Source organism: Colius striatus, chromosome 4, assembly GCF_028858725.1.
Source record: "Colius striatus isolate bColStr4 chromosome 4, bColStr4.1.hap1, whole genome shotgun sequence".
In the NCBI taxonomy this organism is placed as follows: Eukaryota; Metazoa; Chordata; class Aves; order Coliiformes; family Coliidae; genus Colius; species Colius striatus.
Genome location: NC_084762.1, coordinates 69,507,822 through 69,652,000, shown reverse-complemented (window position 1 = coordinate 69,652,000; position 144,179 = coordinate 69,507,822). Strand labels below are relative to the sequence as shown.

The 144,179-nt window shown below is 39.0% G+C and overlaps 1 protein-coding gene and 2 long non-coding RNA genes across 7 annotated transcripts; 2 read left to right on the top strand and 1 right to left on the bottom strand.

The window, feature by feature from the left end:
• The first annotated feature begins 45,917 nt into the window (after positions 1-45,917).
• Positions 45,918-104,234, top strand: LOC133625331 (uncharacterized). Of its 3 annotated transcripts, XR_009818650.1 has the most exons (5): positions 45,918-46,467; positions 63,353-63,401; positions 83,161-83,462; positions 83,612-83,785; positions 85,351-85,583. It is a non-coding gene; the product is annotated as an uncharacterized LOC133625331 (long non-coding RNA). The 3 variants fall into 3 exon arrangements; XR_009818648.1 differs by lacking the exons at positions 83,161-83,462; positions 83,612-83,785; positions 85,351-85,583 and adding exons at positions 95,860-96,002; positions 100,889-104,234; XR_009818649.1 differs by lacking the exons at positions 83,161-83,462; positions 83,612-83,785; positions 85,351-85,583 and adding an exon at positions 100,889-104,234.
• LOC104552256 (carbonic anhydrase 2) lies at positions 90,072-107,956 on the bottom strand. Of its 2 annotated transcripts, none has more exons than XM_061995498.1 (7): positions 107,767-107,956; positions 106,952-107,149; positions 96,690-96,808; positions 95,167-95,259; positions 94,336-94,398; positions 93,204-93,359; positions 90,072-90,930 (listed from the first exon to the last, which is right to left on the bottom strand). In XM_061995498.1, the coding sequence occupies exons 1-7, from the start codon at positions 107,798-107,800 to the stop codon at positions 90,811-90,813; spliced, it is 783 nt and encodes a 260-aa protein (XP_061851482.1). In that variant the 5' UTR covers positions 107,801-107,956; the 3' UTR covers positions 90,072-90,810. The 2 variants fall into 2 exon arrangements, with proteins under 2 accessions (XP_061851482.1, XP_061851481.1); XM_061995497.1 differs by lacking the exon at positions 107,767-107,956 and adding an exon at positions 107,461-107,567.
• Positions 107,957-108,367: 411 nt separating this feature from the next.
• On the top strand, positions 108,368-115,391 carry LOC133625332 (uncharacterized). Of its 2 annotated transcripts, none has more exons than XR_009818651.1 (2): positions 108,368-108,568; positions 110,051-115,391. It is a non-coding gene; the product is annotated as an uncharacterized LOC133625332 (long non-coding RNA). The 2 variants fall into 2 exon arrangements; XR_009818652.1 differs by having other exon boundaries at positions 110,038-115,391.
• The last annotated feature ends 28,788 nt before the right edge of the window (positions 115,392-144,179 follow it).

The following is a 144,179-nucleotide window of genomic DNA, read 5'->3' as shown; positions in this document are numbered from 1 at the left end:
CCTTGTCCTGAGAGAGGGACCCTGCAGCTGCAGAAACTGCAACCATGGCAAAGAATCCACACCAGAGATACGCACCAAGGACTGTGTCCCGTGTGAGGGACCCTGTATTGGCAGAAGCTGCAGCTGTTGGGAACAACCCACACCAGAGAAGTTCGTTAAGGACTGTGTTCCGGGGGAGGAACCCCGTGTTGGAGCAGGGGAAGAAGGCCAGGAGTCATCCTCATCTGAGAAGATAGAAGCGGCAGAGCCCATCTGTGAGAGACTGACCACATTCCCAATTCCCTGCCCCCCTGAGCCGTTGAGGGGGGAGGAGGAAGAGATATTGGGAGCAGTGAGCTGGGCCCGGGAAGAAAGGAGGGATGGGGGAGGGAGATCTTAAAGTGCTGGTTGTAATTTTCTCATCATCCTACTCCCTTTTTGCTTTTATTCCGTTCTGTTTCTTGTAGAATAAACTTTCCTACTTTCCTCTCTAAGTCGAGTACTGGCGTCTGTTTTGCCCAGAACCGTAATTGGCAGCGAGCCCTCCCTGCCCTTGTCTCAATCCACAACAACCTTGCTTATGTTTTTACTCCCATTTCGCTGGGTCCTCCGCCATCCTAACGAGGGTGTGGGGTGAATGGGGGCATCGAGCGAGAGACTGTTGTGGTGCTGCTGTGCTAGCTGGGCCAAACCATGACAGTTGTTAATATAATTACATAGCACTTTCTTATACTTAAAATGAACCTTTTTAATAGTCATTGTAAACTCTGCAAACAGATATGTTTTTTTCAGATGGTACCACAGAGAAGATCATTCTACTGTGCCCCCCTTTGTAAGAGGAACAGATAGCTGGATAGCAGAAATAAATAATTACTATTTGATAAGAAACATAATTTCCAGATACTAAGCATACCCAGACATACCATTTCCCAAAAGTATGCTTAATCTCAAACATACCACTGAGGGAAAAAATTGCACTTGTGTAGAGGTTGTGCTGTTGATATTTGCCCGTGACATTTCACTGATAAACTGAGTTGAAATATATTTTCTAAATTAAGGTAGAATTTCAATTTTGTTTGATGTGTCAACATATTGACATAAAACATATCCAGCTCAGTTTTAAGTGAGTTTCACATCCTAGAGTCCTAGAGTCTGACTGAGTTTGCAGGACATGAGTTGTACAGAAATTCACAGCTTCAAAAAACACTGTATGTGTGGAGTTTGGGGGCAGATGGGTATGTTACAAATGATGGAAATAGGAAATTAGGCAATTTTTAACATCCTGGGATCTAAAATCAAGCTGTATTTTAACTGGATGTTAGAAGGACTCTGTTGAGTAGTAAACAGGGAAGGAAAACCTATGGATTTTAGTAACTGATGCAAGGCCTTTGCAGGCTTTTTTTTTTTATCACAAGGAAAATTACAGTAAGTAGGCATGTAGGCAAGGTGTATGAGAGGATTTGGAATGGGATACCCAGCAAAACTGTGGTCTCATGTACGAGCAACTTACCTCAGCTTTACAGATATTCAACACACCTTAGAGCTAGTTATAACCTTGACAACAAAATGCAACAGATTAAATCGAGACCTTGCATTGGCTGCCAGAGCAGGCAATGAAGTCCCTAAAAATGCTTGCGGCAGCAGATTTCTCAAACTTATCTTCCCAGCAGACATTGTCAAGGAAAGATGGTGTTTTGTGTTTATTTTAAAAAGGTAGGTTATAATATATATAATGACACCACAGATACAAACAGTTCAAAATTTTAATATTCAAAATATCTGTTTCCAGTGATGAGACATCCACCACTCCTCCGGTTCCTCTTTAGTAAGTTCCCTTTATTCTGAAAGCATGATGTCTGACCTTTTGTCCTTTTTTTTTCTGAAATGTTCAATATTTCCTGGATTTGTACTGGGAGTCTGGGTAGTTTGAGCTGCCTCGTCTGATAGCTGGAGCTCAATGCAGAAATAGAAGTGAAGTCAGCAAAGCCTCACAGGTTTTGAAATGTTCAGAAGTCTTCATTCAGTTCTAGTTTAGAAAAGGAAAGTTTTAGAAGATTGAAGCAGATCTTTGCCTCAAGTTCAACTTGCTACTCCCCAAAGGTTAAAACTCGTGTGTGTGTTCCTCTCCTTCCCCATTCCTGTCAGAGGGTTCCAAGGTAGAGAAGTTCTAGTCTAGGCTGTTTCAAGCTAGCAGGGTCTATGCGAGGTCATGTTGCAGTTTCATCTAAACACATAAAATAATGGGATTGTAGGGAGGCTCCATACACAAAAGTATGGCCCTATAATTTTGACTATGTCTAAGAAGAGAGCAGGGGTTGGTTGTTCTCACTGGCTGTCCCCATTCATTACTAGTACTGCAGCTTCATTATGACACTTCAGTATGATTGTACAAGATGGTATCCTATGTTTAGCACAAGAGGTAGTCTCTCTCTCCTCTTCATGGCCCTTACAGATACCTTTACTAGCAGAAAGATCAGTCCTGAGTGAATGGAGGTGCCTGTTGGCAGCCGTGGGGAAGGTGTTGGAGCTGGAGAGGTAAAAGGAAGGTTGTTTGCACTTACCCTACTGGCTATCTCAAGGTCAGTCTCTCTGAGGCAGCTGTGTAACCCGACCCAGAGGCACCAAGTGTGCTGCAGTCAGCTGCAGCACTGAACGTCCATCAGATCTAAGCATCATCTCCAACCACAAACTCATTTTGAGACCTCCGTGTTTATTATATTAAAAAATAGAGTAGCTGTTCAATACCCCAGAGCTAACACAAGGCAGCGGTGTCACCATTTCTCACTGGGCAGGAGGAAGCCACGAGGCGGCACTGAAGCATCACTTTCCCAAGAGGAGCCGTGAAGGTCCAGGCAAATGGGGCCAAAACCCTCTAGCGTCTTTCCCATTGCAGCACGGGCAAGTTTTGCAACTGAGCTGGAAGCTGTATGCTCTGATATTATTATGGATCTTCATTAGAAATATAAATGAGCCAAACCCCAAAACAGTCAAGTATTTGAAGTGGCTTGGCTTTTAGTGTTGTGGCTTTTTTAATGTTTGCAAATCTAAGGGCTTGTTTCTGCCTGATGGAACCCTAGGCAGCCGCAAGGAAAGTTGCTTTAAGATCCTTTCAACTAGATTGCAGCCAGAAACTTCAGTATATGCTTTGAGTGCACTTGTGCTTGTGCATCCCCAATCCAAATCCCACATCAGACATGTTCAGATAAGTTTGGAAAAGCTTTGCGGTGACTCATCATCTCTTTCTGTGCTCAGCAGGATAGAAATTCAGATCCTTCAAATGTGTTTTTTTCTTTACAAGGTTTATGTAAAGCTTTACTTCAGAGCTGAATATATTTAGGAAAAAATGGAGAACAGAAAACCCCTCTGTGCTGCATTTGTAAATGGAAGATAAATCTGCTGACTAAACTTGATTCTTGAATTAAGAATGCAGTTTGTATTTGTCAAACAGCTTCTGATAATGGATGACTTCACATTAAATTTTCTAATCTTAATCAAATCTTTCTTTCTCTCTTTCTTTCTTTATTTTTTCTTTCTTTCTGTCTTTCTCTTCTCTCTCTCTCTTCCTATATAAAGTGGTGAGAAGCCCTCACTACTTTGAGAGGAGAGAGAAAAACAGGCAAAACAACACTGTCTTTATGTAAAACTGCCTTTCATCCCAACTGGGTTTTAGCTTGCAAAGCTCTATTTTTGAAAGGAAAGGTTGCCTGCCAGCTGAAACTGATATTTCTATACATAATATATGCTAAAAAATAGGTCTTTCTACATGTTCTCTCAATTTTTAAAAACAATTATTAAGCCTGTCACTCCTGAAATAAGGGATTAAAGAGAAAGTCTGTGGGCAGATAAGGCCTACAAAATGTGTTGATTAGCAATCCTGGTGAGTTCTGTCCACCGAGCAGACAACAGCAAGGTCTAACCTTAATACAGCAGGATAATACACAGATAGTTCAGTCCTTAAAGCATTTCAACTTTAACTATGACTGCTCAGACTTCAATCATTACTGCTAATTATGGTTTTGCAATACAGTTATCAGCTCACAGTAAGTGGAATAAATGGCCACATTCACTTTTGTGACTCACTACAGAACCATCAGAAGTGAGAAACTCTATTGCCAATGACCTGAAAAAGATCAAAGCAATGTCCTAGAAGGAAAGGAAGCTAAGTCCTGTGATCCTCTTTCAAACTCAGCCTGTTTGAGTGGGTTTGAGATTGCTGCAGTCAACTCTACTTTCTCAGCAGATCCAGCAGGCCTCTCTCCCCAGGGCAAAGACTACTCTCCAAAGCTAACACTCAGGTGCTGTGCTGGAAAGGATGGACTTAGATCAGTTGAGAAAAGTTTTATGTGTATGCATATTTTTAAGTCTAATGATGATCTTCAAAAGGCTGTGAAAGGCAGAGAAAGAAGTACAGGAGAATATAGCTCTTCACTTGTTTGGAAGTGTGCCTGACTTGCTCCAAGGGAAGCAGTGACAATGCTGGTTATAATAGCTTCTGTTTGGAGCAGAGGTCTCAGCATCTTTTGTACCTGGAGATCCTTCTGCTGCATAGACAGGTCATATACCAAAACAAGCAAGAAGGTGTGATCATGACTAAGCTGCTTGTAATCTGGAGAGCAGTGATTTTCAGTCTGAATGTTTCCCTCATTATTTGAAGTACTTTGGACGTTGCATGACTTGTACAACATAGTGGGTGTGAATGACTCTTTACAAGCTTATATAGGATATCCGTCTTTGTCACAAATAATTTGCCTTGCAAAGAGCCAAATTATGAAGAAAAGACATGTAGAAGAATTGTCAGTTTGCTGCTCATAGGATTAGTGTGGATCCTTGTCTGAAATCTTTCTTTGTTCTCTTATGTTTGTAAGATTTGACTCTTGACAAGAAAGCAAGTAAGCTGCAGGTAAGGAAGCAGTCAAATTTAACTAGGATGTTCCCGGTGATTCACATCAGGAATTGTTCTGTGCTGAAGCTGCTGCAGTACTGACAACAATGAATAACATCAATTTTAGCTTATTGGAATGGGATTGCAGTCCTAAATCATGCAAGAACAGGTTCTGAGAAGAATAGAACTGGCAGATGCCAAGGAATACTCTCCCACGAAAAGTATTTGAACATCCAGAGGAAAGGGCTGAGGTCCACAGAAAGTCAAGTGTAGACAATGAGGCCTAACATGGCTCCAGAGAGTTCAGAGGCTGTATTAAAAATGTGTCAAGGAGCTGAAACACCTGGGAGCCGAAAAGCTGAGTGAGAGTGTTGCTGTCAGGTGTGTCACTTGCTGCCAAGAGCAAAACACCAGAGTCCCTCAGGGGGAGGGACTGACTAGTATAAAGTGTACCTAGTGGTTTTAGAAAACACAGAAATTCAGTGCTGCCTCATTGATTTGAACTGTAAATGGCACAAATGGATTAATAGAGTGATGAGTTTTCCAGAGCCCCTGGACTGATGATTGTAGGAGCTAGTGCAGAGCCAATAAACAGTGTCCCTTTGGTCTGGATGTTAAGGAGGTTGCCTTATTACCAAATATGCTCTCCCAAGGCTCTGTGGAGTCCATGAGGCTCAATGAGAGAGCAAGCTGCTGCAGTGGTATTTACCAATGGAAGACTGGATAGTAGGTCAGTACAGATTTTCGTTACAAAGACATTGTTCTAAGTGTTGACGGGAAAAGTCTTTGTTTCTTGTATGTTCCTGTCATCCCATCAAAACCACGTGTTGCATGCATTCTTCACTGAGGACTGTCTTTCTCTGTGTCATCATTTAAAATGAAAATGTTAACCATTCAGAACTAATGTAAATTACAGCAAAGCCTAGACTCCAGTATTCACATGTTACTGCTTACTTTAGGCAGTGAAATACTTAAGATTTTTCTTTAACTACTAAAAATTGCAGTTGAAACAAGAATCTGGGGGCTTAGTAGTAAGGTAGGAATCTATATTAGAAATATGTCAATTCAAAATGGTTATGAAAATGGGATATAATTAAAATCCACTCTGAATGCTTTGTGGGGTTTTGTTTGTTTTAAGGAATTGATTTCTTTATTACATTGTCATCTATCTGCACTTTTACTGCAGTATTTATATTAAAAGCTTTACCTCCCTCTTATTTCTTGAAAATTTCAGCCAATGACATGGAAATGATAGATTACTAGCTGCCTTTAAATGTTATTTCAGTCTCAAAAAACTGAAACATTTTAGCCACAGGCAAATATTCCATCTTTTTCAAGCTAAAACACAATTTCTGGATCATGGAGTAACACACACAACATATGTCACTTGTTTTGGAGTGAAATGCAGCTATGCAGAACCTTTGCACTGTAGTTAACTGTCTTTAGCAGTAAGTAGTAGATGACAAGGTTTATTTTAGGCAAATGCAGAAAACTGAAGGAGAAGCCTCACAGGTTTAAGACTGCAGAGGAAGGCTTGACATAAGCCTCACAGGAGGACCAGCTGTTCATAAAATCCTTTGCCCTTCGATGACTTATGAAAGGCTGTTTACCTACAGATTGATCAGTGGTGTCTCCTAATTTGACAGATGATCAATAATGGATTTTGTGGCCATAACTGAAGACTGTTTATTGCTGTGCCAGCTGAGATGCCTAAGGGCTTTTGAGACATCAATAGTAGTAGTCGTGTCACATAAGGTTTTCAGAAGACACGTGCCCTTCTGAAATAACAGCTTAAGACCAGGTGAAAAACTCCAGGGATTTTTAATGAAAAAGGACTATCTTTGTCAGTTGAATTGTGCCCAGTGGTACCACTATTGACAATATTGTATATTTTTACTGCAAGCAGGTGATATATGTACAAAGACATTTCAAGGACTGTGAAGAAAATGGTGCAACTAATTGTAAACTCCTGCCTGTTCAGAATTCTGAAAAGAGATTGAAATCTGAAGATAATGACTCAAAAATCTATGTTGCAAGTTGAAAATGACATTTTATTATCTTAAAGGGAGGAAAAAATTCCAAATTAAAATGCAGCATGTGCTGTTGTCTCTGTGCCTGAGTTTTTCCCTTTGGATACAGTAAATCCCAGTATCCCTCAGGTCAACTTTTTAATATTTCATTACATTGTGTTCAAACAGACTCAAGCATGCTGCTCTGCAGTCCCATGAGTGCTGCTCCCTCTGGGATGACATTTACTCCTGTGGCATGTCTCCAAGGTTGCTCCCTGAGTAATGCAGAAAACAGATGCTGTGTAATCTGAATTGGTTTAGCTGTGGTTAACACATACATATAAAAGAGCAAACATGCTGAAAATCCATATTCTAGTTTACCTACTGGTTAACTCATTCATAGACAGCCTCACCTCCACCCCTGGAAAGGTGATGGAATGACTTATCCTGAATACTGTCTCCAGGCATTTAAAGGACAAGAGAGTCATTAAAAGCAGTCAACATGGCTTTACCAAGGGGAAGTCATGTTTGACCAACCTGACAGCCTTTTATAAAGATGTAACCAGGTGGATAGATGGCGGTAGTGCTGTAGATGTGGTTTATCTTGATTTCAGACAAGCCTTTGACACCGTGTCCCACAGCATCCTGGCAGCAAAACTGAGAAGGTGTGGGCTCGATGACCAGGTAGTGAGGTGGATTGTTAACTGGTTGAAGGGAAGAAGGTAGAGAGTTGTGATCAATGGCTCAGGGCCTAGTTGGAGGTCTGTATCTAGTGGAGTCCCTTAGGGGTCAGTGCTGGAACCTCTGCTGTTCAGTATATTCATTAATGACCTTGATGAGGGAACAGAGGGCAAGGTCAGCAAGTTTTCTGATAATACTAGACTAGGGGGAGTGTCTGACACACCAGAAGGTTGTGCCGCCATTCAACTAGACCTGAACAGACTCGAGAGCTGGGCAGAAAGAAGAAATCTAATGAAATTCAACAAGGGCAAGTGTAGAGTCTTGCAGCTGGGAAAGAATAACCCCATGTACCAGTACAGATGGGCTATGAACTGTTATAGTAGAGGGGAAAGGGACCTGAGGGTCTTGGTGGACAGCAGGATGAACATGAGCCGGCAATGTGCCCTCATGGCCAAGAAGGCCAGAGGCATCCTGGGGTATATTAGGAGTGTGAGCAGTAGGTCGAGAGCTCTCCTTCCCCTCTACTCTGACCTCATGAGACCACATGTGGAATATTGTGTCCAGTTCTGGACTCCTCAGTTCAAGGAGCTGCTGGAGGGAGTTCAGCTAGGGCCATCAAGATGATGAAGAGAGTGGAGCATCTCACTTCTGAGTGAAGGAGCTAGGGCTCTTTAGCTTGGAGAAGAGGAGACGGAGGGGTGATCTCATTAATGTTTACAAATACATAAAGGACAGGTGTCAGGAGGATGGAGCCAAGCTGTTCTCAGTGATGTTCAATGATAGGACAGGGGGCAATGGGAATAATCTGGAACATAAGTGGTTCGAAAGAAATAGTTTCTTCACTGTGAGGGTGACAGAGCACTTGAACAGGCTGCCCAGATGGGTTGTTGAGACTCCTTCTCTGAAGACGTTCAAAACCCACCTGATGAGTTCCTGTGTGACCTACTCTAGGTGGTCCTGCTCCAGCAGGAGGGTTGGACTAGATGATCTTTTGAGATCCCATCCAGCCCTTGAGATTCTGTGATTCTGGGAACGACCTGTTTTTTGAGAACTTCCCAGACTGCTTCTATGTGCTCTGAAAGTAATAATAGCCAGTCCTGGTGATTGCTATTACATTTATGTCTAATTGAACACACACAAAAAAGACAAAATGGTCTCTAGAAAGTATTAAGGCCAGGAAAGATATCAGTAGAGACTGCTTTGACAATCTATTCCTCCTTTACTTGCAAGGAAGAAATCAGAGGACGAGAACTTTGGCCAGCCAGCATTGAGACAGCTGACGTCCTCTTTGGGATGTGAGGTCATTAAAGCAAGGTCATACATTTTCCAGCTGTTTTTTGCTATAAACTGTGTTCCAGTTATCCTAGGCCTTGAAGATCTCATTTAATTTCTCATAGGTTATCCAGGCAAAAAAATTAGAGTCTTATTCACGATTACCACCAGTTTAAACCTATCTCAGACTATCTGAAGTGGGCTGGGAAGCACACACAGTCTTTCAGCCAGCTGAACCCTGGGAGAATGGTTTCCATTAAAGGGAGGGAAACAACCTGGGAAAAACGGGATTTGTCTGAAGTCTACACACCTAGCTACAGAACAATAGTCAATTTTTAGCCTTAATCTACCATTAGCTGTCAGAAAAGCAGAGACTTTCGGCATCTAGCAAACACATGCATCCTGATCTGGAGAAAATCTGCCACTTCCTTAAATAATTGATAGCTTCGTATCAAAATATCTGCACAAAGACAAAAATTATTCCTGTTTAAAATGTTCTTCTGTGATAGACTATGTTTTCTGAAATGCATCAAAACTTTCAAATATTCAGTTTCATTACTAATAATATCTGTCATTGAATATATGACATTCTCAACTCTTTGTTGACTTGATTAGTAAAAGTTCATTTCACTATAACAGGAGAATACAAGGATTGTTAGAGGAGACAGTTGTGACAAATAGTTTCAAACTGATGTCTCAAAAATTTGGGGATTAATTGTTACAATGGATCACAAATAGCAGTAATTTTGTGGTGCCTTGTTAATAAAAGACACTGGTCAGCAATGCAAGCAGTCACTGGACACAGCGAACAAGGAACAGTTGAGTAAGTTTTGTTAACAAGCAACTTATCAAAAGTACCTTCTGCTGATACTTTTTTCCATTCATTTAGGAACCAATTCCAAAACAATTCCCAAGGTAACCACTGCTGATATTGGACTTGGTCTTAATAGTTTCCAGATAATTATGGTTTTTTTCACCTAGATCCTGTATATATCAGGTTTAAAATGTTTTGTTCTGACATTAAGTAACTAAATATTTGCTATCAGATATTAATGCTTGATAAAGCGTATAAGGCTTTCTCATTTCAGAACATGCCTTTATGCTCTGGAACAGCTCAAATGGCAATTAGGAAATCACTTGGTGCTAGCTAAAAATGCATGTTTATCCACAGAAAACAAATACAGATTTCTTACACAAACACAAATTAAATATATCCATTTCTAGAGTCAGTGAAAAGTGTGTTAGCTTAGTAGGCAGATCAGTAGCTGATCTTCTAGGTAGTTTGCTATCTGGCTAGTGTATGGATAACTGTTGTTTCACCTCTCTAATCCTATATACAAATGAAGATAAAAATAAATACACTTTGACATTAATAATGTACCAGAACTAGGTATCACAGCCATGGTAGAATTCAAGAAACTTGCATCTTCTTAAAAAACAAAGTAAAAGGAAATACTATGGTATATTCCAGGGTCTCTGGGCTCAAGTACTTTTTTGCTCAAGTAGTTGTTTGAATGCCAGCTCTGCTCATCAAGAATTTCTCTGCCCAGTAGTGTAGTTGATAGTCTGGATAATGATTTGAAGGAAACCCAGACAGCCAAATGTTGCCCTTCCTTTCTCTCTGAAGGAATATGTGGCCTGAAGATTAAGAACAGTGGCAGATGTACAAGTAAATCCTTCTTTGGCATGAACTTCCCTAATCATAATTATTTCACAGCCTTTTTTTATTGTTCTTTGACCTTTGTCTGTATTTCTGTGAGAGTAAAATGGGATATGTGGTGAGAGGATCTATAATCATAGTATTAAAGAGCCAATCAGACACTCATTCTGGAGATCTCAGGTAATCTGAAGAATGTTATTGTAAATGCCTTTATAGGAATTCTTGATAGAAATTCCCCAGACCTGACTTCCCTCTGTGTTTTGGAGTGAGGAGGAATTGTGGATATTCCCCAGGAATAATTGAAGTAAGATACAAAAAAAAAAAAAAAAAAATCAAAACAAAAGTCAGGCTATAAAATCTAAAAAGATCAATTCTTTCATTCCTGTTCTACATCAAATCTTCATTAGGTTAATGGTAACAGAAGAGGCAAATAGGGAATTGTCAAATAGCAAAGCTACTTAGTTTGTCTCCTCAGTGCAGGTTTTTGTTTGACCCAGACTCTTTTCTGATTGAATAACTTTTGCTTGGATTTCAGAGACTCATATAAACTATACCATTGATCCTGCAGTAAGATTAGTAAAGCCTGACTGTAAAACCAATGTGGAGCAACCTATGCTCTAATTAAATTCTTAATGTAGTCTGATTTGAAATACAAATAACATCTAACTAATCTAAATCTGGAATTGTATCTCTTTCCAGAAATGCTATCCTTTAATTCAAAGAGCTTAATACTATGCTTTCAGCTACTGCTTTCCTCTAATTGCTTCAGATCAAGTGCTTGAGACCTCCCTGCTGTCTCAGTGCTCAATTGATCTGTCAGGATATCTGTCTGCTTGCCTACTAGCCAGGAGTTTGACCACTGAAGCTCTTAAAGTGAATATTTACTGGGGGTATACACAGTACAGAACTCTAGAGCACCAGTGATGCTCAAAAATACCTCTGATGCATATGATGATGACAACCTGCTTAAGTTTAAAATACATCAAAAATACCATTTCAATAGTAATCATTCTTTAACCATAGTGAGAAAAAACACAATGATTTTACTTTGTTTTTTTAATTAATGTACTAGCAGAAAGACCCGTCACTGTAGCACCCTATGCTTTGGTGATTTGGCACAGCATTTATTCACTCAGAGACTTAACAAAAAAACCTAATGGAATATGTTTGTTAAGTTTTTTTACTGAGAAACTTATCTATTGCAAGTTTTCCTGGGACATTCTGCAAATGTTGCCATCTTGGAGTCTTGGTACTTTTTTTTTCTATTTTTACTAAAACATGACATGAAGTAGTTGGCTGAGGAAAGAAAGCTAAGAGATTGTGAAAGCAAAAAGGATGTGGATTCTGAGTTTTGGAAGGTTTACAAACTCCACACAAGTTTGCTTATAGTATGTTTGTTGTATCAAAGTGTCTTTTGTTTTTTAAATAAAAAAAAAAATGTCAATTTCTGGATTTAAAAGTCTCTAATATCCACTTCAAAAGAGACCATGAGGAAAGAGAGGTTTCATCTTCCCAATTTTGATGGAGAAAGACGGGCTAAACTGTACTCTAAGGACTCAGAGGTGTCTCTCTCTAGAGATTATAGAGGGATGCCTGATGTCTGGTTAGGACTAGATATCTCTTGTAGATAGTTGTTAGGTGAGATGAATTAAGTAACACTGCTTATGGAGAAACATAGATTCAGGTACTGTAAGAACTAAAAGGACTTCTGTGATTATCTGTATCTGACCTTGTAGGCACAGCAATTCTTTGAGCTAATACCTGTTTAAGCCAGAACATATCTTTTAACATCTATTCAATTAGATTTTACAATGGCACCGACGGAGAACCAACCACATTCTTTATGTGTTTTGTTGTTTCACTGTTTAATTTCCATTGCTCTGAGTCTACTTCTAGGCTTCGAGCCCAGCACCACCTTCCAGTATTTTGGCCTTGCATTCACCTGCAAATTGTCAATCCTATGATTATTAAATGTATCCTCTCTATTACCACAAATTCCTCACTTTATCTTCACCTTATTCACAGTTCTTCATGGTTTGTAATATGAATATGAGTCTTCCTGATTGAATCCAAAGCAAGTCTTGATTGATGAAGACCTGAAATACTTGGTATTTTACTATTTCAGAGGTCTCCTTTCTTTTCATATTCTGAATATGCAAATTATAGAGGGAGATCACAACAGAGGTCAGTACAGAAGGACCCTCCTTCCTCCATCCTTTTCTCAGGGATAATCCTTATCTGAGAATAGTTAAATTTTGTTAAGCTAAGGACTTCATCTTCAGGTATTAAACACATAATTCACAAATAATTTTGTATTTCTAATTATTTTAGAACAGAGTTTGATCATTACATCATTTTCGCTTGGACTTTCCCTCAATATTTACTAAGTTTTTGTTTTAAAAAAACCTGCAACAGAAGATAAATCTGTCAATTTTACTTGGGTTTTCAGTGGCCTTGTTCCTTCTTACTGTCATCAAAACCATGAAGGATTTTCTGTTGCTATATTGGTCCACGTGCCATCAGAGTTTCATCATCTTTTTTTCCCAGCCAAGTTTGAAGAAATTTCATTGAACAAAAGTCATCCTTGGTGAAAACGATTGCCAGATACACATAGTAAGCTCTCCAAAAGACATATCTTCAGTGTTTTATGTTAAACAAGTTTTATTTGTACTTTCTGTCTGTATATGTGTCTCTGTATGTATTTGCACTTTACACATGTACACAAACTTTGGAAGTTCACTGGTTCTTTGATGTGGGTTTAGCTAACCAGTTGGACAATGTGTTCTTTAGTATATTAATGAACTTAAATGAAGTAAAACTCCACAAATCTACAGAAATATGGAGGAGTTTGAATCCTTGTCTTCTTATTATAACATAGGTATATGTATTATAATAAAACAAGGATGCAACGGTTATATAGTTCCATGCCAACTGCCATTCAAGAATGGTTTTGGTTTATGCTAATCTCTGAACCATCACTAGAAATACTCTGGAAAGCTATAAACTGAGCTGGCATATCAAGATATAGGATACAAAAATCAAGTGCACCCAATAATGCTGTATTTGCTTCTACATACATAGCATAACATTATAAAAATTCTGAATTACTTAATTTCCTGCTTGCAATTTTTATAAACAGTGTGCTCCCTCTCTTTCTTTCTGGACATGCTGTTTGCACTCCTTATGATGGACATTGTTTGACTGTTATGCAGTGAACCCCTAAATCCACCAGATACCTCTGAAAAAGCTGAAGATATTCCCCAATGTTGACAATACTTTTAGTTAAATGACTTAAATTGTTTCTAATACTTTGGAGTCAAAATGAGTAAGTTTTAAATAACAGCAAATGTGTTTCTCTGGTTTTGTCCCAAAATGACTTACTAAAAAAACGTATAATTAATGGCAAGAGATACACACATCAGTAGCCAATCATGAACTTCATGATAAAATTCTTCAGGAACTAGTGACAACAGTACCACTAATGATGAAAGGTAACATCTGAGGGTACATGGGGGAAGAGTATACTACCTATTTTTTAAAAGAACATCAAAGGTGGTCAAGGGGAGAATCTGTAAGAAATTCCTAAATTATAAACTTGAAAGCTCTCATGGGAAAGTGTAATGCTAAACAGCAAGCACTATGAATGTCAAGAACAAAATATTTCAAACTAATCTTTTATGCTCCTCAAATTAAACTTGATCCAGCAATATGGATTGTGATTTTTATGACAAACTAATAGCAAATGTTAATTTTAGCTTTTAATTAATTACTAAGTGCTGTGTATTATATCTGGGTTTATTTACCTGCAGTTACTGCAGTCTGACATTGGTGAGGCCTAGATCTTCCCTTGAGAGTCACATTGGCTTTTATCTACCCCACTTTGAAAGTGTGTGAGGAAAATAAATTGAAAAGAGACCAGAGAAAAGTTATGAAAACATAAAATGTGATGAAAACCTGAAAACATGAGACTTTCTTAGCCTAGAAAAGAAAAAGGATAGAGTGAGAGAGGTGTTGTATATGTATATATGTTGTGTATAGAGTTGATTGGATGAGTCCCCATTGAAATAAGAGATCATTCAGATGATACATGTTTGAATTGAAGAATACCTGGGTGAAAACTATTTACTTGAGAGGGCAGCCAGCTTCTCTGCACCATACTTTGGATGTTCCTTCCTGACCATCAGACTTTCTGGAGGAGTCTAGAGTTTGTAATTGATAGACTGCAATTCACTATCACAGAAATGAGAACATCCTACACAGTGATCACATCGTCAGACAACTAAGCTGCTACAGATACCACTTTGTTGCCTTGCCACCACCCACGTCAGAGAAATTCATTGGGTATGTTTGTTGGAAAGAATTCACTATACTGGGCTTGGGCTTCCACTTGAATTATTTTGATATCTGCTCTTTTTGCTTCAGCATAAACTAAGGGAGGCACAAAATGCCTCCTGATTTCTTCTCTATCCTTACTAACTAAATCTGGACAATTTAATCTCATACCTTCTGCAGAAACAGATACTTTGGTGGTCTTCGTGGTGAAAAATGTTGTGGCCACATGCATTAAGAATTGAACAGGAACAAATTAGCTCTTCTGTTTCAAGTGTGACTTAAGGTAACTACACACATACAAAAGTAAGAGTCTAATTAGTCTGCTATCTATTCCTGTGCAGCCAAAAACAAGGTAACAAAACACTATATTGTATGCTCTGGTGATCTTGACAGAAATATGATTATGGATTCATGCATGATCTAGATTAAATTTGTAGTAGCAGGTGGTCTCCTAATTCACACGTCTAATACTAATGAGTGTTGAAGTAGGGTTGCAGAGATCATGACTACCTGCAGCCTTCTTTATTGGTTATTCCCTGAAATGTAGGGGTTAGCCTGATTAGATTACTGGTTAATAGGAGCAGGTGACTTTGGAAGAATCAGCTCATTAACTGTTATGGGTAATATTAAGCATGCATTCCAGTAACATAATTAAACTAAGTACTAAGGAGGCTAGTAAAGGGAATAAAGGGAGGTTACTCATTAAAGAATAACTGTTCACTTTCAAGCTTATTGCCCATTTATTTGATTCTTTCCCATTTATTTTATTAATTGAAGTAATTAACAGGTGTGTAGTGATGGTGTATTCCGTTTCATAGACAAAATGTCAATTATTGACAGAAAATGAAAATACACTTAGAACAGCAGAATTACAGAGCATAACGTTCTGATGGCAAATAAATAATTGGTTACATCTAGACACTACTTTATTTTCTTAAACTAATTTGGCTGACTTTTTTGAAAACAGCTGTGACCAGAGCAAATTTTTGAAAGCATACTTGAATAGATTGCAGGAATGTACTTAGTATTAATTTTTCTATGTGTCCGTTTTGAATAAAGGTCAGATCAATAGATGAAAAGAAACCCAAACGTCCCCAAATATATGTTAAAATGTAGTACATCTGATTGTAAAAGTAATTGTAAAAAACATACTGTAGCATATGGCAATGAACTGTTTATTCAAGATTTACATACTTGAAAGAAAAATACTTGCTACTCTAAGAGGAAACCCTCTTCCTTAAAATAAAGCATTCATATTTCTAACTTGTTTGCTTTTTATTTCACCAAAGTTGATTGCCCTTGACATCACAGTGCCACATCTCAATCCTGCTTAAACATCTGGCTAAGATTACTACACATATCCTGATAAAATTGGAATACTTCTAGTTTTTCCTTAGTGACTTTGTCACAAGAAAATGGTTGTATTCCGTTTTCCAGCATGGAAACATCCCATGGAGGAAAAGGGAAGGAAACATGTCATGTACCAATTTCTGTTCCAGTCTCAATATTTGTTTCTTGTGCTGGTCTCAGCCAATCACCAGGCTCCCTGCTCTATAAACCAACAGATACCTCCACCACCAGAGAGTGTGCTGAGCCTCTTAAAGCATTCATATGCCTTTGGGCTGTTTTAAAGTAAACAACTTTTATTGTAAAGGAAGAAAATCTGTAAGGAATTCTGAAGTTTGGAGTGAAGTTCTGATAGGAATGCAAGTGATGTGGCTTTTTGGGGAAGAAGAATGAACTTTGATGGCTCTGCTGCATCTCTTACCTGTTGTGGCCAGAGTGGACACAGTTGCCGGCTCTGAGTTGAATGCCAAAACAATTGCAACAAGGAAGTTATAAAAACAAGTCATAGAGACATATGGCAAACATGACTATGATAACTTCACAGGAAAATTTAGCACGTTTACATTGCTCTTGTCACGAGAAGACTGCTCAGAATTAAAAGGCTGACCTAGTTTAGGGTTTGACATTCTTGCTAAATGCTCCAGGGCAGGTACTTTTTCAGGCAAGATACTTCTGTTCCGCCAAGGTTCATCTACAACATACTAGCTGCCAGAACTAATATTTCTTTTAAAAAGATATTTGAAGTACAGATCTTATATAATGTTAGAACAGAAAATATGAAGGAAAATGTCTGTAGGGTTGAGGGAAAGGAATTACATACACACACTATGACACTAGCACTGCAATATTTATAAGTTTATTGGTATAACTTTTACAGAACATACTCTTTCTTCATTTGGAGTAAATAAAATTGTGTAATTAAAAAGGGAATGTTTGCCAGGATTTTTTCTTTAGAAATCCCTGATTTCCCACTAGTTCCATTAAAATCAACATCCATAAAAGTCAGGGAATTAATGTCATGAATATTTTTTACTATTTTGATTTCAACTTACTACAATAATATTTTTCAATTAAATTATTTGCATATTAAAACCAAATTTTAAACCACAGATTTATTCCCCTTATCTGTGTTGCCCTCATTAGGAATTGGCTTGTATTTATAATAAACAACTTTGTGTACAGTGAACTTCATGTGTTTTTTTGTTTCTTTCGTGACTTTTGGGATAACAAGGTATGTAGGAGTAGCTGTGAGACAACACAGATCAAACAATATTAAGACAAGCTTTGTTCTGTAATTTGTCATTTATTCTTGCAGTTTTTCACTGCAGAGGGAACTGAAATGGCTCATAAGACTAATTGGGATAAATTTCAACTTTAACTCTGAATTCTCTGACTGTTGGGTCTGATTCAGTTTTCTCTGAAATCACTGGAGAAGTTCACATTGATTTCTGTGAGAGCTGGATCAGACCTTCTTTGACCCTTCAGCTAAATCCCCTGAGACAAATTCTTTGTTCTGCACTCACTTTGTTCAGATCTCACTAGCCCCATGAAACTAATGAGTTCAACAGCTGTAGCTAAAGGATAAAGTCTACTCGTTACAACTTTTTTGTTAGCTTTCTAATTTACATTGCTCTTGTGTAGAGGGAAGGAGGAAAAAGGATAAAAGGGAGAGGTTATAGTTCACTTTTTATTATGAAATAAACAAGAGAAAGGCAAAACATTTCAGATGTAAGGCTCACATTTTGACCTTGCAAGCTCAAATATTGTCATCCTAGTCTGTACTTTTGAAAATTAACTCAGTAGGGATTAATTTGTCTCATACATCTGACCTTAATTTAACTGTAAATATTTTGCTGATAATTTTGATGACTGAATTAGGAAATCTGCCTCTACAATATGTTTCCAGTATGTAATTGTTCCACTTCATACTCAAGTATAGCTGAGATCCACCCAAGTAAGCAAAGCTTGTTCTGACATCTGTAGAAGTGTCACACTGCCCATATGTTCCTTACTACTAAGGAGGTCACCTAGTTTTATAGAAATGTTTATAGGACCATTGGAAATCAAATTTGAGTAGTTTTAATAAACCGATGCTGGATGCTGGGTTACATGAAAAACCCTAAGTTTCATAAAATCAATGTGCCAGCATTTGTATGCTTTGCAATGTTCAGTGTATTATCTCCAAATCAGTCTCTTTTTAACCTTTGCTTTTCTGTGCAATAGGCTACAAAATCTTTTCGTCTCTTTTTAGAACTGCTGATTGCTAAACAAGTAGAAGTCTCTTGTTTTATGCTAGTGTTTTTAACTGACACTGCCATAACCAATGAGAAGGAAACAGCCAAAAGTAATTTTCATATTCTATTATTCATAATGACCTGTGTTCTCCATACAGGAAAACACACCAGCTCAAGTCAACATAGAAAGCTGATCTGACTAAATGGTGTGAGATCCGTTTCTCTCAGAGAAGATTATTTCAGACTGGAACACTAAACCATATCAGAGCTTTGTAGACCTTCCCATTATCTCTGTAATTCCTGCTGAGGTTAATCAAAACCATTGTCCTGTTTGCAAAGTACTTAATACCATTTGATTACAATCTATTTTATTTAGCTCATGCCATCTGTATTATTTTATGGTTCTCTTGTGACCATTTGAGGTAATGTCCCAAATGTTATTTGTATAGACTGAATATTATGAAGGGGAAAAAATGATAAATTCTGAGTTTAACAGTACTGGGATTGGTGAATTAATAAGTTGCTACATCAGCTAATGCTAAGAAGCTATATTCACTTATATTCTCATTATTATGCTATCATGATTATGCCTTTGAGAGGAAAACTCCAGCTACCTAGGTCAAATTATTGCTACAGAAACTCACCCAATGCTTCCTTATGTTGCAACTTTCCAAACAGTTGTTTTAATAGGAAAAAAACACAGAGGTGAACGGAGCACGCTCTGAGGAAATACAAAGAGTCCGGAGATGCAGAAAATGTGAGCACTTGCTGACATTGATACTGTGAGTGGAACATTTAATTCAAGCTTTTTCACAAAGGCCTCAGCTACAGACAAAAGAGACAGTACAAAAACAATATGGCAGTACAGACACTGGAATAAAAATGCTTAGAAGGTCCTACAGTAAAAGTAATTATGATAAAAATCTTTGTTATTCAATATATTTGTCTTGAAGAAATCAACACTGACAACATTAAATAAGGCAAGACAAAATCTCATTGATGGAGTAGTTAGGTAAATAAACATCTGAAGACAACTCTGGGACAGTTAGTCTTCAAAAATATTCTGGCACTGTCTAGGAACCTCCTCACTTAGTATTTATGAAACTATTCCAGTCTGGCTTTGCTCAGTAAAGATCTCAGTAATTTCTGTGGTGCATGAAAGTGTCCAATGCACAAATTTGTGAAAATGCCCAAGAAAAGTCTCAACGAATAAAGAAAAAATTACTATTCTGAGAGGCTAGTTCTATGAAAAAATATGAAGCATTACACTTTGCCTGACATAAAGTCATGAGGTGTCCATCAGAGTTAGCTAAATACAAACAAAAAACCAATCAGTTATTCCAGGCCATGAGGTATTACTGTGCTCTACCTGCTGTAGAAATGTACTCAGAAAAAACAATGCAGTCTGTGTTCCTCTCTATTGTTAAATAGGTCTTTTTGCACTTTTGCTTTCTGTTTGGGTGCCAGCTCCTCTGGCTCAGAGACAGCCAGCAATGGGCTCACTTTCCCCTCTCAGATGTATAAGGTTAAAAATGGTGAGAGTTTGCTCCCTCCTTCAGGAAAATGTAGTCTTCAGGGCCCAAAATCTTGGTGGTGTGGGAAAATGCAAAGCTGAGTACCTAAGTACCTCAGGATAGAAATATTCTGATTATTAAAAGACTCATTGTTTGGTTCCAGTTTCAATAGCTGATGCAATATCTGGAAGCATGATATTTTTATATGTCCTAGGCATCTCTGCATGTACCCCAGGTGGCAGATTTTGTAAGCCTGGCCTCATAAAAGATTTTGTTTCTGTAAACTGAGTTTTGCCAACAAGTCTATAAAGCCCCTTCCTTGAGGTTACCAATCTTTGTCTTGACAAACCTCTGCACCTCCCATCCATCTCACACCATTCCAAAACAAACCCCACAGCTGAAATAGCTCCTCCTCCCACTCCAGAACAAACTGAATGACCTCTCCCTCCCAGGTACTCCATGTAGTGACTTGTTGAGCTTTCTTCTTTAGTTAGTTGATATTGTCCAATAAGCTAGAAAAGAGAGAATGTTGCTTTTGACAGTAACTTACCAGAAAAATTAAGAACAAGCAAAATCTGACAAGTTTGTTAATGTCTGTGATTTCAAAGGTAACTTGGACTCCCTGGGACACAGCAGAGAGCGTCTTTGTGAAGTGTTCATGATGTGCATGACTCACCATTTTAAGATTTGTGTTGTCTGGACCTGGGAGGAGACTCTGGGGAGTAATTTTCCACTGTCACTTAAATGTATCCAGGCTGTTGGAAAGGAAGGAATAAGCTATTGTTCTTATTCTTCCAGTTCCCTAATAGAGAAAAATTAAAGGTATCAGAATTAGAGCTAGGCAGCAAAAGTAGGTTGTGGGACTATAATCAGCAGGAGGATATGCTGTCATCAGAATATAATAGAGAACATATTCCTGTCTAGTGCTGAACTTTGGAAAATTAACTGCAGCAAGCAGTTTGCAAATACGCTGGCTTCTGAATGCTGCAAGGTTAGTGTTAGAGTGTCAGCTTTAGTGCACTGGCCACCTTCCAGCCTGGATAATTACATGCTGCTTATTCAAACAAGCCTACAGTTTCACTTGCACATAGTATTCCTCTCTTCCTATTGTGAAATGTGGTACAGAACTGCTGTGAGTTCATTAATAATAAAGCATTTCAAGAGTAGGCAGTCCTCCATGCTGTCATACTGTTTGCAAATTGCCTTAGTGCAATGTAGGTATATATAAAATGAACAGCCAGACATAGTTAGACCCTGGCATTAGTGAACTATTTGATTGCCAATGACTTTAAGCAAGGTTACTTGGGTTCCTTATATCCTTTAGAATGTATGTAATTTTACTTGCTTTCCTTTGAGTTCTCTTTGTAATCTTGTTTAGGAGTAAAACAGTAATAATCTCTTTCACATGTCTGGGGGATTTTGTGCTGTAACTTTAGGAGTTTTTAATTTCTTCTGCCATATATTCTGAGAACTAGAGAACAAGGGATTTGTTTGAGGCTGAAGAAGCCACTTACTGATGTTCACACATACAGTTAGTACCTAAACTCTCATTGTAGTTGAAAGACAATACAATGCTCCACACTGGAGATTAATGCTTAGGTGAAAAGGCAGCTATAGTTTGCATCTAGGACAGCACAGCATCTTTTGTGTTTTTCAATTATCCCCACAGACCTCATCTAGACCTGTCTTATTGTCATCCCATATTATTAACTGCTGAGCCTTATCTCAGACCTTCTGTGCCCATGCAGATGAACTCCTGGATTTGAAGATGTTATACTAGAACAACTCTATGATGTCCTCTGATTTCACTACAGTACATTGTCTAGAAGCCTATGAACAGTTGATGACTATGGGACTGCAGGTTAAAGCAGACACTGAAAAACCTCAGTGTCTCTCCTTTGCTCATAAAGCATTCAATAAAATTCTTCCACCTCTGCCAGCATCTATGCACTGTTTTGATTTGTATGCATGAAAAAGAACCAAAAAGAAAAAGAGTAGAAAGTAGAAAAATAGATAATAAATAGGAGAATAGCAAAAAAAATTATAGTGCAAATAGCAAAATGATGGTGATTATGATTGTTCTGGATACTACAACTGAGAAGTAGGAACAAAGGTAGCATAGACAGAGTGTGGCAGGAAGAGGATCATTAAATAAAACGCAAGCCATGCTGTTCTGGGTCATCATGCAAGGAGATCACCTATCTGCTAAGGTCATCCTTGCTCAGTCTGCTCAGTATGACAGTGAATATGTCAGGGACTTTTTAACCCTGGAGGACAGCAAGGATGTGCTCTGTATTGACATACATATCAACTCCTGTAAGACCTCCCTTCAGTCTCTGCTAGTGGGAATCAAGACACTGCCCTCCATCCTGACTTGTGTTTTGGGTGGTGACAAAGTCCACATTCTTCTGTACATCAGGGTAGACCCGTTATTTTTCCTTTCCATTGCTGATTTCTGCCAACAAGGATAACTTCCTTCTTATTGACTGAAAGTTTAACACAAAAACCATCACATTTCTTACTTTCCTCCAACAAAGACCTACTGTGCCCCCAAACTCTGTCCTTAGTACCTTGCTAGCTGCAGCTCTGGTCTTCTGGAACCAAAGAGAGAAGGACAAGGAAGACAGAGATTAAAGTATTAAAATTCAGGACGGTACTAAATTTGCTAGTGCTCCAAGAGATGGGTGTAGCAGAAGACAGTTTCTACACTCATTCACTAATGCAAAGCTCTCTCTAACATATTTCTGTCTTACATTTTTGTGACACTGAATATTTTCGATATACAAAATGTTCTCCAATCTTGTTGCCTCTTTTCCACAATGCAAAGGTTACTTGGATCCGATAAAATAATTTAGTTGCTAGATGAGAAAATACATATCTGTATTTCTTTATGTTATACTAGTATTAAACTTATGACACTGGGGCTAAATAACCGTACTATATTGATACGTAACACATTGCATTGGTTTATGTTACATGTGAGCCTACATTTCTTTTTATCTAAGTATAGATAGAGTAATTCCTCTTCAGAAAATCTCAGTTATAGAAACAACTTGTTGTATTGGTTATACTCTTTCAACTTAGTGAAGGAAGCCTAGGACGTGTTGACACTATTTTGTGTTCATTACGCTCTGGACATAAATAAGTTATATCACTGAAAGTCAGTTAAGAAGACAATACAGTTTATCTGACTCAGAGAAAAATTTGGAGTTTTGTTTAATTTCTTCCTAAAAGAACAGTATACTCCTACAGACTCCCAAATGGAGTAATCAAAAATCACAACTGCAAATTCCATAACTGGCCTCCAAAGAGAAAGTACGTGCCTCCCCTGAGGAATGATCAACATCTGGCATGATTAGAACTTTGGTTGTTCTCTTTTACCCTGGAAATGGTAAGCAAAGTGGAGAGGCATAAATTCAAGCACTGGTTATTAATCAGCCGAATGGCATTCACAATACTCATCTATTTTTGCATGTCAGTTTGGACTCAGATCTGGTCTGAGATGGGCTAGCATAAAAGTCAACTTTTCAAGTCAATTATCATGTATAATGAAGACATTCCAAGGCCTCTGGTTTGTAGACAACTGTAGAAACCAAGAGGGAACAATCTTCCTTTTGTGACAAGAAAAAACCAGACACAACTGAATCCAGCTTATTGTACATCTTCTTGTGAACTCTGACAGAAAATTGACTCCTTGAAAGTTGTAGGGATATAAAGCTAACATTTGGCTTTGTACACTGTGTTAGATTAGGGTCTATGAAAACTAATGTGGCTCTCAGAGCAGTATCTCTGTACAGTTAAAAATAACTAATAGAATAATCAATAGAATCATTTTCAACAGATACTAGGAGAAGAAACTCAGTTGTTTTCCCTTATCACTGTAGTAATAAATGACATATTCAGTGCTATCTTCTCCCCATGACCTGTTTATTTTTTATGACAAATGCCATATGAAGTTCTGTAACACAAAAAAGATATCTATCTATTCTAATATATCAGTATATATATTTTTTGCTTCCTCTTGATGTCCTGCAGCTAATCCTCCTGGCTTCTGAACAAGTACCCACCACTATAGAATATGCACAGTTTCATACATTTACAGTTTCAGTCTTCCAACCTGTAACTAAGACAGGCAGAAGTGTTATTCTGTTTCAACACAGGAAAAGTTTAAAGACATTATTCCACTCATTGTATTTTCAACCAATGTAACTAATTCTCAAAGCAAATTAGGATTCCATTTAAATAATGATGGTGAAAATGGATTCTTAAAATCTTTTTTCAATTAAATAAAAAGAATTGGGAACCAGCAAATATTGTCCTATCCCACATCTGCAAAAGCAGTTGTCTTTTTGCTTGTCATTTCATCTGGGTTACTCTTCCACAGAGGAACTCCAGTTCACAGTTTATAGCATAAATATATAGTGGCAAACTAGCTAGATTTGATGAAGTGTGAACATTTTGTCCGAGACTACCCACTCACATTCATCATAATTTTAAAGGTTTGTGAATTCTCTTTTGTTAAGAAAGCTTCTTGTCTATTAATTGGGGTTTTTTTGTGTGTGCTTACCCTGTAAGACAGAGAAGTACACATAGAATCATCCTAGGAACAGCAGAGTTAAAACACATTGATGTTTTCTAGCTTTCTATCTCTATTTCTCAGAATGACAAAGATGCTGATAAATGGGTCACAGCTACAATTTTTTCATCTCTTCGTTAAAGTATATTGCTAAGTCTGAAATACATATTTGTCTGTGATTTGGGTTTTTTTTAGTGAAAGAATACTTTGGTAATAACTAGATTAAGAGATTAGGACACAAAAATTGTCTCAGCAAAGGATATAAAATGGGTAAGGATATGTTGCCTCTTTTTTACTGTGTTGCTTATCCCTCAACTGGGAGAATGATATGTGGTTGTTCAACACCTTTTCTCATTGCTCTTGAAGGTGGTGGGAAATTTCTTGTTGCCTTTTCACTGTTGCTACTGTCTTCAGACACAGCAAGCAGCACAAATTCTGAACTGTGAAGCAAAAATCCCAGATATTCAGGTCTGAGTCATACTAGTGGAAATGGAAAATTGCTTCTGTCCATTTGTAAAGATGTTTTCTTAGTCTCCAGATGCACATGGTCAGTAGATACACTCACCGATGGCCTTCAGTATTAGCCATCTTTATAAAACAGCATTATCAGTGATACAACACAGATATCTATGAATCAAGTACAAAATCCAGAGACTGTCCTAAAGCAAACAGAGACCTTCTTTTTCATAGCCCCTAGCCTTGGTAGGCACAGGACAAAAATAGATGACAGGACTGGAAGGGACAATGTAATAATCAGGATGTGAATGCTGTGATCACAGGTGACCAATTATCTTCCGAAGGCATGACAGCACATCCATTCCAAATCTGTCACCATCTATCATAAATCACAAAGCCCTCTTAACTTCTTTTCATAAGCTTTGACTTACAGTACAAAACTCTGAGTACTAGTTGGATTAGAATTAGACAAGCAAGACCTTGAGAATGGTGAAAATGCCTAAAATAAGAATCATTCACACGTTATGAAGACAAGTTTCACCTACTGTATACCAAAACAAACATTAGAAAAATTAATTTCTGGTGCCTCGATTCATTGATTCGTTTAACATTTAACATGTGGAAAATTATTATTCTAGCACACAGTACATCTCCACCACTATCTCCAAAGATCTCAAACTGATGTTTTGGATGGCATTGCTTTTACTTGCAGATTCAGTGCTGTTCGCCTTCAGGATTCAGCACAGGTGTGATTCATTCAGGTCTTTTGTGCCCATACAATGATTTTACACCATCAAATTTTTGTTTTCAACACTTATAGGTTACTTGTAAAATAAATCTATGATTCAGCAGATATGAGGATTAGCAACATGAATCTACATGTTGGTAAAATGAAGAGAAATTTATGGTTTCTGGGAGGGCTCCATCTTCTCTCCAGCATATGCATTGTCTTAGTTCTGATTTTCCTTTCTTTTCTGCCTCTGAGTTTGGATGGTTTGGAAGCCTATTTTCTTCAAAACCACATTTTTGTAAAAGTGAGTGGGTCTCCTAAGGCATAAATAGATGTATGACAATTTAGTAAATGTTATAGAAATCAGGAACAAACATGATACAGAAAAATTGTCTTAAGTTTTGTGTTAGTTTTCCATGGGAAGCAGTGGAATTTGCAGTCAGTTATTATTCAAATATATGCACAAACAAAACAGGAAATGATTAATTGTACAGTGGCTCTACATTTCCCCTTTCCAAGCTTGTGATTTTCTATCCACACATTATATGATACAAGGATGATCCCACAGCTCAGCTTGTTGAAAACTTATTTTGAAGTCTTCCATGAAAACAAGATGGTGTGAGATGTAAACTCCTTTAGCACATTAAAAATTTGAATGTAGTGCTTTAAAATCTCCAGTACTGCCAATAGTACATTTTTTGTAATGCTTAGTTTTCATCTGCATTATTCCTTTTAACAGAAGTGTTCAACCAGACTTACAGAGCTTTAAAAACAACCCAAAAAATATCAATGATGCTTCTTGATTTGCAGATTACTTCAGTAACTAGTGGATCTTAATCAGTTACTGTCATTAACTGTGACAGCACTTGGTATAGAAAACTTTCTAATTGTACAGGTTTAATTATGTAAAAGTGCAAAATTATATCTGAATAGGTATAGTAGAAGCTTCTTTTAGCAGAATAAGATTAAGAAACATAACAGGAAGTTCGAGGCAGTGAAAAAATATTATGACTGTACTGTTAAAGTCATTTCTCATTTGTTGTATGTATCTTCCATATCAGCAATCTTTCAGCCTGTCACCTCTGAAAAGCCGTCTGTGTTGTGCTTTATCTTAGCTAATGCTATGTTGACCTTCATAATCACATGTTCTCTTCCTCTCAGTTCTATTGTTGTAGCCTCACTGTTTGTTAATTTAATGAATTAGTTTACTTCAGTTTTAACAACATTCAAGCACCTATTCCAGCCTCAGGCTGATAGTGATTTCCTTTGAATTAATACAGTGTAAAGCATGAATGTAACCAGTGTTCCAGGTATCCATTTGCCAAACTTGTTTTTGTTCCAGATTCAAAAGTTTACTGCTTAGCTCCTCATTTCCTCAAAAAAAAAAAAAAAAAAAAAAAAAAAAAAAGATGTATCCTCAATTTTTTCAAAAAAGATGTATATCAATTTTTTTCTTTACCCTTTGCTAGGTCAGTTTATCAATTAGAAGAACCATTGTATAGTTACCATTTCACAGACAAAAAGAGGCATTGTGCTGGCACAGGTCCTTCCATCCCTGCTTTTTATGCTGTCTGTCTAACATCCAGCATTATCTGGTTTTTAAATTTTTGTACTAGGGTGTGATGAAGGCAATCAATCTTCTCTGATAAGTTTCTATACTTTTTTACCTGTAGTAGCACCAAAGAAAAGAGACAGAGCAGGGGATTTTAGCTGCAAACTATCAGTTTCATGTTTATTTCTACATCAAATTTGACATTGACAATTCCGCAATATTAATCTTCTCCTTCTTTGAACCTGCCATTTCCAGTTCCTTAAAGTTGCTTCCTCAGCTTTAATAGAAGAGATTATTCACTCAGTTTTTTAACTCAAGACAACTCTTAGCACCCAAATGGCTAAAAGCCTATATTCATAGCTTTCAAAAAGAATGCTCTCCCTGGTTTATGATTGATGGAAGCATACACAGTCTCTTGAGTAAAACAGCTTCCCATTCCCTGAGTTACAAAACTTTCCTGAACTCAATTATTCTTTTCCTGAAAGCTTTTCTGTATCCTTTTGCCTTCCTGCCCTACATACAGTACTTATGTGCATGTACAAATTGCATTCCGATATGTAGATTTCCAAGCTCTATTTTTATGATGGATGCAATGATTCATGGTCCACAGACCATGTTACTTCCATGTTCTGTAGGAAACTGTCTGTTGGGTTGCCGTTTTCTCGGTATTATTGTCTTGTTTTAGATCCTTCTCATGAAAAAATACTAAAAATTGTAAAAAAAATACTGCTGTAAGATTGTTATTTGCCTTTAAGAAGGAATGTAGCATTTGCAAGTGAAAAGTAGTCCCTCTGTTTGTGATGCACATTATGGAAATGGGTAAACCCTGGGCTACACAGAACTTGGATGCATTAGATATAGTTACCTCCAATGACAAATACTGAAAGAAGCTGTCAAACTCTGCATCCTATGAGAAGAACCTTGCCATTTATTTGAACATACAGCGTACCAAAACCTACCTGTTTTCTTGAAGCTGCAGGTCAGAATACAGAGTCCTTATGCTGCAGATGTGTGAACAGATGTAAGAGCAAACCAAGTTTAAGCCCAGAGATTTTTTCTGAACTGCCTCCCCATCCTGACAGCAGTCTTGATGTAGGCATAGACTAGATGGCCTTACAAAACCCCCTTGAGTACAGAGTTCCTTCCTTTGTGGCTTGTCACAAAGGAAGAACCACAGGAAACCTCTTCACTTGCAGCCTCCTACCTTCTTCTTTTGTGGACTGGCAAATTCAGACATTCAAATACAAATCCCTCATAAATTTCAAATGAGTTTTCCAAAGCTTATGCATTTTCTTTTTCCAATCTGTTTTGGTTTTCAGCTACAGCATTTTACCACTCTGATTTTGGAATATTCTGTGATAAATCCACAGAGAAATGTAGAACTAAAAGCAGAAATAATCCACAATGTGTATTAACAGACAGAACTTGGGTAAATATAGATTGATTCCCAAATAACTTACTAACAAGCATTTTTCCAGTCCTTGAAAGATTTACTTTTCCTGACAAGGATTTACATGGGTAGAAGTCAGTACAGATTTAAAACACAGGTCTTGAACAAACTTATTCTCCATCCCACTTCTTTTTCAATACCTGTGAAAAGCAAGAGCTTTATAATTCATTCTCCTTACTTATTCAAGCATGTCAAATTAGGGACACATATTGACAATCATGATGGTTTCCATCTCATATCATGAATATCCCTAATGCAATCACTGGAATTTGTTGCAGAGTGCCATATTGAATCTTAATATTCCTACTCCAGTATGAATCTTGCCAAAATGATTCCATGAAATTCATCTTCCATAGCTTCTTTTTTCATAGTAGAATACAGCTGTTGGAAAAAACACAAGAAAGTGATAGCAATAAGCAAAGAAAAAAAAATCTCCCTCAGAAATGTAATGAATATTCACAACAGTTTCCTTATAGTACATACTTCACTGTAGATATTTCATATATTTGTCTTTTTCTAAGGTCACAATTTCTTAAAAGAGTGCAGATACTGGTTAGAATTTCATGTGGTACAAATAGACATAGCATTGCAACATATCTATATTAGAGCAACATGTACACTGTGAGGGGGGAGAGAGGCAACTAAATGTGTAATTGTATATAGATAATTGACTTCTTCATATATATTAAATAGATATAATAGAATCATTTAATTGAACAAAAAAAAATAACAAAAAATCAGAAAAATAAAGAGGAAAATAAAGTAATTGTTCTCTAATCATTGTACAAGTGGTAGTTTTATTTTACTTCCTTAAAGTCTTTTTATTCTGTTAGTATGTTCTTTTGTTAACAAACCCCAGAAGCTTTGCAGCTGCTATAAACCAATGTTGCTATAACAAAAACCTAACAAGTAAGACAGAAGAATTCCCAAATGTTTAACCTACCCTCACACTTATAATACATCATCAGAGAAATGCAGCCCCTGAAAGAGAAAAAACCTGACACTTTGTCAACATCTGATAATATACAATGGTTTAGGATGGGACATTGAAGATCCTTTCATCGGGAAGAAATTCTGTAGGAAGTTTAGTTTCCCAAGGTAAAATTTCATCACTGTGTTTTTCACAGATTACTCTTATATAAGAAACATAGGAATTTTTAACATCCTCAAGTTTCAAGGGCATAATAGCATACTCAATAAGTAAATGATCATACTTTGGTGCTTATTGAAGCAAGATGTCACTGAGTAATCACTTCCACCATGTCTTGATAAGTCCTAATATCCAAGTTTTGCTTAGATGGTGAAATATAACTTAATGCATTTCACAAAGCTATTTTTGAGTTATACATAGAACGCCAAACATTGAGTTTAGTTTCCTGTTGTGGAAAGATTATTCTAACTAGAAAAACAGAATTCTTCTTAATCTTCTCTGTTTTAGGGCAGAACTTTCACTGTTACCAGAACAGATTTCTTCAGGATAACTTGTCTGCATGTCTGTATACTTGTGTGCCTAAGAACTAATAACTCATTGGCCATTTGCAACCAAATATGTCAGAAAAGTAGCTGTGTCTTTTAAAAATCATACTCTTGAATGTTTCAGGAAAAGACGTTGCTAGTGGACACAAGACTTCTCTCTGTATGAAAGAAAACTTCAGTTACTTGAGAAGTTGCTTTTCAAGCTGACTTCAAGAACAAAATATGGTTCAGAGAAAAAACAAGAGTTAGCTATGATTTAGGAGATAGACACATAGTGAGAGAATAAGGAAATTCAGATGGTATAGCTTTTCAAAGAGAATAAATATTGGGAAAGGATGAACGAATGAGTTCCATACCTTTTGTTAGAATTAAAGAAGTACTTGATTGTTATTTCACCTGACATGGCAAAAATCACTAGCCTAGCCTAATAGAGGTAATAAATGGCAAAACTAGATATGCAATGCAGTTGATTAAGTTAGTTAACACCTGAGAGAGCCTCCCAAGTACTCATGGTGAATTTCTTATGAGCTGGAGAACCCTTTATATTTTTTTTCTGAAAGTTGGGAAGTAACAACTTTTTTTTCTGAAAGTTGGGAAGGAACAATCCCTGCACCAGTACAGGCTGGGGGTCAAACTACTGAAGAGCAGCTCTGCAGACAGAGACCTGGGAGTCCTGATTGATAATAAACTAACCATGAGCCAGCAATGTGCCCTCGTGGGCAAGAAGGCCAATGGCATCCTGGGATGCATCAAGAGCAGTGTGGCCAGCAGGTCAAGGGAGATTCTTCTCCCCCTCTACTGTGCCCTGGTGAGGCCTCATCTGGAGTCCTGTGTCCAGTTCTGGGCTCCTCAGCTCAGGAGGGACAGGGAAGTGCTGGATACAGTCCAGCACAGAGCCATCAAGATGATCAAGGGTATGGAACATCTTTCTTATGAGGAAAGGCTGTGGGAACTGGGGCTGTTTAGTCTGGAGAAGAGATTGAAGGGTGACCTTATTAACATTTATAAATATCTAAAGAGTGAGTGTCAGGAGGTTGGGACATCCCTTTTTTCTATAATAACTAGCAACAGGACAAGGGGTAATGGGATGAAGCTGGAACACAAAAGTTCCACTTAAATATAAGAAAAAACTATTTCACTGTGAGGGTGACGGAGCAGTGGCACAGGCTGCCCAGAGAGGTTGTGGAGTCTCCTTCCTTGGAGGTCTTCAAGACCCGCCTGGACATGTTCCTATGCAACCTGATCTAGGTGAACCTGCTTCTGCAGGGGGGTTAGACTAGATGATCTCTGAAGGTCCCTTCAAGCCCCTACCATTCTATGATTCTATGATTCTATTATTTCAGTTGGAAGCTATAGCTCACTTTTAAGATATTTAGCTCAAGGGGTGAGTTATTATGTGAAATCCACAGGTACATTGTATGTAAGTCACTCAAGATGAGGTAATACGACCTTTTGAGCAAATCATTAGTTACTACAGTAATTATTTTTACAGAGACAGTGATGAATGTAGTCCAAACCTAGGTATTTTGAAAGTTTGTCTCAGATTTACCAGTCTCAAGATTACAGAGCTGCAGATCAAAGACCAGTATTTTTCCTCTCATTATACCAGAATTCATCCAGTTTAAAAACAGCTACTTTTTATATAGAATTATTCCTGCTGTTCCTCTACACAGTAACAAGGAACATAAGAAACTCTCTGAGTGCTGACAAAGCTCATCTAAAATGCCAAGGCATAGATGAAAGCTGAATGTATGGCACCCATATTATGTCAAAGAGGGAGAGGAAATGTTGAGCAATGACCACAAGGACAAACCTGAAAGGAATTAAGAATCCAAATATAACATTCTGGTTGGCTTTAGTTATCAAAATTTACTTTGTATAGATAAGGTGGCAAAAGTAAACACATGCCTATGTATCTAGCCAGGGCTTTAGTTCATTCAGTGGCAACTCTGCAGCCACTTTCCCATATCAGAAGCATAACATTTTGTTTCTTAATATCAGCCAAGTGGAAAATTTTTTAATTAACAGCTACCTCACCACCTTGTGTACAATCATCTCAAGATGCCCCTTCTGTGTATTTGGACTGCAAAAAATGTTTCATGAGGTTCTTAGGAAATATTTAAGGCAAATGTGAAATAATTTGAAATATAAGATTGCTGCAAAGAACACTAAAGTCAATGTCTTAAGTAATAGCTCACATTAGATATGATTCACAGACAGCAGGCTTTATATAGATTTTTTCTTTTCTAATTAAGGGAGTTTTTTTGCACATGGTCAGTATACAACTTTGTGAAATGAAAGACAGATCTTCAGTAATCTATCAGAATCTTTTGCTCTTATCAAGTCTTATTCTGCATCCTCGGTGGCTTTTTGAACTCTTTCCTGATTCTCTCTTTTAGATTTACATGCATGTGTTATTAAGGCATTATTTGTGAATGCTGCTGGCCCTGGACAGCTTCAGTTTCATTGAAGGCTTATGAAAACCGGAAGAAAATGCACTAAAAAGGGATTTGCTATTTAGAGCTCTTTTTCTTACTCATTGTCTTTTAAAGAAAAACATAACAACTTTTCTCTTAAGAAGCAATAGGAATCACAAACAGCAATTTTACCTCCACACTGCAACAGAAAACTGAAAGGTGTGGAGTTGGCAAATATCACATGACTCAACCCCATATCTCTATTACACTCCTAAATAACAATAGATTGACCTTAAGGAAATGCCATTACAGGGAACAGTGAAAATCTGGCAGAACAATAGAAAGGAGATGAGAAAACAGAAAATCCTTTGAAACAGGGAGCACTCTACCTGCCCCCTTTCCAGTTTAGTTTGTCTAGAGGATTGGGCAACTGGTTGACTGCTAATGTCAGCCGCTTTCCTATGGAGACAATTGAGCTTTCTTCTTCTCATGAAGCAAATAAAGTTGTTTTTTTAAAAAAAAACAAAACAAACCAAAACAATATCAATGGATCTTTAAGTACATTTCTCAAAATTAATCACATATTCCAAGGCCCAAAGACAGCACCACTTTGCAGTCAGAATGCACATCAAATAAAACCTGTTTGCTCTTATAGATAACCTGAGGTTTTGATAAATTCTCACTTTTTTTTTTTTTTTTTCAATGGAAGGGAGAGGAAGGGCTGATACTGCTGAGCCCAGAAAAACTAGATGATCTCTCTAAATTTGCACCCTTTAGCAAGGTCCAGTACTAGATTTGCAACTAGTCTCCATTCAGCACAAGCTTTCTCAGTATTTCTCCAGGTCAGCCTGTGAGGCCTGCCAAGGAGATGGAGCCAGTCCCACTGCTCACACTGCAAGTTATGTTTTACAAGCAGACTGAGGAACTACAATTTTTCTGATTAAACAATGAATGGTAATGACTTTGAATGTGTGTTCACTTAATATACGCACTATGAAGTTCTCCATTTCCCACCCACATTCTAATACCCCTGAGAGGAGTAGAAAGCTGCAGTGAAGGGGTTAGAAAAATGCCTATTGTCTCTCTGTGTACTGAAGCTTGATTTTGATAACTTGTTTTAGCTTGCTACAGTCTGAGGCTTGAATAGGACCTCCTGAGGTCCTGTGTCTCCAAAGTCACCATTCTGTTCCATTCCAACCTGTCCAAGTGGTACCTGTTAGTTTTGTAAACAAATATATTTCATTTTAGTATCAAAAGTACTAATGTAAATTATCACATTTGCTATTTAAAATACTTAATGAGATTATGTGGCTGACATTGATGAATGAGCTTTCAGCAGGTCCTGGTTTTGAAAACAGGACCTTATTCAGACTTTTATGAAGTTTGTGCCTTCTGTTCATGCAAACAGCACTTAAAATTCACACTTATTTCAAGGGAAGAAGCGTTATATGGTTGTGTAGGTTTTTAAATCTGAAAAGAACTATTAGATATTATAATGGCATAATACTATGGACAGACTTATGTACTCACTGGGCCCTACATCAGCCTCAACTTCTACTTAATTAAAGCATGACCTGCCAGAAAGTTCTTCATTGTTAAAGAAGATGATGTTGCTTTCTCTGTTTTTCTAGAAGTAATCCTTTCCATTTGGCATTGTCCTTCTAAAATGGACACACAGGAAGCTTTCTAACCAAACTATCAGTAGGAGTTAAAAGTGACAAAATGCAAGAAAGCACATATAGTATAAATATATATATATATATATAAAATAACTATCACAGCAACAACTGTTCCAGTCACTTGTATCTGGGCAATTTTTAAAAAATCCTAAACTCAAACGTAATTTGAGTCTTTCATAATTATTGAAAGTGGTTTATTAAAAAGGACTTTATTTCTAAAGAACTAAATATAAAGTTGATGCAACCCTGTTTAGCCAACTAAAGAGGTAGTAAGACTTTGTTTTTCATAAGAACTTGGCTGAGGTGTTCAAATGAAAAATAATTTCAGCTCTACAGGCACTAGATAATTGCTTGTTTTGTATATTTAAACCATCCATCTAACTAAAATATTACTCTGAGAGTAAGATATTCTAATTTTGTGCAAAACTGCATGTCTTAATATTATTTGCTGAACTTATTCTTTTGTGTACTTTTCTGTTTGCAGATAGAGTAATTAGAATTCACTCAGCTTTCACTTTGAAACCAATGATAAGGAAAGGAGAGAGAATATATGTTTGGGAGCAGGAAAGCTGACTTGTAAACTTGTAGCAATGTGGAAAACTCCAAAAGCTACTATTACCACATAGAGTAATTGTTTCAATTAATCTTGGATTTCCTTTTTAAAATAAAATAATAATAATAAAAAACAACAGGATCTACTCTTCCCTTAATAAGAAGCAATTGTTGATTAAACAAGTCCATAGAAAGCTATCCTCTAAGTAGTATTCCAGAAGCTAAATTTATTTCATTTTTAGACCCCATCAAAAATATCTTTAAGGGTCATCAGACATTTGATCAATTATACAGAAGATAACAGGTGAGAAACTATGGATTAAGCTTTTACCTTTCACATGTAGGATATGTCTATCATTCCCTGACATTTACCCTCATCCATATTATGCTGATATCTGTAACTTTAGCTACAGAAGCAGCTTTACTGAATGCACCTTTCTAACAGTTTTAAATTCTTCCACCTAATTGATTATGAAAAATACAATTTCAAAACCAGTTGCAAAAGCCTTTTAACAGTGATTACACAACAATTTATTTTCATTATGGCCTATAAAGTATTCTTCCAAACACTCATTTGGATGTAAATTCTGCTTTTGTGTGTTTGAGCACACTGGTGTGCAGGCAATTGGGGTTGTTACACCTATGGACTCTTATGGACCAGTGAACTTTATGACTACTGTATAGGTCCTCAGAGAGGTCTGTTGAGAATAACTACAATTTGCATTAAAGAAATAAAAATTTCTTCAGGAAGCAGCGATTTTTCTGTTAAAAAGTATGAGTCACATTTTTCCAGAATAAGGCCTCAGAAGAGTTTCTACACCTTTTGGTCTTGGAAAAGACCTGTCTTTTGAATTGGAAGTATTTGAAAACGCCTCTATCCAAAATGGAGACAAGATGGAGCTCAAAGGACAAACAAAGCTTTAAAAGGAAACACAGTGCAGTCAGCCCTGGAGGGGGGAGGTGATGATGTCTTTGATGTCTGAAACAGTGTTAATTGCAGCTACTGGCATAATGGCTGAGGAGAGAAGACAGCTGTGGTCAGGGGACTTACTAAGACCTAACAACTTCCCTTGGCTAGGTAAACAAGTCAAATAGACTTCCTGAGGAGTCAGTGAGGGCCTAGGAGCTCTTCTATGTGGAACCCGTATCAGGAATTTAATTTACATCCCTTTCATCACTTTCTGGTGAAATCTCTCCATTGTTTACAGTGAATGTTTAAAGAGACAAACCACTTTTTGTTTAGCTAAATTCTATATCCTTTCCACTTCAATATCATCCTCTCTGCTCCTGCAAATTTTTTCCTACTGTGCAAATTAAGTGCAGCTCTCAAGTTGGTGTGTGGATTGTTAATATGAGCCTTAGTTTATTATGCCTTTGTCCTACAATGAGTACAAGTGGAGATTTACATGGTGGAAAGCACTGTTTCAACGTTGCACTCATTTATAAAGTGACTCATTACCATAAGTAAGCCTACTAAGTGTCTCCCCTCCCATATTTACTGATTCACTTATCAAAGAGTAAGTCAATAAAAATAATACCTTAGTGTGGGCCATAGCTACCATTCTGTGCATTGCTTCACCAGAGCACATTGCCGTACTACTTCTGTGCTATCTCAGGCTGCAAAAATCATGCACAGGATTGGAAGAAACTATAGTGATTGTACCAACAATTTCCTGATGTAACAGCATTGCATGAAATGGACAAGGAAATCATTTAGATTTTAGAAAAGTTAGTATTATGTGAAACAATAACAGTGATATCCTGAATTTTCTCTTAGTTTCTATCTGATCTTGTAAGATTGTGACCATTCTGAATACAGTTGAAATTCTGAGATGCTTGAAGTTGTATAGTCATCTATTCAAGACCTCCAAATTATTTCTTTAGTACCACAACATTCTCTAGTTGGTGTGTAAATAGATAAAGAGGCAGTAGAAAGGACCAAGAGAAAGAATACTTGGCAGCCCAAGTGGATGGGAGGAAAAGATGGATAAGTGGGGCGAGCCATAGCTATACTAAGAACTGAAAATGTGATGTACTGAAAAAGAGAAAATAAAATGTCACAAAAAAAGGAGCCATCACAGCCAGATTTATACTCACAACTATTATTCTAAATATTCATTAAAATATTAGATAACATAGGTTGGCTTTGGTTTCTTTTTGAACTGGATGTTGACATTTAAATGCAGCACTGGATAAGAATCATAGGAAGCAAAGTCAGAATAGATGTTGTTGGTGCAGAGACAGCAGAGGAAATAACTTGGGACACAGTTACATAAATGGCTCATCAGGTAGCAACTTAAAATGAAACATTAATAAATTTGGAGGCAAGGACAATAGGATCTTTGTCATACTCCTTGTTGAACTTGCTGAAAACAAAAAACATGAATATTAACTTTTGAGATCTAGAGAAATGTCTGTTTTCTGGGAAACTAATGAATTGTGCAGATTTTTGTGATTTCCTGGTGGATATTGTTAGAATTATATCTGATTGCAGCTTCCACTCAGGAAGTGACTCCTCTACCTAACTGATGCTATCAGGCCTCGAGGGGGCTTTTACTTCCTCTCAGTAATGCCGAGGCCTTCATTTCTGCTTTGCTGCTGGTGCTCACTGACCACCGTATTTGTCAATGATGACTGATGAGCTGAACTAGCTGTGCCATAGCTTTGGAGACCCTTAAAGACTTTTTCTTAAGTTCTCAACATAATGTACAGTAAAACAAAATGAATTTACTGGGCATTTCAGAAGTTGTTTGACTATTTGCACATTGTATGGTCAGATCAGATTATAATGTCTTTCTCCACTACTTGGAAACAGGCAAGACGTTCAGTGTGTGTATCCCTGGTACAATTTACTTCACTTAGTACATTTATTGCTTTGCAGAGTTTTCAATTGAGATCAATAACTGTACCTTTTAAGGAACTGCCCCTGTTAATAATAGACATGGATGGTTATTCAGGAATGTGCCAAGACAGATTCATGCTTGCATTTAGTTTCAGAAACATTCCTTAGTTTCATATGCTTAGTTAAACATTTCTCAACCTCTAAGCAAGTGCCTGTATATTATTAAACAGGAGTCATGTCTTCATCAAGTATGTCTTAAATTGCTCTTCACTAGCTCCTAGCAGATCACTAAGATTAGAAGTGATTTTTTAAGAGGAAAAACTAGGTATTTCTCATTCACTGAAATCTTCAAACAGCGTCCTGTCCTTCTTTATCCAAAATTTGCCTGTGAAAGTGTCTTAGCAGCATGCCATTATTGCAAAACTCGGTACCTCTTTTCTTATGCTGACCTTAGTTGCACTAATAATTAGCTGACCTGATAACAGCTGACAATGTAAAGACAATGTCTTTACAGGTGCTTATGGCCAACTACATTTTTCAGAGGAAATGTCTTCCTTTGTTTTTCTGCTGACCAAGGTCCAATCCAAAAGTACTTACAAACTTTACTGTAGGACTTTTTTTTTGCCATACACTTTGCTTAGATAGACACCATTCAGGGAGTTATGGATGATGACTATAAGGAAGATTTCCCAATCTCATATTAGCTATCCATTGTTAACATGGTGTTTTATGCTGACCTTGCTTACTCTATAAATGTGAGCCAGTGTCCTAAGCCTAAAGAGTAAGAAGCATAGTTCCAGTTTCAAATAGAGACTTTTGATCAAATACAAGTATCTCCAGGTTTCTGGGAAGATATCTCTGTCCACAGCAATTTCTTTTTATTCTTGACATAATTAGGCTAGATCAATTCACCCTTTGTTGTGATCAGATATTAATTCTATTATGTGGAGGACTGTAACTTCTTACTTTCTGATCAACTTGGTGAGCTTTATTGCCATTTGAACTTTTTACATCATATGCATTCCAGTGTTCATTTCTATTTCGGGCTTGAAGTAACTATTCTCTACATTTGTGAAGGAAATCTAATTCAGAGGAGGAGAGAATACTCAAAAGAAGATACTGTAGAATAGCGTAGAACTGCTACTGTAGAATAACAGTTTTCAGCCTGCTGTCTGGAAACCCTTGAGTTCTGTGAACTATTCCTTAGGTCTTTAAAAGCAAGAAAAGTAGATTTCCATATGCTATAGTAGGTATGCAATTACCTCTGGTATCAGCATCTCTAGTAGATTCACCTCTCTATCAGAAATATCTATGACTTCACAAATAAAAATAATTTGTAAAATGTCATAACAGAAGCTGCTAAAATTACACTACCACTAGGGTCTAATTAATAGGTTTTCTGACCAGTAAATAAACTCACAGCAAAAAATCCAGCATCTTTTCTGTAAACAGCCTATTAGATGATGTAGATCAGAGATTGTAACTTATGATATGTTACCTATGGTTGGTATCGTGGCCCATTGGTGTTTAAAATCACAAACTATCACAAAAAGACTTTTGAATTTCTGTGTCCTCAAATGCAAAGGAGTCATTACTAGTTGTAGTTTTTATCATATCGTTACAATCAATTGTCATAGAGATATTTCTTCCTGCATTGTTACTGAACTGGTTTATATTCACCAGTTTAACACTCATCATTCAATATTTAATATTCATTTAATGTTCAATTGAGTAATATTCACCATAAGACATTGACAGATGTATATAGTAGTGAAAATCTACTCAAAGTAGGGTAGCTAGCACTCAGCATCATACTGCTTTGGTAAACAAGTGAGAAAAGGGAAAAGAGAAACATAACTCATGCTCTACTGTAACATCAATGTCATTAAAACCCATGTCAGATATAGCTTCAAAGTAAAACATTTCTTCTAAACCTGGCATTGTTGTATTTTTACTTGCTTATTTTACATGTCATCCAAACAACAATCAAGCTGAGAAGAATTTTTTTAACTGCTGTATTTTTAAATGATTTCCTCTTGAAAAACTGCTTTCAGAGATTTTTTTCTGGATTTAGGGCTTTGAGGTGTTTTAATAAAACTGTTTTAAAAAACAGTTTTATTTTAGGCTAGCTCATCTCTTGACTGAAACAAGCATTTCTTTCCTCAGAATGCATCAGTTAAAAACCCAAAATCTTAAGATATGCATATTCTGTAGCAAACAGTAAAACTAACCAACAGTCCAGTAGTTCAGAAAAAAAATATAGGGAATTAAAGAGACGGAAAGATGAAAGAAACAACATGTTGCTATATGGAAAGGTCCACTGCCTCTCTGACACCAACATTTAATAATTTCCCACAAAGTAGAAAAGCTTCAGCTATGGTTTCCCAATAAAGGTGGTAGAGCATTTTTTGGTGACTCATTAGCAGCATAGTGCCATGGTATTATTAGAGCTAAGAAAGGAAGATGGAACCTACAAGCCCCAGACATGGGTCAAACAGTTAGAGAAATAAAGCATGTGGGAAAGGAAGCTGGAGTCAAAGGAAGCAGGAACAAGCAGAGGGGCTCTGTTTATTCTTCCAAGTGACTGCAAACACTCAGCACACACCATTGAGAATACTATTCTGTTTTATTTAAGAGAATACTTGTTTAGGTGATGATTAAACTCAGAAATTTCAGATCTGTGGGAACACAGTCCTGTGATGCATTATTACACATTGTGCAGGAGTATTTCTCTGAAAAAATACTGGAGATCTGACAAAATATCAGGAAGGACAGCTACATAAAACATCTTTTTAATGCAATTCAAAATTCCATGTGATCATGTGCTTCCAGTGCCTCATTCAAAAAACTTTGGTCCAGTATCTGTAAATACTTTCTTTTCTGATTTTAAGAATCTCCTGCTGATTCTTCAAGGCTGAAATGGTTTAAAGGGACATTTGTGGTCTTTATTGAGCTACTTGTAAAAGCACTCAGAAAGAAGCACCTCAGGCTTTATCACTGCTTTCCACACACAACTGCTCCTTGTACAGAGAAGAAACCTTTCTCTGTAAGTGCAGAAACCACTAAGGGTATTTCATGAGGATCATGGGAGAAATAAGTTCTTTCTCACATATTTTTTTGATGCTAGTGGAAAAGACCATTTTTTTTGTGGATTTCATAAGAACATATAAACATGTATTTTTTCGAATAGCTACTTTTTGCCTTTTTCTGACCCATTGCACTGCTCAAACACAGCAAATGAATAAAGAAATTAACATCAAGACAGGGAACTTTTTTGATTACTTTGGAGCATACTGACAAGTGACTACTTCTTATCATTTATCTACTATCACGTATATTAACAACAGGAAGTTGTAAAAAGAGTGTCCTCATTTCAGCTTCTTTTAATGGTGATCTATGGTTTTCTCTTTTTTTACTATTATTAGCAAAGGAAAGCAGGACTGAGCAGGAGTCATAAAGGGAGGGGAAAAAAGAGCGAACCAAGTTTTCAAAAGCAATTCTTGATGAGAAATGCTCGCCTTGTGATCACTAATTACTGACTTTCAGGACTCAGAGAGTCCCCAAATGACTAGTTACTGTACTTTTGGATATAGTTTCCTGCTTTATCTGCATTACCAAAGACAAATTACACAGGACAAGATCCAGAGAGAAACCCTAAACCCCTGGCCCTAGCAGGGTGTTGCAGGATGTCAGCAGAAAGCATGTTATTTGCCCTTGCAGAAGTCACTGGGGGAGAGCTGACAATGCGAGGTACATGCAGGCCAAAAGACTAACACTGATGAGTTCAGGCATATTGAGAGCTGCTTAGGATCTTTCTGGAACCTCTTTCATCACACAGGCACATAACTGGCTGAATATCCTTCTGTACCTTAAAGGAGGCTCTTCAAAACTCCCCACAGAGCCCAGCACCTGAACTCCCAATCCTTTCTGAAGGATATCAGTTGCCTTTCTGAACCAGGCATCAGTTCTCTTTCTTTTCCCGTACACAAGAAAATACACAATTTATCTTAATGGCCTCAAAGAGCTTATCATTGTTAGCATAGTATGGGGAAAGAGTAACTAGTGTCCTGCCTACTCTGTCTCACAGCACATTTGTCTCGAGCAGGGGGCTGGAATCCCTAATTGAAGTGCTGATTACTCCTAGCAGCGAGCTGTGCAATAACAGTTACACTCTGTAATATGAACTGTGGTTTCATATGTGAAATTTTTATGCTTCTTTTTCTAAATTTTTAATGAATCGCCTACACAATTTTGGCTGGTAATGCCTGAAAGAAATATTCTGCTTGCAGATACCTTGGCATATACGTCACATAATTTTCTCCTTCATTGCAGAAAGCAATTGCAAACATAAATTTTTCTTTCGAACAGTTCATCTGCAAGTTGTAATTCTCAGCTTTTGACCAAAATCCATACAGATAATAATCCTGTTTTATTAGCACAGGTATCTGAAGTTCTGACTCTAACTCTGTTGTTGCTGTTGCAAAAGCCAGTTAGGTCAGACTAAACTTCAACAGCAAGTGGAGAACAATGAACAAGAGCTGCTAATCTGTTCAAAACCAAATCCTGTACATTGTTATACATGATTGCGAAGTTGTGGTGGTTTATGCTGCATGTGCTACACTGTTGAATTTCTAGAACCGCAGGCCTAATTTATCACTACATTGAACTTTGTTGTCTTCTATTCAGGGAACACAAACTGTTGTTGTCTGGACTGGCTTTGAGCTCACCTAACAACCCCATGCAATGCTACAGGCTTGAGGAAGAGTGAGTGGGGTGTTGGTCCACAGCCAGCCCACAGTATGACCAAGAAGGCCAACAGCATCCTGGCTTGTATCAGAAATAGTGTGGTCAGCAGGACCAGGGAAGGCCAGCAGGATTTTCCACTTGTACTCAGCATGTTGAGGCTTCACCTCAAACACTGTGTTCAGTTTTGGGCCCCTCACTACAAGAAGGATATTAAGGTGCTGGAGCATGTACAGACACAGGCAATGAAGCTGGTGAAAGGTCTGGAGAACAAGTTTTTAAAAGGAGTGGCTGAGGAAACATTGTTTAGCCTGGAGAAAAGGAGGCTGAGGGGATACATGGTCACTCTCTATAACTACTTGAAAGCAAATTACAGAGAGTTGAGGATAGGTCTTTTCTCCCAAGTAAAAAATGATTACACAAGAGGAAATGGCCTCAAGTTGTACCAGGAGAGGTTTAGGTTGGATATTAGGAAAACCTTCACTGTTGAACAGGCTGCCCAGGGAGGTGGCGAAGTAATCATACCTGGAGATATGCAAAAGGTGTGTAGATGAGGTGCTGAGGGATGTGGTTTAGTGGTGGATTTAGCAGCGTTGTTAGTGCGAGGACTCAATCTTAAAGGTCTTTTCCAGCTGAAGCAAATCTATGATTCTATAACTGCCTATGACCAAGTATCAAGCTTGCTTCAAGGGTGTTCATCCTAAGGACAGTAGTCCTCTGTAAGACTTCAGGGCTTGGCAAGCTCATGTTGTCTAGGCCTGCTTTTTAAGACTTCCCCTTGCTGAACTGTACACACCTCATAGTAGATATATCAGTGTTTATATTTAATTCTGTGATTTTTTTTTTTTACTATGTAGTGCAATTCTTAACACTTTGCAACAAGAGCTACCACAGGACTTGTTTAGAAGTGTGTGGCAGAAGAACATGGTGGTTCCATTTACATTCCTGCAGGAAAACAATGTCAATTTAGTAACATACCACCAGAGTCACCTCGCTTTCTATATATATCTCATCTCTGCCTGTTCCAGCTGGGGAGCAGCTCATGGATCTGTTGGGTGCAGGGCTGTGATCTGCTAGTGAATGGCTTTAAGAGCCTTTAAGGTGACATTTTAGTGACTATGATGAGACTTTAAGTGCAAAAATAACAGGTCCTTTGCTGTGCAAAACACTCTCTCAGTCTCCTCTCATGGAGATTTTCTCTTTTGTTCTTCACTGTTTTCTGTAATGTAGTCTGAAAAGAGATTACTACTTTGTAGTGTGGAGTAATAAACTACCAAAGAACAAAAGCAAGCAAAAATGGATGACACTTTTGATGCTGTAAATGGAGAAAATGTGCAAATTAAAATATTTTGGTGTTACATAGAAGCTCAGCAAACTAGTCTTGTCTGTTCTTTATTTAAAAGATTAATCCAGTTAAAAGATAAACTTTTATACTTTGAATGAGAAATACACATTTCTCAGAGTAAAAACTTGTTTACTCCAGCAACGTTAAACTGCATGGTTTCATCACATTCCAGGATATTTTATTCCACAGACCACATACCATTACTGGCAGGTATATGAAAGATAATTTCCCTCCTTCCTAGCCCACATGTCCCCTTGATAATTCTTCAGGGATGTCCTCTGGGTCCTTTATCTGCTCTCTCCATTTGCACATGATGGTGCTAATCACATACACCAGTGACTGGCATTTTTAGTTTGCTGGAACACATTTTTTACACTACAGTAGCAGCAATTGCTGCTGTTACACTGCACAACCAGTATGTGACCCCATATCCAAGTTATCTTTATAATCTGAGACTAGGAAAAGGATTCTCTGGGAATGTGATGCTATCTCTGAGCCTGAGGACTTTTACAAAGATCCCCAGTAAAACATCAGTGAGGCAAAGTAGTTGGACAGAAAATCTGCAGATGAATTCACAGTGATGACTTAAAACTCTGAATAACCACTAAATCTGACTGCAGAAAGAGTTCTCAGTCATCACTTTTTCTGTAGAAATGTCAAGTATGTTTTTGATAAATTAAAAAAAATACATGGTATAAAATAACTAGGTCCTGCAAAACAGTAAACAACCTTGAAAACTTTCCTTTTATCTGTCATTTTTAAAGCTTCTAGAATATATTAATGCTGAATCTTTGTAAAGTGTGCAAAGGCTATGCATGTAGACAAAGCATTGATTCAGGCAATATTAATATTATCTTCTAAAAAAAATCAAAGTCAAAAGCCTTAAAAAAGGATTGGATGTTTTCTTTCATTTAAGCAGGCAAAGACATGATTTAGCTAACATTCTGATATGGATGCCTCATCCAAATGAGAAATGATGCTATTTCATGTTGAAACACAGCAAGAATTAATGTGTCAGTTCTTAATTACATTTTTACTTGCTTCTGGGTTGATGGGTTCTTTTTATTTCCAGGATATAAGCCTATGTCTAGTACAGGAGAGCACAACCTGTGTGAGGTCTTCACTACCCCAAGATTAAACTGTTGCCTCTGGGACAAGATAGGAATTATAAAACATTACATCTGAGAGGCTCAGACCACCCATTTTGATACAGACACGTATACAGGTGCTGCACAAGAAACACCTGAGTGTTTCAGCTGGCATAAACAACCAAACAGCCTCAAGACTTCTATTACGGAAAGTCTGCAAGAAGGTCTAAGTCAAAATAGGACTTTGCATTTTATTTCAGCAAAGATCAGCACAGCTGTTCGGGTATAATTTTGACCACCTGTTCTCAGTAGATACCCAGTTTGGGGTCTATATGGGGGTAATCCTGGGTTTTCTCTGAAAGGCAAAGGAGAGAAGCACTACGAGTCAAAGCTTCCTCTCTCTAGTACCAGCTGTTCACAGCTCTTAGTGTTCCATGAGAGCAGAAATTAATCTATACATTTTGGTAACACAACCAACACTCGAGGATAGCATGGTGTAACATTAAAATTAATTTCTGGATATTTGTCTCAGCATCATTTGTTGCTGAGATGAAGTCAATAAAAGACATGAAGAAATGTGTAAATTATGACCCTGGAACTTATTCTTTGCCTTCCTATAAGGACAACTTAGATTTTTGCAAGGATGTATGACACCCTGCATGTTTCAGGTCATTTGTATTGCCTTCTCCTCCCCACTTAAACAGTGGTAACCAAAGTGATAACTTATTCTGTCTCAAGAGAGAGACGTTTGCTTCAGAGATGTTCACAGGACAGTTTCTTCCCCCTTGCAACATCCCATAGTTCATGTTTGCCCTGCTTTTAAGTTTAAGTGCTCATACCACAGGCTATCCATGAAGCTGAAATTAATTTTGTCAGCTACCTGATATCACTTTATGTGGAGTGTTATAAATGATAAGGAATGAGAAGACTTCTGTCCTACTGGTCTACAAATAAAATGTTACTGTGTGTTAGGGTAGGATAGGGTTATCACAGACCGTGTTATCATAGATGTGCAGGGGCACAGAGGTAACTTTACTCATCAGAAGAAACAGATGAGCAATAGCCTTGCAAAAAATGCAAATGTAAACAAGATGTTAGATACACTTTACATCTGCCTACACTAGATGAAGCATATACGTGTACATGTGAATACATGCATGCATTCCATCCCAAGGTTCAAAGCAGATCATTCCTTCTAACAGAATTATTAAATACAGTATCTTAAATGCTGCTGTAATTTTACCTTCTCCTGGCATTTTCAATCACACTTTTATTTTTACTGAATTCTTCCATCAACATGAGCAAATTTACAATGTTTTTAATATATTTTTCCCTGAGCTTACACCCAAGTAAGAGTGGAATTCTTGTTATTTTGCACTGGATTATCACATACTACAGAGTGGAGGAGGAGACACATCTACAATTATACATTATACTAAATATATGCTTTGTTACAACCCTGTTCATAAGTTCCAGTCCTATATAGCAGTGTCAGCAAATGGAAACTGCGTAACATATGAGCACTTACAATAATGTAGCTAAAGGTATTAATGATCCTCTGTAATTACACAACATTCAAGAAACCATGACCACAAGCCTGCTGAGTGATATAGCTTGAGTCTTTATGTCAGGAATCTCCTTTGGGTAGAAGGTAAGTTCAAGAATATTGGCTTTTTCCCAGCCAAGAACTTTTGCTAGTAATGGAAGATTTTTGCTAATAGAAAAAGTATAGGAAAAAATCTGCCTTTGTTAAATATGCTTTAATTAAATATAATTAAAATGCTTGCCAAGGTAAGTGACCTGACCTAAAGAAGGAATAAATTGCACAATAATTAAACCCCAATAATAGACCACTCACTGTTCACTGTTATTGACCCAACAGAATGCGTAATATGTAGTTATCTAATGCAGCACCTCAGCGTGCTCAGAGCTATGAACTCATTCACGCAGGGTGATTTATGTGGTTATAGAAAACCTTGTAGAATTAACAAATGAGTCCTTCTTTATTTTTCGTCTCTTCAACATTAGCAGAACTTCCCTTTATGCACAGATAAGTGCTACTTGACTTGAAATATAAAGAAACATCATCTCACAGCTGCCTGTACCCAGGCAATTTGCCATCAAGTGAAGCATGCCAAAGCAAAGGTTTCAGTGTAAGACAGCAGTAACTTGTTGCAGTATGAGTGAGAAGCATGTAGAAACCCCATTGAATGTCAGTATGTTTAGTGCTACCACTAGTGTAAGGGTACAACATAGACATATGCGTGCAATAGAGAGTAAAAACTTTGAATAGTCTACTCCAAGATAATTTGTAATGGGATTCAACTGCACAGCTATTACACAAACACAGACTTTGAAGGATTTTTTATAAAGAGCCTTTAAACCTGAGTTTCATTAACATGATAATTCCCATCACTTCCATTGTAACTCTAAAACCCCTAATAAAATTTCTTAACTACCGGAATAAAGCCTAACTAAGAGCTGACTGCAGACATAACAGGGTAAAATATTAATTCTTTTATGCTGGTAGAATTCATAAGTATTTTAAAAACACGCTTTTTTAAGGTGTGGGACTGCATCAGATTTTAATGACACCAATATCAGTAAAAAAAGCTACATTCAGTTTATGCAATCAATCCTTTACAGTAAGCTGCAACCAAAAACCTGTATCTGTCTGCCCTTTTAAGAGCTAAGATTTTTATATTGACATTGAAGCACCAACATTTCCCATAGAAATTACATTTTCTTAATGTTTTTGTTTATAAATGCTGTGGTATCTAGTTAAGAGGATATCCTCCTCCAAATAATAGACAGTCTCTAAATATTTGCCTGTCTCTAAAAGAAATACAATATCTATCAGCATAAAAGATTCATTTCCACTAAATACAATGTGCTCTTTAAAAGATTTTTAATGCCAAATCCTTTCCAAAAAGGAAAGGATTTTCAAAAACATTGCAGTTGTCAATAATTTTATACACATAAGCATTTCTCTCAGTAATGAAATACTGAACTTATCCCACTTGACTCTTTCAACTGTGTATTTATCATCTAAAGAGGCTCCTGATTTTAACATGTGGTTAAGTATTTTGCAGTCTGTATGATGTTATGTTCAGTATTATTTCTAATAATGGTAATGATTTCATCTGTTAGGGCAGTGGCTTTATCAATGCCATTGCAAAACAGAAAATGCCACTGCGATCCTTCTTTCACTGATACTTCATAAAGTGGTGTATTCCTGATACCTAAGGTAGTTTTAGGGTGACATAATGTTATGCTTCACATTATGCACTAGAAATTAGACATTACCTTTCGCATTCACCGATCTCAGTTTATGTGTTCTAAACAACATTTGTATTTTTCATGTCCATAAGAGCATCAAACTGTGCTGCTGTATCAAGTAAGCAAAGGGGATAATGGTCTTCCGCACTCATTAAGTAAAAACATGAACCTTTATGCGTTTATTTTACTTGCATCGATTATTAATAGAAAAGTCAATTACTCTATCAATGTTATTTTTCGTCTGATAAGAAAGAAAAGTCAGACACACCAGGAACAAACAAGAGGGTTGTACACAAATGTGCCAACTTCTATTTGCTCTTGTAGCAAATGCTGAGCTCCACAATCAGAAGCACTTCACCACCAATGAGTACTTATGTTTGAAAACAAACTTTGGCTGTGAGAGAAGAGGCCGGGGCAGCAAGTCTAGTGAACTGTTTTGACCTCATTTCCACTGTAACCATCAGATTCTCTTTGGTAGAGAATTCACCCTTTGGTCAAAAAGTGTAGGTTAAAGACAGGGATAGGAGATCCTTCCAGCAGGATCATGACCCTGCAAGGAGAGCCAGCTTCATCCAGACTTTAGTATGTCTTCAGTTCTCTGTGTGTTATTTACTCTTTTGCTTTCATTAACCTGTTTGATTGGTACAGAGTTTAAGTTTTCTGAGGCAGACAGTTCCCTGTCTGTATGTATCATATACCATGGTACAATCTTACTTGTTACTTGGGTTGCCAGACACAGCAGCAGTAATAAGAATGGCAACTTATTACTGGACAGGTAGTATTAACTGATATAGAAGACATCCTGCAGTGTGTACACTGGGAAAGATGCATCAGCACAGGGCCTTTAATTCTGCTGAAGGAAGGTGCATGGACCTTATTGATATTCTTCTCTGGTATTCTGGACTGTTCTCATTCATTAACATTCAGGTCTTCTGCCTGCAGACAATAGCTGAATGAACATCTTTTCTTCTAATCTTTTTGCTGCTAACGTGCAGAAATTAGGGTTCTCATGTACGCATTTTGCGTGGCAAAAGAGATAAGAACCAGCAGATAAAGTTCAAAACGTCAGTGCAATGACGTTTAACCTGTCTTCCATTCTAGTAAGGGACTTATCGAGAACAGGGAGGAGCACAGAGCGCAACTGGCTTTCCAGATAATGTTCTTAACCTTATAGGACCTTTCAAAATATATTGCAAACATGCTAAGGGTTATTTCTTTCTCATGTTTACTGCATTTTTTTTATTGTGACAGAGCAGGGACTATATCATTTACTGACATTCCCTTCTGTTTAGGACTATTGCAAAAATGAGAAGGTTATAAGGGTCCAGCTACAGCTGATCTCCGTATATCAGGAGTTCTTCCCATTGCAAGCCGGTCATAATGATGTCTCCATATCTTTCTGACTGCAGAGACTTCTCCATTTCCTATGACAATAATCTCCTTGAACATGGCAGGAAAAAACAAACCTCAAATTGGTGCTGCACTCCTATCACTTTATCCTTTGGGTTCACTAATATTCTCCAGAGGGCATGGAGATTGCAGCTGTGTTACTGAGAATAGTCATGCTTGAAAGCAGGAGGTTCCTTGCCCCAGATAGGTTTGTTGGTTATTACTCAATTGATCTGGCTGTCAGGGCACAGAATCTCACAAATACAATTTAATGAGTGAGGAACTCAGTTTTGTGTTGATATGGCACTGCAAAATATTCAAAAGCAACACTGTAGAACATGCATGTTTTTTAAGGCAGGCCTAGTGGCAACAATGTCCTATCTAATAGTCAAATCAAAATCAACTCCCTTAGTCAGAATTGAATATGAGTGGAATGCTGATTAGGTGTTGCAATAACTTTTTTCATTTCTTTTTTGATTTAATGATTGACTTGCCCTTTATAGGAGACAGTCATTTTTCTCAAGATTTTATCAACAAGTGTGACTATATTTGAGACATGATTCACTTTGCATAGAAACTGTATTTTAAGTCAACTGACCATATGCGTATCAAGGGTGACCGCACTGGCATATTTCCACGTCATAAGGATTCCTATTACGCCAGTGACTGAAAGACTAGATATTTACAACATAAAATTGCTCATATCTTAATAATTGTCACATTGAAAAATAGATGTTGCTGCATAAAATTTGAGTTCCTCTCTTGAAAACATCTACATGCTCTCTGTGTGCCTTTTGCACATACTACCAGGTTGTACTTCAAAAGGAGAATCATAATTGTAGGCAAGAGTGAGAAAAAAAAAAAATCTGTCATGGTCTTCTAGTGATTTCTGGATCCTTTTTTCCAGCCAAGCTGACATTTAAATTTTAAATAACACTTTGTTCAAAGTCACGAAGGTATGAAACAGTTGTCTTGTAAGGAACAACAAAAATAGCTTAGCATGCACTGTTAATAGAGAAATAAGAGGTTTTGTTATTAAAAATCATCTTTTATATCATTTGGATGTTGAACTCTCTTGAGTGATCTCAGGCTTCTTACTTAACTAGAGTCTCAGAAACTTGGCACTCTGGCCCATTACTGGAAGCTTCTAATAGCTCTTACACTTTCAACTTGACACTAGATTTACATGGCAATGACTCTGACTTTATTTCTGACTTTATTTCACCTGTATGGTTAATTACATTTTAGTATTTCAGCCCTAGTGAGATTAAACCAACAAAAAACATGTAAAGCTTTTAGCTTCCTGGTATAAAAGAGATGGACAAATTGCAGACAATTGGAATAGATCCACTAAGATTAAGGGACTTACACACAAATGTATACAAAGAGAAATTAAAAGATCCAGATTTGTTCAATATAGAGAAGAGAAGGGAGATCTAGTTGTCTTCAGTGATTAATGGGGAGTTACAGAAAAGACAAGCTCTTCTCAGAAGAGCACAAGGTGAAGAGAGAAGACAATAGTCTGAGGCTACAGCAAGAGAAATTCTGATTGAATATAAAGAAAAGAATCCCTGTGGGTGTTGTGAAGCACTGAAATGGAACTTCTTGTTCAAAGAAGTTATGGAACCTCCACTTCCAGAGATTTCCAAGTCATGACTGGACATGGCCCTAAAACAACAAGATCAAACTTCAAATTTAGTCCTGCTCTGAGCATGAGGTTATCTTATTATTATTACAAATATTATTAAAATCTGTGATTTGAATAGCTACACAGGTGAAACACACTCTCCTTACCCTGTAAGCATCCTACAGATGCTTAATCAGTTTTTCAATATCTTTCAAATTTTGTTTATAATCTCGAGTCATTAAGGCAGTGTATGGAAGCATGTCCTTCTTTACTCCAGCCTAGACCAAAAAGCATTCAGAACAGGGCCTACACAGCTCCAAGCTTTCTTCCGTCAGATAGCAACTAAATCGCTCATGCTGTATCTCTGTCAAAGTCACTGAAAGTGTTATGTGATGTCAAGCAGAAAGTTTCAGCCCCAGTACAAGAAAAGAAGCTAAAACTGTGTTGACTTTTTAAGCACTAGTTGTGTAGAATATGTCATGTCATGAATGCTTTTATCATCAGCTTTTAACACCCTTTTTACCACTTTTCTGTGTCTCAGAAAACATCTCTCAGTCTTACCTCAAGCACACACACTTACATATATGCATTTGTGCATACATACATTTATACATACATATACCTGTCCATACTTGAAGTACACACATAGATAGAGTGTGAGAGTAGGCTCCTGTGCACAATGCTTTGCAGAATGTCTATAAACATCAATCTGAATTCTGTCTTCTTTTATGCCCATATAATTCCTTTTATCCACCTTCCTAGAAAATCTTCCTTCCTGAAATTCTGTAGTCTTATATATACAGACAATAGTCTTCTGGCAATAAATATGAACCTTAGCAAGAATTGTCTAATGTAGTCTCCTAACACAAGCCAAATGTGGACATTGGTCTTGCCTATCACCATTTTTATGGAGATGCATAAAATAGAATACATAGACCTCTAGCCTGAGTGTAAAGATTGCATATGAATAATGTTTTGCATGTGAATAAGTTTAATTACATTGCTCTGCCTATGAAAAATGTGCAATTTACCCCTATGGTAAAGTTGTTTCAGCTTCCCGTCACTGACTATGCTTTGGGCATTTTTACATTATGAACAGTATGAATCCTAAGCTTCATTAGTTTCAATATTAGCCCTGCAGCTTTTATGCACTTAAAACCCCTGAATGTGTGCCAAAAGACAGTTTTTGAGTAGTTTGTGCAGCTTTCCCTCTTCTTAGAGTTAGAAGTCTGTTCGATTGTCCAGGGAAAGCTAATGTCTTTTGACATTGTCTCCCTAGCATGGTAGTAATTCAAGACTATTAAAACTGAGAATTCTCTTTTGAGAAATCCATTGATCCCTTCTTAATTAACTGCCTACGATTTTTTTTTCTCTTTCATGGGGTAAATCCTGCTATCTTCCCCTTTCCCTGAGAACAGAGAATGAGATCTGCAGGAAAAACATTCCTACCAAGGTTTCTCATGTAATGTCATACAATTATATTTTGAACCACTAGATTTTTCTTTACTTTTATTTGCATTTCTCAAGATTACTGGCAACACATTTAGTGTATATTCACAACTACTTGCCTGCATTCCAGGAAAAGAAAATACCAAATTAAAACTATTGTCTCCTCATGCCAGTCTACAATGAAATGTAAAATAACAGCCACAGCATACACAGCAGTCAGATCTCCAATACACATTAGATTACATGATTTTCAAGCTAAACATTCTGAAACATGAATGTGCTGTCATAACACTAGCTCCTGTTAGAATGGCATCAGGGCCAAGGAACAAAACTCTCTCCTCTATTTCCAGGCACACAGAAGTGCCACAAAGGATTCTGAGCCACCTAGATCCATCCTGTACAACTAGGGAGCCCTTAACTCACTGCTGAGAAAACCTTACTTTGTTCTAACAACATTTTGCACACCAGAGAGCAGAAACTGTATCTAGTTTAGCAGAGCAACTAGTGCTGCACTCAGTCAGTATTCAATGGGGAAAAAAGAAAGTCTTTCTTTTAGCTCAGGCCTGAAGTGACCCTGGATTGTCTGTGTAAAATGGGTTTCTATACTATTTATCCACAGCTACTGGGCTGTTTCCCTGCTTGGTATGATACCAGTGTGCAGGATGGGAATGATTTGTTTTAATATACTGGTACCTGAATCTCAAAGTGCAGCTGTCAGCAACCACGGTGAACTCTACCCTAAGTCCACAAACCCTATGAATCTCCTGTTTCCTTCAAAAGGCTAAGCAGAGATGAAATGGAGCAGAAAGGTCCAGATTGTCAACTTTAAGGAAAAACGTGATCTCTGAAACATTTGGCAGAAACTTCAGTGGGGTTTGCACTAAAGTGATAGTGCTCCCACAAGAAGAAGTCACTCATTAAATATGGCAGATGCCTTCAGCAAAGGGCAGCTGCAGTGAGTGAAATGAAAGAGTTTCCTTTTATCTGGATCCAAGAATATGTGATTATTGTCTGTCTATTTACTGGAAAAAAAAAAAGAAAGAAAAAAAAGGAAGATACAAAACATCCAAATGTCAGCAAAGTGCTACAGTTCTCCAGCATGAAGAAGAAAATTAAAATCTTCAATTGAAGTAACACACATAATTTTCCATCACTATCAATGAAATGGGTGGTGAATCTCCAATTGGTTAGAAAGCATGTGATATAAACTAACTACCTAGCATGAATAGCAGGTACTGTTTCATTTTTGTCTGGGACAGTTTGAGATCAGAAAGAGCCCAGAAGCTGCAGGTCTCTAGACTTGCCCAAGAATGGGGTGAAAGTACCTGGAAGTTTACAGTAACGCTACAAGTGTAGATAGATGTTTTCAAGCTAAGAAGCATCTAAAACTGAACAGCAGAAGCCCTTAGGAAGTAGTTTTCAGTGAAACAACTTGCCTTATGTTCATCAGTAAAACACAGATCTGGATGCTGTGAAACATAAAAGTCTTTTGCTGAAAGAAACATAAAAGTATGGGGGTTTTTTTGTTACTTACTAAATTTCAGTTATGAAATTAAGCAGATTTTTTTTTACAAGGATTGCACAAAATTGAAAGAAATCATTGCCAAATAAAGTTATAAATCAGATAGAACAAACGATGCAGACTGGAAAAACAATCAAGCAAACCAATTTCCTAGGAATTATTCTCTGTTGTGGTTACCCTAACATGAGAAAATTTATTCCACAGTGATGACTAGTAAAAAAAAGTTTCCATGATACTGTAATACCAAACCTCTGTATTGTGAGATTGCTCAAGATGTCTATGAAATATTCTTTTAAAGTCATGAAACTGTGAACAACTCCGTGATGAAATACTTGAAACAGTCTCAGCTGAATTTAAGATGTTCCTGAGCTTCTTCTAGCATTTCAGTGTTCCTAGGATTAAGTGAGCTATGCACATTAATTTCACTCTAATTTAATATAGCCCAAGCCATTGAAACACTGCCATTAAATTAATTCAGTCAGCAAGTCCTGACTCCTTGAGAATAGAGCATATCACACATAGGAATTCTATACAACAGTTAGCTCTCCATCTGCACACCTGCAAGTAGAGAGTACAAAAATATCTTAGTAGAGACTACTAATGTGTTCTACAGGCACTTATATGTTTCTCTTACTGTGTTATCTCTGACTCTTGCTATCTGAAAACCCTGCATGCCAAGTCAGCAAAAATGCAGAATTAACCCCAAATATCACAAGGACTGATGAAAATCAGCTTTCACTTCGATGTATTTTGAACAGAGATTTTATCTTGTAGTGTAAAAATATCTGCCAGTATTTTTAGTCTGATTTCCTAGAAAGTATCCATAATAATGAAAAGAAGAGGGCTAGATTTTTTGTGTGTGCAGGATTCATACAAATGAGATTGTTATCACTGTAAAATGTTGAGGCAACTCCCAGTGACTTCGGTAAGTCTTTCAACATGTACCCAGAGGAAACGAAGCTTTTGTATTGGGTGGTTCTTGTACTCAGGGCTTTCATCTTAATCTTCAAAAGACTTCATTAATTCCATCTCAATTGCATAGAGAGTACATCTCTCCCATCTCTGTTAGCTTTATTTGTAACAATTCTATTCCTTCAAAGTACCCTTAAAGCATATAACATGTGAAAGCAGAAAGTAAAATTTTCTCATCTACTTCCTCACAACTCTTCAGTAGAGGAAAAGTGGAACGGCCACAAACCACTTCACTGCGAGGCCACAATGTCAACTGCAGTTTTTTCATTTGGTTGCATACACACCCACAAGAATAAAAACAGTGATACATTCATACAGGAAATGTGTGGGGGGAGGTGGGGAATAGAAAGTGTCAGAGAGAAGGAGAGGACTAGAGGAAAAGGGCCACAACTGCTGTGAAAGATAAGCATTCACCAGAAAGCTGTGCTGTCATTCAGTGGGATCTCGACCGGCTTGAGAGTTGGGCAGAGAGGAACCTCGTGAGGTTCAACAAGGACAAGTGCAGAGTCCTGCATCTGGGAAGGAACAACCCCACGCACCAGTACAGGCTGGGAGTTGAACTACTGAGCAGCTCTGCAGAGAGAGACCTGGGAGTCCTGATTGATAATAAACTAAATATGAGTCAGCAATGTGCCCTCGTGGCCAAGAAGGCCAATGACATCCTGGGATGCATCAAGAAGAGTGTGGCCAGCAGGTCACGGGAAGTTCTTCACCGCTCTTCTCTGCCCTGGTGAGGCCTCATCTGGAGTCCTGTGTCCAGTTCTGGGCTCCTCAGCTCAAGAGGGACAGAGAACTTCTGAAGAGAGTCCAGTGCAGGGCCACCAAGATGATCAAGGGTATAGAACATCTTTCATACAAGGAAAGGCTGTGGGAACTGGGGCTGTTTAGTCTGGAGGAGATTGAGGGGAGATCTTATTAACATTTACATAATACAGTGGGTGTCCGGAGGCTGGGACATCCCTTTTTTCTATAGCAACAGGACAAGGGGTAATGGGAAGAAGCTGGAACACAAAAAGTTCCACTTAAATATATTTCACTGTTCAGGTGAGGGAGCAGTGGCACAGGCTGCCCAGAGGGGTTGTGGAGTCTCTTTCCTCGGAGGTCTTCAAGACCCACCTGGACATGTTCCTATGCGACCTGATCTAGGTGACCCTGCTCCTGCGGGGTGGGGGGGGCGGGGAAGTACCAAAAATCTTTTCTCTAAAATGAGGCCTACTGAGAAGAACAAAACAGTAAACTCACACAGATGAAAGACTCATGTTCTCCTCACATAGTACTGCAGGTGTCCCAAACCAATGAAGAATTGTAAAGACATCACCACCTATTTCTGCAGTCCCTTGAAACTACAGAAGGTGGATAAAATTTCAGGTACTACCCAGCCTTGCCTGATCAGAATGAGCTGCAGAAGAGGAAGGTGAAGGACCCCTTCCCACAGCAAGGATATTGGCAAAGTCCACACTGCAGCAGCCATGAGCAGAGGGTCCTTCCTCTCCCCTACTCTGCAGGTGATGCTGCTCCTACTTCTCAAGCCAGTTGTCCAGAGGCATTGGACTATCACAAACATCCAGCTCTCCAGCTGAGATCACTTGAAAAAGTCTTTATTTTTTTTAACACAATCTCAGTGTAGACTCCCTATTCTCTGCTTTGTATTTTCATCAGTTCTTTCACATTTTTGAGTAGTCTTTCTGAAAGTCACATTTCTGAAAGTTTGTTTTGCCTGCTACACAGTATGCTAGGCCTTGTGGTCCATGGAGGGTCAGCTGATATTTTTCTTTGATCAAGCAGCCAAAAATGTCCAGTCTGAGAATGAGACAACAGCTTTGCAGTGTGCATGCTTTATCCCTCAAGAGGAAGCAATAACTTAATTTCATTTCTAAACATAGGACAAGGCAAAGTAACTTATCCAGAAACTGACATGATTTTGTGCTAAATTTGAGATCTTAATCAGAAAAATGAACAAGTAAATCTTTAAACAAAGGCTAGACCATTGCATAATGATATACCTAGAATTTTTGTTAGGCAATAGCTGCATAATACTATGCTTCAGAAAATAAATGCTTATTTATACAGTTCTAAAAGTATCTTGCTTACTTCTACAGTGATAATATAATTTTGTCTGAAAAATAAACCTGATACCTATCATTAAATTTTATAGATAAACAAATCCCGATTTTCCCCTTGCTTTGTCTGTTTTTCAAGTAGTTAAAAGTCATCATAGCTTAAAAAGCATCCATTTATTTATTTCTGACAAAGAAGTTACAATATTTCATCTGAAAGCTAAAATTGAAAGCTGCATTGAGTGTATTCAGGACAGAACAAACCACAAAAGATACAACTAAAACAGCTTGGGTAAAACCTTTGCCCCAACAAATCCTGTGACAAAATCCCCATTGATTTGATAGAGCCAAGACCTTACCTATCAGTCACACAACAAAGACAACTGACACTGCACAACTTTTAGAGAGGGACAAAAGATTAAAAACTCAATATTCAGGATGCAGTCAAGTTTATGAAGAAAAGATTCAGTTAAACTCTGAGCTGACATTCAGCATGTGGTTTATTCAGCAGAGGAAAATGATAGATGTGACAGAATGTGTGACGTGAAGAACAGTAAAAACATAGCCTCTTTTTAAATCAAAATGCTAGTCTTCCTCTTTAATTTGATACATAAAAAAAACCCTTCCCTGTAATCTTCACAGGCTGTGAGAGTTCCAGGATGACCTTCTAGTCTGGTCAGTTGTAAAGTAATCTGAAATTCTTACTGTGTCATAAGGATAGCAACAATGGGAATGGGAGGGAAAACAATAGGGCAAAAACAATATAGGCAAAAAGCAGCAGGGAAGACCAGAGTTCCTTTTTGACAATCCTGGCGAATCTTTATGTGTTTGTTTCCATAATGCTACAATTTTTACTATCCCAGAAATAACAGAAGAAGACTTGTCTTATATGAATTCCAAGATTCAACAGATTAAGGAAGAAATAATAAACTCTTTTGATCAAAAGTGCTCTGGACATACTGTTTAGCCTAAAGAATAAGGAAGGATATAAATTCTTCAAAGCACCAAATGTCTTACAATTCCAGCTGATATGAATTACAAAGGTCTATTGACATCAGTATTGCAGTCTTCAATCTCAAATAAGCATTTCATTGTCTTCTGAGGGAGTCTGATGGCATCTGAAATAGCAGCACCTCACTTTCTGCTCTTTTTTGAGCATCCTGGCAATGAAATGGAGAAAGCTGTCTGGACACTGTGGGTAGAAAATATTTTCCTAAATTAAAATTTACTTCACAATACAAATAAGTTTTGTGCAAATATGATGACATGGTTATGGCATTTTTTACTTATGTTCTTAATTTTATGTCAAAATGCTCATTTCCAGGGGAATATTGAGATTTAAAACTAGATATTTTAAAAATTGAAGTTGACAGGTTTTCTATAAATACATGACAGAAATAAGAGAAAGTTGGTTTATTTGGAACTGTGTAGAACGGAAATAATATTAAAGTTTCAAAATGAGTTTCAGTTCCCTGTAAGTGTAACATTACGTGCTAGTGAGGGCATGTTCGTTAAGGCCTGATCCTGGTGGAACTTAATAATATACCTATTAACTTTAAGCGTATAACCAATTTCATTGCAATCTCAGTTAAAATTAGACCGTGTTGCTTGGCTGAACTAGTGCCTAAGGCTAACTGGATGTTCAGTATGTTTTTTGTAATATTCTTAGAGGAGCTGTCAGAGCCAGCAGCCAGTGAGGACCGAAGGGTGGCAGCTTAGCTTACAACAGAGGTGCCTGAATGTCAGACAAGGTCTTTAGGCAGGGATGAAGAGGTCAGTTGGCTTCCAGCAGGAAGGGAAAAAGGAAAACATCCACAGCACTCATATGAGAGTGAGGGTTGGAGGGGAATCAGATGGATTTGTATAACATACAGGAGCAAGAAAGAACACCAAAGATTCCTCAGAGTATTGGAATTAACCTTGAGGTCTAATCTTTACATAGTTTTCCATTTCACATTGAGCCTGGTGTATTTGAGGAAACATTTGTCAAAAGAAAATATAAAATTTTGTCTGAAGAAAGAATGTTTTCCTTTTCTGTAAAATTGTTGATATTATTTTAAAGTACTCTTTAATTGCTGGTAAGCACCAGCGAAAAACTGTTTCATCTGGTGAATTAAATGTCAGCCTTATGCTACAAAGACATCTGGTCCTTCAGATAAAGAAGGTAAATAATTTTGTACATATTAGCAACACTGTTGCTGTGGGGTTTATTTGTGTATGTAAAGATAATGACATGTATGAACACTTGAGGCATTGGGCACTTAAAAAATCCTAACCATAAAAACGGGGAAGAAGTGTGTGGGGGTGTGTCAGATGTAATGCTACAAGGGTGGTGAACATTGGCTTCTGATTGCTTTAAACAGAAGCAATTTCCAGGAGTCAATCCTTTTGTTCCTTTGGATTTTTCTTAAATGAAATGGACTGCATTTATCTTTCCACACTCCGTCATTAGCCTCAGAAACCGCTTTGCGATGAACGAAAGTCTGAATTCTTCGTGTTCACTAAACAAAACCCTAAATAGAAATACACAGTTACTGCAAACTCATTCCATGGTAATTAATGGTGCTATCCTAATTTGTGTCTGTTTAACATCTGAGATATGTCTGTAATGGTCACATTTCTGTTCTCACAGTTTTCCTATTGCTGAAACTTGTATGCTGGAAACTCAACAGTCGGCACTGGTCTAAAGTAAATGAAAAGCAATCTGGAGTAACTATTTTAACATTTGGCTGCCTGAAGCAGCCAAAAGCAATAGTCATGGTCTTCTTTAGATTTCAGACAGATAGAAAGCTCATTAGGTTTCTCAGGCTATTTACATTTCTGAAGCTCAAAAAGTTATCCAGAGGGAAGAAATATCTTCCTGCCAGAACATAGATCTGAGAGACTGCCTGCAGCAAAATATTCAGTAGGTGTTTTCATGAATGATCATGAAGAAGGAGGGGCAAATGTGCTACAGTTTCCCCAGAGTAACCGAATAATCCTGCCTCAGTAATTCTGCAGTGCATGAGTCAGCATTACAGTGCGTGGGAGAATTGTTCTCTTTTTCACAGCTCATGATATAAAATGGACAAATTGCAAGGAAAAGTTTTCAGATTTACAAATGCAAACTTGTAAGTTATATATATATATATATATTTAAGCTTTCAATCACCTTTGGTGGCCCTTTTGCAGTAACCTGAGGTCTTAAATGAGTATACATACTGTAAATATGAACAAGGCATTATAACTTCTGCTGTGCATCAGGAATGGAAAAGGGAAATGTAATTTACTTCATCTGCTCTATACTGCAAGGGCAGAAAAGATAAGTTTAAGATGACTTTCATTCCATCTATCTAGCTTCCAGAGCTTTCCTTAAATGTATGTTATAAACATCGTCCCTGAGAGCTCACCAAGGCAAAAAAGAAAAGCAACATGGATATAACAGACCTTCCAGCTCCTTGCCTTTCCTCTGGTACTCTGAGCATGCAGAGTCATGGACCACTGTGCCAGTGACCCAGTTGTGTGGTTTTCCCACCAAAAAAACACACAAAAAATCTCTAAGTTTGCACACGAAGAAAACAGAACATAAAATATCTACCTAAATTGTCCTCCGTATAATAACTCATCTGTGGTAGATCTGGACATTAAACTTCTGCTTTCTGGATCCTAATGCTGTGCTTATTAAACAAGCCAGTTTTTATCAATCTATCCTTTGGTGTATAGTATCTGCTAACTGTTCCCTGTACCAGAGGAGCTACAGGAAATGCTCCAGGAATAGTGACAGAGCAACATATTTGCTTCTTACTGTATGCTGTGCCCTATTATTTTTATTGGTATTTAGTTAAAATCCCATCAGGATATGTATCTCAACCTCATGTTTACATCTTCACTCATAATGTCCCATTAAGGCATTCTATCCATCAATAAATTACGCATGCAATCAGCAGTAGTTCTGATTAGCTATACATGAATATGTGTTGAATTACAACAAATTACAATGGAAAGCTGTCTCTGTATATGTAGTAAAGGATGACTTTATGAGTGCTACTTACACTTAAAAAGAAAGACCTTTCAGAAGAAAATCTTGGCCATTTTTTTCTGGAAAAATGGCATTAAACGAAATCAGAATTAGTCTTGTTTTAACAGTCACAAGGAATCAGCCAGAAAGCTATTCTGCTTTCTGTCTATTGCTTTACTTTTAATTTATTACTTATGTAATCCATCATGTAAATTGCTTGAGATAAGTAATTTACCGAGATTAGCTAACACCCTCTTCTCATTTCTTTTTAAACGGCTTTTAATTTAATTTGCAAACTTTCTTCTGCATAAAGATGGACTTTTGGATTTTGAAGAAATGTCCATCCAAGTGTGTATGTCTTATCAAGGATTCTACGAGCAAGAGCTAGTAAAACACAAGGATTTATTAGTGTTAGAGCCTATTAAAGTTTTTTCAAGTGTTTTTCTTTCTAGCCCTGTACAACCCTATCCTGCATTCTGTGCTGTGTTTGCCTCTATCATGACTTGGAATATGTCATAGGAATCCAGCATGCACACACCAAGTATTAAATGAAAACAATAAACTATACCAGTGTCTTTGAGAATGTCATCTTGCAAAGAAACCCACTCTGATAATGCTGTTTAGATACCAACGATGGCAGTGGATTTCCTAGATGACTAAAATTATTGATTAAAAATAGATTGGAAAATTGAGCTTTGGTGAAATAAAAGATTTCCCACAGAAATAATGTTCTTAATGGCAATAGGAATGTTTCTATAGGAAATTCCAGAGCTTTGATCTTTAAATCTTTCCCCTACAGTTCTCCTTTGTCCCCTTTGTTTCTCAAAGCATCAGTGACATTCTAAAATAATGTATTAAAAATGAGCAAAAGAGAGATTTCTTCCTGAAAAATGAATGTAGTGACTATTATCTTGTTTCAAAGCTTCCCCATGAGTTGAGAAGAAGAGAAGAAATCCAGCCTATCAAAGACAACCCACGGGCACAAACTGAGATTTTTTATAACATATAGACCCTCTTTGGGCTACAGAGTGGTCTTAGTGAGGCTAGGCATGAATGAACTACTCAGCATATCAACAGCATATCATTTGCTGAGAGAGTTCAGATCATTATGTTCTCCATCTCAGGACTTTTAGTGAAGATACTCTTGTTTACTAGAATTACCATTGTTCTGTTTGTTGAATATCACGTTTAACAATACTCAAGACTTGTAACATTTTTACTTGCATTTACTTTCTTCAACAGTGGAGTAATTAGAGAGTTAAATAAAGGTAAAATATTATTGCAATATAAATAGTAACATACAACGTGCTTCTGCAAACCATTCTGTCTTTCAGATACTGCACATGGCTACTAGCATGCAATGCTGACCTTTTACAATATAGCTCTGTATATTTTCATAGAATCATAGATTGGTAGGGATTGGAAGGGACTTCTGGAGATCATCTAGTCCAACCCCCTGCTAAAGCAGGTTCCCCTTTATCAGGTCACACAGGAATGTGCCCAGGTGGGATTTTTTCCCTGAATTCACTTCTTCTAGAACTGTGAACCCTTCCTGTTCTGAGTCTGAGACCAAATGATTCTTCTCATACATTGGAATCACATCTGGCATTTATTCTTGTATTTTTTGTCTTCCTGATTGCCCACATATCATAAGCATTGTCATCTGGCAATAGATATAAATTATTATCTGGACATAGATAAAAATGGCTATCTCTCACAATTATTGAATTCAAACTTGATGGAGTGCAATGTTTGTTTCCCCTCCTTCTGTTTGGACTCTTGTAAGCACTGTCACTTAACAATCTTCAGATTAATTTTGTATTTAGCAAGTTTCATCTGCCAGGATTTGCAAAGGAAGTAAACTGCCAGATAGTTTTAAAAGTTCATGTTTATTTTTTATTAAAAACTTAAAATGTCAAAACAGTTTGCCAAAGAAATAAATAGAACAGAGAGTTATCTTTTATTAGCACAACTTTTATGGTCCACGCTCATGTGCCTATTTAATTTGTGATTAAAAAATATATTATTTAAGCATTCAAATTTATATTCAGAACCTAAACCAGTTTCTGTCTACTTTATTCAGTATCAGTATAGTGTCATAAAAACCTTGTATACAAACTATCGGAGTTATCATTAGTCAAAGACATGATTTTCCAGTCTCTGTAGTGAAATGTTAAAGATTAAAATTATTTCTTTAAATCTATCAAGAAAGTGAAATCTAAACTTCTTTTTATTTTATTACAGCATTTGATGTTTCATGGTAAGGAGCTATGGGTCCAGATTCTGGTGTAAAGTAAGTAAAAGGCTGAAATTAATGAATTTGTTTTACCCTAGACTGGTTAAGGTTGCAGCCACAGCTTGTAAGCAAATGCATTGTCAAACATTGCCATTATGTTATTTTTTTGTACAGTTCTTAACGAGTCAGATGTCACTTCATTTGCCAGGTTTGCATCTGATAGCAATACTTGTTTTGCTTGTACAATGGTCAGAACAGAGCATAGCAATGTAGAGTGGCAGTCTGAGAGCAGGAGGGAATGAAATTGCCAGTAGTAAGAGCAGTGGAGGCAGGTGGAAGAACAACATGCAAAGAAGCAAATCTTTGTGAACAGAAGCCTACATAGTTAATAAACATTTCACATTTTCCTTTAAATTATCACTTCATTTGCATTCTGGTTAATGTTTATCAGTATCTTTTTTAAAAAAAAAAATATTTTTAGTCTGAGAAATTAAAGGTGGTGAGTCAGATAGTGTTCAGCTCCACACGTTATACTGAGCTGCCACGGAGGACAGCCCATTTATCACACAACAGCAACACAGGGCTTTTTCAGGGCTTCCTAAGCTATAACAAAATATTTTTTTGGTTCCTTGTTGTGAAAAATATTGCGGTCTATATTGCAGCAGGGAAATGCAACAGGGTTATGTCTAAGAGATTTTTATTGAATGACAGTGATGCATACAGATACACAAACCAAAATTATACAGGAAGATAAATTCCATTCTTAAAATCTACAGTACAGTACATTATTAGACTTGCATCACACAAGCTAGGGAAGATCTACCTAATCATGTTAAAATTTCTTACAAAATATCTGATAGTGAGAAACCTTCATGGCTGATTTTTAACTGAATAATAGGTCTGATTTTAAAATGCCTCATTCATTCATTCATTAATTATAAGATGGTCTTATGAATTCTAGAGCATGTCTGTTATATTGAGATATATAACTGTACAAACAGTAACACTAGGATTGCTGTGTACTATACTTTTAACTGCTTAAGCCTCCTATTTGTAGATAGACAATCTTTATTGAATTGAGAAGAATATGATTAAGGAGACATGTAAACACACTCAAATATATAGAACATGTGTTTTTCAACAACTTCTAAATTACATTCTCTCTCTCTTTCTGTTTGCCTCCTGTCAGAAAATATAGTTGATTCAGACAATTTTCAGAATATACTCTTACATTCTTTCTCCTGATTGCACTGCTTTCTGGATTAACATAGAGACAGTTCTAACTTTTTATTTTACTTTTTAGAAAAAAGAAAATATATTCCTTTGAGACTGTATATTGGAACAATTTCCTTAAGCTCACTGGATGTAAGAGGGCACAAAGCTGATGCTTCTGATTTCAATGATTTTTTTTTTTCTAAAAAATAAAAATGTTGCAAACATCAAAGAATTAATTTGACCTTAATAAAAGTTTTCTAAATACAAAATTTACCCTTTAATTTTCATAACACTCTATGATGAGTAATTTCCAACATAGCAGAGAAAAAAGCAAGACTATTCTGGAATGAAAGATTAAGAACATTTAAATATGCTTCATACTCATGGTGGTTTCTGTTTTTCCTTGGACTAAAAAGTTAAATTATTCACAGTTTTATTTACTGGCTAATTAATGAAACAATGCTTCCAGAATACAAGATGTGTTTCAGAAGGACAGATTTTTTAGTTTTCCTTTTGCTATAGGATACAAGAAAAAGTTGGAGTTGCAGAAGATCATAGACTAAATATGAGCTAAAAAAATCTGACACTGTAGCTAAGCAGGCAAATCTTACTCCGGGCTGCATTCACAAGAGCTGACAATGTTGTGGGAGGTAATTATTCCTTCTAATTGATTCCTGTAAGGTGGGAAACATTTTTCTCCATTGTGTTGCTATATTACAGCAAAGAACATGATTACAAATTGTTCTTCAGAACCAATAAGGTAAGAACAAACATAATTAGCTTAAATTTCACCAAAAGTTATCTCATTGAGTATAAAGGAAAGCTTCTGTTTAGCTATTAAAGCACTGAAAGTGGCTTTCTATGGAAGTCATGAAGTCTCCTTCACTGTGGTCTTTAGGATGGTTAAGAAGAATCTTCACTTGTCAAGAAGAATCTTAGTGTAGACCATTGACCAGACTCAGTCCAAAAGGCTGGAGTAGTTGGTCTTCTGAGATTTTGTATTTCTGCTCTTCTAGGAATAAAAAAATATCTGATTGAATTCACCACCAGCTGCAACTCTTCTTGTTACATTTTCTGTTGCATAAACTTCTTTCTTGCTGTACAAACTTCACGTTTGTATTACTGTGAGTGTACATGGATTCAATGAACTTCTAATTATTCAAGTAATGTTCTCACTGCTATATTTCTGGGGACAAATTTTCAGTGTCCCTCTCTAATTGCATGCACTCAATAAGTAGCTAAGCTGTTTACAGACATACAAAACATAAAGCTGGAAGTAGTAAGCAGTAACCTTCCAACTGATCTAAACACGTGATATCTTGTAAACTTTGTGGTTACAACAGAAGACTGGCTTTATCTCAGCTCAGACTTTTGACAGTGAAACATCTTGTTTTTCAAAGTAAGGAGCAACTTAGAGCCCTGACATCCAGTCCCAGTGCTGACTCCTGCCCCTGTTCTGGCTGTGCTGCTACTGCCAGAACCAATAGCTTTCTGCTGCCAGATATGCTGTCTCTCACATTGACAGCAGGATAAAAAAAGATGTGCTATTTTCAGAGCTTCTCCTGTAATGCAATCATGACATACGGTGTGAAACGGCTAGTTAAACTCCTCAAGGCATTTGGGGAAAGGTTCTTGGAAGTGACAATGTTGCTATGGATGTGCTATACCGTGATTCTTCCTAATACAATTTGCCACAGTCTGAGTGCTGCATGTAGGCCCAGCCCTCTGTGACCTGGTACATCAGCCTGCCTGACAGCATGGTAGGGACAGTCCCACATGTCTGCCCTATCTCTTGATATGTGTCTTATGTCAGACAAAGGTGCAGAAAATGGCAGCTAAGAGCAATCAATGGTAATTCCATGGAGAGCTGACACCCAGTACGCTCTCGCTTGCTGTCTGCACTCAGTCCCTGGCATGTTATTGCAATGCTGAGCATAAGAAAGCTACAATCCTCAGAAGTATTAAGACTCTCAGTCTGAAAAGTACAAAAGAAGTTAAATGGGACTTCAACTTATCTTTGTTACTTTTGTCATCAAAATGCAACATTTTGCTTTGCTCTATTTTGAAGTTGCCCGAATTAATCACTTCTGTGCCCATTAGCAAAACCTCTAAGTTTTATCTTTGAATATGCCAGAAATATCTCGTTTTTAACAATATCCAATTCTCAGGAGCTAGTTGATGTGTAACTCCCTGTAGTTTTGCAGAAGAGGTCTTTTCCATCTCTCTTGCCCAATTGATGAGGATTTTCAGTGCACATCTATCAGAGAAAGCCATGCACAAAATTTAATGATTGGTGGTTACTGTGGTTTAGGCCCATCCAGGGATAAAAGACCATGACTAGACTCAAGTACCACAGACTTGAGAATTCCTAAAGGGCAGGGAGGGCTTAATTGCCGCTTATGGTCCCAGACAAAACAGACCAGGCTACTCGGCTTGGGGAAGAAAACAGAAAATAATTTAATCCTCCATCAAATAAAACATAACCATAAAGCCCCAAAACATAACAAACAGAAAACAACACAGAGTGGTACAATAATGAAGAGCACAACCAGCCCTTCCCCTCTTCCTGGACTCAGAACCCTGATCCCCGTGTCTTTTTCTCCTCCCCTGCTGAACAGATCAGGAGGGCAGGGAATGGGGGTTTCAGTCAGTCTATTTTTGATGGCTTCTGCTGTTTGTCTCTCCTCAGGGCAAGTGGGCTCCTTGCCAGAACTCCCCACTCCTCCAAGGGGGTACCTCACACACTAGCAGCCCTGCACAGGCTGCTCCGACATGCGTTCATCCCAAAGGCTGCAGCTCTTCTCTGCCTGCTCACAGAAGGAGGAACAAGGCCCAGAATAAATTTTTCAAGAGACTACCTAAGAGCAGATTGAAGAGGAGTTCACTTCCACTTTCCAAGGAATAATTAAATATTCATTAGATCAGAGAAAGGAAAGAAGATCAAGATAAAATTAACACTAAGTAGTCAAGGCTCTTGGATAGAAGAAAGTCTTCGGAGCAGAGTACTTCTTTTCAAATATTTAAATTTAAAATTGGAGGAGAGAGTAGAGAGTGAGATTCTCCTCTTCTCCCAGATGAGGATCATAAGAAAGCAGTGAGCTATAGTGGCATGTTCATTCTTGTCTTTTTTCTAGGGCACAATGAATATTTAATGAGTCCACGACAGTGGATGTAGATTCTAAAACAGACTGAGAACAAGCTTCTCTTTCTCATCCCAGACTAGCATCTACTCCAATGGTTTGGGAGCAGAAAATATAGGCGCAAGCACCCTATAGCACAGGAACAAAACAATTCTAGTTGTATTTTTTTCTGCATAAATAAATAAGCCTATCTGTGGAAGAGAGATACTCCTAAGGCCATACTTTGTGATAAGGACTGGCAAAGGGGCCTTACACCAAGGGGAATCTGAGTGATTTGAAATCAATGTGAGCATAAGGGACTCCCCACAGACTAGATATGTGACCTAAATCTTATCAATTTCTGTTGGCTAATAAGTGCCTTCTGCTTAGCCTCCTGAATTTGGGGGGATTGTGTGCCTAGAGCTTACATTTTTGTATGCATTCTATGTGAAGGAGTGTATTCAATTAGCTAAGTAACCCAGGGCTAAAGTGTCTTGACAGTTGGGTCCTTTAAGAGCAAATTGAAACTTCTTTGTGAGCCTAGCTCTGGATTTCACATTTTCAGTCTCCACCCTTGACTATACTTCAGGAAGGAAAGCCGGGAGAAATGTTGCTATTTTATATTGTTGCTAAGATGTCAAGGTTTCTGGACATCTTCCAGAGGTGAATGTTAGCTCAGTGTGTCAGTTGCCAAGAAACCTCTGCTTCTTGTACATACAGGTTTTACTCTCTCGATTCATGGTGTCATTATTTCAATGATTGTAGCTGTCACAAGAGATTATGACCAGATTTATACCATCCTTCAGGTAACATGAACCCAAGGAACTGAGATCTTTTTTATTTATAATCTAGTAAAATAAGACTTAAAACATCAAGTAAGTTCTCAGGAGAGCCCTCTCAGCAGATGTTATGTGCAGTTGAATGGCTAATTGACCTGAAGCCATTAAAGCTGGTGGCTTCAGGCTTATGTATAGAAGATTTTCTTCAAGCATCACAAAATTATATGACACAAATGTGTCACAAGTCCACACTGGAGAAATCCATCTGCAGCCATGCACATGAAAGAAATTCTTTCCTAATCATGTGTCTTTGAGCATTCAGACACAGAGCTAGGCATTTTCAGTGTTTATTCAGCTTTTCAGGGAGAGACAAAACGATCCTTGTCCAAATGAAAAAATACTGAGAGAAATGAAAATGTTTGTTTAAAAAGACTTTTACTTAGAAAATGAGCTCTAATAAAGTGTGTCAGCTCTGCAGAACTATCTGAAAGTGAGAGATTCAGTTCCATTTGAAAATATTGTATCAAAGAGAAGAATATTGGTCCTACATCATGCCACTTCGGACTCTTCCCCAGAGTCAGAGAAACAGTCAGCATCAGCAGGGTGAATCATCTGCCCTGCATGCAGCCCTGTTTGGCAAACTGCAAACAACCATCTCCTGGGACTCTGCTCCAGTCTGCACTTTTATCCCTACTGGAGGCCCTAGCTAAAATAAGGAACAACACATCTGCAATGTGCATTTACTCTACTGCCTGACAAAATGAGAGTAGATGAGTATAAAATAGACTTTGAGGGGTAGAGGGAAGTATATTTGGAGAATTAAGACGTCTGAAGTAGAATCTTTTAAAGTTTCTGAAGCCTGATAAAGAACATCAGGCAGAAGTATAGTCAGCAGAGAAATTTATGTGGAAACTTGCTGGGATCCCTGCAGGAAACACGGAAGTGTTTATATATTTGGAGTTAGGTCAAAGGTTAGGTCAAGGGTGAACCCACTGTAGCAGAGTTTATTCCTCACTTCTAATTTGGGTAGTTTACTCACTCCTCACATAAGCCAAATCAAAAAGTTTATCCACAGTACATTTTCTTACTCAGTTGTTTAGAGTCACTAAGATTTCATCGTTTCTTTCTTAAGAATATTGAACTTATTCCAGGACTGGAAGCTGACATTCTAGGAATTTTTTAGTATGAAATGCACTATCTACTAAGTGAAGTAACTGTAGTGGAAAGAAGACATGTTTTCTAAGAGACTGTTGAGTAGTGTGTGGCTAAATCTGGCAAAGAACTAAATGCTTGCATTTTCCATTGATGTCAGCTCTCGGGACATCATCCTATAAATGTGAAGCTGTCTGAAGAAGTATTGCAGACTGACAGTGATTTAAAATAGATTAAGAAATTAATGATATAAGGGAACACATAACCTGAAAAGATGACATTTTTAACATGTCTTGATACTTTTCTATGTGTTCAGAGACACTCTACTTAATGTCTAGGGTATTTTTGCAATGTTTTAAACAAAAGCCTCTGCTGCATCAATCCTTCAACCTAGAACTATTCTGATTGTTTTCATAGGCAGGTAATTCTGAGATTCTATTTCCCTTTAAAAGTCCTAATAAAAGGATAATCAATGTGAGCATGTCTCTGATCACTCTTCTGCGACTCTCTGAGATTACTAGATCTAGAGAGATGGAATGACTTAATTCTGTTGCTTCCAGAGGTGTCTCATTGAACAGTCTGTTCTCTTCTTGGCTGGCTGCTTTCTATATATTATCCACTATAACAGAACACACTGGACTTTCAACTGCTCTTTTTAGCTATTCCAGCATGTGACTCACTGTGCATAGCAGTGTTGGCCTTAAGATATCTCTCTGTTTCACTCAGCAATAGCCTGGGAGCTAAAGAGCAGCTGGATGTAGAAAACTGTTAGCAATGAAAAATCACACAATCTGTGTAACTTTTAAAAATAAAAACTGAAGCACCAAAGAGGCTAAAATTTTACTTTTGTCAATTCCTTTTTTGAAAAAGAAATTTCCTTTATTTTTCTTCTCTAAATAAAATTTACCACAGAAAATGTAGCCATTTTTCTCTTCATTGTACATTGACAAAAACGTGCTGACTTACTCGCTGCTTTCCCTAGTGTTAATTTTCTTTCATCTTGTAGAGAGATGACATCTTTCATTCCCCTAAAGGAACAAAAGATTCTGGATTTGCTGGCATGAGATGTTCTCATGGAAATATTCAAATACACAATTATAATATGATTTGTCCTTACATGTTCTTAGAGCTCACTAAATCATATGATATTCCATTCTCTTGTGGAAAAGCCAACCTATAATCTTCCCTTCCCCCATTTTGTGGGAGACTCTGAGAAGTCAGCTGAGATATGAGCAAAGGACGTGGGTGATTTAGGCCAAATTCAAGGATGAGGTAACATGTTTTGTAATTTATGCATTGCTGAGTGGGTGTAAATTACACTGGATGGCTAGATGCTGTGAGTTTCGGGTAGTCACTATCCTGAATGAAATCCAACTACTGCATTGCTACTGTCTAGAGAAAAGCAGTCACAGTATCTCTAGTCTCTCTCCTGTATTAAGGGATGTACATGTGCTGCTTAGGCCCTTGAAATATAATGAAATATTCTGGCTTTATGTCAGAGCAGGAAGGAGAAAAGGCTCCTAGAGGTGTGAGTGTCTCTTGTCTCTACCATGAGGAGTATCCTCCAAGAGCTTCTCATTCCTGGGAGATGCATTAATTTAACAAGCCTCCAGCACCTTCATCTGTAAAAACAGAAAATAACTTGGCCTCTTTTGTGTTACTAATAGGAATCTTCCATGTAATTATTTCCCAAATTTCAACCTTCAGGAATATTCTGTTTCACAAGAGCCAGATGAGGAAGTAACCATCATTACCCAGTGCAATGTCCATGGAACTGCTTTCTTTATCTCTGGGTACTGTATGATGAAAGAAGAATGCTCAAGATATAAAGGCTTTGCTTGTCCTCCTGAATTTCTCAATAAGAGAAGCTAGCTTTGTAATCAAGCTTTACCAATGATGTATTTTCCTTTTTTGCACCATTTCACTGCTTAAAAAAAGCTGCAAGTGTGTTCACATTTTTTGGGGGAACTACATGCTACAAAGAACATGTATCTTTTAGATATATTAAGATTTAGGTGGCCTAATATAAATATCCCATTGTTGACTATGATTTGAGCCTTCTGGATGGTTTATACAATAGTAATACACATTGATTATCACTAGATTTTTTTTAACTCCAGAGGATCTCTGCCACTGGACTGGCAACCAAAAAATTCCAAGAAGAGCACTTTTCCAAGAGAATATTATACAAAGATCTCTTGAGAGACTATCATATCCAGCAAAATATCCCCATGTTGTCAATAAACTTTGCCATAAGAATTATCATCCAGACTGCACAGAGGACACCTTAACTAGGGAAACCCATTTCAGTTTTTTTGCACCACTAGTCTCTGTCAGCTGTATTATAATAAGTCTCTTAGTAAACTCTTTCCTTAACTGCTTCATCCGGTACTTATTTGCTTTATTTTGTACCACCTGTTTTCTTCTTCTGGAAAAACACCCCACAACTCATGGAAGTATGTTTTGAAAAGTAGTTTCTAATCTTGCTTCTTAAATGTACTTCTAAGTTCCACTGAATACGTACAAATATAATCAGAGCATTTGTTTGTTTGTTTATAAAATGCCCATGGAGATATCCACAGTGAAAGTAATATGAAGGCAAGGACACAATGGTGCTATTCTGATGAGAGAATCAAATTGGGGTGCTAAGTGGATATCAGGGGAAAAGTCTGATTAAAAGTCTTTGTACACAATCTCCTTTACAATGTAAATATTTTTTTCAATTTCTACTGCAGAATAAATATCTCTCTGGTAATTCCTGTTGAAAAGTCACTGCCATGAAACTATGCAGGCCAAGAAGAAAAAAAAATATCTGTGGCTTGGCTTGGCTTACAAAATCATGCAAGGAAAAAGAGCACACAAGGCATGCTTCTGCCCTCTGTACTGTCTGTGCCTGTAAAGTGTTACAGCACACATGAGAAAAAGGGTTTCTTCAGAATGTTATATCCAGTCATGTTCAAAGGAAGCAAGAAGGTGGTAGACCTTTGACTGCAATCATCGCTATTTCCTCAGGGCCAGGTTAAAGTAACTACTGTAACTGTAAAGTAACTATAACTACTGAGCTGGCCTGAGAATAAGCTCTCCTCTCAGATAGCTCAGTAATACTAGTATTTGAGTAAAGTCATATCTGTAACCATGTCCTTAAGATACCTACTTCTCCCATAGTACAGTGGGTTCGGGAGTAATAGATTTGAAAAGAAAGGTCGGTGTCAGTCTGGCACTGTGGTGTGGAAGGGGCTGTGTGAGCACTAGAGAAAAGGCTTGGTTGTTGAGGGAGCAACTCAACGGGAAAGGATGAAGATGAGTCTGCACAAAGAGGCTGGAGAGTGTATGTACTCCAAGTTGGATATTCTTACTGTACATCTGATGACTTTGGTTCATCTCATTGGGAAATCTGACAGCTTCCTACGGGTTAGGCATAGCCTACAGATTGTTTTACTACTTCAAAGGTAAACTTTCTGGCCATTAAAGATATGTTTTCAGTAGAGCGTGTCTGGCTGTGTGGTGAGATAGAGTGGGAGAGTTCATGTGGTTTAGACAGGATGCCTTGAAGGTGTTGACACAGTGCAGGACAATTAGAGGAGATAACCACGGTGAATTCACCTTCTCCATCACTTCTCAATGAATTACCTCTGGATTAGAGGTTCCTCAATGAAACTAATAATCAAAGTTATTTAAAAAAAAAAAAAAAGGTTTATTTGGTCTTTTTCTAAAAAAATAAACCTTTGGTTTTGTCTTGGAATCTTTGTTAATTGCTTGTCCTAAACATATGGGCATCTCTTAGGGATACTGGTCCCCTTCCCCCATATCAGACTGTGAACTTTCTTTAACCCAGCCCTTCCCATTCAAGAAAATGCCTTCTTGACCTGATTAATTAAGCAGTTGACCTTTCCACCTCCACGTCTCTCATTCATATGCAATTGCTCCAAGATATCTACATGACAGAGAACATCTTTAAGGGTCACTAGAAAGAGTAGTTAGACTTAAGTACCTAACAACAATGGTATGTTTTAAAAGCCCTGTACATCTGAAAAGTGTTTTAGTGTGCATAAAATATGGCATTGCTGGTCATCTCTGACTCTCTCAGGCATAAAGAGAACTGGAACAGCAGACAAGCCATCCTCACCTCTGGTTAGATAAAAACTTTGTGGTGAAGACATATGCAGGATTGTGACAAATGTTCTTTCTAAAGAAACAAGCTTTAAAAAGAAAGTAGGCAAAGCATTCTACTCCCTTTTTACTTGTGTACTGGAAGCCCTGTCCTTGGTACAATAAACCAACTCGAGATGAAAATTATCTTTGGTTTCCTTATAGTCTCCACAGATTAGAGAGGAGTGGAAACAGTGTAATCTTCTCTTCTGAGCAGGAGATACATCCCGGATGTTTATGTGGTGTCAAGCTTAATGGACTTCTAACACTGCTAGTTTTGGAAAGAACTTTGGAAAGGGCTTTTTTCTTTCACTGCCACAACCCTTAGATAAACATTTACTTTTTCTAAAAAAAGCATCTCAAAATTATGGTGTTTTGTGAGTACAATACACTTGCTTTGCACAGATGTAAAAAACAGCAAAGATATGAGAAGGGGAGAAGCTACTCAAATACTCCAATTTATGTTGAGTAATATCAAATTTTCTGCTGTCAGCTGTCATACAGCATACAGCTTGCCTACAATACATCCCAAAGCCACCTTACCCAGAAAAAATTATGACTTGAAATAGGCCAGCAAACAGCATTAGTGCTCCTTTTGACGTTTGATATTTGGTGCCAACATATGTTGATCCCACATGCAGAGGCTTGTTTCCTTCAGCTAATACTACCTTTTTTTTCCCCGGCTGCTGCTTTTGTAGAAGATGAGAGAAAAAATGCAGCAATTGCTTGCATTTGTTCTGCCAGGCTCAATTTGTTGCAATGGCATCATTATACATCTCATTAAGTAGTCAAGGGCAAACTATCAACTAAGATGTCCTCTTTGTGGTTCTCTATGGGTGGCTAAATAAATGAAGAGTTCAATAAATATTTGATGTTTTCTGAGAGATGAGAGGTAGCTTTCTTTGTTGTTACAGAAAGTCGTAGGCTAGCACTGATTTTTAAGGAAATAGCCAGCCTTTAAAATATGTTGACGATGCTACAACAGTGGCAGAACTTCATTTAAGACAATGATTTGTTTGTGTGATTTGTAGTTCCTGATTCAAATAGTCTTACTCTGATAGGAGTGTTCTTCTTTGTCTACAGGAGCAAGATTTAGGCCCCTTTCCACACATGCTTTTGCATGGCTAAGCATCAGCTCCTATTAGCACTCATATCCTTAGTGAGTAATACTTGCAGAGAGCAACAGACCTTTCTCCAACTAAAATCCCTGCAAGGACATATCCATAGCTCCAGTATCCCCTTTCTGTTCTCAAGGACTCCAAGAGAGAAATCAGCTATTTGGGAAATCCCCTGCCTTGAAGGAACTCTCAAATAGCAGAGGCGAAATCACCTGTCCCCTTTCTCTGAGTAGGAGCCATTGTGGTCATGGCCAAGGAGTGCTTATGCCTGGAGTTTTGCCATATATTAAGGTCTCTGGTCATTATGTTTCCCAGAGGGCTTCATTGTTGGGAGCCATTAGGAACTGTCTGGATGGAAATGTTGAATCAACGTTGTTCCACAGGAATGAAATGGCAGTACACAAGTCATCTGAGATTTTTTGCAGGGAGCATTCCCCCATTCTCCCTGAGAATGTTTTGTCCAGTCTCATAGATCAGATCTCATAGGTCAGTGAGTTTCGACCATGTCAAAATATAGTCCTGGTCCAGGATCTGGATTAGAGATTAGTTTAGTTTATATTGTGTGTGAAACATCGCTCTCCAACATGTAGTTCTGCCTGATATTCAGTGGTATGGTATCATCCATACAGTGTGGATGAGAAGCTCAGGTAGAATCATACTCCAGAAGGCAAACAACTTCCTTTTCAAACTTTCTACCCCTCAAAAATAATGGATGTAGAGGATATATCCTTTCACTGGCAGATTGCCTCAGGGTAAGTGAGGTGACTTTGTTTAGGATGTAAATGTTCTAAATTTCAAAATAGGACACAAGATGTTAATCTGATTGAGTGGGAGACTGACCTTTGTAGAAACTGCAAAGAACAGGCTTTCTGAGGTCAATAAAAAGAATAATGAAAACTCCAGACTGGAAGTATAGGGACCCCAAAAGTGTAACACATGTTATAATATATATGACAAGACATATGACAACATTTAAAAATATCTGAAGAATATTTCCATGAGTTTCCTATACATTAGTAATTTTAAAACATATTTATTGAGTGATACTAGAAAAACTTGCAGTTGTTTAATGACCTTTCTGTTAGTTTGAGTTGAAATCTGTAGTATTGTTCCTTTCATCCTATGATTATTCCATTTCTGGAAGTAGATATTTTTGTGCTGATTTACATAAGACTTACAAATATATGGTGAGCTACAGCAGACAGGATAGGCAGGCATACCTTTTTTTATGTACTATGTCAAAGAAAAAAGTTGCATTGACACTACCAGAAAACTTAAGTATCCAGTAATTGTCAGTTTTGGTAAATTAATATAATACTATGACTGTTAAACTCTTGAAAACTGCAATAGCAGCTCTGTTTTATTCTGAACATGAGAACAAACCCTGTAATTAAAATACCGCAGTTCCCTTTCACTCCTGTGGCTGGCAGAAGTTTTCTATTCCAAAGAAGCATGGAGTCAGTGCCTCAGTCCCCACTCTGGCATAATTCATTTTAGATTCAGAAAATATGGCATGTCTGAATCTCCATCTGGCAAAACCAAAATGAAATATTATTGCAGTCAAACTAATAAGCACTTCCGGAACACTCTAATGGATAAATGTATCCACGTAAATTCAGTGTAAGCCATTGAGGGATACTTTTGTTTGTAACTGGGCTGAAATGACTCCAAATGTTTTATGTTCATTCATTTCATCCGTAACCAGAACATCTATTTTGTTTGAAGCATCCAAAGAACAACTCTTTTTTCTTGCTCTAGAAAGCAAGTGGAAGCATTATAGTTGTTACAGAGCTGGTTGTCTGGACTGAATTTAAAAAACAAAGTTATACCTTTAGGCCCTACATAATGGTTTGTGTCTTGGAGTTTTACTTGGAAAAAAAGTGTCAGAGAAAAAAAAACTTTATAAACAAAGTTTACTGTGCTATCTTGAACTATTGTTAGTCAAGTCTCATTCAGCTTGACAGTTGTGGTTTCTAGAGCTACTAGTTCTAAGAATCACTCTCACCGCTGATGCATATAAAAGATAAATAGAGAGAAATACAGGCAAATACAGGCTATTGTCGGTATTTGGTTCATTTTGCCTTCCCCCCCCCCCCCCCCCCCCAGCTAAATTAAGCAAATCCTTGGCAACACACCTGAGATTTTCAATTTCTGCAGAGATACATTTCTGTAAATTGTCGCTCAGCTTCAGGTCTCGGAGACTGAGTGAACTGAAGTTGTTTCACAGCCTCCCTGCTGTGTAGGTTGCAAAAAAAAAAACTGTGCAAAAAGGAGTCTGAATCACAGGCAATACCAGGCAACCTGCAGCAGACCTTTAGAAATTAGAGACATCTTGTACCATTTGCCAAACAGTGGGGAAAGTGTGAAGATGACTAAGATAATTCAAAGCCCTTTTGAAAGCCCTGGCATGCCTCATCATGTTCGATTTTACAGAGAGTAATTTACTCCCACCACAACATTTTGCTACATTCAAATGAAAACCTGGAAACTGGTGTTATGTTAGTGTAGTACTAGTAGAAGGTACTAAACCTCAATTTGGAAAGCTCCACTCACCATGAAGTTTGAATGGGATTTTGAGGGCAAAGGGTACTCTAAGAAATTTATTTTATGTTACCTCAAGAGGAGTTAAACATCTCTCTATGTTCAGGGTGAGAACACAGGTCTACTTATTCTAATGAATTCTTGATTAGAATCTCAGTCCCCATCCCCCTTCAGGAATTGTCACCATAGATCTGAATTAATGTCAAATGAGATTACGGCTATCAGTCTACAGTGACGAATCACAGAATCATTACAGCTGGAAAAGACCTTTAAAGTCATAGAGTCCAATCACATCAAGTACATGAAGAAGGGCCCCCAAAACAGTAACTTGGGAAAAAAGTTTTATATTGCCTATTTGGGCAAAAAACAATGGTTTGTGGTTTTTTCATCTTACTGTTTTTTCTATTTTGATTGTATTTAAATTAGTAACTTTCATCAGGGCTACAAGACACCATTGCTCATGACCAAACCCCAGTACAGCAGTTACTTTAGCCCATGCATTTTCTGAAAGATAAGGACAAGTAGTATGGGATAAAAAAGGGACTTTCAATGGTAAATTACCTATGTGGTTATCAACTCAACACACTGGGCAATGTAATGCTCTCTGTTTTTAGAACAGATTTCCTACTCGAGTCAAAGGAGACCTCTTAAAACTCATAGCATATTAAAGTCCTTTGTACTTGTATTCTTGATTTCTGGGATGAATACCATCAAGTACTATTGAAAGTTAGCATGCTGAGTTTTTAAGAATACTGATAATGTTTCATCTTTATGGCCAAAAAGAGTAACCTCAGAGTAGAAATTTGCTGTCAGTTACCTTGAGAAAGTAATGCAGTTATTGCCATCTCTTTTTCTTTGGTTAGTTCCTTTGTGCTCGGTGTGGTATACTCAAGAGTTTGTATTGTATAATTGACATCTTTTTAAATTTCTATTTGTGTCTCTCTAGTGTATACTACTCTTTTATTGCTTTCAGTGTGATGATGAAACCATGACCTAGCCTGTAATAAGCAAAGTTCTGGAACATTAAGATGAAAAAATAATTTAAAAAAAAACAAAAGAGATCAAATGCATTAATAACCCTTTAAGTTTATAAACTCCAAGCTTTCTTCAGCACACACTTATAGATGAACGTTTCAAATATTTTAGTGTAAGAAAGTATTAGGATTGACACTGTCATAGAGTCCTAATTAGAACAACACATAATTTGAACAGACAAAATAGAAATGACTGAGATTTTATTGTGTTTTATGAATCTGCTGAAAAACACTTGGATTTTATATATAAAAAAAAAGGACAAGGAACATGGCTTATGGCACTTTATCTTCCATAAAATGAAGCACACAGCACATGAATAGTGACAGAAGCTTTGCTAGCACAGCTTATGGTGTCCACGGAGTATAGCACTCACCAGAGACCACGGTTGCTTCAATTACAGGGTCTACTTTTACATGCTATAAATAATCACAAAGTCTACCTTCCACAGTATCTGATTATGTGACATACAACAGATCAAGTGTTTCTTATGCTTGTAGTATCTGGGTTACATTTGTCCCATGGTTATTTGGGCATTGGTGAACTTACCAGAAAACAGCTATGAACAAAATCTCAGGTACATCTATTTTTGCTTGATATTCCCTTGGGAAACAGGTCAGAGCAGACACAGAGCCACAGTCATAAAATGGACATTAATGTATATGTATTTCCCAGACCACGTTTTAAAGCTCAGACTAACAAAACACCACAAATGGCTCTTTGTGAAGGAATTCTGTGGTACTGGTGTTGTTCATGATCATGAGAAAAAGACTAGAATTTAGGGGTAAAAAACCTTTACAGAACTTGTAACTGGGGTAAGGACTAAATAAAGGACCTCTGACTGAGACATGGAAACAAATTAGACAGGCTCTAATTTGGTCATAGCATTTTTATTTAGTGAAATTCCATTGCTACAAATCCCTATTGTATGTCAGTTTTTCTTGTTAAATCTATTTTTATTAACATGTAAAATGAAATAATCTCAAAGTCCTGGAGTAACTGGGAGCAACAGTACCCAGAGTTTCACATCCACATGCAATATTTTCAGATTTACTGGAAGGAAAAACAGATATACTTGTCTGGAATGCTTTCTTGACCAGCTTCATCCTGCAGTGATTAATTACAGTTGCATTTCAGTCCCTCGGAACAAGGGATTTATAATAGAAATATTGCTCAGTGTGCTACTTGTGTCAGCACTGCATATCCTGACTGGGCTTGTTGCAGCAGATTTTGCTTACATCTTAAAATGCCTTGCAAGAGCTGAAGCTGTTGAGGATATTTTCAACCCTGTAAGTCTGCAGATCCTGAGTCACAGTCTGCAGAAGGTTGGTCATAAATACAGGAGCATACAGAAGAAAAGCTCTGTGGTGCAAAATGGACTGTTTAAGCAGAGGCTGCATGAGCAGTAGTGCTACTATCTGGGTTTATCCTTGATTCCCTTGATGGTTTCAAAGCACCGAGAGCGTTCATACTCACAAATCCATCTCTATTGCTCTTGCAATCAGTTACTCATTTCTGACTGCTGGGAACTAAGAGTAGTCTCATAGCTAACGCATAAGCCTTGTGTTTTCTTTCTGATTGTACAGAGTAGAACTTTGGAGATCGCTTTTATTTCTCTGTTTGCTTTTATTTCCTCCATTGTAAAATGCAGGGAATAGCTATTCCAAATGCTTTGATTTTATCCAGAGCACTAAAGAAATTCAGTTAGATGGGAAGAAATGCAACAAAACAGACAAGAGAATTGTAATCTGCAAACCATGACCAAGAAGTGAGTTGCCATCCTTCAGCTGCTCTGCTGTACGTTGCCCACGTATTGCTTTAGCAGCAGCTTTTTTCTTGTGACCCAGAGTGCTATTGCTGTTTCACAGTGCCCCAATTGTCCCAGGCTCTGTATTTTTGAGATAAGGAACATGACAACGGAATCTATACTGACAATATGTGGTGGTTCTAAACCACTGTACTGGGGACACAACTGAGGACGCAGCTAAGTGTTGCAGACTGTGGCAGCTGAGAAATTAAGGGCTGTTGTATGAGTCTTGATGTAAGGTGCAGGGAGAAAGTGACAGTGGTATTTGCTGAATGAATTCTACTCATGGATTTTGGTGACAGGGTATTCAGAGAGACCTGAAAAGTGTGAGTGACAATTTTCTGCCTCTTCAACACTTCGCTTCTTTACTTGAACTTTGAGGTATAGTCAACTTTAAGTTATGCCTCAGCAATTTTTTCCTGCTAAATCAGGAAGAAAGTGCTGTAGATTTTTCAGACTTGTCATGGTTTAGCAAGGAGCAGCTTTTCTTGATAACGGGGAGGAAGTTGCAGTGAAGACCTGGTAAAGAGTTTTTGGACTCTCCCCTGACTTCTGGGTTCAGACCCACCTCCGGCCCGACTGGGCCAATCTGGCGCCTCTGCCATCACTATTTAGGGATGGGAATTTGAAGTGCTGACAGGAGGTGTAAGAATGATACAAGATGGAGGTGACCATGTGGACCCCACAGTCAGAGAAGGAGGAAGGAAGGAGGAGCACTAGACCAGAGACCCCTCTGCAAGCCATAGTGAGAATGCAGACTGTACCCCTGCAGCCCATGCAGGGCCATGGCAGGACTGAGAGCCACCAGCAGCTCCAGGTGGAGTTCACCCGGAAGGGCGAGGGACAGTGTGGGGAGGCAGCCATGGCCCAGGCCGTGTTGGAGAGCCTGCACGCCACAGAGCAGCCCCACACGAGAGGCAGAGAGGAGCTGCAGCCTTTGGGATAAATGCAGGTCGGAGCAGCCGGTTCAGGGCTGACATGTGTGTGAGGTACCCCACGGACTTGCAGGGAGGACTGGTGTGGAGCCCACCTGCCCTGAGGAGAGACAAACAGCAGAAACTATCAGGAGTAGATTGACTGAAACCCTCATTCCCTGCCCCCCTGGGCCGTTCATGGCTGGAGGAGGTAAAAACACCACGATCAAGGCTCTGAGCCTGGGAAGAGGGGAGAAGTGAGGAGAAGGTGGGCTTAAAGGGCTGGTCGGACTCTTCATTGTTGTACTTACTCTGTGTTGTTTTATTTTGGTTATGCTTTGGGGTTTATGGTTATGCTTTAGTTGGTGTTGCATTAAATTATTTTCTGTTTTCTTCCCCAAACCCAGTAGCCTGGTCTGTTTTATCCTGGACCTGGAGCAGCAATTAAGCTCTCCCTGCCCTTTGGCAATCCTCAGGTCTTTGGTACTTGAGGCTAATCATGGTCTTTTGTTCCCTGATGGGCCTAAACCAGGACAAGACTCCCAGAAGGATTGATACTTTGATGGTGTCACGGTAGGTTGTGCATTCATAAATTATTGCTAGTTGAAAAATAATATATCGAAGAATAATCTCTTTAAATAAAATTGTTATTTTCCCCTATCTTAGGAGAAAATACTATTGGGATTAAAAATAATTAAAATGTCCTAATATTTTACTTTTTATTAGTTTTCTTTCTTTACATTTATTCATCTGTCTTTAGCACTCATTACTTGAGTTGTTCTGACCAATGTAGGTCAAAATCTTCTTATTGATTAGCAGGTGTCACTGTGAATACACACCAATAACACCAGGGCTCCATGGAGGCATAAATATCTGTCTGCCTACATTGCACTGCAGAAATAACATTTTTAGTCAGTTTTCCTTTTTCTCTCATTATTTTCTTGTCTCTACTTTCACGGTAGCATAAGTTTTAACAAAATGCTAGACCTTCTTAGCTGGCAGAACAAGCAGCCAACAGATTTTGAAACAGGAAGGAAAAAACGCGTAATAACTTTTTCAGAAACCCATAATTAGCTGGGTCACAAGATGTGCGTAGAGCATGTACCTATTTCTGTCAAAACTTTGCTACCTTAAAGTTAGGCTCTTGAAGTCATTCCTGAATCATTCATTAAATGCAGATTAGGCTTGCTATCTTACCTAATCAAGCTTGCAGGCACTGAATTTCCTAAGAGTCTGGTGTCCTTAGCAATTCAGTCACTGGATAATGCAATGACTAGGAACGACAGCTGTCTATGATAGGACTGCATTTTACTTGTCTCCTTATCGCTCTTGGGCAATTAGCTTCATTTGAGCCCTATGAACATCTTTTAGTAAGGGATTTTTTTCAACCTCAGTGAGAATATCTAGTTCCTGTAACCAAACGTATAGTGTCTGAAACACATGATGGTTTTTGCTGGAGCAGACATATGACCCAGTTTTTCTCTACTATTAGTAGTGAACACTTCAAAAGGTAGTTTTGATCAAAATACAAAGTGTTGAAAACAAAGATAAAGCAACTAATACCTAAATACAAAATATTTTGTTTGTTTTTATGTGGATTATTTGTTTTGAGTGATACTTGCTATATCAGTTTTCTATTCCATATGCTCCCTAAGACAAATGGTCTCAGAATGACAAAAATAAACACTTTTCAAAGGTTTATATTACTGAAAACAGAAGACCCTTAAAGAAGAAAGGCTTTTCCTTCTCATGAATCGTGTACTGACACTTTTCATGCATTCATATACACTGAAGTAGTTTGATATGAGGTCCAAGGTCTAAGAAAACTTTATTCATATATTTAGTTATTACCATGTGACATTATTAAACACAGTATGGTGGTTGCATGACAGATCTGGTCATCACACTGACATAATTATTCCTCAAAATGAAAATAGTCTCAATATTCCACAAGCTTAGATGTTTTTCCCATTTGCTATTTTTCTTTCAGAAAAGCAAAGGTATTTTCAGTCCCTTCTCTAACCCAGGTAACTGCTCACTGCTTGCAAAGTCCTCTGAAAAATAAGAATAGGAATGATCTGACATTTCCATTTACCTGGAGCCTTTACAAGGATGGAAATAGAACTTTAGTCAACAGAAATCAAGAGCTGGATTCCGCAAATCACTTAAGAGCATAGTCAGCTTTCTTCACAAGAACAGCCTACTGTGGTTCAGACAGAAGCCATCCTGGAGTGACAAATGTTCAGCAAAGCTACATTGACTCCATTTCCTGCTTAACTGTGAGCTTGTGAGGTAAATCAAGGTCCTAGTGTGGAGGTTGGGACCATGCAGAAATCATCTGCAGCACAGTGCTTCATTGACAACCTCTCTATTGACCTTACCTCTATTGTCAGCCTTGAAAAACAGGAGCTTGCATCATTCATGTTTTTCTTGTCCTTTAGCCACTACAGTGATTGTCAACTAAAAACTGACGTCTGTAGTACAAGGCCTGAAAATAGCCGTGCATGTGAGTGCTATGCTAATGGGAATAACACAGTAATCACTTCACATTCATGTCTTTGGTGAACCTCTGGAGGAAAAGTGAAGAGCATTTCCTCTACCTACCTTTACTGCAGGTAATTCCTTCATCCTATCCCTGTCTGACTATTCCTTGGGTCAAATCCCTAAACTGAAATCCAAAGGAACAGGACACCTGATCTTTCACGTATTCAGTCTCCTAGTTCCACTCCTCATGTAGGGATAATGGCCTTTTTATGCAGAGAGAGTGGCAAGCCAACTGAACTTCAATTAATGGATGGGATTATTTGTGTCGGTGATTAGTTTTCATGATCAGGCCCGAATTATTTAATAGTGTTTCCCTCAAACACTTGCTGATGTGATGAGTTCTTTACAGAGAGAACATCAGGCAACACAGAGAAAAGGACAGTATTTAAGAAGTCACATTAGGGGAATTTTAATCATTCTGGGATTCTTGCATTTTAAATCTGCAGATTTTATAAATTATTGAGTGCTTGTTTATGTATCTAAAAATCATTGAAAATGCTTCAGTTTCATATCATCTGGTTATGATTTGCATTACTAGTCAGAAGGTATTTAAGAGAGTCTGATGCACTTCTACAGAGAGTAGGAGGAAATTATGTTTACCACCCTCTTTTAAGCTTATCTGCAAAATGCTGTCCTTTCAAATGTCTCCCAGGAACAGACTCTGTGTGAGGATGGTATGTTTTTCAAGTGGTTTTTTTTCCTCTGCAAAATGTTGCTCTTCTTTAATATTTCTATCTTCCTTCTTGAGGCATAGTTATTAATTACTAAACCAACCAAAACACGTGTTCAGTCTAAGTATTTAGAGGCCTTTCGGTTTTGATTTTGATTCAGGAATATATTATTTAAGACTGTCATTTGAGAATAAGACTGTAGTGATTTTTGGAAAAAAAACAATTAATAAAGTGGTGAAGAGATGTATCATCAAATTACGATATCCTGCATCACCTGATCTGACTATTAGCCAATTAAGTAATCTCATGTGGCTCCTCAGCTCAAGAGGGACAGGGAACTTCTGGAGAGAGTCCAGTGCAGAGTCACCAAGATGATCAGGGGATTGGAGCATCTTCCTTATGAGGAAAGGCTGTGGGAACTGGGGCTGTTTAGTCTAGAGAAGAAGAGACTGAGGGGGAATCTCATAAATATTTACAAATATCTAAATGGTGGGTGTCAGGAGTTTGGAGCATCACTTTTTTCTGTTGTATCTGGTGACAGGACAAGGGGTAACAAACAAAAGCTGGAACACGAAATGTTCCATTTAAACATAAGAAAAATCGATTTCACTGTGAGGGTGATGGAGCCCTGGCACAGGCTGCCCAGGAAGGGTGTTCTCTGGAAGTCCTGAAAACACACTTGGACACATTCCTGTGTGATCTGATCTAGGTGGACCTGCTTGAGCATGGGGGTTGGACTAGATGATGTCTAAAGGTGCTTTCCAACCCTTACCATTCTATGACTCTATTTTCCTCTTCTAGAATCAGGTTCAAGCCAATTGGTTGAAGAGAAATTTAGGCAAAGGAAAAAGGAAGTTCTTCCCTGATATTTGAATAAGTCAAAAAAAGTATTCTGCTGCCACACTGTTTTTCAAAAACAGAATCATTGTCCCTTGAAACAGCTCTTTGCTCCCTTTCCTGCTTAGGTGCACAGGACAAGGCCTAGCTGTGGAGCAGAGCGGGAAAGAAGATCCCATGAGTCCTTACATTAGCTTGCTTTTTGCTCTGTATGTGGAATGGCACATGACCAGCAAAAATGGTCCTTCACTGGTTATGGGTTCCATTTCCTACACTGATGAACTTCTGCAAGTGGGATCCTCCCACCTTACTGGGGTGAGCTGAACCTTTGTACCTGGCCTTTGGGGCTAACAGATTAGTGTCCAGAAGAGAAAGCCTGTCTCTGCTTTTATGAAACCTGTCAGCCTTGGTGTGTTTGTCATGTCTCTCAGAGTCAGCTGTTGTGTAGCACTACAAAGACTTTTGTCTATCCCATCCCTGGTCTGAGGCATCCAGTTGCCACACAAACTCTTCTTCCTTGTTTGATTTTGGGGCTTCCCAGAGAGAAGGTCAGTACTTTGCAGTAATTTTTTTCAGGTCCTTGAATAGAGGGTGATATGACAGGACTGGTAAAACCTACCCCTCAGAGAGAAAAAAAATAGTTAATATTCACCTGTCTGCTTTAATTACTTTTTTGTTGCATATTGTCTCAAGGTCTTTCTCTGTTTCAGGGTGTGAGTTGAAAGAGCAGTAACTCCCTCTTGTTATACATATATAGAGTGTCTCATAACACTCAAGATTATAAAAATAGGGCTTATATATTGCCTTTTTTCAAAATGTCCTGAGGATACCTTTTTATTTTTTAATATGCTGCAGCACTCTGACATCCTTGTTAGACAGAACTGATTCTATTCTGGGACTAGGAACAACACAGCTACACCACGTTAGCACCAAATCCTGCTGTCCATCAGCTCAGGTAACATAGCCATGCTGCTTTGAGCTCTGAACTAGAGAGCATCCTGAAGAACTCATTGGATAAGCGTAAGAACTTGGGTAAACTGCACTGTAAACCACACTGAGCTGGGGACATACCCAAAACTGCTTTAGTTTGTGGCTTGGATAAAAAAAATAGTGAGACTTGTGGTCTAAAATAAGTCAGAGAACCTTGAAACATTTAGTCATCATACCTCTCACTGTTTGGTACGGAGCCATGATTGCTTTGAATGTGCACCCATTGCTCCCATACCTTTAGGAAGTTGGTGGTTGGGGAGTCTCACAGCCTGAGTGAACCATCAGTGACACCGAGGCAGCACAGCCCCTTACCATCATACTGAAACAGGAAGAGGGACTGCAGTGGAGCATCCAGTTGCCAAATAATATACCACTCAGTTTAAGTAACTGTCACCAGATGCTACATGACAGTATGAGATGCTGTGGTTTGGAAAAGGAAGTGGCTGATGTTTGAGGGTCCATGGGAATTTTTCAATAAAGCCACTGCCTGTACTTTCATTGCTGCTTGTTTCTATAATACTAGATTTGACACAGCTGTTGCTTGCAGGGCTTTTCTTTGAAGAGTTAGAAGATCCTAAAGCTGTCATTTAGTGAGTGACACTCTTCTATAAACTATCTGGACTTCTATAAATATTGTTGACTCCATGCAGGGCATTATTATCTATTCTCCCAGGGAACATCTCTAATCACAGTCTACCCACCCATGTCAATCTAGGACACATCCAACCCTTAGAAATAGCAGTGAAGAAATCATAACATTTTCTAACACGTGTAGTTGGCAGATAAGTGCGAGACAATCACAAACTGTGCAAAGTGAACAGTTTGCAACTGAACATGCTTCTCTCCTTCCCCCATCAAAGTGCTGGCTGAGTATCTTATGATGACTTCAAATTAACACACTAGTCTTCCTGGGGTTTTTTTGCTTCTAAATAAATTTCCCTTTAATCAGAGATGCCTACTTGACAGTAACACAATTACCTACAGTGGATCATCTTCTGTTCCATGACCAAAATGATCTTTTTTTTTTTCAAAACTATGGATTCATAAACAGTTTCCCAGTTGAAACAGACCTAGAGCAACGTTAAAATGGGTGTTAAGTGTGGTGTGGAACCACTGCAAGACCAAATGATAAACTCTTCATATGAGCTAATAGTGAAGAAGAAGAGAGGTCAGGAAAAAGAACTGGGTGGTTCTGTTTGCCTTTATCTTAATTGAACTCACCATTCAGGAAATGACAGAATCACAGAATGGTAGGGCTTGGAAGGGACCTCTAGAGATCATACAGTCCAATCCTCTGCTAAAGCAGCTTCATCTCAATTAGGTTGCATAGGAACATGTCCAGGCAGGTTTGAAAACCTCCAGAGAATGAGACTCCACAACCTCTCTGACCAGCCTGTGTCAGGGCTCCCTCACCCTCATAGGAAAGAAGTGTCTCCTCATGTCAAGTGGAACTTCCTGTGCTCCAGCTTCTACCCGTGACCCCTTGTTTTGTCTCTGGGCACCAAAGTAAAAAGACTTTACTCTTGGCACCTGCCCTTTAAGCATTTTTAAGTGTTGATAAAATTCCCCCTCAGTCTCTTCTCTTCTAGACTAAACAGCCGCAGTTCCCGCAGTCTTTCCTCATAAGGAGGATGCTCCAGTCCCCTGATCATCATCTAGGCCCTGTGCTGGACTCTCTCCAAAAGTTCTTGGTCCCTCTTGAGCTGAGGAGCCCAGAACTGGACACAGGACTCCAGACGAGGCCACACCAGGGTAGAGTAGAGGGGGAGCACAATCTCCCTTGACCTACTGGCCACACTCTCTTGATTCATCCCAGGATGCCATTGGCCTTCTTGGCCACGAGGGCACATTGCTGGCTCATGGTTATTTATCATTCCGGACTCCCAGGTCTCTCTCTGCAGAGCTGCTCTCCAGCAGGTTAATCCTCAGCCTGTACTGGTGCATGGGGTTGTTCCTCCCCAGATGCAGGACTCTGCACTGGCTCTTGTTGAACCTCATGACGTTCCTATCTGTCCAACTCAAAAACAGGTCGAGATCCTGCTGAATGGCAGCACAGCCTTCTAGTGAATCAGTCACTCCTCCCACTTTGGTGTCATCATGCCAGGGATCATGGAATCATGCCAGGGAAATTGTTTTCTTCATTTCTGGTTGGCCTTAATATTCGTGTTCCTTGAAAAGGCTATCCGTGGCACAAAAGTCTAACTGCAAAGTGTGAATTTGTGATAAGCACATGTACCATTTTACGCTGGAGATGATGAAGCTTTGCGGGCAGTTCTTTAAGTTTGTTCACTTCAGAAAGTAAGTTAGAAAAGAAAAATGAAGAACAGTGTTCCTTGGCAGACCACACAGGTAATACACACAGCAGGTTCTGCCAGTACACCATGTTTATGACTTCTGAGCAACAGCTTGCATTGTCTGGCTCCATACAAAAGTACTTCAGCAAAGGCAAACACATGGCACTGGCAACATTCCAGGTAAACATGCTTGTGCAAACAAGATGATAAATATATGGCTGATGTTGGTTGTCTTTGCTGTTACTTGTTTATGGAGCAACTTTGAAGTGCAATGGGTGAGATGTGAAACTTTTATTGCAGCAGTGGTTAGAACTGCACAAGTGTTTCCAGGCATTTACCTGAGCCATTGGGCAGAAGTTCATGTTCTCCGCCACATACGAGCTTACCTGTACAGGTACCAATGCAGTTACCACTTTTCACTAAGTCTATTATGTAGTAGTAAGAGTATCACAGTTGTCAAGATAGGAGCATAGAATCTGAAAACATAAAGGGTCTTGTTTTTTAATTTTAGGAGTGCCAAAATTTATTGAGTGCCACAACTATTGAGATAGTAGGGCGGCCATCTCTGAGAACAAGTTCTCTCATACATACACAAATCCTGGAAAAAGTTTAAAGTGTTTGTGACTGCCAACAAGCACTTTGCCTCAGCTTCAGCAAAAGAACTGCATCTGCTGAAGTAAGTGGGACATAAGCCCATAAGTTTCTATCCTTGGAGATATTCAAATGCCATCTGAGCACGGCCCTGAGCAGCTTGCTATACGTGGCCCTGCTCAAGCAGAAGGGTTGGACCACATGACCTTCAGAGATTCCGTCCAACCACAGTCATCCTGTGATTCTGCACAGTGTTTCTTCTTGGCTTGCTTCTGCAGCTTTAAGGCACAGAGTATTGGATCTATGATTCTAATTTTAGAGGTGTAACCTCCCTTGCATTGTTTAGGGAACACGTGTTGCATTCAGGACTGCAGGTGACAGTCAGAAAAGTATTCAAACCACTCAACACTAAGAATCTGGGAAAAAAAAGTATCTTCCCTAGCTCCATTCAGAAAAGCTGAGCATAGAATAAATGCCCTGTGGCAAAAGAACATTTTGGGTTTCTGTTCTCGTCTTGGGGTTTAGGTTTTTTTGGCCTGTGTGTTTGAAATGGTGTAGCTTTAAATGCGGAAGTTTTTCAAAGGGGGAAATACAACAGTTTTCTGAAGATATCTGTATGTACTCTTGAAAAGGCTTAATTCTCATCTCACACATTTCAAGATCCCAGGAGTTTCAGAACCTGTGAGGCTAAAAAGCACATTCTTCAGTATGACTTTGTTCAAAATTCTTGTGAGGTGATCTTTTATTATCAGTCAGCTTTGACAACAGTTTGTAGTGACTGCTCAAATCTAACCCTTCTGTGGTCTACCAGAGAGCTACTTAGAGAAAGTTTTCTAATATATCCATATAGGATATATATAATCTTCAGTGTCATTGAAACCAATTCCCAATATATTATATTTAGCAATCAGGTTTAATATGCAAACAGATTAGTGACTCCTTTCTGGATAAAAAGAACAGCATGGAAGCAAAAATGTAAGTATAGATTTATTAGAGAAGTTATCTAAAATACAATATTATTTTCCTCTTTAAATTAGAGCATATATTATTTCAATGAAAAGGTATTTGTATTATTTCTATGGTAATAACAACTTTTAAAGATAACATTTAATTTAGGACATTTCTAATTAAAAAATTCCAACACTACCATTTAAGACAAAATCAAGGTTGCTGATAGTATGGGTAAAAATGTAAAACAATCTCAAAAATATTTACAAGTCAGTTTCTTAAAATCTAGAAGTCTAAATCTCAATATGAACTTTGCTTTACTTGTTCAAAATACCTTTTTTTTCCTAAACCACACTTAAGACTCTGTATTCCTGTGCTTTTCACAAAGCTTCAAGTTATCATTAGTTATGTGTACTATCACACCAATGGATGAGGTTTCTTAAAATGGCTTATTTTGCTAACACCATACCCTCTGCCAAGTAGCCACTACACTGTTATACTGAAGCGTCAGTTGCTGTAATAGTCACCAAAATGCACACAGCCACCGCCCCGACCCCTCCCCCAACCCTAGGCTGTAAGAAGCCTTTGCTCTTTGGCCAAGAGCCTTTCACATTTTGTTAGCAGGCATTTCAGATGCAGAGCGAAAGAAAGAACGGATCTGGGAGACAAGATATTGCCAGGGCACACATGGCAAAGGTTTGACTTGTGCTTAGCAGAAGGGGCTCCTCACAAACACAGCAATTTCTAACACACTCAGCACTGAGGTTACTGGAAAGAAGCTTTGACTTCCCTGCTCTTCAAAGGCTGACATGGGCGCCAGTTGTCCACCATATGGCACACGGGCTCATTCTCAGCACTGAAGCAAAGGCCACGCAGTTTGCACATCTGTGGAAAAAAGGCAAAAATATCCTCAAATGCATACTCTTGTTTCACCGGCACTATTTAAATGATATACCTTGGGCCTGAGCCAGAGGCCGGCTCAAAAGTTTCACCAGTACTAATGGTCTAGAGATGGCATCACCAAGCATGTGTCCTGTCCATTAAACATCCTAGCACAGAAAACAAGGACATAGCTACACATTTTCTGAACTCTGCACAGAGTTGTTTGTCCCTGATCCAGAACTGAATTGAAATCCTTTCAGAATCCTTAGTAAATTGTAGTTTTGACCCTTTTAAAGTTGGATTTTTAAAATCCAGTTGAAATTAGAACAAAACCAACAAGGTCTTACCCTTAAGTCAAATTAAAGGAGCCAAATTAATTCAAGATATCTTGATTTTCAAATACTGCGAGGAAAAACTCTTCCACATCAACAGGAGTACGCTGTAAAGTTTTAGTGTTTGTTCCTAAAGTAGAATAGGTGTTTGCACAGTCTGATGTAATAAAAGCTATTTTTTATACCCTCTAAAACTACTAAAAGGACTGTGCCAAAATACTAACCCCAAATGTGACCTCACACATAGAGTTGGAACTGCTGACAGGAATATGTAGGTGGGATACAGGATTTCACAGATGTCAGGCTGCAGGTCAAGCTTTCCCTCATTCAAGCAGGAAGGCACCCAGCAGTGACCAGTCCAGGAAAGGACTTTACCTTCAGGACCAACCAGAACAACCTCTGTCAGAAACTGCTGTGTCACCACAGTGAATGGTAATGGGCTCACTACACCCTATTGCATCATCTAGCTTTTATCTATCTTTGGAAAACCAATTGAACTTAAAGTCAGTGTCAATACTCTGCTTTTATGGTTTCTTGTTTTGATCAGTTTTGGAATGAAATGGCAAGCTGCCACACACATTGATGGTAACATGGAGGGGTGTGTGTGGGAGAAAGAAGTGGTGTCTTTTACCACTTCTGAGTGGTTACAGTAGGAAAAACAACTCTGTTTTGGTGAATGTGCTCCTGCTCCATAATAAAGTCATATTTGCAAACCTTGGATTATCAATAGCAATACCAGTAGTTTAGAACAATTAAATAGTATCAACTTTAGTGCTCCCCTGCAATTTATTAATGATAACCACTGCTATAATTATTATGTCCAATAGGTTTTCCTCGTCATTTATTCTTTTATTACATTATGTCCCAGAACAGCTCAGTTGAACTTTTTTCACGTTAGCTAAATAAAACCTCTAGAATGATGTGTATATTGTTAGCATGTCTGACATTGATAAAAGGGATTTAACAGTTTGAAGGGTAAACTAAAGCCCTTCAGGGCTAGTTTATATTTATAGGCTCTAGATTCTATTTATATCTCCCAAGCACACAGATGCAAACCCGAGGATGGAACCTTGCTTCTATAATTTCATTAATGGATGGCACAGAAGTGGGCCAGGAGTGATTTAATCTACACAAACTCCTTCCTACTGGGAAGACTCAATCCTCCTCAAGTTGCTCAACAGAATAAAGATTTTTTTACGGGCAGTAGACTTCTGGAATTTGCAAATTTTGCCTCTTCCAAACAATGTGTCTTTGTTAGCATTGTCACAATTCTGCGTGGGATTTCCCAGTCTGTTCTGTGCTGAATAGAACTTGTAAAATGAGCTCTGTGTTCTGGAAATGCTGTAAGATCAACAAACCAACTACAGATCTACAGTGTGAGACTGCAGATCATAGAATAGAATGGTAGGGGTTGGAAGGGACCTTTAGAGATCATCTAGTCCAAACCCCCTGCAGACGCAGGGTCAACCTAGATAAGGTCGCATTCTTCAGATACTTGGTAAAGCCAGTACTTTCAGGGCAAGTATCCCCAGACAGGTGACATATGCACGTGCAGCAAACCTGCTGATGCTCGTGATACATGCTGGACTAACTCTGTATGTGCAAATGGTCCTTTCATGAATGCTACAATTGCCCCTGATTTTTAGCACATGGCATCTCTAAACATGTATCTGGAAAGTCCCATTAGATTTTTAAACCTCCACAAATTTTCCCTGGACTGTGTCCAAAAAAAGAACAACCTGACATTTCCACACACAGAAGCAGAGTCCTGACAGAAGAGGACAACTACTTCACATGTATGTCTTTGGCATGTGATGCTAGCTAATACCCTGCATAGCTCTGCAGTAACATGCACTGCCACTTTAAGGATTATCAGGAGGGTTGAACTGAAGCAATCAGTATGACTCCAGTATGCACCTATGGCACCATCCATTGGTGACCTACCTGCTCGGGGCTGACAGTGATGGGCTCCTTCAGAACATGCCAGACCACACATTCAAGCAGTGGGGGAGTGGTCAGTGAGCCAGGGTATGTCCAATAGTCTTTGCATCCAGGAAGCAGTCCGGTGGGGTCAAAGTTTGTGAAGGAGGCTTGCTTTCCCTATGACAAAGAAAAGTAGATGAGCTACTGTCAGAGGAGAGATCACATACACTGTGCTTGCAGTAGTAAAAGTCTTCTTCAGGAAGCTTCAGGTTTAGAGAAAGGCAGAAATGGAGTCTGGCATGAAGTGTCAATTGCCCCATACAGTGCATCTGGGATTAATGACTTTCAGCCGTACTATTTCTTGTAAGACTTGCAAGACATTGTTTCTCATTTCAAATGTTGGATTTATGTTCCTTGCTCATAGAAATATGTTTTGACCTTGCCTGACGGAACAATGGGATTTCAGATGCCATGTACACTGACTGCACTGAAAATACAGAACCTAGGAGACCTGCTGGAGAGTCCATTACAGTAATTGGCAACATTCATTTACCTCAAAGGGCACCTGATGACAGAGATAATAGCATTGTCTGATCTTTACCTTTCCTGTCCACATTTCTCATTGGCACAGGCCTCTACCCACTATGAAGCTACCTAATTAGTAAGTACTTTTAGTTTCTCAATACTCAGCTCATTAAGATCACCAACACATGTTTTTTCCTGATCATGCTTCTTATCTGGACTCCAGAAACAGCCATGAGAAGCATACCCTCTTGGAGGTGGGAAATTTATCCCACAGATGCAGAGATGAGGAAAAGTGCCTTTTGCATCTGTCATCATTGAGTAGAAAGGGCTCCTAGAAGATTAGGAAGAGGAATCCTACCCTATAGGTTTAAATGCAGTTAAAAGAGAGAGAAATGTAGTCACAGACACAAAACAACCTCTGTTTCTAGTACTCCTTGCCCTCTACAATTTCATTCTAATCTTTTGCATTTAAGATTACAGGAGCATTCAATAGTGCTGAGGACAGGAAGGTTTGTTTTACTCTTTCACACATGCAGCAGACAGGGAAGAAGCAAAAAATCACTTTCTGAAGAAGATAAACACAGCACAGTTGTCACTGGTGTCAAGCAACACAAACAGCAAACATTACCTTGGTTTGAATGGAGTTCAGAGCATCCACAACTTTCTGTATTTCAGGCTTGGCATTTCCTACCTGTAACAAACCATATGAAAAGAAAAGCGTGTTCTCACAACACCTTTCAATTTTTTACTACAATTCTCAGGTAAACATTTTATAGCACATTTTCCCAGCACCATTTCATTACATAACAGGAGTATTACAGCAAAAGTGACTGGAACTGTCTCTGTAAAATCATGCCAGTTGAAAGTCAGCCCAAATGGGTCAGCCAAGGACACTGGACAGAATAGTTACTTTCATTTACACTATGTGGATTTATTTTTGGACTTGAGCTGGTTTTTCTTTTCATAGAAGTTACTCTTCTAATAAAATACAGTGAGGCCAGGACAGAGTGCACACTACTGGGGCACAGCCACCTTCTCCAGCTAGCCATGAAGACAATTCAACTAAGACAAAGTGCTCCGGATATGTAACAATGACGGGCACAGGAAAACAGGTGGTATATAGGCTGATCCTGCTGTAGATCCATACATACATACCTGTGCCGGTTATGCACAACCCCTTTCACTGCTAAGAGTTACAGCAGTGTCCCTGTTGTGAGGAAGGCAAGTATGCTGCTACAGGCCTGCCACAGGGATTGACGGCAGTCACACACAATGGCAGGTCCATAGTTTTTATATGTAGAGAAAGCCAAGAATTGGGAGCACTGCTAACTTTGCTGTGGGTTTAGGCAGTATAGGATAATGCTGCCTTATTCAATATTTAGGCTCTTAAGTCCCCCCTTTCAACACAATGAACATACTGGACTCACCCAAATAATACAAAAGAGAAAGTTTAACTAACCTTCATGAAGATGCCTATCACAGCCAAACCATCAGGATGCTTCACAGCTTCAGCAAATTTACCATATTTTTCATTCCAGTGAACAATATGGAGCTGGTGCAAGAAAACAAGAAGCACTGTGAGGATGATATTCCATTCCCAGTATTTTGTAAATAAGGATGGAAGGAACTAATTTATTAAATATTAAGAGCAGATGGTGTTTTACTGTTGAGATTTTAGAAAACTTTTGTGTACAGTTAAAAATGTGTTGAATGTTTCATCTACTTTCAAGTTTCACTTATGGAAAGAGATTTCTGTCATGTACTTTACTGTGCTTCTCACTCTTATTCCCAGGTGAGTTTTAAATGCAAACTGGCTGCATTGTTCCACTTTTAGTCTGATGAAACTCTTGTTATCTTCATCATGACTTTGTCCTGCTTGCAGTCTGCAGGATTTTAATACAGCATTTTAAATATCCTGGATTTCTTACTAATATTGAAAGACATGATTTTTAGTCTCAAGAAGAGACTTTAACAACAGATCTGATCTGCAATCTATAGAGTTTTTAAAAATGGTCCTGTCCTTTTCTGGAAAAGCCTTTGAAAAGAGTATGAAATGAATCTCCAGGTCACACTAGCCAGGATGTTGCTTTGTCATTTCCAAGCTATTGCTAATGAAGTTCATCTCTCTCTTTCCCCACATCTGCACTCCAAGCTGAACAAGTAATTACGATACCATGACCAGATGTAAGGAAATGGCAAGTTTCTCAAGGCAAAATCTACTTTTTTCTCAAGAAAAAGCTGCAGAACCAATGAATTTAGGGAACCCTTTCTTATACCCATCAATGCAAATCAGAGGTATGTTCAGTCAATGTGAGTGCTTATGAAAAGTTTAAAGAAGTCTGTCAGAGTATTCAGAGGTAGATTTCTAAACAGGAGACATGGAAAGGCAGGATGCAAGGCACTGAAGTCACACCATTTATGTAATGAGACTGTAATACAGAGTCTTAAGTGTCCAAGGGACATATGGAGTCTTAAGGGTACTACAAAGAGTGCTTGCATAGTCTCACTTTGCTACCTGCCCTCTTCACAGTTCCCCTTGCTTCTTCGCTACCAAAAGATGAGAGTCTGCCTTAAAATTATTCTGTTCTTTATATAAATCTCAGATGTTAAAAATTGAAGCTACGAAAAGGTGAACCGTCTGTACAGAAGTGCTGCAACTCTATTTCTTCATTATTTTCAAGAGTCACTGAGAAAGTAAGGGAAAACTGAGGATAATTAATGTGTGTTCTTCTGCTTCTGTCATCTCTTTGGTATGAAATATCTGATGAAAAAAAAAAAAATTCCAAGAGTCCTCCAATTCTAATCTCTGCTCTTGCAAGGAGTAGGTCCTACAGTGACATGGTACCAAAATCCTCAGTGGTAATCTCCACAATCTCTTGACCTATGAGGATTTGTAAAGAAGCTGCTACTGCAGTGGATTATTAAAAGACCCCTACAAACTCATTATGCACAAAAGACTGGAGAAGGTAAAGCATATCATACCTCTGCATCATACTTCACACCATCCACAGTGTGCTCAGAGCCTTGGCCCTCACAGGACCCCCAGTGAATGTGAAACTGTACCAGTCTGTAGACGCCATCCAGTGCTCCCCCTCGCAGCACTGCAAAGCAAAGAGCTTCCGTTAGCATTTCCCATAACCTTTGCACTTCAACCTGGAACATCCCTCTCAAGTCCTCACAGCGACTTATAGTTCATTGCTCTGCATGCTCCCATGCTATTCGAGATCATCCTCAATGATGCAGTGCTGCAATGTGCCAAAATCAATACTAAACATTAACACCGCAAGTGACTTTACAGTGACTGTCTCATCAGCAGTTTAACAGGCATGCCAATATTACAGGTGAAAAGGAGAGAGCTAAGGATGCAACTTTTCTGTCACCAAATAAATAAATAAAGATCAAGAAAAATAACTGTCTTTGTAAGAGACCCATAAAAATTTAATCTATGGAAGTACACTTAAAGACTGAATCACCTTTCACTTAGTAATGTTCTCTGTCCCTTCATTTTATACACTTTATCTATTTAGGCCTTAATCCTGCAAATCCTGTGGCAGATTGGATTGAGGAGAATGCTTTTGGTTCCAAGCTAAACCTAAACACCTGTCAGTCCTGAGCTGCAGCAAAGTAAAGCACTAGGCACAGTGAAAGGCCCAGTGAGATCTGAATCCAAATCTCTGGTCCCTCCATTCCTTATTCCTTGAGAATGACTTTTAAAAAATGATGGTGCAAATGGCAATGCCTGCAGAGGCAGATCTTTTTGAAAATATGATTTGAATATGAGACATTTGCTTATACTCTCCACTGTCTGGTATTACTCCTGCTCTGGGACCGCTGTGTAAGTGGAGTGCCCAGCCACACTTTCAATTATACAGGATTGAGTTCCCCTGAGCTCTCTTATTCTGCTTGTTAGTTTTAATCTTGCACTTAAACTGTGACCAACCACCATTAAGATATGCAGGATCAAGCCCTATTACTGTAAAATGCTCAAGGCATAGGCAATGTCTCCTCCAGTGCAGCATAAAGCACAGAACAATAACAAAGAGTTCTATTAAATAGAGCTATTTATCTCAGTTATTAGAGCAAGGCTTCACATTGGTTTGTGGTTCAGTCATTTTTTTTTCCTGCTAAGCGTCTCAAATTCACAACTAGATCTTTAAGATGTTAATACTGAAAATTTAAATATATTCTAAAATGTAATTTGAAGTGTTCTACATCTTGGAGATCAATTTCTCGCTCACTATATATACCTAAATATATACACACACAATGAAGTGACAGAAGAGTGTTGACATCAGATATTACATGTAAGTGTGCTCTCTGTATGTGCCACAAACAAAATGGTTCTGTGGAGTAAAGATACTTTCCTTTCAGTCTGCAATTAAGTCTAAATACTATAATAATACATGCATGACTGAAAATATACATCAAATGCAGACAGGGAAAGGGCACTGCCTGCTCAGGTTTGAATAGTTCTGGTTATATACAAGCACTGACAACAACAGCTGAGGATACTTGGCAATGGGGAATTCAAAATGGTGAGGATTTGACTAAAACTGGAAAAAAATGAAAAATAAGTGTAAGATGCACATAAAACACATTGGTTTCCACTGGTGTGCGTTACACATGCAAAATTTGGGTTAAATGGTCAAACAACATAGCATTTGCCTGGGGCTTCTCTGATAAATACATTTATAAGTATCCCAACAAGTATTTCCATTTGAAAAATGTGAATATATGTTCCACTACAGTCTTTGTAATTTCCAACACTGTAGCAAATACTGAAGACCCAAGAGATCAAGACTTGCTCTACCTATTGCCAAGCTATGCAACACAAAAAAGAATAGCTATTTAAAGTAATTAAATAGGAACATAACTTACTCTACTTTTCTGTTTCTGCATGTGCTAGGTGCCAAGGAGCATAACTGTTTCAAGCACAGGATTACAAATCTGAATACTTTTTTTCAGAAGGGTGACTGTGCCTTTTTGGAAGTTTCTTTGGAAATAAAGTAATTGCTTGCTATGTCTTTATGGATGCAAAATCATTTAATCCACCCAGTATCACGATTCATTTAAAAATGATGCCATGGAGTTGCAATGTCTCAGTGTCAGTTCCTTCGGCTAATGGATTTGCTGCTTATTGCAGATACAAATGGACTGAGGTTCCACCATTCCTGAACCCCAGAAAGCATCAGCGCAGCACAGGTTAATTTGCCTTATTAATCAATGGAAAGCATGCTGAAAAGCAGAACCATGCAATCTTTAATCCATTTGCAGTGTTATTTCTCTACACAGTTTGCTATAATCTTGCAAAACTCAAAAGATATAGAAAAACCTCTTTGCAGTTTTTGCTTACTTTTCTCATTCTGTGGTTCTCAAATCCAGCACTAGTTTATTTTGACTCACAGCAGAGCATTCAAAGAAAGTAATAATTAGATTAGTGTAAATGAACACAAATTTAAGCAGGCTTAATTACAGAACAGTCCTTCTTGTTCTAGTCTATATTAAGCAGTTGTTTTTTTAATGCTTCTCGGCCTTTCTAAGTGAGTAAAATTTAAAATTAAACTTTAAAGGCAAAGTAGAAATGCTAGAGCTTCATTTTTTTCCCATCACAACCTTTTAAAAACATGAATAAATGCCACCAGCTTTTGCAAAATGCAAGCTCCAAGCTCATCACGAACCAGAGCAACATGCACACCCGGAATTTCCCTGTCCTTTTCCTTCCCTTTTTTCTGAGTGGCGGGGAAATTCTGATCCATATTTGAGCATCTCATCATTATCTCCCTTCCATTTGAAATCAGTATTCATGAAAACCATTCTGGAAATACATATGTAGCTGTGCTCCCTTTTGTTAGATACAGGGTGACGATAGCATGAGCCAACCTGGAAAACACATTCTTTTCTTACTCAACATAATCTAGGTCATAACCTGGTCTCCACAGATGTGCAACAGCCCAGGATGTGACAGCTTGAAAACACATTTTTTTTTCTATTTGACAGTTATTTGAAATAGACAAATTTGGAGCTACTTTGCTTAGGTTAAGAAATAGTAATTGGTTTCAACCTTATTTACTGAAAAAGTTATACTAGTAACACCCAGTAATTACATTGCACTGTTATTAAATGTTCTTATTTACTAAATGAGGTGAACGTAAGCATTATTGGCACTAATTTGGAAAGTCAAATAACCACACAACTAGTGTGCATCAAAACCAGTTATGTCTATAGATTTCTTGGATAAAGAAGGTGAACTCAATTTGTTTCTATTACACTTCCTTAAGACACTTGGAAACACACAGAAATCTAAGGGCATTTTTCTGCATCTGGGGCAGTTGTTTACTGAGGCCACAGAATTTCACTGTTCTATTTAAAGGTAAAATACTGGGTAGTTACTCTTCTCATGTAGAACAGAATAGCACTGTAAAAAATACTGTGAGATACTTTAAACTCTTTTTTCAGAAACTGGTTGCATCCACATCTGTGATTTTTTTAGTGTTATTTAGTTACGTCCTACGGAATGTTCTCTCTCTTCAGAGCAGACAATAAACCTGTCAAGTAAATAATCAAAATGTCTGAACTAAAAAACTGATTTCTGAGTTAAAATTGAAATTCCTTCCAGTAGCTGAAATAATGGGTCTACCACAGCACAATATATGTCAGAGCTCCAAACTTCAGAAATTTACTTCTAATTGAGATTCCAGCAAACAAAAACCTAGCAGCAGGACAATTGAAGCATCTACCTTTGAGGACCGTTCTCTTGCACACACATTGCTTTGGCATAAAGAAAGCCATGATTTTGCATCAGGCTACATAGTGTATGTGCACATATACATGGCATTGTGGTTATGTGTGTATGTAAAAATATATATAGCACATACATTCATGTTAATGTTTTGTAAGCTTTTGCAAATACACAATGAAATAGAAAACAGGCTTTGTGGAGACAAAGTAGATGAAGCCCTACCAGAGAAAAAAAGAGTAATCCTGAGCACTGTACCCTATTAATGGCACAAAAAAGGCTCTCATGAGGATGCTCAGGGATTAGCTTTGTGTTCTTATGCAAGGATGGTCTTCCCATCTGACAGACTGAAGAGTTCAGTTAGGGTGAGCTGTCACTTCTGTGAAACGTGGAGTACAGAGCGTCACATTTTGAGACGTTTCGTTCTTTATGTTATCTCTTTCAGACATTCCTCCTAGGACGTTGTATCATGACAAGCAAGAAAGTAAGACAGCACGCAAGCATCTGACCGTAGGGATCATACTTGAAGAAAACATCTGTAATGGGTTTCACGAAGAGAAAAACTACGCAATTGGTATCTCGTAAGAGAAAAAAAACAACCCTACTCTGACCTTGCTAGAGAGTTAGCCTGATAAGGCAACAAGGATGTTTCACAGAGATAGACCAGAATAAAACTGCTGCCAAAATGCAGCAGGTTTACAAATGTATGGATGGGCAGCAGGTCAGTGATTCTGATTCACCTCACTTGAACTGTTTCATCCAGACTGGGTAGCAGCCAGAGAGACTCTGATCTGCTTAAGGATATAAAACCATTTTCGTTCATTTCTTCCCGCTCCCCAGGACAAGTGGAGTTTATCATGTAGTCTCTCAAATGGAGGTTCTCTCAGAGTCGTTGAGCGGCTGCACTTAAATCTCTCATTATCTTTAAATCCTCATGTTTCACATCATAGGAGCTGACAATAACTTTGTAAGAACTGAGTTGTAAGCATTAAAATCCTTTTTTATGATTGGTTTAATTTCTGATGGCAACATATTCAATATTATTCTCAATTGCTGCATCCAGTCATGAAAATGATGTATTGGACATGGTGCTTTTTTTATGTTGAGAGCTAATGAAGGATGAACAAACTTACGGTGTGGCATTGCCTCTAAGTGCACAGTAGTCCCTCACGTCTATAAGTAAATGAACAAATATATCAGCTGGGAAGAGTAGCAAAAGTGATACCTAGCACACAGTTCCACTCCATCTCACAAATAAACTTTTCCAAGTGACTCTAGCTGGTAACAGCTAGACTAATTTCTCCTGGTTTTGCACGAAAAGCAGAAGAGTTTTTGCACCTCCGGAGGAGGAATTTGGAAGAAGGGAAAGAAGTGGACACAATTCTTAAATGCAGAATCCATGTCAAGTATCTGCTCAGATGCTACATGTTAAAAAAAAACACAACCGAAACTGATTTACATGAAGAAGAGCACTTTTTGACTCTTTAAAGAAATGAAGGCCTGAAGCATGCAGGACTGATCTAAAGCCGTCTCATCTTCCTTTCTAGTTCTTGGAAGCACTAAAGCTATTCTGAAATCACTTGCTTATGCAGGCTTTGCAGCTTCTGGTGATCCCAGTTCATGAGGGAAATGAGTTAATGATCACATACCCTCTGGGACCTCTGACTTTCTAGGCAAGCAGGGCACAAAAATACATGTGACACATAAGAAAGTGTCTGAAAACAGTCCCCATAGGCTACAAGCAATCTATTTTCTGATTTATAATTACAAAGGGTCAAGACATTGCTATACTGCACTGTGGACCTTCAATCCATGACTGTATACTGATAACACACAATATTAGTCTGACATAGCTAATATTATATCTTTGGAGCCGGGAAGCCTAAAAATAGACCAGTAGCAGTGACTTTCATTAAGAGTTGTGCCTTGAAGACAGCAGACCTGCCTCTCTCTTCCTCCATTTACTAGCTGAGGTGGAAGCATAGGAAAAAGGCACAACTTTCAGAGTAAATAATTTCCAACAAAGCAGTGCTAATGCACTGGCTCTTGAATAACCAAATGCAACAAAATAGATTGGATTGTTTACAGTGAGTCGGAATTCAAGACAGCTGAAGCATCCTTATTAATAATTACAATTATAGAGAGAATTGGGCACTATATTCGATTACAACTACTGAAACTCTCCCAAGGGATGCTAATATCAAAGTCATTAAGGTATTTTCATTTCCCTAGGTCTTCTCATCATTTTAAAGTTCTACTATGATTTAGGATTTGCAAAAATGGCAGATTTACTTGTGACTCTGTCTTGGATTTCAGTATTATCCCTAGCTTAGTGGCAAGGAAGGAAATGCTCATCCACAAGCAGAATACCTTTAGTAATGTTTATCAAGCCTTACACAAGAGTTGCAATTCACATCTGTCATTCTACAGCTAAAATGTGGAATTTTAACATTCTTGATACAGAATACATTTATCACTGGCTGACTGGTTTTTATGAGCTCTTTAAAACACATGACCAGAAAACGCAGATACAGTGTCTACTGCTCTGAGCATTTCCCATATGAATTTCAGGCTTTAGTTGACTTCATGAAAGATTTTTTGGGAAAGTTACATAGAGAACACATTATAAGTATGATACAAAATCATTCAGGCTCTTGAGACTTTCTTGAGCAAAGTCACTTCCTGTGATTTTACAGCTCTGAGAAGTCACTATTTATTTCTGTCTTTTAAAGCAAGTGAAATGCTACACACACCCTTACAGTAGACTATAATATGTTTAATATGATAAATACCCTTAATGAGACATTCAACTGCTAACAAGTTTCTAAAATAAGGTGTATTACAATTTAACAGATATAAGCACCATTTGCTTCATTCATATGTGGAAGGCCAGGTCCTAGCATGCAAGGGTAGATGAATCCAAATTTGGAGTTCTATTCCTAGTGATACTTCTATTATAATAAATCTTTGCTTTTATTTAAAATTATAGAAATTTTAAAGATGAATGCCTACAAATACTTGAACTTTCATTATTATTAAACAACAGTGGACATGAGAACTAAGAAAGCAACTGCAAGAACTGAAGGAGAAGAGAGACTAATAACTGGAAGAGGAAGTTCACGGTTCACTTTCTACGTGCAAGTCCAAGAAAACATTTTGAAAAACTGCAAGGAAACAAGACAGAAGATTTGCTTTTATCTAAGGAAAAATCAAAGAATTTCAGCAAGTAAAAAAATGTTCATGAACACAACAGTGCTCAATTGTGCACTTCCTTTCTGTACATCACTTCTACAGCAACTGTGAAATGTGAAGCGAATTGAACTCTGGGAATTGACAGCCTTTCAAAGTGTATTCTGGAATATAAGGGCTGTCACATAACCCAAGAAATTCAAAGGCTCAGCTAGAGACCAAACTTGGAAGATCTGGAGATAATTGTCTAGGAAGAGCATTTTTCTAAGCATGGTTATTAACATCTAAGAAAATTAACAAGAAAGTCAACAAACTCAGGTTCTGAAGCTATCAAAAACTCGATAAACATTTAAACTGTTAAAATATCATTGTAAGAGCGAATTGTATTGACATAGGCATAGTTACAACTTGAATCAAGAGTTATAAAGCTTCACCTACTAGTGAAGAGATCTTCTGTTAACAGAGAAGAAAACATTTTCTTCTGTGAAGACAAATTAGTCACAAATTGCACAAAGACTGGGTTCTTTTAAAAAGTTAAAACTTTATTGTACATTCCTACTATGCTAAAGACTATAGATTGGCTATAAAATTAAGAAACCCCATTTTTCCTTTTAGATTTTCTGTTTCACAGATATGGACAGAAGCTTATTATAGTACTAATTTTTGTCTGCACAGACATAATGTAACAATATACATTTTTGGGGAAAAGCTTTTGATCTGGGGAAAAAATATTGTATACAAAAACTGACTATTTTGACCCCTACTTGTTGCTACTTGCGAACAGTGCTCAAATTACATACATTATGAATCAAAGAAGAAACAACTACTTTTAAAGAGTTTTATCCAAACACACATTTTAGCTTTCTTACCTCTTTTTTAATAAACTGTTACTACCTGTAATTTTTATTGCAATAACTCATTTTGCATACTCTGAAGAGCAGAAGTCAAACAGACATTAATACCTGGAACTGCTACTCAATTTCCTTCAATGTCATTAGTTAGGAGCCTCAAGATTCTTAATGAAGGTATCTACTTCTTTGTGTGCAATTACTCACGTCTTGAAGATGATTCACAAACAATGATGTTATTACTTCATTTGAGCCTACTGTCATAGCTAATTCATCACTACATATGGGACAGCTCAGAGGAGCAAGCAACACTGCCTGTGAGAAGTACTTACAGGATTTTATTCCATTGTCTTCTGTGAAACATGCTAGCACGTTGCACAATCTCACATAGTTTCTCCTTGTGACTGTTGCATGACATTTAATCAAGAGTTTGGTACACACATTATAGTCTCAAATTCAGAAACAGGAAGGAATCAAGCACAGTCAAGTCAAAGACAGCTCTATTTTGTGTAAGGAAAGTAGGTTACCTAGTTAACTGCATACAAATGAAGCCATTAAGTGAGCTGCCAGGTAGACTACATGCACTGTAATTTTCAATAGGAAGTGTGATACTGAAGGATCCACCCATACCTGGCTTCACAGGAATCTGTTTAATGGGGGGTTTTTTTGTACAGAATAATCAGTTTCTGATTCACTAATAAAGCTACTGAGAATATTTCTACTTGCATCTCCTATCCTCCCACTCTGAAAGCTGTGTCATTGTGTATGTCAGAGGATCCCTGTCACAGATGTTCTGGTTCTGCGCCAACTTTTCTCATAAAAAGCATTCTTCCTACAGACATTTCTTTGTATTAATATACATTCCTGTCACACTTTTCCTCACAAGTTACCAAAGACAACCTAATTTTCCAAACATGCACACACAAAATGAACACACATAGTAGTTTTCTTATACTGTGAAGACCTGAACCCATTTTCTTATACTGTGAAGACCCAAACTCATTTTCTTCGGGCTCAGTGAGAGGAGGATAACGAGAGAAGACTTGCATGTATCTGGTGTGTAACCCCTTTTTTTTGTATTCCGAATAATTTTCTTTATTTCACATGACACTGCTAAAATGAACACGTATTCAGGTCTTTTAGCTCCTCAGTGCTTCAGAAAAATAAATACTATGAAAACAGAATATATTTTTCCTTTTTTTTACACTATATTATTGCGGCTGCTCTGTGTAAACTGTACATGAATCTATATGTATTTATACGACTGTGAACACTTACAGCTGATAACTAAATATTGTTCAGTATAAAGACTGTAACTAAAATATAAAGTAAAATTCTTAGTGCAGTTCTGAATGCTTGTTTTACTATTACATTACCTGCAAAAAACCTCACATTTTTAGTAGACATGGATCTTTTATTTTTAGCACCATTTCCTAAATGACTTTGCCAACAAAAGGCTTAGGAAAATAGGGCATTCGATAAAGCAACTTAAATCAGGCAGTGTCTAGAGAAAGCAGTGACTTACAAGGGTATTGTTTTTGCTATCTCAATTAAAAATAGAGCCACATTCACTGAAGCAGGGTGATAATTTCTGCAAATTCAGACAGTTGAAAAAAAACTACAGCTAAAGACAACCTAAGAATCCCTGTTGCAACTGCTGCTGGGATTCATCTGTCCATTAAGGTGGCCATTCCTTTCAGTAGGGATTACTAGAAGGTTTACAGGATTCAGTGCTTAATTTCACTGTACAGTACAATGAACTGGATGCAGCGGAACAACTGCCTGCCAGCAAACTTTGTAGGAAAGTGTCAGTTCTATTATCTTTATCTAGAAAGCCCAAAGTCAAGAAATGTCAGGGATAATACTTGTTTAAATTACAAAAGAACAAAGAGATATTTTCTAATCATTCTTCTGTTCCTGTAATAACCTGGGAGCATACTGGTTTCAGAAATGTGAAATAATATTTTCCTAACCAAAGAAACTATTTCCAAACTATTTCCACTTCAAGTTGTTAACTGCAATCCTTTGTTAACTGCAATCCTAAGGCAATTTTCTTCTTATGATGTATTTTGCCTCTTTTAATCATTTGGTCAGAAGCTTACGATGAGCTATGCCTGAAGTTGTTCCTATAAAATAATGATAGTTTTTCTCTCTCCACAGCTAAGTCCTTATCCAATTCCTTCTGATTTAAACAAAACCAAAGCAATTTGCTTTTCTGAAGTTTAGAGCAGGGCAGCTCAAAACTGCCCGGAAAGACTTCGGTTCCTTCTAAGGGGTCCTTCTAGCCTAAAAGACCCATGTGTGGTGCTGAATTCTTAAAGGACAAATCCTGACTCTCCTGAAGCCGAAACACTTTGAGATTTATTTTATTTGCCTTTAAAAAACCCGTGTGGCCTCGGTAGACATTTGAGTAGCATTGTTAGTAGTAGTTTACCCCATCTCCACCCCTGCTCATGAAGACGCGGTCTCACCTGACTTGTTGGAAGAATCATCAAACTCCACGTTGAAGGAGTGCCCATTGTTGACTATGTTTCTAGCCGTGCCGGCATCGTAGCTGAAGCTGAGAGGTTTCAGTGAGGAGTCGTACTTGGCGGACTTGCTGCAGATGTCGATGGGCGACTGGCGGTCTCCATTGGCGATGGGGAAGTGCTCGTGCCAGTGAGCGGGTCCTGCAAGACAGCGTGGAGCAGCTCAGTGGCCGAAAGCCACGAAGCTCGGGGCATCGAAATGATAACTCTCACTATAGACATCGGGATGTTTTCACACTAGCATCTGTTTCAACAGTGTATGGTCTGTGCGGGCTGCCGGTGCTGGCAACAGAGACGAGGGGGAATACCACCCGGGCATCAAGGCAGCGAGCGACCCGTCAGTCCCTGAGCCCCGGAGACTGATCTGGGCTTCTACCGGGGAGTCCTTCCAAGTGGCCACCCCGTCCAGCTGGAACAGGGCCCCGTCCTCCCCCTCGTCCTTGCGCCGTTACCGAAGTAAAGGAATGACAGTAGGAAACCAGAAGATGCTCCAGGCAAATCGCGCGGCGCGCCTGGCTCGCAGCTCATCGCAGGTGGCATCTCAAGGTTAAAAGAAAAAGAAAACCAAAAACATATCTTAAAAAATCAGACAGCACGGCCGAGCTCATTCCCGCTCGTGGCAAGGGCTGGCTGTGACGCGCAGCAGGCACGTCCCGGGCGCCGCTCCGGGCGATCCGCCGGCAGGTGTCCCGACCCGACCCGTCCCGTCCCGCTCCGCTCCGCGCCGCCCCGAACCCTGTGCCTCGCCAGCCACTCACCGTTGTGGCTGTCGTATCCCCAGTGGTGGGACATGGTGCGCGGCCCGGCTGCGTCCGCGGAGGCTGTCGCAGCGCCGTGGCCCCGGTGCGTTCTCAGGGGTTTTTATAGGCTCCCGCCAACTCCATGTCCTTCTCCGCGGCCGGAGGAAGGGGTGGGGAGCGCGGGCGGGGGCGGAGGGACACTCCGCTGGGGGCGGAGAGACCGGTCCCTTATAGCCCGCGATCCGCCGCGGCCGCGGAGCTGTGGCGGGCCAGGCCGGCAGCGCCCCCGGGAGCCGGGCGGCGCGGAGCTGCGGCCGCGGGCAGGGCGGGGGCGGCCCCCTCCCCCGGTTCGCTCTCCCTGTCTCCCTGCCCCCCTCTTCCTGCCCCGCACTGCCCCGCACTGCCCCGCACTGCCCCGCACTGCCCCGCACTGCCCCGCATTGCGCACCTGCGGGCGCCGGGCGCTGCGCGGGGCGCCGCCGAGCGCCATGACCTTGGGGAGGTGGCAGGAGCCGGTGCCGGGCGGGCGACGGGTGCCCAAGTGTGTGTGTGAGCGTTGTGCGTGTGCAGGGAGCGGCGCCGCGGTCCCCTGCTGCTCTCTGCCGGGGGTGGAGGGAAGGGCTCGGCGGACAGGGCAGATCTGTCGGGAGGGAGCGGCGGGGGCGGGGGGGCTGCATCCTGCCGCGCTAGGAGCGGTTCGTCATACGTGCCGGCGTTTGAAAGGGATTAACGTGGATTTGGGGGCGGCGATCGGCGCTCTTAGCCGGGGAGAGCTGTGGTCACGCTGCAGGAAAACGAGGACGTCATTGCTTATGACTTGGTATTTTTTTCTCACCGCTTTTCGGAGAAGCCAGGGGGTAGAGCTGTGCTTATGTTCACTTCTTAGTTTTTAGGAAATACATGGTTATTGCGAGAGTGATTCGACTACCACTCCTGAGGATAGACTTGCGATGATAGAATTGAGCAACACATATTTTAGATGTTTTTATATTGCTCAACACTCCGGTGTGTTATCGCAGGACAGGAGGGATCAGACTTTCGCAAACGGCTGAATTAAGTCGTGTGCCGTCTCCCCTCGTCCCTGCGCTGCAGCCGGGCACTATCTCCACGAGCAACTCCTACCCAAGGGAGTTTGCAGATGATCCTTTTTTTTGAAGGCTTTTCTGTCTTCTCTTGCTCCGAGCAATATTTTGGTGTGGGAATGGCACTATAGCTGCAATCTCATTTTCTTATTAAGACAGTTTCTTCCAATATGGGTTTAATTTTATTTGTTAATATTCATCCACGAGTCCCAAATTCTGTAGTCAGGGAGGTCATTGTAAATCTGGAATAACACCTCCAGAATGATTTCCATCTTTTACATCCAGCACGGTAAAATATGTGTAATTTGGTTTTATTTGTTAACGGGAAGGAGAAAAATCTATGTGTATGATGTGGTTGCTGTTGCTAATGGGAAGGGGAACTGGTTGGGAAACTGCTTAGAAAAAAAGACATTTCTCAGATGCCTTCCAATATAAGCAGAGAATACTTAAAGCATGTTACTGATTAACACAGTGTGTGTTCTCTCACATTTGCATGCTTCTACTCAAGATGGTTTAGCGACCACCAAATGGAAATGTGAAGGCAAAACTGTATACACAGAAGTTATTTAGAAGCATCTGTGGTGTACGTGATGTAGAACAGTAAATGGAAATGCACATTACAAATGTATTAGGAATTCCTTGATTGCTCATTATGATACTTCCCAGCAATCACTTTTAAATCTGCCAGTTGAGTTGTCCAAATGTACTGACAGTCTCTCATAAACACACACATAATACAAATCCATATAGATAAGAATCCTTGAAGAGTAAAGCAGAAGACATCCCTTTGTGTTGTAGGAAGGAATAATATTCCTGTCTGCCTTCCAGTAAGATGAAAGTCTTCCTTCCGTTTACTCTTCCTGTAAAAAAAATCAATTCGGCCTGATTCCTCTGTACTCTCATATGTTAAGTTTCCACTGACATGAAGGGGAGTTCCAGACAAAGGACAGGTTCAGGCTTAAGCTCCACACAATGTTTGGCATGATAGGCTTCCTAAAAGATCTACTTAGGGTTCTTACCAAGGAAATTAAGTCAGTCAGCAGCATCACCAAGGAACTGGGATTTTAATGACATGAAGCTTCATTTTATCACATGATTTCTAGCAGTAGGTTTGTGGTACATGCTAAGCACACACAGACATACACCCACAAATAGAAGATCTATTGTCCCTAAAATCAAATACCCATTTTCTCTGATCATTCAGCAGTTTGTATTTGCAGGCTTGACCCCATGTGAAGAAGCTGTTCTTGAGAGCCTGGCATTGATTTGGGGTCATCAAGTCCAGCCTCCCTCTTTTTCGTCTCCTGCCTGCATCAGACTCCTCTGATTTGTGACTCCAGTTTTATGGCCTCAAAGAAAACCATAAGCTAGCCTTGAGAAGAAGTTGCATACTGGAAATGGGACATCATACCCTTCAGCACAGTACCTGCACTAGCTGAAGCATCTGTAATCTCATGGAAGTCCACACTATGCTTCATAAACATGCCCCTCTCTGACATGGTTCTGCTGAAATTGGTGGAGTGACGCATACCAGTAAGGTCTGTCTGCACATACAGAATGTGTAGGAGCAGTTCCTAACGCAAATGTTCACGAATCCTGTGGTGAAAGAAGCATTATAAATATATTTCAAGCAATACAAATACAGGGAACAGATTTGATAATTGCTGTGGCCATTTGATTACTCATGACTGACATTTTGAGTAGAAAAGATGCCAGTATAATCTTGTCTCTCATTTCTGTCATTACTGGTGCCGTATACTGTGAAGGTTTTGAGAAACTCATAAAACCAGATACTTCTTTTCATCTCTGTTTCTTAGTGATGATGCTTTTGAATCATGTTGGTAAATACAAATAGAAGCAGCATCAATAGTTTTGATAAATGCAAGCTGTTCACTCAAATGCCTCCATACCATTTATGGTACTCATTCCTGGGCAAAGGACAGTGCAAAGCCTAAAGATCTCTTAGGCCCCTTTTGAATCCTGCTCTGAAACTTACGTGTCACAGCACACTTGTTGACTCCATGGACAGGAAGGAAAGCATCTTTTTTGTGTATGTTTTATGGAGTTTCATTAAATATATTTTAGTTATCATTATTACAGTGTGTGAAGCACTGCAAGTGTCAGTACAGATGAAAAAATGGCACAGATCCTCCTTCCATATTAAAGGGTTTTCTCCTTGGTAGTCAATTGCCAACTACCGGCTGTAGTAGTAGAATGGCTGCAGGAACCGTGACACACCAAACATGCTTCAACCTGCAAGACATTTTCAGCAGAAGTACATACAATGATCATGGGATAAACCCACCTTCTAATTTCCGTGTTAGTTTTTCAACTCTGAAAGTCTATTTGAAGTAATTTTTTTACATTTTCAGCCATGTTTCTGTTCAGTGCTGAGCAAGATTTGGCAGCACCCTGCATCATTCTAATTCATTCTAGCTATTCTGTGAAAGTTAAATGCAATTATGAAAATAAAAATGATTTTTGATCCTTCAGTGAGGTCAGGTTAGAGCCCTTCCTTGTATTACAAAAATGATGCTTTACTACTAATTTCTAATGAGAGAATAATACAAGTATCAGCAATGCAAGCTTCACAACACATCAGTGCAGCAGCAAGAAAAAGCCTGCCTGCCTCTGCTGACTTCTGGATATTGTTTATCCAATTTTCTTTGATACACATTTTGATAACACTTTGAAATATACCATACTTAAATAATGTGGTATGTAAAAATGGACAAGCTGGGCTCCACAAATAAGCTCCGTTTCCAGACTAAAGCTGTTTGTCATGATTCAGTGAAATTATGATAAAGCCTTATGCAGTGTAAATCTTATGTCAACCAGGGCATTTTAGTCTTTGTTTTAAGTTAAGTTCTGCAACTTTAGGGAAAAGATCATGTACAGACCATCTTATTCCAGACTAATGTATTGGCTCACCAGCTGTATTCTATGATGTTTTGAGCTGCCTCACAACCTGGCCTTTACTTTCTGATCTTTACAACTCCATTTGCTATTTCCCTCTTTAAGTACTAGTGTGCCTGCTTCTTTACACATGAATATGTCACTGGTCATCATCCCAACTTCTTGCCTGTCAACCTTTTGCAAATATGCCTCGTTAGTCTTGCAAAATATTTTCTTGTGACTTCTGCAGTTGGTAGTCTGTTACCAGGATGCGCATAAGCATATTGCAAGGCAATGGCAGCAGCTCACCAGCATGACTCAGTACAATGCTGCACAGGCAAAGGATTTAAAAGTGGTTTATAAACAAAGCAAAACCATCAGCCTCCATCTGGTCACGAAGCAAGTCACTTCCTGTTCCTCCGAGTACAAAATCTTGGCAGGAGATGCCAGCACTGTTTGGAACATACAGGAGACAATCTACATGGTCATTCTAAAGTTCCTCCCCACCAAGGTCATCACGTTAGAGATTCTCCTTTAAAAAGATCCCATCAGCCAAAAAGTTCTTGCTTCCAAGATCCTCAGTGAGCTCACCTGGCCCAGAGAAGAGCGAGCCTTGGCTCAGACAGAGAGAATGAGGCTTCTGTCAGCAACTGATGCAACTGAGAATCCCAGACTTGCACAGCTTTTCTCTAGACCCAGAATAACTATCCACAAGGTTTAAGTGCCTCAGCAGTACTATATCCTGGATCATACTCTGCATATGATCATCTTAGTTTTATTTTTTTGTCAGCTTTTTTTTATGCTCCTTGTGTTCCTGAAATAATAGGTAATGGCTATTCAACATGTGAACAATACTGGATGCGTCCCAGTCCGAATATCACAATGTGGAAACTTCTCCGAATTTATGGGGTGAGCTGGTCCTGCACAGGACTGTGAGCTGTGTGCTGTGCAGCTGGCTTAGGGGGAAAATCTGTTACGTGGAAATAATGAACCATGTTGAGTGGCTTTTTGCATGCAATTATATCAAACTGATACCTCCAGACTCCTACTTTAATGCTTGCTTGTTCAAAATAAACCTGCTCACAATCCTAAATTACATACATTGCCCAGGATTGGGAAAATATGCTTAAACTGAACGGAATCTAGAAGAGAACCTAATTGCAAGGGAGGATTTAGAGACATCTAAGTAAAAAAATGTCATTAGATTATTATCTCTATACTGAACCCCGTAACCATGGACTTTTCAATTGACATTTGGACCAAAAAGTTATACCTTGGTAGAATATAAAACCTTTTTATTGTACTGGTACGCTGACTAAGTGTTGATCCTGATGAAAATGAGCAGTCAGAAATAGTTGAAGTAGCACTTAAGTGTTCCTATAGCTGAAATATTTGGTGAGTCCAACTCTAGATTAAGTGCAGTGTGAGTTAAAAAGGAATTCTCAAAAGACAGAACCAAAAGTTCTCAAGTAAACTTTTGTCTCTTTGCAGCAACAAAGGCAAAGATGGGTAATCAGTTTATGAAACAGAACAACAGACAAGAGAAACAAAAAGGAGTACCTGGGAAGAAATTCTAAGAGATAGCTGTGGAAAAAGGATCTAACCTTACCTCTAATTACAGCTGAAAGAAATAATAGAAAATATGTTTTGTAAGAAAATTTAGTATTTATCTTCATATCAATTATTATACAAATGTTCACATACTTCAGTAATTTTGTGTAAGTGAATAATTCCGTTGGGTTCTCTGATGAGTTTATTAGTGCCATCTACCCTGCTAAATCTAAATCAACTAAATCACTTGCACTTAAAAAACTAAAAACCGTGAAGCAACAGCGTATCCCTTTTACCTTCATTGATGGTAAAAGTGCAAACCATAGGAAGAGATGAGATTTGAAGTTCTGTGACAACTTTTTACTTGTATTTCACATTTTTAAAAAAAACACACCACGAGGGTATTCTGTTTTTGTTGTTACAGACCATGGCATACTCTGCTTTTGGTTTCTGGGTGTGTAAAATAAAGACACTGAAAATGACATTCAACTATATACTCTTGTAATGGGCACACTGAAGTAGACTTTACAGTAGCTCCCACACTAAGCTTTTAATTTGAACACAGGAATGTTGCCTCTCAAGGCAAGAAAGAATGGTGACATTCTTCTCATCTGCTCTTTGAAAGAACTTTCTTCCACAGTTATAAACACTGTCACGAAAATGCCCATGGATTGGGAAAAAGGTACTGGGTACGCAAAGGGCTTAAGACTGCTGAGTGTAGAGCAGTGACTAAGGAAAGAGGAGCTCATAGGAGCTCTGCGAGTTGCCCACAGGATAGGAGTTACGACGGAAAGCCATAGCATTCAGAAATAACTCGTGCTTGCACAGAGATGGATGGTGGCTGATGGTGGCCAATGACCTCACTGTGCAAAACTGCCAAGTGTCATGTCACAGGGTAATAAATATGCTATTGATTTTGTTGATTTCTCTTGCTAAAGTTTCACCTCCAAATGAGCAGGCAATTGTAGAGCAAAACCAATTAATAACAACAGACCTTCACCTAGCTTTATCCAAAACCTGTTCACAAGAATCTGTGATTTTTTTTTTTGCCATTGATGAGTGTAAACAAGAATGATGGATACAAACCCTGGCCTTCGATCCAAAGCCTACAGCCGAGGCCTCTAATTCTAATGAAAAATTGTGAATTGGACTGGGCAGTCTTATTAGCTGTGTGAATCTATCACTGAATTGGATGCAGTTTCAAAGTAATAATGAAACCTGCCAAGGTTTGCAAACACTTAATGAAATAGCCACATAATGCATACCACTTTCTTATTTGCTGGGAAACAATTAAGCTTTGTTTTGACAAAATGGTTGTTGATTTGTTTATATTTGTCTAGAAGTAATGTAAAGTTGTGCTCAGAAATCTATTTTGCTATATATTTTTGTGTCAAGCTGCTGCTAAATGTCAGTTTCTGCATGCCCAAGAAATTGCCTGATGGGCCAATTTACTGGCAAAGGACTTAGGGTTAAGTATAAGTCTGGATTGTAACAGGAACTAAACCTCAAGCTTGTATCTCAGAAATAATCTTTCTGTCTCTATACTATTACCTGCCTACACATTCTCTTCTACATGGGTAAAAAATTAACAGTGTTATCCTACTTACGTCAGCATTATATTAGATGTCTTAGTGATAAGGAAACAACCTAGTGACTTCAGAAAAAATGTTTTGTAACTTTCCCTTTACATTCTAATTCTATTATATTTATGTATATTATAACAGTAAATATTCTTATATTTATGATTTTTGGACTTTAAACCAACAGGAAGTACACATGTCTTCATAGGCCGATTTTGTTTATGATTCTTCTTATCAACTTAATATTCCTTTATCTCATTCCAGAAGTGTGTGAGATGCCCCCCACCACCCTTGAGATTGTTGTATGATTCCAATGTTGGGCTTTTAAAACTGTTTCGGGAGGGGAGAGCTACACTACATTCAGCAGTGATGAGTAGTGACTTCATTCACAAGAAATGAAAATAAACTCACCTGCTTAATTTTTAGCTCTACTTTTTTGTTAAGAAATTTCAGTATCTGGCAATGGAAAAATTGGTATTGGAAATTCTGGCAGCAAAGTATTGTTTATTTAAAAATAAAAATCTGTCCACTGAAATTGGAAAACTCATTATGGGAACTGTGTATGGTTAAGGCTTTGTATTTACTCAACCAATGTTTAAGCCTAAATTGGTGGTTTTAAATAGCTTAGTATAACAGCTGCTGTCCATTTTACAAAATTCAAATCAGTTCAGCATTTATACTGACATGGGGAATCAAATTATGCTGTAAGACCAGGCTCACAGGTCTAGCTAAACTGCTTTCATCATATATTGTGAAAAAATAAAGCAAAGTTTCTTTCATAACAGTTTTCTGAATTCTGACCTACGAGGCTGCAGATAGCTTCCTCACCCATTGACACTAAGTTCCAGGATGACTATTTTAGGTATAACATCTCTCAGTTTAAATTGGGGATGATGACCCCAGAAGGTCCTTTGCAGATTAGGGGCTGAGGTGGTGTGAAAAAGAAAAGCATTTTGAACCTGGCTGAACCAGTTTTCTATCATTTCTCTAACAGCTGTCAGGAAGTTACTGAAAAATTCAGCTCCTTTGAGTGATTAATGTCATTGGTTAAACCAAGCACATTTAAGGCTTTGTTTTGAAATATATATGTCTGCCCTCTACTCTATTCCTTTCTGTGAAAAATGTATGTGCTGTTCCATCCTAGAGACCAGTGACACAGATTTCATATGATATCTTTTATACTTGCTTAGGATAAAAATCACTGTGCGGTTCCATTTTAAACAGCCAGGCTAATTAAGGATATTAGTGTCACCCTGCAACACTCCCTGCAAATGATTAGAACACACTAGTGACATGTTATCTTTGCCACAGCTTTTCTGTGGAAAATATGGTTTTAGATAAAGTGAAGTTGGCTACGTGCTGCTATCAAAGGAAAATGGTAATTATCTCCAGAAACAAGATGTGGTGACAACATTTTCAAACAGCATGGGAAAATGTAGAAAAAAAAAGCCCAGATTGCTCATGATTTTTCAAGTTCTTAGCATTTGAAGACATTTACTTTAGGTATGTGGGTTAACACCCATTAAAAATAATTGAGAGAATCATGTTAGAAGCTCATCAGAGTTTCAGACACTCTACAAAGTCAGGGACAAAACTGCTGCTACAAAGTTCCTTTTGTTCTTCATATCTGTACAAGCCATGCATTTTTATTTTTCAGAATAAATGAAAAATGGAGGAAAATTAAGAATTACTTCAAAATCAGCCTGTTTTAAAGCCAGAGGAAGACCTTATCTGTAGGCGAAATTTAAGGATTTGATCTTCAAGAACAAATTCAGAGTAGAGGTTTTGAATTTGTACTGATCTGAACTAATGAAAATTTGAAATTATAATGTTACCTGAATAGTTTTAATTTATCATGTTTTGATTTGGGACGTATCTCACAAAATGGACTTTTCAATTCAGAAATCGAAGTTCCATAATGTAGCTACTCTGTTCATATTTCATCATTTTTAATTACATTTCTCAGATGCTATGAAAATTTTTATTGAGTAAGCATAGCATTACTCAGTCTCCTTAAGGATTCTGATCAGATTAGTATTCTCCCAGGACTGATATACCACACAAAATTGGTTTGATTATGCAAAGCATTGTAAAAAGCCTTTCAAAATGTACAAATAACTTTATGCTGCATACAAATTGTCTGCTGTTACAGATCCAACTGTAAATAAATGGCGAGCAACTAACATCTAGTGTATATGAAAACATTAGATAAAGTATGTTTGCCTTTAAATTCTAAGTATCTTTTTATATCAGACTGGCATCAGACTATAAACTCTTTCCCACCACCTGCTTTGACCTGAACATTCTTGAAAGAATGGAACTCAGATGGAATCCAGACCATAGGAATTAATCACATCTCACTGACAGAGTTCAGAGGAGAAATAGTCCTGATCCCCTGATTGCCTGGAACTGGATTACTAGCACTGAGAACAGCTGTACCTTCATCTTCTTGGTCTTGTTGCTTATAAAAGCCGATTTCCACATTTCACTCCATTGTTGAGAATATGATTTTCGGTAATCACGATTTTGTCTGTCAGCAATTCACTGGGAAACAGGCTTGTCTGACCAGTTAAACTGTGTGTGTGGCTTTGTCAGAATGTGCAGCTGACATTTTTAAAAATAAGTTTAACATGTGAATTGTTGATTACAGAAATGGTCACAAAGCCTATATAGTAAGTTTCCAGCAGTGCAGACACTTATCACGGTGGTGCATTGACCCAGAAGAGGGTCCACGATAGTGCTGTATAAGCTATGATAGCTCTTTTAGTGGCAGTGATGTGTTACAATTGCCAGTGCTGGGGAGAAATCCTGTAGAAAGGGATGAAGACAGAAGGGTGGTAAAGTGAGAATAAAGCTATGAAAAGCTACCCTAGAATATGCTGCAATGAAATTAAGAAAAAGACAATAGCAACTTTTTACGATGGGAAAGAACTAAAAATGGCTTGTTTTTCTAGAAGTCATCACATGCTATACCTGCTGAATTCGTCCTTGCTGTGGTCAAAAACAAGCATTATGGCAGTCAATTAGAGCTGACACTTGAAATTTCTACACACAGAGGAGAAAAATCATGAAACTGCCTTCCAGAATGCAAAGTAACACTGAAGGACAACTGGCATAACTGCTGCATTGAACAAAAACAGCTAGTGAAGTTGACTGTTCAAAGTCATACAGGCTATGCTTTGCTTGAAGAAACTGCTCAGGTCAGGCTTGTCATTTAGCCCAGGGATGGTTTTACAGTATGAATTGGAAGCTGAATCCAAGCTGAATTGCTGGCAGTGACAAGGCCAGTCAGCTTCTGTTTGAAAACTAAAGAGCTCCAGCAGGTCAAGGGAGGTTCTTCTCCCACTCTATTCTACCCTGGTGAGGCATCATCTGGAGTACTGTGACCAGTTCTGGGCTCCTCAGCTCAAGAGGGACAGGGAAGTGCTGGAGAGAGTCCAGCACAGGGCCACCAAGATCATCAGGGGACTGGAACATCTTTCATACGAGGAAAGACTGCAGGAACTGGGGCTGTTTAGTCTGGAGAAGAGGAGACTGAGGGTCGATCTTATTAACATTTACAAATATCTAAAGGGTGAGTGTCAGGAGGTTGGGACATCCATTTTTTCTATAGTAGATAGTAACAGGACAAGTGGTAATGGGATGAAGCTGGAACACAAAAAGTTCCACTTAAACATAAGAAAAAACTATTTCACTGTGAAAGTGACGGAGCAGTGGAACAGGCTGCCCAGAGGGATTGTGGAGTCTCCTTCCTTGGAGGTCTTCAAGACCCGCCTGGACATGTTCCTATGCGACCTGATTGATCTAGGTGAACCTGCTTCTGCAGGGAGGTTGGACTAGATGATCTCTACAGGTCCTTTCCAACCCCTACCATTCTATGATTCTATGATTCTAACTCCTCAGATTGTGTTATCTTTGTTGGACATACCTGCTGACAGACTGGATTAAAGTCCATTTGTCAGTGAATTCAGATCAACTTGTATGAGATGAAAGATCTCTGTAGTAGAGTACCAGTGTTACTGTATTCATATGCTGCCAATACTTATTTTAAGAAATCAAAAGCAATTTTCAGGCAAACAAAGGGAAAATTTCCATACCTTTTATCACTATACAAAAGGAGGAAAAGGAAGAAGTAAAACCTAGACTTGTACATAGGTGCCATGAACTTATTAAAACATCTGATGCAATCAGAAACCCAGACTCTGAAGATTCTTGGAAAACTTCTCTTGTCCAAGAGTAGCTATTAATTTTGAGACCTCTCCATGATGAGATGCAAGCACTTTGTTGCTATAAGAAACATCAAAAGAGGATGCACCTTGGCATGTGTCCTACTTAGGACATAATGCAACTCAGATAAAAAGTGTACCCCTCTTTTTGTATCCATCAATGGAACTGAATTTTAGGTCATTACTGGGTTGATTTAATTTCAAGCTCTTGAATGACAATGTTATTACAGGCACACAGGTAATCTCCTGCAAAAGGAAAGAACCATCATTTCTGGAAAACTCTCACAGTGAATGTGTGGTCAACACAGGATCAAGCTCTCTACCAGACTAAAGCTGTACCAAGCTGTTGTACCTGCCTCTCTGACAGACAACTATGAAGCCTCACTATTTAACAGAAGATAACCTTTTCCATGACCATCACAGGCTAATTTGTAAGGTGATATACAAGCTGATCTATGATTAAGTCTTGCAGCATACTGACTGCATTATCATCAAGACATTATTGATAGTAGTTTCACAATGATAGGCAAAACACAACACTTTTTGACATTTGGAGAACTAAGCAGCTCTTGTTAGGAAAAGGAAGAATGTGAAAAGACGACCTGTAGTTGATAAGAAGGGGCTCCGAGAATTTGTGAGCCACAACACAAAACTTACTTTGACTGGTCATGACACACGTACTAGATCCTTTGAAAAGCTCAGGGAAGGAAGAATTCTGGGGATGTTTCACATATGACAGCAACTTCTTAGTGTGGATAGGGCCAGGCTGAGCTTGCTGTATGCACACCAAGTGCTAGTGTGACTAGCTGGATTCATCAGCTTGTACTAGCTTACTTCTTCCCACAGCTATTGTCAGTCAAATGACACACTCCTCTAGCATGGAAGCTGTGTTTGAATTGCTTGCAGGTTACAAGGAACCAAAGTATAGCCATCTCTGTCCCAAAAGATACATATGACTAGGTGCAGTTAGCATCAATTCATATCAGTTATCTGCTGCACAGAGTAATGCAGACTGGGATGAGGCAAAAGCCCCTCTGAGCAGGAACAGCTTGTTTTTGGACTGTAAAGCAGACAGTAGCATCAATAGCATCATAACACCACTGCAAGTTGGGCAATACAGGATGTTAACGTGTATAGACATGCGCAGTTATTTGTGCACTCATTGACTGTGTTAACTTGCCCTCTCTGCTTCAGGATTATTCTTTATAAGTGATGTACAATAACAACAGCCTGATATTACCCCACAATAAGGTTGTTGTTAAAGTATTCCAGAGTCAAGAAGCTACTAATAAACTGAAAGACACTCTGGACAGTAGCTAAATGGTCCTTCACTAATAAATTACTATTTTGTCAAATTGCATGATTTGCCTGGTTACAGTAACACTCAGTGGCAGAATCAGATGTAAACAAACAGTGGACTGTCTTTATCATTACTTGTACAGGAATCTGTAATTGTGCTTACCAAAGATTTGCAATTGTGCTAAGGTCAGAATCCATGGATTTTTAAAATTTAAATATGTCTATTATATAATGAAAATACGCTCTATACTGTATTAAAAGCAAAATCATACAGTGATATTTCAAAGCCTGAAGAGTCTTATACATAAGGTGTTTTAAGACTACCTCTTAAAATAATTTTATCAGAATAAACCTAAATTTAAAGGAGGCTTAATACAACAGTTTCTGAACTTTCTGCTTGAACATGGTTTTATGCATTATGGGTATAGTTTTTAGCAAGAAACCAAACTACTAACTGAAAATTATTTGGTTTGATGATAACCAAACTGAATTTTCTCTGAAAGAATTACCCATCTTCTTTCCAGGAAAATAACCAACATAACTCTTAAATCTCTCCCACCTCTGTTTTTGACTCTACACAGGAATGAAGTAGTGGCTGTGGATACCTATGAATTAGGTATCTGGGATATTCATATCTTGGTCTTTGTTAAAATTATAGGCACTGAATGTTGTTAGCACTTGAAAAGTAGATTTTATTCAATGGCTTGAGAATAGGCTTTTTACATAACTTTGTGTCTTCTTGCTTGTCAGAGTTAGGAAAAGTGAATGTAATGTACCTTGCCAGCCTTAGGTTTGGTCAGAACTGTGACAGAACTCAGGAAAGGAATTCATATTATCAAAGTCTGTCTGCTCTACCCGTTCTGCAGCCTGTGTATTCACACTTCCAGCCTATCTAAATGCTAAGCTGTTATTTACCCACCATTACATACCAGGAAGAGTTTATATAGTGGCAGAAGCACAAGACTGCAATGATCTAATTAAAAGGAATATTTTTTCCTTAAGAAGACAGATAAGAGATGACAGGGTACCCTTTAGTGTTACTAAAATGTTTAAATAAACTTGACTGTGTGAGATTTGGCTCTGAAACAAACTAAATACTTTGTTTCATTACAAGGCATGTAATAGCTTGTAGAGGTGATATTTATGTGAGACATCTTCTATTTAATGTGAAAATTTATACAGGGAATGAGCAAGTCTTAGCTTAAGTGTCCTTAACGGTATAAAAGTCAGGATGATTAAGGTAATAGCACAAACAAAGCATAGAACATTTATTACCTTTTCTCCTAACTGGTTCCTACTTCATTTTCCAGGGTCTATGAACTATCAGGTTTCTCAGACACATACTGGTATTAGTATTTCACATTTTCTATGAGGATTGTCCTTCTATCCATGTTTCTTCTACTAACAGACTACAGTTACTCCAGTAAACACTATTTCCTCCCCCCCCCCAAAGTATCCACATTTCTTGTGAAGCATCTCAGTCTCTGTTTTGGTTCCACTCTTGATTCAATCTAGAAGGGCCTGTTTTGGAACAGACGTCTTCCTGTCTCCAAATTCTACACTACATTGTTATGTGTCTCCCTTAAGACTGCCTCTCTTGCCTTTATTACTTTGGCTCCCTTTCCATGGCTAATTCATCCAAATCATACAACCCTTTTGTCTTTTTTGCTGCAAACATTCGGCAAATCTTTTTGCTCTGTTCTTCACTGTGATTTGATGAATTGCTATTAATATCAGTTCATGCCCTGTTTTTCAAACATTTTGGCTTGGGTTTTGATCTTCCTGGCTGTTTCCTAGAGAGGGCTGTTAGGACTAAATGTGCATTTCTACTTCATTTCTCCCTTACATTTTCCATAGTTCACATGCAGCTTTCAAATCTTCTGAGAGAACATCTAAACTCTCAAAAAAAAAAGACTACATTGCAAGCACTTTTTGCGTTAAGTGACATCTCTACTCCATTGATATGACTAAGATTTCAAAGCTTTTATATGTCTACAATGAAAGCAGCCCGAGTTAGTAGATTTACCTTACAGGATAATAAGATCTGAAACAGCAAAATAATCTTATGAGAATATATCTGAGTTAGAAAACTAAAACCCGCCTCTTTTTTTCCCCTATAATTTCTCAGGTTAAATGTAACAGAGGGAGGAGTAACCAGGATCAGGCAGACTGTTTACATTTCTGTATTTTCCAGGCTTCATACAGACTAGCTATTAATTTCTCCTAACAATCCTCTGTTTTCTGAAAGCTGTGTAGCCATACCATAGTGGTGGTTAATCTTCACGTTCCTCAAAGACTTCAAACATTAATTCTGTTAAATCAAGGAAGACTCCTTATCTAAAACTTACTGACAGTGGAAGTATACTAGATTTCTAGGAGGTAGACGGAAAGAATAGCCCTGGAAGAATGACATTAAGCAGAAGCTCCAGGGATCATTGTGCCACAACCATTGCCAGATGCAGTTGAGTATCTACAGGTTGCTTCATCAGTGACATTAGCAGATCAACATGCAGCAGAGTGAAGCTAAGGACATCAGTCAAATGTTTGTCTCTTACACACATCCTGACCCCTTCTAAACTTTTCCAAAAGGTCCTTTCCAGTGCATGGTGCACAAAACTCTCCCACTGTCACTCTCTGGAGAGCTGGATTTCCAAGGGAATATTTCTGAACAGCAGACTACAATCATGTCAGACCTGAGTACATCTAACCAGGCATCCTGGTTTAGACCCCTCTCGGAACAAAGGACCACAATCAGCCATAAGTACCAAGGGCCTTTGGAACTCCCTAAGGTCAGGAAGGGCTCACTTCCCACTTACAGTCTCAGGCAAAACAGACAAGACTACTTAACTTGGGGAAGAAAACAAAAATTAATTTAATCCACCACCAACTGAAAACATAAAAGCCAAAAACATAACAAACAGAAAACACCACAAACAGAAAACACAAGAATGATACAGTGATGAAGAGCACAACCAGCCCCAATGAGTTTTTTTTCCAACGTTCTGCTCCAAAATGGACATCTTAAAATTTTTTGTAGGACTGAAATTAGAGATGATCTGGGAAAGGAAGAACTACAGGACTGTGAAAGCTCCATAAGCTTTAGTGTTGATGGAACCAAGCTTTCTATTTTCAAAAAATGTTGTCTGTTATTTCTGTACAAAACTTTTTGACACGAAAGGGGTGACAGCATAGTTAATGGCTATTTTCATGAAGGTTATTGTTTCCAACTCGGAACACTTTTAACTAAGAGGAAAAGATGGGTAAGTACTTTCCTAGAGTTCTTTTCCTTTCCTTACCCTGCTGATCCCATCCCTGCTAAGATACATGCTTTCCTACCAGAAAGTGAAAATGAAAAAAATATCAGCATCCCAAGGCCTTCCTGCATTACAGTACTCCTGTATTGTACTACCACTGTTGCAATCTTGAATAAATTAGCACTTTGTAGGTGAGGGCGATCATTTCTAAAACCAGTGAGAGCTAGCAAGTGAAGAAAAACAAAGACCACAACATATAAGTCTGTTTAATGTGTCACAGTTTTCAGTCCTACAGTTATCAGGCATCACTTGCTATCTTGGATTGCATAGAAAATGTCCATGAAGACAGGATGAGCTGATAGTTTTGACACAGTGGTTCCAAACTCATAAATTATCATGGTTGAAATGCTCCTTGTGACCCAGTCTTATGCAATCTGTGTACTTCAGTCTACAGGTTTCACTCCTGGTTCGTTTTTGCAGATCCAGGCCCTATGGCTTTTCAGCAGTTAAGACCATACAGACCATACAGACATTACTGCATATTGCAAAGTGCAGGATTTGGATGCCCGTGGGGTTGCTGGGTAACAAAAAAATTCCAAGCATTTGGAGAAGGGAGGTACAAACAGCAAAAAAGGGGAAAGAGGAAAAAAAAAAAAAGAGCTCAAGTGCTGTGTTATATAAGGTGTGTTTATCAGAGGCAAAAAGAACCCCAAGATGGGCTCTGCAGACAGGCAACAAGTTACTACTATCATATAACTGCTATTAGGCAGGCTGCCTGCAAGCCTTTGTCAAACCTCAGTTTAGCAAGCTTAGGGTTAATTGTTTCACAGTTGAAATTATGAGTATGTCCTGGTCTGCTTGTATTTCACTGCTTACTCTTGCTACATTTATTTGCTTAATATTGTTTATTTTCTTGTACAGCCTTAAGCTTACAAGGAAATAAATATTGATACCTAAAGAGTTTCATTAATATTTAAGGAAACATCCTGTACCTTGGAATATAATAGAAGTACTTTAATCACACAAAGTGTGGAAGAGAACGCAACACAAATTGAGGTTAACAGAAAAAAAACAACCAATATGCCAATACTAAAAACAAGTATTTTTCCCATAAAATGCAGAGACAGTGCAAAGATTGCAAAGACATACCTGGTTACAGCAGCTCCATTTTCTAGGCTTCCTACGTCACTTGAAAAATAAGCAACGTGCAGATAAAATAGCAGATAACCAATGTCATTACAAACATACATGTATTTACATTCAAACATTCACAGTCTTCACCTTGTGGTGACACCTCTTACATTCCATGTCTCTCTCTCTTGACATTTAACAAGTATTGAATAGTATAGGCTATCTTGGGTGCACTCTCAAAAACTATTAGTATACAGACCATATCAAATCAGATAACCCAACAACAATATAGCATAGTTTCTCTTCTCATAAACAAGAAAAGGAGAAACAGTGAGAATGAGCTCACTGAGGATCAAAACCACCGATTTAGGGGAGGTATGGAAAACATTGTATAGGGTAAAAATTCATAGCCAAGAAATCACACTATATAAAAGTAGGCATTAAATGCAACAGCTCTAGAAAATAGCTCTAACTCTCAACTTTTATAGCAGCTCCTGATGAAAGTAAAAAAAAAAAGAAGTGGCTTGGCCAGCCCTGTCTGCATTCTGTCTCTGATTTTCCTCCTGCCTACCCTGAGAGGCCTCACAAATTAAAGCAGGGTTGAACATTTCTTCCTTGGCTGTGCAAAGGTCCCACGAGGACAGCTTCTGTAGTCACCTGCCACTGCTGATGGGAATCTAAAGGGCAGCTCTTCCTCCAGCCTTACTAGGGGCACTCCTCAATTTAGGTCAAGTTTAAATCCATCAATATTAAGCAAATGAATTGTTAACTCATAAGTATTCCTGAAGTTGTAGAAAATGTGACCTATCTGACAGAAATCGTTCCTCTCTACTGTTTGGGGATTTATGTGGATTCCTTTTTTTTTTCCTCCTTAGACCCACTACAGATGAAAGGATTTGGATAAATGTGACAAATGCAAAACATTTCTTTACTCCCTGTAACACAGGAGAATAATTGGCCTCTGGAAGCCTGATCCTGCAAGACTTACAGTGTAAGTTTCAGAACCACTGCAAGTCTGTGACTTTTTGGCCCTTAGACCTGTACCAGAAAAGACTTGATAGCCCTTCTGCTGGCTAAAGCTTTACATTTGAAACCCTGCCACCTATCAACAGTGAGCCTTTCTCCTGCCTCTGACAGGGTTTATAAGGTTTGTTTCTGGAAACTTAATTACTCAGATACAGTGTGCATAGCACAGGGCATAGAGATTACGAGAGTGCATCTGAAGGGCTGCAGTGAAAGGCACAATAGAGGTGACCCACGAAGACCTCAAAACAATGGAACTTAAAATCACATCGTATTCAGAAGACTCAAGCTCAGCTGCATTTGCCCATGTGCTGTATGTGTTATTACTGCCATTCAGATGTGAATATAGACATGGTTTATGTTCCATCTCTATTGCAGTGGGTCTCATGACTATTTGGAGCTGTATCAGTGACAACACCTCCATAGCAACGAGAAGTTTCTCTGAAAGGTGAAGGCAAAGGACTACATTTGTGCAATTAAATCCAACCTGTGTATAGAAAGGAGATGAAAGATGATATCAAACGTGAACACACTGCAAAACCCTGTGCACTCTCCTTGCAACTCACCCCTTTAGTGAGTTGAAACACCCATTAATCTGCTCCCATAGCACCCCCTGCTCCCCACTTCCCAGGCCAGGCCACGGGAAAAGGTCGCGGTGACACCGCTCCCCTCAGGTAAGGAACGGGTCAAAGTGCGGGACACCACACGTGCCTCCACCCAATGCTGCCAACCCCTGCGCTCGCGTCTCCGATCCTCCGATCAATAACACACGCTATAGCAACGGGGAACTGCTACTGCCCACAGCCTGCCAGGAGTGCAGACTCAGGCAGGGCACGCCAACCTGCGCCTGCTGCAACTCCTCAGCTCCGGCTCCCTCCTCACGGGGGAGCACCATGCTGGCCCCAATGGCCCGCCGAGGCAGAAAGACGGCGACATGCTGCCTGGGGCAGTGGGCCTAGCTGAGTCCAGATGAGTCCGGTCGAGCCGAGCAAGAGTGAAGAGCGCGGGTGGGTGGCTGCTGCCGCCTGGCGGGTGCCACGGACCACGCCGTGCCGTGCTGTGCCATGCCATGCCGTGCCGTGCTGTGATGATGGTCAAGCTGTGGCGCTGAGGGTTGCGGCGCCAACGTGTAAAGGGGCCATGACAGGGAACGTCCTTCCAGTTCATCGGTTTCTGTGGGAGTGCTGGCAGCCCAGCGCCCAGTGAGGGGCTGATGGAAGCAAGGACAAGGAGCCAAGTGTCCTATGAAAGAGGACCTGGCAGTTAGAAGGAGTTGATGTGTAGGATATAGTAACGTAGTTTAGGTTTGGGTGACCGTTAGCCTACAGCTTCATTGAGTGAACCTGACTACTCTGATACTTGAAGAGCGACCAGAGACTGATAAAGAGGGAAATCCCCACCTGAGGCAAAGTAGGCTACATGGTGCCCAATTAGCATGAAGCAAATTTCAGTGCAAATTTCTCTACATAAAACAATATATTTTCTATTTGGTCTCCCATTATATACATTTCTTAACAAATAAGAATTTACAAGAGCAAATGACTATGCATCATGTGCCAACGTTATAAAAAGCAACATACAAGGAGCTGCCATGAGGCAAATGGCACTCACCCCCATGACTGTTCATAGGGAGGATTTCTTCTTTTACCTGTGTAAGGCAAAGTTTCTTTAAAATATGATATTTTGCCATAAGAGTGTGGTATCAGTATGCTGGAAATTCTCTCACCATGACCAAAGATTTATCTCCATTCTTCTTTGCATCCTGAGTGCTGCTGCAAAGTTTTTTTTGTTTCTTTGTTTAACCAACTCTACGACACCTCTACTCTCCTCTCCAGTTTCATCCACTATCAGCAACTGTTCTACACGTTCCAGACCCATTACAACTGTCTCCTGTCCTGCACTTCATCTGTCATTCACCATTTAGCACTAACTACATGTCCAACCCAATGAACCAATTCCAGTCACATTGACCTAAAAGTTCATGGTTTGTGGTAGAGTAGCTATTGGTCCTAGAGATAAGGAAGACAATCATAATGTGAGATCATTCTTGCTGAGGTGCTAGAGAACAGGAATCTGTTAGAGAATATCCTTGGAGTGCACATGCCTTAATGACCCAATTAGAGCTCACACCTCAGAAATGGAAGGTGGATGTGGCAGAACTCTCTTAATTATATGTTTCTGCTTTCCACCCAAATCCAAGATGTAAGTTAAGGAATTAGGAGAAGAAAATCCATATTGCTCCCACATAGGAAGGGTTAAAGCAGAGGAGTGGTGAGCAGAGGCTTTATTCTCTATGTGTAGGACATAGATCTGTTATTATTGATGCCAGCATTAAAGCCAGATGGTGACTTGATCAAGCCATTGAGCCACTATGAACAGAGCTGACAGTTTGTTTCCATTTTATGAGAACGCTTAAAATTCCCTAGCTGGTGTGTTGGAAGCCAAAGGAAGCATTTTGCATCTCTTTCTTAGGACTCTTGCTACGTTTGTCTGAAGTCTCATTTCCAGTGCTATCCACGTAGATAAACGGAGGACAAATAACACAGATAAAAGCTCTGAAACACTGAAACCCAATATATGGAGGAGGTAATGCCAGGTGATCACTATTAAATAGCAAAATCCACAAAAAAAAAAAAAAAAACAGCAAAATGCAATAAACAGTTGCTCATCATTTATTGACAAGGATCAAATTAATATTTTTAACTGCTTTTGGCTAATATAATTCTTGAGTTCCTGGATACCTTCATGCACTCATGCTCTATTTTGTTTGGGATAGCTGACCTTTCCAGATGACATTGTCAAGTGACAGAGCAGTGGAACAGGCTGCCCAGAGGGGTTATGGAGTCTCCTTCCTTGGAGGTCTTCAGGACCTGCCTGGACATGTTCCTATGCGACCTGATCTAGGTGAACCTGCTTCTGCAGGGGGATTGGACTAGATGATCTCTAAAGGTCCCTTCCAACCCCTATCATTCTATGATTCTATGTGGGGTTTATACTCAAACAAATAGCAAATACATTGTTTTTATGTAGAGAAATTTGCACTCAAATCTTCCCTAGGCAATTCTGGAGAAGCAAATTATTCTACTGCATGTTTCAAATATATAGATATTTTAAAAAATGTCAGTTCTTGAGTTGTTGTTACTCACTGAGTAATGAGAAAGGCTTTAGGAAATAAAAACTTACCTTGGCACAATGTCTGAAACTTGCCTGTTAATATAGTATCTTCTAAAGTTACTTTGGTCTTCCTCCAGTCAGTCGTGCTCATCCATTCAAATCTGCTCTGTGTGGTTCAGAACTGGAACATGAACTTGCCTTATCCACCTCTCAGGAAAGACCAGTTTAGGGAGTCAGGAAATAGGTTTCTTTTAATTTCTTCTTTTGGAACTCTTCCCCATGGATGCACTCAATTGAACATTAATTGTCTCCAGAGGAATAAAATAATATGGAAAGAGTGACTTTTACTGGGTGAAAGTGGAAAAGCCTCTGCTCTGATGAGCATGTAATTATATATGCAAAACAGAGCAGTTTTCTACAGGAGCAGAAACCGTTCTGGGGCACCCCAGGTGCAACAATTCAGCTTTCCACCAGTTTCAATGTCAGTGGAAATGTTTTACCTATTGAAAGAACTGGAAGATACAGATGTAGCATTAATAGTGTGCTCCCTGGGCTTTCTATGCAGGACTAAGCATATTCCAAGCTTGGCACACAAGCCACAGCAAGAGAACAATACTCCATCTTTTAGACACTGTCTAACCACGTGTAGAGGCCTCTGTTTCATAGATAACAATGGAAATGGGAGATACCTGATGGATAAGAGAAAACGTATCAGTGAACTCCAGCTGATTCATATTTTCGACAGAACACTTTTATCACACTGGAAAGTACATGACTACAAAAGGCTGTTTTGGAACACTTTTGTTTTGAATAAATAAGAATTGAAACAGAACTTAAAACAAGTTCAAATGTTTCAATGTAACATCTTAATTTTTTCCCCACTCGTTTCATTCTGAAATATTTTGTTGACTGGTTTTTTTCTTAGAATTGGGTAGACACCAAGATAATTTCAGGAAACATAAGCCTCCATGTCCTCCTGAAAAGTCTTTTTCAAACAAAACAGTCAATTTTGCTTTGGTGAGGAAACTTTAAAAGCTTTGGTTTCAATTAGGTTTTTTATTATTACTTGTGTTCATCTATGTAACTGAAAACTCAATTGCTTACAGAGACAGAAATTAAGATGATGGTGCTTCAACACTCCACAAATCAACAGTAGCAACCCATCAGTTTTGATGGCTTTGCAGGCATCACAGAAGAAATTAGCTTCCAGGAGAGCTTAGAAGAGGCTCAGTGCAGTGACTGTCAGGAATTTGACAAGGGAAAGCACGAAAGAAATGGATGAAGGACTGGTGAAGGACAAGATCATCAGCAAAGCAGAGGAAAGGAAGATTCTTTTCAGTCTGAACAAAGGAACTGCACCAAGCTGAACTGTCACAGTCTTCCCAAGGCAAAGCCTATGGTCAGTGGGTTGGTAGTAACATCTCCTCAGATTCAACAGGAAAATAGGGCCAAGTGCAAAGCAGCAAAGATTTGCTAGTTCAGTTTAAATGAGCATTTGGAAGACCAGAAACTTCATCCCAGCTAACTGAGCCTGCAAAGCAGAACTAGAAGTTACCCCAGAGAAACTTCATGAGTTTCCAAGTGCTTTTCCCAGATCATGGGGCTATCTCTCAGCTCTGCCAGCTGGTGAGCTGGTACAGGTGGAGCTGATGAACCAGCTAGCAAGCCTGTTGCCAGGGGCAGGATGTCTCCTGCACCCTCTGCACTCCCAGTGCAAGGAGCTGGATGGGCAACACAGGCCTCAGTTTGGCTCTGGGCCCTGTTAGGAAGGTGCCCTGCCTTTGCCCTTTTTGCTCCAGCTCAGTTGTGCATGAATGAAATCTGCTGGCAATAGCAGCAGGGCTTGCTCTGCTTCCTTTGCTTCTCCTCACCCGTGCCAAGAAGGTGCCAGGGCTGCATCATGCCCCTGGTAGCTCAGGAGTCACAACTCACCTTGGAAATGTGGCCGATAAAAATAAATCAGCACCTGCAATGATAGGTTCAGAAAGCACTGACAGAACTGTTAGGGCAGGAACAGATATGATGTCGTTTTTTCCTTTGGGAAAGACAATTAAGAAGGAATTGGTCATAGCACAAAAGAGAGAACTCTTACCAGCAGTGACTACAGTACTGCTTAGCTCCTTCTAATCATGTCTAGTAACCTCGGAGAGCTGAAAGTTTACGGGGATTGGGACTGCCCTGCTTCCAGGACCTAAGCTTCTCTTTCTGCCTAACACCCTGCTGAGCTGTGAGTTTGCATCAAGCCATCCTGGACCTCTTTACTCTCTAGTGGACAGGGCAGCAAGAAATACAAAGGCATCAGACTTCTGTATATGGTCTAAGTGTTTTTGGGTTTTTTTTAAATACTTTTTTTCCCTGAATTATCTCAGGTGAAATATGACCTTTCTATGAAGTGCAAATGTTGTCTCAAGATACTTGGAACAAATCCTTGCTATTTATTTGGGATTCAGGCAATACAAGCCAGCATTAGTATTGCCAACAAGCATGAACCACAAAGTGGAACTTTTCCTCTTTATTTAAATAGTTGGTCAAATCACTAAAAATAGTGATTCTTGTCACCTTACCAAGGTATCTGTTTGAGCCATGGGAAATGCTTCTCCCAGGGAAGAGTGTGGCACCATGGTTGCCCCAGGAAAGCAACCTAGATGGTTTAGTGGTGGACTTGGCAGTGTTAGGTTAGCGATTGGACTTCATGATCTTAAAGATCTTTTCTAACCAAGATGATTCCATGATTCTGTGAATCTACACAAGGCCCTGTTCTGACTGCAGATGTGACACAACCTTCTGGCAGAAGCACAGGGTGCATCTCAGTGAGCCAAGGGAGACGGCAGCATGAAGGCAGTGTGAGGGCTCCTCTGAAAGGACAGAAGAAGACATAACCTTTGCAGAGATGCTGTCCTCCATGACACTTTGTCCTATGTGACTTTCACCACATGGTGTGGAAAGATTTCAAAGACTGTGTCTGTTTCATAGTAATGGGGTATGATGCTTTCTTCTTTTCTTTGAGGTTCTGGGAGTGTGAAAAAGTTCTAGCTGAATGCAATTCTCAAGTAAATCCTACTGGGCATTTAGACATGCGGTGCCAATGTTGCAGCCCTGTACTGCGTTACACAGCTGGAAGACGCAGCAATTGGCTCAGTCTGAGCCCAGGCATCTACCTGCAGCAGTTCCCCAGCTTTGTCCTGGCCACTTTTCCCTGCCACATTTTGCAGCATGAGCTGCTCTTGCTGGGTAATATCAGGAGAGATGCTGACACAGCATCCTGGGTTGGCTGCTGAAGGTTAGACTGAGTGTTTCCCATTTCAAAACTTTGCTGGATTTGTCCTGGATTTCAAACATAATGTACATTTCAAACTATAAATGTACAGTCAGTATTTATTGACTTCCTCAAGTCTTAGTAAGGAAAAAATACTAGTACCAGGTAGAGATGGCTACTTAACAGGGATTGTGGTCATAAATATGAAAAGCAGTCAGTGTCTAGAGCTCACCTCCTGGGAGACTGAACAAGTGTGTCTGTGTAGATCAAAGTCCTCAGTTTTCAGATTTGAGATTATGGACTACATTGGTCTAATGGAGCATGGATACAGAACAAGGTTGCTTTCCAGGTGGTTTTTGGTGATGAGGGTACAATAATCTGTGCTTTTCCAAGCATACAAAGTACATTTTTTTTTTGGATTGCTGCTGTGTGCTTAATTTGGTTTCATATGGGCTGTTGGTTTGATATTGACAAGACCAAGTTGGACAGGGCTCTGAGCAACCTGGTCTAGTGAAAGGTGTCTCTGCCCACAGCAGGTTGGATTGGAACTAGATGATTGTTAAGGTACCTTCCAACCCAAACCATTCTGTGATTCTGTGACTCAAAGACTGGCACAAAGCATAAAGCAGAAGTACAGGAGCATGGTTATCATTGCACTAGAAACCTCATTTCACTCACTGAAAGTGCTGGAGTTGTGCTGCAGCAGAAAGGCATTTAGCTCCAGAGAAGGAGCTTGTGCCAAAAGATGTGCTCAGCATCTGCGGGATCAATCCACCCCTTCTCAAATGTTTGTATTTCATTGATGGTTATTGTGAAAAACTAGATGTATGATTTTGACTAGACACTGACCTTTATGAAAGTGAAGGGGGAAAACAGGAATCCAGCAACCTAGTTGCTGTCAAGTGAGGTTAACTTTCCTCACTACCAAACACCCAGTGTTTGAAGCACAGTGTCTGAGGAGTGCTTGGGTACTACACTAAACATATTGTGTATCTACTGTTGGCACACATGCATGGAAGGATTCGGAAAGTAAAGCTTCATGCCACAGACAATTAATTCAACTGTACTTTAGGACAATGCAGAGCACCTCGGATGAAGTTTCAGTATAGGTTAATCCTAAGGGGCACTATCTCTCTTTGTTATTGTAGAGATACCAAAATTCTTGACATTTTGTCAAATTCACCTTCTGGCAATTGCTTCTCTTATTCAGATAATTCTTGTCCAACGAAATTTGCCCTACATAAATGCTCAAAATTTAAATACTCTGTCTGGCACAGTGGGAATATGAGCTTCCATTTCTTTCAGTTACGAGACATTTTATGTGTTTTTGTACTATCATTTATAAAACTTGCTATGTCTCATGATGATGAATGGCTACTGTACAGATAAGCCAGGGTCAGTATTTTTGCCACTGCATAAAAATCTTGGATCACATTAGTATGACATAAAAATACGCCTGCTCATTTTTTATTAAAAATTAATGGCGGTGATCTCACTCAACTGCAAATTTGATGCAAACCATCATCTTCAGGGTTGCTGCTGCACATCTATGTTTAAATATCAGCTTTCACCTAGCTCATTTGAAAGCAGAGCTGCCTAGAAGGCGTTTCTCCACTTCTTATTTGTGGTATTGAAGTTACCTGATATTTGGAAACTTCTCTTTGCATGCTGGTGTGATCTCATCAGCTTCTGGCTGCAAAACAGATCTGTTTAGAGCCTTATTTATGACTCAGCTGTCTACATTGCATAGCATCAGCTACAGATTTATCCATGGCTAAGATGAAAGCAGTCATTACTGAGTCACTGTTGCCTCAGGGACAAAAATGTCAATATCCTGTCATCTTGCCCACCTTAGTACATTCATTTTAGTGTGAATTAATTTAAAATACAATAGATAAGTGCTGACTTACTGCTCCAAGTTTCTGCAGCATGTGTTTGAGCTCATCTGGAATTCAGGTAGTGCTCTTTTTGTTAGGATTATCATTAGCAGGTTGGAAAGAGGAATGGACCTATCGCAGAGTAGCTGGTAAGAACACTTAGTTACATACAGAGAGGAAAATTATGACTTTTCTGGACATTTAATAAATGTAGCAACCGCTGTCACATTTATTTGGAGTTTCATTATTTCAGAGACAATTATCTGTCATTCATTTATTTATCTACATGTATGATGGCAATACCTTCAATCATGAGGCATTAACCAGCTACAGTAGGTGCTTAGGTACTTTATACACATGAAATAAATACATGGTCCTTGCACTCAAAGGACTTAATGTCTAACACCAACCCTTGGATGATTTTTAAGGCCAGGCTTTCTGGTTAGATTTTAAGTGCTCAGGATTTCACCTTAGAGAAATAAACCTATGCCACCCTAGTTGTAGGGCTGGGACATTGGGCAGGTTTTCAGGACTGTGCCACAGGGGTTCTGGGAACAATGTTTTCACAATAGCCAGTCCATCTATGGCACATCCTGACCCACTGCTGCAATGGCACTGGGTTGGACATGTAGTTAGTGCTAAATGGTGAATGACAGATGAAGTGCAGGACAGGAGACAGTTGTAATGGGTCTGGAACGTGTAGAACAGTTGCTGATAGTGGATGAAACTGGAGAGGAGAGATAAAAGTAGAGGTGGTTAAACAAAGAAACGAAAAATCTTTGCAGCAGCACTGAGTATACAGAGAAGTTTGGAGAAGCCTTTTCAGTCATGGTGAGAGAATTTCCAGCACACTGAAACTACACTCTTAGGACAAATTATTACATTTTAAAGAAACTTTGTTCTCTTTTCAGGAGAAAATATTTGATAATATGTGCCAAAGATTATGCTTCTTTCTGACTTGAATGTCCAGATAAAGATCATAGTCTTTTCCTTGCACAAGCTCCCTCATGAGGATGTGTGTGTATTGGTTTAGCCCTGGCTGGGTGCCAGATGCCCACCGAGTCATTCTGTCATTCCTCTTCCTAAACTAGATAGGGGAGAGAGAAATATAATGAGAGGTTTGTGAGTCGAGATAAGGACAGGGAGATCACTCAGCAATCAGTGTCACGGGCAAAACAGACTCAACTTGGGAAGAAATTGTTTGATTTGTTAATGAACAATCAAAACAAAACAGGGAGATGAGAAATAAAACTGAATTTAAAACACTTCCCCCTACTTCTCCCTCTTCCCAGGACTCTCCTTCCTTCCCCCCCAGCAGCGTAGGGGATCAAGGATGGGTTTTATGGTCAGTTCATTACAGATGGACTTTGCTGCTGCTTCTTCTCAGGGGGAGGCCTCCTCACACTTCCTACTGCTACAGTGTGGGGTCCCTCCCCATGGGAGACAGTCCCTCATGAACTTCTCCAACATGAGTCCTTCCTATGGACTACAGTTCTCTACAAACTGCTTCAACATGGGGCCTCCTATGGGGGCAGCTCCTCACACCCTGCCCCAACATGGGGAGAACAGTCCTTCAGGTACTGACTGCTCCAGCCTGAGTCCCTCACAGGATCACAAGTCGTGACATCAAACCTGCTCTGGCGTGGGCCCCTCTCTCCCTACAAGCTCCCTGGTCCTGCCAGGAACTTGCTTCAATGTGGGCTTCCAACAGAGTCACAGCCTCCTTCAGGCATCCACCTGCACCAGCGTCGGGTCCTCCATGGGCTGCGAGTGGGTCTGTACCCCCTGGTGGCCTCCATGGACTTCAGGGGCACAGCTGCCTCACCATGGTCTTCACCACAGTTCATGGAGGAATCTTTCTTCCAGGGCCTAAGCATTTCCTCTCCCTTCTTCTCCAGTGACCTAGGTGTTTGCAGAGATGTTGTTCTCACATTCTCACTCCCTTCTGCTGCTGCTGCAGTTAAGCAACTGTGCAGCAACTTCTTCCCCTTCTCAAATATGTTATTTACAGAGGTGTTACCTCAGTCACTAATTGTCCAGGCCTGGGTCAGCTGTGGGTCCATCTTAGAATTGACTGGCATGAGCCATCTGAGCTACAGGCGAAGCTTCTATCAGGGCTTTGTTTAAAGAAGACACCTCTGTAGCGCCCCCACTTCCAAAACTTGGCCACAAAAAACTACTACAGAGTGCCTTATGCCTTATGGCAGCTCCTGTACCTTACACAAAACAACCGTCTCCAAAGTCTCTGGGTGACTTGCTGACAAGGCAGAGGTTCTCAGTACTGTCTTTGCCTCTGCCTTTACAGGAGTAGCTGGACCACAGATTAAGTAGCTATGTCCATCCAGCGGTAGTGGAAGAAAGGCTGGTCTGCAGCCTCTTGCAAGTTCTCAACCCACATAAATCTATGGGCCTGGATGGAGTCTACCCAGGATGTTAAGAAAAGTGACTGACATTGGAGCAAAGCCACTATCTATAATCTTCGAAATGTCATGAAGATCAGAAGATGTCCCAGATGACTGGAAGAGGGTAAATATCACAGTCATCTGTAAGAAGGGCCCAAAAGAGGACCTAGAAAACTACAGGCTCATTAGTCTTGCTTTAGTCCCTGATAAAATAACAAAATGAGTCCTCTTAGAGACTGTTGCAAACCAAATGAAGAAAGGCTTTGGGAAAAGTCAACATAGGCTTTTACCAAAGGCTTGACAAAACTGATCACCTTCTACAACGAAATGACATCTTCTTTTGACATGAGGACAGCAGTGGATGTTATTTACATGGACTTTGCACTGTCATCTGCAAAGAAATCCAACAAAAGTAAAGCTAATGTAACTCACAACTTGCAGAGTGGACCTGCCATAGTGAAGTTGTTTTCAGAGCATCTGGTGGAAGCAGTTGAGGTACCAGGAAATAATGTTTCTGAAAAACGGATTAATGAAGGTGAAACAACAAAGACAAGATTCCTTTGTGTGCCTTTCCATACCTGAGTGTTTGTCAGTGACTGAAGGATGTTAGGTAGCTGTGAATATGAAAATTTATGTCTGTCACTACAAGGTGTTAAATCTTCCACCAGAAACCAGTTCTGCAGATTGAGGTGATACCCCACCGTTCGAACTAAACTATTGTTCAATGTATAAAATGTTGTCTTTGTGCTGCTCCTTTACAAGGAGCTGAAAAATGAGCTGCACAGTTAAACAAATATTCATTAAGTACAGTAAAACTCTAGAAATGAATAAGCATTTGTCTCATCACAATCCTGTTCCAGTAATGAATACCTAGAGGTTACTTTGTCTCAGTTTTTATAAAAACTAGATAGTAAAGGTAAAGTAACTAGAAATGTCAAAAGAGCTACCAAATGCAATTCATAGAATCATAGAATGGTAGGGTTGGAAGGAACCTTTAGAGATCATATAGTCCAACTCCCCTGCAGAAGCAGGTCCACCTAGATCAGGTCGTATAGGAACATGTCCAGGCAGGCCTTGAAAACCTCCAAGGAAGGAGACTCCGCAATGCCTCTGGGCAGCCTGTGCCAGGGCTCCCTCACCCTCACAGTGAAATAGTTTTTTCTTATATTTAAAAGGAACTTTTTGTATTCCAGCTTCATCCCATTACCCCTTGTCTGTACGTTTCCCCTTGTTCCATAAGACTGTAGCTGCATTGGGGTTATAATTAACCAAAGCAGGAAAAAAGGATCATGGTACACTTTGTCACTAAAATGAATACGTGACCTCACGTCCTGTGGTCATGGAGGTAAATTTTTGCCACGAATTGCATGTCAGCAAATGATAGAAAGGACTATAGAGATATAAATTTTACTGTTGATAACAAATGCAAACAATGATACAAATTATTTGTGTGGTTAGTCATTTCTTATATGTGTTTACTCACACCTCATGAGCACCTATTCAATTTCTTTTCAGACAGAAGCAATAATGGTTTGCTTCTGACTTTGTGGCCTATTTTTAAAAGTAATGTTTGCTTGGCTATAAAACACCAAAATCCCTTATTACAAACTTGACTTTGGTGTTCCATTATGTTGTGTGTTTTTATAGCTTTTAATTATCGTTTCACAAATTATTGACTCTGCACACAGTTTCCAAAGAGTTCAGACTGAGGTACTCAAGAGGCAATGCTGGAAATGGCATGTGTATCACCAGAACACTGGAGGTTCAGCATATCTGTCATGATATCCCCAAATGTGCCCAATTTCTCACATATGAGGGGGAAAATGCAAAAATATAATATCGATTCAGTGAGATCCAAATAGTCTGGTCTATAGGATGTATCCATCTATTCTGATTTTTATTTTCTACAGAAAAAGGAATGATTACTCACACCTAGCTGGGAGGTGTGCTGTTCCTGCCTCAGCATACGGAGAGAGACATGAGGCTGAAGAGTCACCTCCTTTTACAAAGTTTTCAAGTGTAGCTCATGAAGAAGACAGTGGAACTGCAGTTTAGAGCTGACAGTGATTAACCACTCTCTTAGTTGTGCCAAGAATTTAAAAAAAAATAAGTAATTAATTATTCTAGCTCACAAAGCCAACATGTTGAGTTCCTGGACTAAAATTCTTATTCTTAGTTGTGTTCTTAGTAAAAAAGGTCAAGAGAAAACCAGGAAATTATATTAAAAAAAAAAAAACAAAAAACAAAAAAACCCCAAAAAACTTAAAAGCTTCTTCGTACACAAAAAAAAGTCCAAGGCTAGAAGGATTGTCTCAAAAATATGTAGAAGGCACCCACACACATATAAATGCTGCTGACACAGTTTCTAAAGCAAATAGAATTATAGAAATTATTTGTAATAGATGCTGATAAATTTAGTCCTGCTTAAAAACAACAATCACAGAATCATTTAGGTTGGAAGGGATTTTTTCAGACCATCTGGCCCAAGTCCCCTGCTCCAGCTCAGGCTGTACAGGACCACGCCCAGTCAGGTTTTGAAACTCTTCAAGGATGGAGACTCCATAATCTTCCTGGGCAACCTGTTCCAGGGTTATATTGCCCTCACAGTAAAAACCGTGTTCTTGTGTACAGATGGAATTTCTTGTGTTTTCATGTGTTCATGTGTTTCTTGTGTTTTTCATGTGCTTCTTGTCCTGTCAGTGTGCACTAGTGAGAGGAGCCTGATTCCCTCTTCTTCACTCTCTCCTATCAGGTGAAAGTATACATGATGAGATCCATCCCCAAGCCTGCTCTTACTCAAGCTGAAGTCCCAGATCCCTCAGCCTCTCCACAAACAGAAAATGCTCCAGCAGTATGCAGACAGCTCACACTTCAACAAAAGCTACAGGCTCTTTCTCTCTACCAGGCATGTGATTAACCCTAATGCAAACCCTAACCCTAGCATTAAAACTTGACCCTGAGCTGGCTGAGCTTTATTCCATAACCCAACATTAGTCCAGGTAAAAAATATAACAGGTAGACAACTCATTGCAGACTACGTCTTCCACTGGCAACTTCTTTGCAGAACCTCTCCAATGACATCACTTCACCTCTCAACCATAGCCATAGTTGCTGGAATTTCTCCAGCCAAAGCCCAGGTGAAAAAGTTCATGAGGGAGAACCTGTGTGGCAGCTAAGAACAATGGCTTTGCACAAAAGATGTAAAAAGATTCCTTTTCCCTGTGAACTTTCTTCACAGTGACAGGATATACGTTCTTGCTAAGGGTAAAGATTTGAAGAGACATGAAGCACAGAGCTGCCATTGGAGTAGTTGACAACAGAAGAGGTAGGCTGCAAACTCCCACTGAAATTTTTCACCTGGAATGTTTATAGTGGAGTTTTGGTCTCAGGTTCTGTTGAAGACAAGGTCTAGGGTTAAGTCTAGCGCTAAGTCTGGGACAGAAACAAAGCATAAAGCAGTGTTAAGTTTATGGGTACAAAAGAGCTGCCTTCATTTGGGGCTGCAAATGTAACAGGCAAGCCACAAAATGTTTCTACCTGGAGAACTTTTTCACTTGGTCTGTATCCCAGTGTCCTAACCAAAGGCTCACATAAAATCCAGTCAGGCTCAGGATAAGGGTTAGGATGGGAAGGAATGTCTCATGAGGGGAAGCTAAGGACTTAGGATTTGTTTCGTTTGGAGAAAAAGGGACAGGAAGGTGACCTCGTTGCTCTCTGCAGCTTCCTGAGCATAGGAAGTAGAGACAGAGATGCTGATCTCTTCTCCCTGGGATCCAGTGATAGAATGTCTGGGAATGGTTCAAAGCTGTGACAGGGGAGGTTCAGACTAGACATTATGAAGCATTGCTTTACCAATAGGGTGGTTGAACACTGGAACAGGCTTCCTGGGGAGTCGGTCAATACCCCAAAACTGTCAAGAGGCATTTAGACAATGCCCTTAACAACACCCTTTAAACTTTGGTCAGCCCTGATCTGTTCAGGCATCTAGATGGTCTTTGTGGGACTCTTCCAACTGAAATGTTCTATTCTGTTGCATTCTAGTCTAGTCTAGTCTATTCTTTTCAGGTTAGGGTTACAGTTAGGGCTCAGAAAGAGCACTGAGTTGTCTTTGGAGTGGGGCTGCAAAGGGGCAGACAGTGGAAGGGGGATAATAGGCTACAAAAAGATTTCTTCATCAATTACATTTTCAGTATGACCACTTTTAGCAGTCTGGCTCAAAGCTCAGCTGTGGTAAAAGTCTCAGATTAGGAAACACACTAAATCTAGAGCTGTAATCTCCCCATTTGCTTGTCCACCCCTTTGCAGCCCCCTTCCAATGGCAGGTCTACCCTTTGTCCCTCTTTCAAATCTGAACCTCGCCCTAAGCTCCTCTTGACAGCCTCCCCCTCCAAATCGGTCTCCAGGCGCTCACCATCCCCAGGCATGGAAGCAATGATTCATAGCAGCCGGCTCTGTGCCCTGGGCTACCCTGTGAGGTCTCCTGAGCTTTCCAGCATCTTGCTAGTGTGTTCAGTGGGAGACAGGGAGAGGGAGGCACGGTCAGACAAGATGGCTGTCACCAGAGGGCAGAGCAGTCCATGGGAATTCAGGGGCAGAAGAGGCAGAGGTGATGATGGCAGTGTCGCAAAAACATTAACACACAGAGGTAGGCTTTCTTAATATGCTACACAAGAGATGTCGACCCTTTCTTAAGGTCTGGTCATATATCTGAAGCCAGGCCCCTTCCAGAAGGAGAGGATGTCCTTGTTGGTTGATACCAGGGAAAGCGAGGCAGAAAACTAGCATTTACAGGACTGATGAAAGGAGGTGCTGAATGCCCCTGGAACAGAAGCAAAGCAGACAAGTGTGGACTAGGAAGTAAGACTGTCATATTGCTAATACAGGCAGGAAACAGTTTGCCTTCTTCAGAGAAGATCCTATATATATATGTATTTGTGTCTTTTAAGAAAGGACCTCGTTCTTGCTGTGGACTAAAATCCTGTGATGAAAGCGCAAGCAGGGTCAGCAGTCTGCAGCTCTGCAAAAGTTAAGAGTGAGGCTGATGGAGGTTTGTTTGGCTGCTTGAACAACTGAAGAGCTTGTTGGGGGAAAGAAGGTTAAATGAGCTAGCTTTGATTCAAATAAGAACTGACTGAAGTTTGCCATGACTTTACCTAGCTAATAATACTGTTTATGGAAAGGTTTGCAGGAAGACAAAAACTGCAGAAACAGGAAAAGAAAATGCACCCACACAGGAGTAAGTGAAAGTAAACCAAGAATGAGGAGGAAAAAGAGATAAAAGGAGCTTTCCATGACCAGCAGTTTAATTTAAAAGGGCAAAAAGATCACACTGATTCCTGTCTTTATGGTTCCATCAGTGCTTTCTGACTTTTATCACTGTAGTTGCCAATTTATTTTTATTGTCTGGATTTTCCAGCTGAGCTATGACTGCTGGGCTACCAGAGACATGATGTGGCCCAGGCATCTTTTTGACAGAGGTGAGGCTGCTCTTGCCAGCTGCTCTTCCCACACAGGACTGAGATGGACTGATAAAGGGCACCACGGAGCACCTGCCCGCTGACCACTGGGGATGAGTGCTTCTGCCAGGCCAGGGCAGCCCACACTGGCCTCAGACCCATCTTTACGCAAAAGGAAAAGTCACACAGACAACAGTTTTGGTGCAAAACACTGAGGCCTGTGCTGCCTGTTCTCTGCCTTGTACTGGGGTGCAGTGGGCACAAAAGGCATCCTATGAATGGCTGGAGGCTTTGCTGGCTGGTTCATTGGAATCACACAATGGTAGGGGTTGGAAAGGGCCTCTAGAGATCATCCAGTCCAACTCCTTGCTAAAGCAGGTTCCCCTTCACCAGGTCACACAAGAACGCATCCAGGCAAGTTCAGAAACCTCCAGAGAAGGAGACTCCTTGAGCAGCCTGTGCCTGGGCTCCATCATCCTTGCAGGAGAGAAGTTTCTCCTCATGTTCAAATGGAACTCCTGTGTTCCAGCTGGTGACCATTACTCCTTGTTCTGTTACTGGGCACTAGAGAAAAAAGATTCATCCCATCCTTTCAACACCTGTCCTTTAGGTATTTTTTTCATCAGATCCCCTCTCAATCTTCTCCAGGCTAAACAGCTCCATGAAGGGATGAGAGATGGTTCAATGACCAAACTGCAGTTTCCCAAAGTCTAGTTTAATCATGTCCTACCAAAGATAGTATGATTCCTTCACCCATCAGCATTTTTCAACATAAAAAAACTCCTAAGAAGTAGGATTTACAGTGAGAATACTAATGAAGACAAATTTTACATCAGATAAAAGGAATATCTCCAGTCTATTTATCATGGCCTGCAAACTAATCTATGATGGGAGAAAAATTTTTCATGTGCTAAACTATTTTCTCACTAATCTTACTTTAACAAAAGTAACAAAATGAGGATTTGCTTGGGGTATAGTTTTCCTAAAGCCAAGCAAAAAAGGAAAACTGTTTTTTATTCCTACTATAGCACTTTTTCTGGCATCTTGACATGAAAAGACATGAAAGTGTTGGTCACTTGTAGATAATCATCTTAAAGAATCGCAAAACAATTTAAATCTCCAAATTGTCAAGCCCAGTCTGCTTGGTCAGCATGTAAAAACAGTTTGGAAAGGCTGTTATTGTAGCAGGTCAGTATGCTTTTCTGGAATCTTTCTAAATGTTTTTAAAAGCTTGCTCTGTTGGGGTTTTTTTCCAGATTGTTTAATAAATCTTTGGCAACTCTCAGTCCTCAAGTTCTGTCTCCTGACGAATTCTGGAACAGTGACCAAGGAAAAACAATACGGCTCGAGTGGCACTTGAACAAGCTACTGCCCTAGAAAAATAAGAAAGTACTTTTTATGAGTGTATCTCACAGTGTCATAGCTGGGTATTTAGGTAGACTTTTGGAAGCAGTGAGTGTGATAGTGAATCACAGGGTTGCCAGTATAGGTCTGAGGGTGTTGCATTGTGTCCCCTGCCACAGGCTGGATCAGATTAAGGGTTGCAAGGGAGTGCATGTTCTGATATTCAGAGGATTCAGATAGCTTTTAGATGTGCAAAATACTTTTCTGAACTCAGTGAGATAATTCATGAAAATTAATCTTTTTTTTCTTGTGATCACAACATTCAAAATTTTGTGAGCTGCCTGGCAAAAGTACATTTTTCCGTGTCCCTTCTCTGATATACATCGTAAGAAAACCACCAGGTGTGGATATCAGGCCATTGGAAGGGCCATAAAAAGGCTGCACTATCTAGGAATTCATTAAAAAGCAACTTAGATATTTTGACAAATAGATAAATGTACATAGTTTGCTATTTAATCTGAAATCTCTTAAGTTCTTCATGTTCCAAATGTCAGGCACATTAAGCAGATTTCCTGAAACCCCAGATCAAAATAATAAGCTGTCAGATATCCTCTTCATCGTATGTTTGCATAAGGTCTTTTTCTCAATTGATCTCTTCTAGAGTTACTAATTTCTTCAGTTGTAGCTGGAGTTACTCCTGTGCATTCTTTCTGTAGTTCTGTAGTATGATAATGAACTGTTCAGGAGTTTGGGGCATTTTCAGGTGATTTGTTGAGGGGATGCTACCCCTGCAACATTAAGGGGCTTTTCCTGATGCCCCAGTATGCTGCTAATGTCCCAGGTTATCCCAGTTTGTCACCTTCTTCTGGCTCCTTGAACTCCTTTGCCTGCCTGAGGCAAGTCTGTTCCACTCTGCCACATGGTCCCAGGCTCTTTCTCCT

Coding starts and splice junctions, on each gene's coding strand:
- LOC104552256 (XM_061995497.1), bottom strand. CDS start 107,548: ATGCCACCTGCGATGAGCTGCGAGCCAGGCGCGCCGCGCGATTTGCCT. Junction 96,809..106,951: donor TGATTCTTCCAACAAGTCAG/GTGAGACCGCGT, acceptor TTTGCTTTGCAG/TGCTGCGAGGGGGAGCACTG. Junction 90,931..93,203: donor TCACTGTCAGCCCCGAGCAG/GTAGGTCACCAA, acceptor TTTTTTCCACAG/ATGTGCAAACTGCGTGGCCT.